This window comes from Oreochromis aureus, linkage group 23 (assembly GCF_013358895.1).
Source record: "Oreochromis aureus strain Israel breed Guangdong linkage group 23, ZZ_aureus, whole genome shotgun sequence".
Lineage (NCBI taxonomy): Eukaryota > Metazoa > Chordata > Actinopteri > Cichliformes > Cichlidae > Oreochromis > Oreochromis aureus.
In genome coordinates, this window is record NC_052963.1 from 12,830,001 (window position 1) to 12,951,896 (window position 121,896).

A 121,896-nucleotide genomic window follows, 5' to 3' on the forward strand; every position below is an offset into this window, starting at 1 on the left:
TTCTTGTATTATTTGTGTTTTGCAGTCAGCAGATGGTCCAGACCTCACTGTCACTCCTGTGGCTCTGCTGACAGTTGTCACGGATGACACTACTGATTCGGCCCTCTTCAGTCCCGAAAGCATCTGCATCGTCGTTGAGGATGAAATACTTTTGAATGGTCCCACAAATCTGGCTGACTCATTTCTCCTGCTCTTTGGGTACATCTATGCAGTAGACCTACAATATCCAAAGAAACTTGAGCTTACATTCACATTTATCCAGAAGGTTGTGATGTGCCTTGAGGACAACAAACCACTGAAAGGGCGTCTACTGACGCTGAAGAATGATTTGTTTAATGAGTGAATCACTTACTTGTTGAGCTGAGTATTGAGGAAGTTGTTTTGTGTGTGTGTGTGTGTGTGTGTGGTTTTTTTCCTAATCATTTGGCTCTTCTACTTCAAATTTAAGGTGAATGACTGCTCATTTCGTGGACTCATGGATTCATGTTTAATGTTCTGTTGCCTAACACCCTGATGCACTGCCTTAATGTTTGTTCCCTATGAAGTATGGCAGTGAAAACCAGTACTTTTTGTTTATGTATTTAAAACAAGAAAGTGACTGCAGCTGTCAAGGTACACTAAGTGTTAAATGCCTTAATGTTCTAATAGCTGTAATTACTGTTAATACTGAAAATGTTATTGAATTTTAGAATTGAGATGGAGACCCTTGGAGTCAGTGTTGTCGTTTTCATGTTTTCTAACACTTTTAGCTGATTGTAATTTACTGGGCAGTTTAGAATTATTTTTAAGCGTATTTCCCACAGGATTTTAAAATATTGAAAATTTTAAGTGTCATTTCCCACATTATAGGTTAAAAAATATCAAAAAGTTTGAGTTTATTTCCCACAGTGTATAAGTTGCAATATTTAAACATTTTTGAGTGTATTTCCCACCTCAATTAAGTTGAAAAATTGAGTTTATTACTCCCTAATTATAAGTTGAGGAATGTCAGCATTTATAAGTTAACATTGAGATCATTTAAGGCAACTGCAAATGTAATTTTTATTTTAGTTAAACTTAAAACTTTTAAAAACATCACTAAAAAATTGTTGTGTAATCTGTTACACAACAACTTTTGAGTTCTGTGAACTTATTAGGTTTTACAGTGCAGCAAACTGGTAATCACTTCTAAACAATGGGGTTAGTTTATGGCTCTTTATCAGCCGCAACACCATGTAGCACCTGGATGTTAGAATCTTTTACAAGGCGGCGTTGTTAACTTCCAACTTCCAACCTGCAGGCCCAAGGTGTCTGACTTCTAACCCTTGCTGGCATATGGCCCTCTGAGGCCCTTGATCAGCAGCAGTAGCTGTTATGGTTTAGAGGAGGACTCAAGCGCAGGACTCCGGGCTCAGATGCACACAAGAAAGATTTATTTACAATTCACCAGGTGTATATACAAGAAGGTGCGGGGGGAGTGCTATGAACAGCTGAGTGAGGGGAAAAGGGGCTCCAGGGAAGTCCAGAGGAAAAGCACGCGTTCTTCAGATAATACACACACACACGATCGCAGGTTCTCACTCCAACACTCGCCACTCGGGAATCACACGGGGGAAAATCCAGGGAGCTCTGCAGACAGGGAGACGGGGTTAAATACAACGCACAAAAGAAACACACTTAACTTGACTTGCTGTAGCGTGACTTCACTAACGCGTGGTAGACAACGATCCAGCGATGAATAGCAGTCACCTCCTGGCTTAAATGCTGATCATCTTAATGAGACTCAGGTGTCTCATCTCCTGAGGGCGTGGGCCGAGGGCGTGAACCCACAGTGAGTTCCGCCCCGGGGAGAGAGAAGAGGAGAGAGAGAGAGGAAGAGACAGAGAAACAGATAGAAAGTGCTGATCAGCGTGCAGCTGATCTGCCTGGCCATGACAGTAGCAGTAGTAGTAATACTAAAAGTAGTAGCAGTAGTAGTACTAGTATTGTGCAACAACCAGGCTTCAAGAGCGGTCACTCTTCTGGCTTGCAAATGGTGAAAACATATCACATACACATGTCACAGTATTAACTGCAAATCAGAAATGCTAAATTATAAAAGGAGTTTAAACTTCAGGTTTGGCATAGACACAGACTTTATTAATCCCACTCTGGGGAAATTCACATGTTACAGCAGCACAAGGGTCAGCAAGAAAAAATGAATCAGAGATATATTAGAAAAACACAAAAATAAATAAATACTGCACAAATTTAAAATGAGTAAAAAACCTATGTGAGTAATTACTACTGATCTACAAATGGTGGTTATATATAGCAAATACACTCAGAGAATTTTAGCACACAGCCCCTTTCTCTATAAAGCTGATTGTAATTCCTGGTCAGTTCATGCAGTAATTATAAATTAAAGCCGCACTTCAGTTAACTCTTTTTTAATAATTAATAACAGGTTTGTTTCTTAGATCTAATGATACAGCCAAAACATACTGCTTGTATAATGCTGTATGTCTCCCAGCACCACAACAGGATGATTCCCAAAGTATGACTCAATAAACAAAGACTCTAAAGCCAGAACAGAAAGATATAGTTGGAATATTAAAGATTAAGGACTGTGTTTTTATAGGATATACTAAACCATCAAGTTGTCTTCTCGGCCTTGTGTGTACCTTAGAAGTCAAATTATACATTAGCCAGACTTCAAAAAACATTTTGAATTTCATTTATAACTGAGATGCCAAGCTGTTATCAGAAATCTCATGCTCACCAGAAGCATGTATCCCCACTTTCAAAACCTTTAAGTGTCAAATCCACAAACCCAACATGGGGTCAGAGCGAATGTCAGTTTATCCGCACGGCCCAATGTGTAAAGACACATTTTTACTATTCTCGTTTGTAAGGCCAACTTTGATTCTGTTTTCCTTTTTCTGGGTTAAACAAAAGCAAATACAATGTAATAAAGCTTTCCATCGGGGCATGCACCCTCCAAATCTCCCTATTTTCACTGTTACAAAAGCAACGGTTCAACTAAGAATTTTATTTCACACACACACACACACACACACACACACACAGTCCCCCCCAAAACGAAAAAGGTGACATTTTTGGTCAAAAAAGTGAACTTTTAGTCAAAAAGTAAACTTTTTTGGCTTAAAAATGACAACAAAACTCAAACTATCACAAATGATTATTTGTTATTATTAACACTCCCTAAGTCATAAATCACTGGTTTGACATAAGGTGTATGTTCCTACTCTCTAAAGTGGAATGAAAGTGATTGGTTGAACAGGTGTTCATGATGTCTGTTCTGTGTTATCTGCACTTCCATCAGCGTACAAGACTCAGCAGCAGATTAGAATCAAACAGAACATCTATAGCCCACATTTAATAAATCACCAAATTAATACACGAATGTTCCTGTGACAATGCGATGCACTGTTTGCTCTTCATTCAGTGATTTTAGTACAGCAGGCTGCATGCTGCTCATTTTAAACACATTCCCCAGTTTTAAACACTTAAAACATGTGGTAAGCTGGTAAAAGAAGTCTGCACCGTCCTGCAACCATTTGAGGAGGTGACTGTTGAGATAAGTACAGACAGGTACCTTGCACAGTTGTTTTTTTTTTTTATCTACTACTATTCGGTCACTACTATACATTGCAGAAACAACACATATGATTGAATTGAAAAAAGCAATATGCCACATAATAAAAAAACAAAACTCATTTTAAAAGTTGCTGTTTTCTCTCCTTCAGCTATGTCACAGCCTCCAAAATGCTCCTGCTTTGCAAACGTCTTCAGCCAGTGACAGCCTAACACCAACTGACAGTAACCATGCAGAAAGTAAAGGAATTTGTTGCAGATCTTTGTTCAGCCATGGATCGAAAATATCTGTGTATGGAGTTCAACACTGTCCTCTCAGAAACTGCATTACTGGATCCTAGTTTTAAAAAGCTTGTATTCAGTGACAACAGAGCTGTTGATGGGGCACTTCAGAGAATAACTGCCACAGCAGCAAAATGCACCACCCAGCTCCAGCATTAGAGGGCCAAGTGGGGGAGGAGCCACAAATTCCTGCTGTGTGGAGGCTCTTTGATGAAAGAGCTACAGGAGATGCTACAAAGAGAAATACTACAGCTGATGTTATAATGGAGATGCGATCTTGAGTACTCCTTCATCCAACGTGGAGAAGACCTGCTGAGCTGGTGGCAGGCCAAGGCCACAGTCTTTCCACACCTGGTGAAGGTGATAGAGGGATGACTGTGAATAGTGGCAACATCTGTTCCTCCGGAGAGAGTCTTCTCAAAAAAAGGGCAGATACTAACTGTCATGGTCTGGGTGAGTGCTGGATTTTTCCATTGTGCTGGTGAGTCCACCTCTGGGTGGAGTGAGTAATGTGAGTAATTTGGCTGCCAGCTTTTAAGACCAGACTAACAATGGCTAGCAGATGATCTGGCTAGGAGTGATTGTGAGTGCTCTGCCATCGTAGTTGAAGTTAACATATCATAGTATTGCTCGTACTCACCTGTTTACCCTCTCTGCTCACAGTAATTCTCCGGACACCATTCTCCATCCTGCCATAACTAACCTCTGTTCAGTTGCTGGTCTGTTCAGCAGCTTCACCGCTTTACTCACTTGCCTTCCTCCCTGCCCTGCTTCCTGGAAACACTTGAATCTCTGCTCTGGACAAATATCACTCACGGCTCACCCAGACCACTTACCCTTCCACGCTTTGCCTCTGCCTGCGAAAAGTAAGACTCTTTACAATTTCACTGTTCACTCTGGATCTACACCTTGAATCCCACTTGACACCTTTCTCTCTTGTTTCAGTGACTCCGAGAATCCTGGCACCATTCCCCTGTCTAGCCTCCCCCTTTAGTCCCACACCACAGGGTTCCTGTACTGGCTGTTACCCAGTATTGGGTTCTCTAGCTCCTGCTCACGCCAGCCTAAGGGCTTGTTCTCTGGACTCTCTCATAGCATGCCGTGTGTTCACAGCTCATAGTTCATAGTTGTTTGTTTTTATGATAACATTCATGATACTGTTCTAGTTAATTGTACATCATAGTATTGTTCTAGTTGGCTTTATTGACTTTTATTCATAGTTCATATAACTCGCCAAGCTCCTGAGTGCATAGTGTTGGGAAACATTCTGTTGCACATTTTCACTCCTTGTAAATAAAGTCTTGCTCACACTTATTCTCCGTGCCTCCGAGTGCTGTCTGCATTTGAGTCCATTCTCCTGGGTTGGCCACTTGGCTGTGACACTAACTGAGAGACAAACAACATCAGCCCATCCAAGCTGAGGCATTTGATTTTTCTAAATGTCAACCTGCACTGAGGATACCGAGTTTGGTTCTGTTTCTGTTCTGTGGATTTGTTTGCAGTGTTTTGTTCATTTGCTTTTGTGTTAAATTAAAATTAAGTTTTATTAACATTTTAAACAAAAGTAAGAATGCCTGCTTTTGTAACAAAACAAATACACAAAATTAGGCAATTCTAAGGCTTCTCATAAAAACACTAAATGCAAAAGGGTTTATTAACTCACAAAGCATTTATATTTGCCAAGTAGGGCTAAAATATGAGGCTACAAATGATAATAAATTAAGAGCCATTTGGGAGCCAGAAGAGCCAGCTCTTCTTTGGGAGCTGTGCCAAAAGAGCCAGCTCTCTGAAAAGAGCCAAACTTCCCATAACTAGTCTTCACTGCCCAAAGTTGTGAAAAACCCTTCTGCATAGTGCATGCATAGTAGCCTACCTTTGGCAGCAAACCCGACAAAGTTGTCAGGAGGATTAATTGTTTTACTTTGCAGTTGGACTGGCACCTCTTGTTTTGCAGACTTTTGTACTCACTTTGGCCTTAAAACTTTCAAAGGGACCCAATTAAAATGATGGATAACAAGGTCTGGGAATAGCGCCCGAAAGTTGTGTAACACAAGTGTCGGAGATTAAAAAGGAACAAAGTACAGGTAGGATTGATGACTGCCTGAGGAAAAGTATTGACAAACATATTACATCGATAATTGGGGTAATATTAACATTTGTAGAGTTGAGAAAATATTTATTAGTTTAAATTTAATACAGACCAAGTAAAAGACAAGGAAGGGAAAGTTCCCCAGCAGCTGGAGGAGGGGTTGTGGGCTCCTATAAAAGGAGTGTCAGATATGCCCCAACCAGCTTTTTTCCAGTCTGTCACTTTATGAGTCTCTGATGTTTGTGCTTTAAGGACACCTTCCTGCCTTTAGTCCTATTCATGAGCATTATTAATTGTCTTCTAAAATCCAGAAGTCTGCATGTGTTTCATAGTTTCTAACAAGCCATTTACAGTTAAACGTAACATGGCCGAGACACCAACATCAGAGAGAGAAGACAAATACACTCAAATGATCAGTTTTCACAATTTATTATCAAACGGTGAGAATTTTAAATTAGTGTTACATGGTGCTATGGACTTGTGTTTCTCCGGCTCAGAGACAAAAGGCTTCCACACCTAGGCAGTAAACACTTTTATTGCATGTGGTAAAAACAGAATGTTAACATGACTATTCAACAGTTAAAGGAAAGCCTTCAGACCCCACGTCCAGCTCACGTTTCATCTTCTGCACCTGTCAGACATCTTGCTATAAGGAAATTTTCCTTCTCACATCACTATGGCAACAATTTCTTTTCCTCCGGTCAGGCCTATATATAGAGAGAGAAGGGGGAAAGACACCAGAATTTACAGCCCTGTTTTTCTCTAGGAGAGTCAGCCTCAAAGTTTTCTACCTTCAGGTGCCATCTGCCATCTGACCTGTCATCAATGTGTGAGGGGGATAGAAAATGAAAATGTCAGTCGCTTCTTTTATCTCTCTGCTGTTGCAGTATAAAAACATCCATTCCGTAATGTCAGCATTTGATTTTGAAAAAAAAGTAATCCACTAGATTCAACCACTTTGCCATTGTAGGCCAATTCATGTTTATCTTAAGAAAATCAGGACATGTACTTTTTGTTATCATTTTGATGTTTAAGGTGTTCTTCGAAGTCACGATTATTTTATAAAGTCATCCTTGTTGACACGTGTTAGCTCTGCAATCAGCTTGTGACCTGTCCAGGCTGTACCCTGCTTTCCGTCCTGTGACAACTGGGAGAGAATCCAGTCCTCTGTGACCCTAAGTTGGATAAGCAGCAGAGGATGGATGGATATTTCATCACTTAGGTTCTAAGTCATGAAATCAGGCTAATCTTTCTTCGTTCGAAGTTTACTTTCTTAGGTGATGGCAGATTGGAACAACCATAGCGCCGCCTCTTGGCGTGTAAAATGAAACTGAAATATAGAATGTATGAATTGTTTAAAAAAAAGCATGCTTTATCTCCCTGGGATAAGCATGATCCCCACACAAACCAACAGGAATCCACCAATCAAAGTGCTTAGCTGTCCCCTGCTTTTCTTGGCAATTAAGAGCTAGTTTTTCTGACTTTCAGACAGAGCCAGACTATTACTCATGAGACTAGTAAGTTTACCTTCTCAGCTTTGTTTTTAATTGTCTCTATTCAGAGTAAAGTCCGCCATCCTGATACTTTGTTCCTACTGCAAATGTGAGAGTAGCAACACTGTAGCAGTAAAGAGTATAAAAGCATTGTTTCACAGACTATATTTCAGTTAATGAACTGATTGTTGTTATTGTGTAGACCTGTTTTTGCAAGCAACTCCATACGTCAACCCACGTGTCAAAGCAGCATTTGAGAGCAGTCTTTGGTCCACTAGAGGGCAGTGTTGATCCACAAATGAGCGATTTCATCCAATTTAGCTACGATTCAGTGTTCATATGATATTGTATTATCTGCTTCAGTCCCATGGTTGAGATTGTATTTTATTGTGTTATCGACCTAAATAATTAAAAGAAATGTTTAACTATTTTCTATTTATACTACTTCCTACTTATACCAATATCTTTTTTCTTCTCTTTTAAAAACTCTGTGCTTTCTGGCAGCTTTGGCAATCATAACTTTGATCTGAATGACTGCTGCGCCAATCACATTTTGCTTTTCCAAGATCAGCTCTTTATATTCTATAGGCTCTTCTTGTTCATGTTTTACTTTTATCTGTTTATTTATTGCCATTTGTGTTGTTTCAGGTATTCCATTATATTCCAGTTATCTGCTCAATTACTCAACTTAAACATTAGCTCTACACAATAACAACAAGCAATTCCTTAACTGAAATATAGTGTATGAAGCAATGCTTTTACACTCTTTACTGGCTCTGTCTGAAAGTCAGAAAAAATAGCTCTCAATTGCCAAGACAAAGAAAGGGACAACTAAGTACTTTGATTGGTCGATTCTGATTGGTCTGTGTGGGGATCATGCTTATCCCACGGATATAAAGTATGTGCTGACATGAGGGTTTTTAACAATTCATACATTCTATATTTCAGTTTCATTTTACACGCCAAGAGGCTGTGGTTGTTCCATTCTGCCATCACCTAAGAAAGTAAACTTTGAATGATGAAAGATTTGCCTGATTTCATGACTTATAACCTAAGTGATGAAATATCCATCCATCCTCTTCTGCTTATCCAACTCAGGGTCACAGAGGACTGGATTCTCTCCCAGTCGTCACAGGATGGAAAGCAGGGTACACCCTGGACAGGTCACAAGCTGGTTGCAGGGCTAACACGTGTCATTGAGGATAATTTATAAAATAAATGTGACTTCAAAGCACACCTTAAAAATCAAAATGATGAGCTGTATGTAATGTGATTATTTGTTGGGAATGTGTTTAGCTGAACACATTGGAGTTGGAAAGAACTTGAAATACCATAAATTGCTAACATTAGCAATGTTATGTCAGTATTATTAATACAATAAATTAATTACTGAACAGATTTAATTACAGGTGGGCAGCACGGTGGCACGGTGGTTAGCACTGTTGCCGCACAGCAAGAAGGTCCTGAGTTCAATTCCACCATCAGGCCGGGGTCTTTCTGTGTGGAGTTTGCATGTTCTCCCTGTGTTTGCGTGGGTTCCCTCCGGGTACTCCGGCTTCCTCCCACCGTCCAAAGACATGCAGTTTGAGGGGATAGGTTAATTGGATAATCCAAATTGTCACTAGGTGTGAATGTGAGCATGAATGGTTGTCTGTCCCTGTGTGTTGGCCCTGCGACAGACTGGCGACCTGTCCATGGTGTACCCCGCCTCTCGCCCTGTAACAGCTGGGATAGGCTCCAGCGCCCCCCGCGACCCTGGAAAGGATGAGCGGAAGCGAATGGATGGATGGATGGATGGATGGATTTAATTACAGTTCTAGAAAGAAGAAATTAGCAGATCACAATCACCACCACCAAAATCACCACTCCTACATGCCTACATGCACAATTAGGTGCACGATCAGGTGGTGCCGCGGCCGCCCCCTGACTAATTTGTCCCAGCTGTGTTCCCAACTGTTCCCCGTCCTCTAATTATCTTTCTGTGTACTGAAGTCCTCTGTCCTCTTTTGTTCAGTGTCAGGTTTTCTGTTGTCTTTTGCGCCATGTCTCCATGTGCAAGGTATCTTTGTATCCACGCCAAGTTTCATGTTTAGGGTTTTTCACGTTTACTTTTAGTTTTCCCAGTTTAGGCTAGTGTTTATTCTCGTCTTTGTTTGCCTTATGCATTACTTTGTATTTCTCCATCAGCCACATTAAACGGCTTGCTTTTTCTTAATTCAAGTTTTGTTCCACGTTCCTTCATGTCTGCATTTTACCATGTCAAGATATGATGCAGTGGGTAACGATAATGACATGCTGACAATGCTAAAAAACTGAAAATTCTGCTGAAAAGAGGTGAAGAAGCAGAAATTTGTGTTGAAAAGAGTTTGAAACAAAAAAGTTGAACTGTTAACTGAAAAGAATGTTGCCATAAGTGGGATTTGAACCCGGGCGCTGCACTCTGAGAACGGCTGCTCATCTCACTGAGCTAAAACACGGCTCAGCCTGGCAAGATAAACTGGTGATCACACTGATAATGTGGTCCCATTCAGCAAAATGGGCCAAAAAATGGCATAAAAAGCTTAATATCTCAAAAAGTATAAAAGTTATGAACACCAAAAGATAAAGCAGGCATTAGCAGAAGGAGCAGATCAGTTTAAAGTTTGAATGGTGAAAATCGGATGAAAACTGAGGGAGTAGTTAACCAGCAAATGTCTGAGCAACTAGAAAAAGTTGCATTTCCTGTGAAAATGCAGTGTGAATGCCGTGTAGTGGAATCTGAAAACAGCAGAAGGAGAACTCCGCTGAAAACCCTGTGTAGAAGCTGAACTCTGCTGAAAACTGCTTTATTTGAAAGACTATACTGAAGAGTGTCAAGAAAGCAGGGAGAGTTCAAGGAGGGAAAATATGCAGCAAGCACCACAGGAAGGATTTGAACCAGCGCCAACTGGTCTCAAGGCAGCTGCTCATCTCACTGAGCCAAACTTGTTCTCAGGTGACTGAAAAGATATGAAACTGAAAATTGTCCTGAAAAGAGGTGACGATGCTGAAAATTCTGTTGAAAAGAGCAGAAGATTCTGAAATTTGTGCTGATAAGAGGTGAAAAAGCTAAAAATTCTGCTGAAAAGAGGTGAACTTTTTGAACTTTCTGCTGAAAAGAGATGAAGAAACTGAAATTTGTGCAGAAAAGGGGTAAAGAAACTGAAAACTCTGTTGAAAAGAGCAGAAGAGGCTGAGATTTTGTGATGAAAACAGGTGAAAGAGCTGAACTTTATGCTGAAAAGAGGTGAACTTGTTGAACTTTCTGCTAAAAAGAGTTGAAAGAACTAAAAATTCCGCTGAAAACAGGCCAAGATACTAAAAATTCTGCTGAAAAGACGTGAATTAGCAGAATTTCTGCTGAAAAGAGGTAAAGAAGCTGAAGTTTGCAGTGAAAACAGCTAAAGAAGCTGGAATTTGTGCTGAAAAGTATTGATAAATGGAAAATTCTGCTGAAAAGAGGTGAAAAAGCTGAAATTTGTGTTGAAAAGAGTTAAAAAAGTTGAACTGTTTACTGAATTTTTTTTTGTCATAAGTGGGATTTGCCAAAAAATGGCATAAAAAGCTTAATATTTCAAAAAGTATGAAAGGTATGAGCACCAAAAGATATAGCTGGCATTAGCATAGGGAGCAGAACAGATTAAAGTTTAAATGGTGGAAATCGGCTGAAAACTGAGGGAGTAGTTAACCAGCAAAGGTCGGAGCAACTAGAATAAGGTAGAATAAGTTTTAAGAGAAACAGGATCTCAATAGTGTGAATGCTTTACAGCATCCACACAATTATCCACACAGTGGCTGGAGAGGTCAGGAAAAAAATATGACCTCTCAGTCAGTTGATCTGTGAAGTGTTTCTGAGGCTGTTAGTGCAGCACGTGACTCCTTAAAAAACCGTGAGGTTTTTCCGTGAGTATGACTGCTGGGGAGTGTCTTCTCCTGATGAGGATGAGTCACATCCAACAAAGAGAAGGAAAACAATGAGCAAACACCTGGATCAAAGTGTTGTGCTCTCAACTTTGGGCCATGCAGACTCTGGTAACCCTACCCTACCACTTCTCCCCATCAGTCTCTGAAAAGATCCCTGCTCATCATCCTTGACAGGGCCATTTCAGAAATGGAAACTAGATTTTCACACAAGAATAATGACCTGATGTTGGGAAGCAATCATGTAATAGTGTTTTGCAGGTTACCTCTGTGGTGGCCATCTTGTTTTCCCAGTAAAAAGGTGGCCTGCCTCAATTGCAGCTCTTTTATAGGCCAGTCTGATTGGAGAAGGCGTGGTCTTTAGGGTATTTAAAGGAGCAGGAAATGGATTGGGGCCATTTTGAGAAGTTGCTATCTGTATGTGCATGATATTGGCATGAGATAATAAAGCCATTTCTTCACTTAAGACAGTGTGAAGCCTAATGTTTCCCTCACCGCATCTCTCGGCGTAACAGTGGTGTCAGAAGTGGGATTTGGTTACACCTGTGAATGAGGGAGAGAACACGCTGAATGAGGGGTGTAGGACGTGGAAGAAACCGTGGGACAAAGAAAAACCCCCTTGCTGACATGGAGGAAAGAGAAGGTGGACAAACAATTGAGCCGGATCCACCACCTGAAGGAGCAATGGCTGATGAGGATGATTTTGAACCAGTAGTACGACCTAAGCAGACTGCAGTTGGTGTCGTGAGTAAAGAACTTTCTGAACCGGATATCTTTGATGAAATTAGAGCATTTATGCGGCATTCCAGAAGAACAGAAGCAATACTGTTTGAACAGATTAAACAACTGAGTGACAATATACCAAGGCTGCAACATGATGTACATTCTGAACTTCAGCCTTCTGTCCAGAGTGACATTTCCACAGCAGGTGTTCCCCCAAAGCAAGAGACTGGGCAACTGCCTCCACTATCAGCTCTGCAGCCACCTCACGGAGTTGCTGAGCACCAAGCTGAGCTGCCTCCTCCATCTCAACCACTGCATGCACAGCCTCAAATGCATGTTGTTCAACCTGCTCCAGTGCAGAGAGCAGAAATACACCATGGTGCTAAGCCAAGAATACCTGACTTCAGGGAAGGTGAGGATCCTGAAAGTTTCTTTGTACGATTCGAACGTATAGCTAAAACGTGGGGATGGCCACAAGTTGAATGGGCAGCTAGAGTGGTCACGTTATTGACTGGAAAAGCCCTTGAAGCTTATGCCGGCATGGATGAAGAACAGTCTGACTCTTATGATGCCATTAAAGCTGCAGTGTTATCCAAGTTTAATGTAACAGAGGAGACCTACAGATACCGGTTCCGGAGCACCAGTGTACCAGTGGGAGAGAGTGTGCGTGAAACCTACAATCAGATAAAGGGACTCTATAAGCGATGGATGCGTCCTGACAGTCGGAGCAAAGAAGAGATTGGTGAAACCATTATTTTGGAACAGTTTCTTCGTGTGCTGCAGCCAGATGCCCGCACATGGGTGAAGGAGAACAACCCAAAGACAGGAGGGGAAGCTGCAGATCTGGCTGAACGTTACCTAGCTGCTCATCGTGAACGTTCTAAGTCACAGATGACTGTGGGGAGACCAAGGTTTGGGGAGGTAAAACCTCCAGGGGTGACCAGTGTTGAAAGCTTGGACACTAGGGGTGGTAAGAAGCCTATACATTGCAGTCAAAGGTACAACCTCATTTGCTATTACTGTCAGCAGCCTGGTCATAAAGCTTCTTTATGTCCCCTAAGAAAACCAAAGTCAGTAGAGTTGTGTGTAGTTCCCTCTACAGGCCTTGAGGGTGAACTAACTGGTGATGGTTTAGTGCCACATAAGCATGTGGTAGATGTTTCAATAAATGGCCAAACAGTAAAGGCTCTTGCTGACACTGGTAGCTCACAAACCTTGGTTAAATCTTCTATGTTGAGCAATGTATTACCTGACTTTAACAAACCTGTAAATATTACTTGTGTTCATGGGTGTCAAAAAGATTATCCAACAGCAGATGTCACTATTGAAGTTGAGGGCCAAGCATTTATGTTAACTGTAGGAGTGTTGGATCAGTTAGCATATGATGTCATTCTGGGAGAAGACTTGCCAATCTTAGACAGTTTGGTGCGCAATAACTCTGAAGCCTATTCCTGTGCTGTTGTCACTCGTTCAATGAAAAGGGGTTTAGAACCACTGCCAGATGTAGATGAAGACTTATTTGAAGGAGGAAGTAAAATTAGGAAAACGAAACAACAACGTAGGCAGGAGAAAAATAAAAACAGTGGTAGGGCAAAGCTTCCGGAACCAACCTTACCAATGTCTCCACCTATTGATCTTCAGTGGGAGTTTCCCAATAATTTTAGAGAAAGACAGGAAAATGATCCATCTTTACAACCTCTCTTTAAGAAAGCATGCAACGTGGATGATGGAAAAGAAAATGCAGTAGGGCTTAAAAGAGTAACTGGAGAACCTTTCATAATAAAGGATAAACTTCTGTATCTAGCAGACATGGAGAAACCCAGACTTGTTGTACCAAAAGAGTACCGATCAGTAATTCTGCATTTGGGCCACACTGTACCATGGTCAGGACATTTGGGACAGGCAAAGACTTATAATCGTGTTGCTCAACGTTTTTACTGGCCAGGATTATACAAAGATGTGGTTGACTACTGTAAAACATGTCATGAATGTCAGAAAGTGGCTCCCACCAAACTTTCAGACCGAGCCCAGTTGCAAACGTTACCAATAATGGATGTACCTTATGAGAGAATAGCTATGGATATCATAGGTCCTTTACCTAAGAGCAGTAATGGTCATAAATATGCATTAGTCATTTGTGATTATGCCACAAGATATCCGGATGTTTATCCACTGCGTTCTCTGCAGGTCAAACACATTGTTCGATGCTTAGTAGACCTTTTTTCCAGAGTTGGCATTCCAAAGGAGATCCTGACAGATCAGGGTACCAGTTTTATGTCACATTTGGTAAAGTCTCTTTATGACCAACTTGGTGTAAAAGGTATTCGAACTACTCCCTACCATCCAGAAACGGACGGTTTGGTGGAGCGATTTAATGGTACATTAAAGCAAATGTTGAGAAAGTTTATTGATGATACTGGCAAAGATTGGGATAAATGGTTGCCTTTTCTATTGTTTGCATACAGGGAAGTGCCACAGGCTTCAACTGGTTTCTCCCCTTTTGAGCTGCTCTATGGAAGGCAGGTTAGAGGCCCTCTGGATATGCTGAAGGAGAACTGGGTGGCTGGAGTGGCACCGGGGTCTACTGAAGTGGCTTCGACGACCAACATCGTTTCCTACATATTGCAGATGAGGGACAAACTGGAAACATACAGAGAAAAGGTTAGAGACCATATGCAGAAGGCGCAGCAAAAGCAAAAGGTATGGTATGACAAGCATGCCTGTGAGAGAGAACTAAAGACTGGTCAAAAGGTTTTAGTACTTTTGCCTACTGGACCAAGTAAGCTGCTGGCTAAGTGGCAAGGACCTTATACTGTGGCCAGAAAAACCGGCCCAGTGACATATGAGGTCATTTGTCCAGACAGACACAAATCAAAGCAACTGCTACATGTAAACTTGTTAAAAGAGTATCATGAAAGAAATACCCCAGAACCAGGTGTGAAGCAAATCCTGATGGTACGGGATGTTCAGCCTGAAGACAGTGGCATTTCGGAGGTTGGAGAAGTTGAGATGAGTCCATTCAGAGACATGCCCACATCTGAAGACCCTCCTGAACATCTGACTGAAGATCAGTGGCATCAGTTGAATGAGGTGAGGCAATCTTTTCCATCTTTGTTCTCAGACAAACCGGGCCGAACAGATGCCATAACACACAACATCATCTTGAAAGACACAAAACCTGTTCGTCTTAAGCCTTACAGGATCCCAGAACGGATGATGGGACCGTTGAGGAAGGAGGTTCAGATGATGCTGGAACTCGGAGTGATTGAGCCGTCAAAGAGTGAATGGTCAAACCCCATTGTACTTGTTCCAAAGAAAGACTCCCCTCAACTACGATTTTGTTCTGACATGAGAAAGCTAAATAGTATTTCCTGTTTTGATTCTTATCCAATGCCACGGATTGATGAGCTACTGGAAAGACTAGGAAAGGCTAAATACATTACAACCTTAGATTTGTGTAAGGGTTACTGGCAAGTGCCTTTAGAGCCGTCCTGTAAAGAATACACAGCCTTCCAAATTCCAGGAATGGGCTTATTTCAGTACACTGTGTTGCCCTTTGGTCTTCATGGGGCACCTGCAACTTTTCAAAGGTTGATGGACATTATCCTTGATGGTTGTTTCAAGTTTGCAGCTGCCTACCTGGATGACGTGGTGATTTACAGTGAGTCTTGGGAGGAACACCTGCAGCATCTAAAGGTTGTGATGGCGAAGATCCAGAAGGCTGGTTTGACTCTGAATGTGAGTAAGTGTGCCTGGGCACAAGAAGAAGTGAAGTATCTAGGATACATTGTTGGCCATGGACAAATAAAGCCGCAAGTTGAAAAGGTAAAGGCTATACAAACAATTCCCAGACCTAAAACCAAGAAGCAAGTGAGGTCGTTTCTGGGCTTGGTTGGCTGGTTTCGGAGGTTTATTCCCCATTTCTCAACCTTGGCAGCCCCTCTTACAGATCTCACGAGAAAACACACTTCTAAAGTGATGTGGAATGACGACTGTGAACATGCCTTCCAATCTTTAAAGAGACAGATTTCTGAAGCACCTGTTTTGCAAAGCCCGGACTTTTCCAAACCATTTGTTGTGCAGGTAGATGCCTCTAATGTTGGACTTGGAGCAGTGCTGGCACAGGGAGAAGCTGGTGAAGAAAAACCTGTGCTTTTCTTAAGTAAAAAGCTGTTTGACAGGGAAAAAAACTATTCCACAGTGGAAAAAGAAGGACTAGCAATTAAATGGGCAATTGATTCATTGAAATATTATCTCCTTGGAAGAGAGTTTATTCTTCAGACAGATCACAGACCCCTGGTGTGGATGCACTCCAAACAACATCAAAATGCGAGGATACTGCGCTGGTGCCTAGCCCTCCAGCCATACCAGTTCACCATCCAGCATTGTCCGGGTAAGAAGAATCTTATTGCTGACTATCTTTCCCGTTTGCCGGATATGTGTCAACCTGAAGGGGGGGGTAGTGAGTAATGTTGGGAAGCAATCATGTAATAGTGTTTTGCAGGTTACCTCTGTGGTGGCCATCTTGTTTTCCCAGTAAAAAGGTGGCCTGCCTCAATTGCAGCTCTTTTATAGGCCAGTCTGATTGGAGAAGGCGTGGTCTTTAGGGTATTTAAAGGGAGCAGGAAATGGATTGGGGGCCATTTTGAGAAGTTGCTATCTGTATGTGCATGATATTGGCATGAGATAATAAAGCCATTTCTTCACTTAAGACAGTGTGAAGCCTAATGTTTCCCTCACCGCATCTCTCGGCGTAACACCTGATGAGAGCCATATCTAGTCTTGCACCCAAATCTAGCACATTTCTAGACCCCACCCTGTTGCACCCTCTGGCTGTGATGGCTGGTACTGTAGCAGCTGTTGTAAGTCTGAAAAATGAAGTTCTTGTGGCAAAACAGATGCTGCTCAAAAAATGTCTCAAAGGAAACAGACCTGTCCACTGTGTGTCCACCAGGAGTACAAGGAAACCTTTCCTGAGTTGCATAAATTGTGTGTAACAGCCCTGGTAATTGGTGTGTCTTCAGCATCATGTGAGAGTTCCACCTCAACTTTGTCACAGGTCCTAACCCCCTATTGTCGCATCATGTTACATAAAAGTAAGAGGAATTGGTGATCTTGGCCCATGAGAAGTCAATAATGAATAACTTTGATGTGGATGAATTTGTAGGAGTTTTTGGAAAGGGAAACAGGAGACTGTTGTTGTAGAGTGGATTGAGGAAAAAGGACAGTGGAGCTGTTCAGTTGCAAAACTCTGTTGTATTCTACAAACTAGTTTGACAAGTGTAGGAAAACATATGGTGAACTGTGTTTTTTTTTAAATTGCCAACCCTTTTTAGTTTTGTAAATATTGGCCAAATTGAGAGGTCTTATTTTATTCTTACTTTATTTTGAAAATTTATTTGAGAATTAGGCCATCCAATTAAGATAAATTTTATGTTGTTGGATTTAAAGATCTAGATGGATATTTTATTTTATTCTGTATTTTATTTTATTTTTTTATTCTATTTTTCTGTTTGTTTGTTTGTTTTTTTCAAGACTTGAATTGAGACGTGAGTTGAGTTTTTTTTATAACTCGGCCTAACCCTTTTTAGTTTCGTTAATATTGGCAATACTGAAAAGTGTTATTGTTGGGTTTTAATATATTTGATATCGAGTATCTCTTTGTGAGAAACTTCACTTTTGTGAGATACTGTTATCGAGCACACCACCCCTTTCCCGCCTCCATTGCCACCATGTGCCATCTTCACATTTCTGTCTGCCCCCTCATATATGCCTGTCTAGAACTGGCCCAGAAAATTGATGTAATTGTACTTGACCCCAAAAATCTTTGAAATATGGTATCTAATCAGTTGAGTACTCTGGATGGCGTAACCTTGGCCTCCAGTAACACTGTGAGAAAACTTGGAGTCATTTTTGACCAGGATATCTAAAATTAAATCCTGTCTCAGAGTGACACTGAAAAACTAGTTCATGCATTTGTTGCTTCTAGTCTGGACAACTGTAATTCATTATTTTCAGGATGTCCTAAAAACTCCCTGAAAAGGGAGAAAGACACTATCTGTACTTTTAAAATGAGGCTTTCCTTTTTGCTAAAGTACATATTTAGGGCTGGATTAAGTGAGCCTGAATCCTCCCTTAGTTATGCTGCAATAAGATAAGCTGCTGAGGGATTCCCATGATGCATTGAGTATTTCTTCTTCAGTTAATTTTTTATTCACTATGTGTCAGAAAACATACTGTGAATAAATGTCATTTTCAGTTTTTGAGTTGAAGGAAATGTCTGTAAATAGTGCAGATGATTTACTGTCAATCTACAGAATTTTCTGTTTTACCAGTTTTGGAAAAGTCTGTGAACTTCCATAAAAAACAGAAAATCTCCTGGCAAAAAACTACCAGGACATTTTCTTTCTTTTTTTTTAATTGAATTTATTTTTACAGTTTATAGTGCTCACTCATTCCTAGGTTAAACTCTTTTCCCAATCTGGTGATTTGAGGAGAAAGAGATGATGCAATTGCTCCAGCAATTTTTAGTGTGGCCTGGGATAGGTTGGTTGCTCTTGAATCTTGTTTTTCACGCTCAGAGTAGGGCAGAGTTGGACATTTGGATTATTTTAAGTTATACTAAATTTGAGTTCAGAACTTGGAGTACATGGAGATACTGTAGAACACATGTAGAGCAAACTGGTTGAGTGGCTGATATGCAAGCTCTGATCCATAAAAAGCTGATGCTTTGATACTTTTTTCTTCCACAACCAAAGGTTAAAAACTTACATTTAGAACCAGGTATTGTGTATACTGTGGTAATTATTAGCATTAATCATTAATTACCACACACTAAGAAGCTATTTTGAATCAATATGTATGACACATACATCCAGATGACTGGGAGCTCTCGTCGGTGCAGCCATCTTACGGCGCAACCGGAAGTGGGTCATTGCAATGTTGACCCTGTGCTAACTTGCATATGACAAATGAAACTGAAACTGAAACTGAAACTGAACAAAGAAGCTATAACGGACTAGTGTGGACAAGTGAGCAGGGAATTCACAGAAGTCACATGACCCAAATAAAACTGAAAGCATGCTTATATAAAACAAAGTCATACTCAGCCTACATCAGTGGAGGCAACACCAGAGAACCACTATCTTTCCATCACAATTGGATACTCAGGTATGCTAACATTGTGTTATCATTGTGTTATCATTTCACTACTGTAAGAAAACAAATTATTAAATGCAACTGGCATTTAATGAACTACCTGTTTTATTCACAGGTAGTCAGTGCAAAAAAACATGAACTTCATTAGGAAATTTGTAAAATCTATTCGGGGTAAGCAGATTTTATGTTTTTGGTAACATTTTTATGGCTTAAATATTTGTGATGGTTTGCTTGTTTGTTTGTAGCTCTGCTTTAAAAAGTTCATAAATTTTTGTTTATTTTCTTTTTTCTTTTCATTTACTCTCAGTATGTTTTCATGCATGTTAAGTTCTTTGGGCTTTTTCATATATTATTGCTCTATACAAATAAAACTTGCTTGACTTGACTTACCAAATAGCTTTTTGAGGTGTGTAAATCAAAGCTGCTAAAAATAAGAAAATCCTGGATTCTCATGTTATCTTGATCTGGATTTTATAATGGAAAAGATACCATCATGTACTTTTGATCTGAACGTGGAAAATGGTAACATTTAATTTGACATAAGGAAGTAAATTATATAAGTAACACTGAATATGGAAAAGTGTTGCTAACATGTTGCCACATTGTCATATTTTAATTACAGGTACTCCCCCTCCCCCTCCGCCTTTATCTCCTCGTAAGATATTTAAAATATAATACAAAATTGTTTAAATGTTAAGATTAACTCATCACATAATAACATATAATTAATTTTTAAAAATTCCCTTGTGTTATGATTCACACAATTAACATGTTCACTTTACAGTTTTACAGAAAGAAGAAAGAAACATACCATGGACGTGAGTATTATGGGCGTGGTTCTTTTTTTGTGTTGTAGAACTTTGATGTGACTCATGTTTTTTACACATGCTTGTTGTTAGATGTAAATGTCAGACCAGATTATATAACGTATAAATGTATCAGTAGAGAGATTCAAATCTCCAATGTGCAGCTGTTTTGCTGGCAATGAATCACAATGCTGAGCGTGCACTGAGTGCTAAAATAAATGTATTAAATTAGGAATTCAAAAGACTAATCGTTTTCTGCTACTCGCTTGTAGGTTGTGTCCCAATTCAGGGTCTGCACGCTTGAAGTACGCGCACTACGCGTACTACATACGGTGCGTACTATAAGTACGAGAAGTGCGAAAGTGAGAGGCTTGTGAAATGGGACGGTCTAGCCTTCGTCGTTCTGCTCAGGTTGCCTAGCAACCATGATACTAACCGCGAGAAACGTTTCATACAGCTTTGTGTGACAGAAATGAAGGAGAAAAAATGTTTTGTTGGTCATTCATTTTTGTCATGACATCACTTTGATTAGTTGAGTATCTGAGGCTGAGACCACGGGACTGTAAAACATGATAGTTGGGCTTATTAGCTAGTAAATAACAATTAGCTAATGTTGTTCATGAGATTAAAATCATCTCACTGTGGTAATGTAAATATAATATGGCCAATATTATAGTATTGTCAGATTATTGTGATATATATATATATACATATATATATATATGGTATATATAAGGTATATATAGATGGTATAGAAGTAGAGGCTTTAAAACCAAGCTATTGCTGAAAGTACAAACATCACTAATGTCACACAACTTTGCCGACATGTGGCCAACAGTAATGTTTTAATGTTCTTCATTATTAAACACTCGCACATAAATAAGTGACATCATATTCAGTACTTACTTTTGACAGTTCACTCTTCGGCCGCTCCCTTCTGCCGTATTTTGCGGCAAAATTATCCACACCCACGGCTATGAATCGTGGGATATATGGGACCACGAAGCGTGCACCGGACCACGCTTGATATTTGGGGAAATCGACGGCGCATTTGGAGTATGCATTTGAAGTACACTTCGAATTGGGACAGCTGTCGTCGCGTGGCGCTGACGTAATCGCACTTAAAATGCGTACTTCAAGCGTGCGGTCTCTGAATTGGGACACAGCCATAGTCTTTAGAAATCAGCATCACATTTTCCTCTTCCGCCTCTTACAATCAGGCCAATGAGTTACATGAAACATCAAATGCCTCATTTAAGTAACATCGCACACTGAGGCAGAAAGCCTAAGTTATCCATAATAACCACCACCATGATGCAAATTCTCTGTGACTCGTTTTTTAGGTATCATCTAGCCAGCCAATACAAACCTGACTGTGTCAGTCTGGCTTGGTAGTACAGCACTCAAGTGTTTTGTTTGTTTATTGTGTTATTTTGTGTTTGTTCATATTACTGTTGTATAATGTTAAACTGTAAGTGCACACTCAATCCTATTGTAATTTTCTTAATGAACAGTGAAAGAGAACGAGACCTGCAGCTTGTCAGAGATTACAAGCCTCACAAAGATGTCCAGCATCTCAGAATTATGCTTCATGGACCACCAGGTGCTGGAAAGTCCAGCTTCATCAACTCTGTCGACAGTGTTTTAAGAGGCAAAATCGCAACTCGAGCTTTGGCAGACGCAACCTCTGGTGACAGTTTCACCATTGCAGTATGTATGAGGATGCATCTCTCCTTAAGGCATTCGCTGTTAGAGGGTTACATGAAAAAACACTCATTTCCTACAGATTTTCTAAGACTACAGGAGCGCACTGCAGTGGTAACTGCCATATAGACATTGAACTAGAAAAAGTAAGATAGTAGGTACAACTAGAGTGTAAATTATTCTGTAAACTTTTTAGGATCTTTAGTATCCTGAACTAATATAACAACACCACATTTTTTATTTTCAGTACAGGACATATAAAATTCAGAAAGGAGTGCCAGAAACTTTTTACCCTTTTGTCTTCAATGACACTATGGGCCTTCAGTCGAGTGACAAAGGAATTCATGTGGAAGACATCAAACTTGCCATCAGTGGACATGTAAACGAAGATTACAGGGTATGAAATCTTCATTCAGATGCTTGTACACAGTGCTGTGATACAGAAACTGTATCATGCAAAAAGGTTTCAGTGATTTTGCTTTTTTCCAGTTCAATCCCACATCTCCGTTGCCTGAAACAAATTCCAGCTACAACAGTTTTCCCACTTTAGATGACAAAGTCCACATTCTGGTTTTAGTCATTCCTGCTGACACAGTGAGCATGATGAATGATGAAACTGTCAGGAAGATGAAAGATGTCAGATCAGCAGCTCGTGACAAAGGTGAGAGCAGTTGTCATTCATATGATGTACATTTTCAAATACCTGAAAAACATGAGATAAGAATTAATCAGAATCAACATACTTTATTAATCCCTAAGAAATTATCTAATTGATTGCATTGGTTTCTGTATTGGCAGGGATCCCCCAAATAGCCATCATGACTAAAATTGATGAAGCCTGTCCTGAAGTCAAAAAAGACATAAAGAACGTCTACAGGAGCAAGTACTTGAATACGCAGGTATGTTCCAGGAAGTAACTTTCATGCATTTGTAGACAGTTTACACATGAATGTAACATCTGTAATTTAGCTGTACATTTCAGTATATTTGTACAGAAACCTCAGCTGGAATCAGTACAAATATTTGAATAAGTAATATATAATTACGTTACTAGTGCAACAATACAGTTACAGTTTTTAAAATGTAATATTGTTTAAACTTAGATGCAAACAGCAAGCATGAACCTGGGTATTCCACTGAACTGCATCTTCCTCGTGAAGAACTACCACACAGAGATTGAGACGGATAACGATGTGGATTCACTGATACTGAGTGTACTGAAAAAGATCATTGACTATGGAGAGGACTACCTGAATGACCAGGATGATCCTGACCTGTATTCAATGTGTGAGGGGGATAGAAAATGAAAGTTTTATACAAAAAAGTCACACAAAAAGTTAATTTCATCAGAAATCTAAGCCGACTGAATTTTTGTCTTGTTCTTATTTTCTTTAACTTTGTTTCTTTTGCAAATTAAATCCAAATAACCTTCACAGAAAATCAATACATCTACTTTTTGTTATTTACTGTATAATCAAAATGTTAACTGCAGGAAGAATGACAGATATATGCATGTAACCTGTTGTCTGCTTTGTAACTCAAATAAATCATTGTAAGACTGTCCTCTGTGAGTCAGTGCATTAACACAGTGAATCCTAATTTTGCTGAGAAAAGATCAAAAGCTAAAAAGACACACATGCACAGATGGAGGGTGAATGGAGGTGTGATGATTTTGGTGGTGGTGACTGTGATCTGTTGAGTTGATTTCTTGTTTTCTGAACTGTAATTACATCCGCATCTTCTGCATCTTAAGGACAAAGGTCACTCTTTCGAGGATGCCAATGTTCACATTTTGGACAGAGAAGACAGATGGTTTGAAAGAGGAGTGAAAGATGCCATTTATGTCCACTGTGAACGACCATCTTTGAACAGAGGCGGTGGCTTAGAACACCAATTGTCTGCCATGTATAATCCAGTTTTGAGATCCCTTCCCAGACACCTTAACGGTCACCATCCTGGGCCTTTTGACCTCAATAAATCACATGATAGGGTCAGGCTGGGTTTCACTTTGGGTTCACCTGAAACCTTGGCTGATTGTGACCCACACCCATTTTCATACCTTGGCTCGTGTGATTAGGTAGAGGATCAATAGGGGGTCTCTTGGCTTAAAATCTGGGACCTTTACAAATGTTGACATATTACACGTGAGTAACATAAACGCGACAGTTGTGTCACAAATAAACATCTTACTCTTCTAAAAACATATAAAATACAAATTGCATGCCGCATTAACTTGAAGGGGTTAATGAAAACACATCTTGCAGTGCACACTCTTTAACCACAGCTGGAAAACTTCACTGCATGCTTCTACAAATCCTCTACCACCACCTGAGAAAGGAAAGCATGCTGCCCTTTACCCTTTGCCCTTTAATAGCAGAACCAATAACTCAGGGGTAAATGAAGACAAACTAAAAATCAGTTTAAAGGTCTGATTTTGTGTTGAATTATGTTAAAAAGTCAGAAACTGATTTTTCCTCGTTTGGCCGGATGTACTGAGCGGTGCAATCTGTGGTATTTTATGGAATAAATTAATCTCTCTTTTCCTAAGCACAGAGGTCACATTAGTGTAACTTTATGCTAAAAACATTATATGCTGTCCCATTCAATGCCCAAAATATATCCAGTATTCACTGTTTTAGTACTACTGCACTTGTGTTCGTTACAACAGGGACATAGTATGACCTAAAGTCCCCCAAACTTAACAAATATAAAAGGCTTAATTTGTCTTAAGTAGTTTTAGATAAATGAAGATCTTATTATAAAATGACTAAAAGGATAATACATTTATAATCTTAGTTTAAACCATCTTTCCTTTTTCATCATCTGTCCCTTACTGTAGTATAACTGTGTTAGGAGGATGTCACAGCATGCCCAGCACGGGGCACCTAAAAAACATAAAACTGTTCAAGATGCATGATTAAACAAAAGAAACATTAATGTGGTGCTGACCTTACACAGGAAGGCATTCAAACTGTGAACGGCAGAAAAACATCAGTGCACAACAGGCAGAGAAACACTGGAAACATTAAATCAACTATATAACTTATTCTGGGCAGAGATATTAACTGACTGGAGACTGAGATCCACGGTTGGTTCAATATTTTATTCACTCAGACAAATGGGTGAAATAAATAGAGGGGGGGTGATTGTTGTCACAGTAACTACTGTAATCGTCTTCACTGCTATAACATCTGAACACACAATGCATTTACACCAATCACTTTCAGTTAAATACATTAGTTAGCGCCAGAAAATGGCATACTGTATTACATAGCTTATATTAATGTGGTTCTGCTTTCAGTATTATGTCATTTGTAAGTGAAGTTATAAAGATAAAAGCTTTAACAAAAGATTTTTTCTCCCAATGGCACGAGAAAAGAGTAGCTTTTCTGTACAAATCATCTTTAGTGTGATTGACGAGGTCAAGTAGAAAATAACGAGTGTTACAAATCAAAGCCAGAGTAAAAACATAACATCAAATATATATATAAAAAAAAACATTGTACAATAAGTTGCGTACTGACATCATAAAAAAGATTTTTCCAGTGTTGTATTGCTTTGCCTTTGGTATTGATAAAGAAGGAGCGCAGATCCGTCACTCTGAGTGTTTCGTTTAGCTCTGAAAAAATGAAGTTAGGACTGCATGAAAACGAGTGTGGGAGCTTTTCTGAGCATCGTTTTAGTGTACCGGCGCTTATGTGGAATAAAATATAAAACTAATTGTTTTTTTAGTGTTCATATTGTTATATGGTTTCTGTTGATATTCTGAATTACATTGGGTTTTTTAGGGTTAGACTATTTCCTACACTCTGGATTGTTCACTCACATTTTCATTACTTTTATTTTACAGTGTACACATGATAAGTAATGTGTTGCCCCAAGTTAAGATGTATTTTAAAGGTAGCTTATACTTTTTATTTTGACAACCATAAGATTGATCAGGAGCAAAGTTTAGAAAATTGCGAATTTGCAAATGCTGTTTCTTTACTTCAATGCAATCATTTTAATTTTGCTTTTATTTTATCATTACAAAAAAAATGAGTAACCCTGCATTACGATTCCAAATCAATTTTTTTGAAATTTTCTGAAATTGCTTTGGATGTGAAATTTGAAATGGACGTGAATCTGGAGCTCCCCTGATGGTCATCTTAATTCCTGAGAAACCTTTTGATAATAACTACTGTTGATTATTTTTCAGCAACTACGCATTTCTATGATTTCTTGTTTATTATTTGACAAGTTCAAGCACAATCGTCTAAACCCAGAGGTGGATAAACTGACACAGTAGGTCCAAGCAAATATCAGTAAGGCTACGCACTTATATGGATCCATAAATAAGTCATTTTGTATTAACACAACACTAAAAGTGCAATCTAATCCCGTGAAACTCGTGAGGTCTCTTATAAGTGCTGGTAGACTTAGATTGCATTTATAATGTAAAAAGTTCGTAGTTTTTTTAAGTTCAGAAATCAGTTTTTAAAACTCCCAAAGTGATGATTTAGCATCAGAAAACAAGAAATAAAATGTGGAGTTTTGGAATAAAATTCAAGTTTCAAGGAAGAGTTTTGTCCGCAAGGCTCCAATATCTGTGAAATATACAAGCCCATGTAGAGCTAGTGTTCATGCCCAAGGCCAGTCAAGAAAATACTTTCCTAGCAATTGTGAAATGTTGCACTAAAAAGGAATGACAGAGAAGTACACAAGTAAATGAAAAAAAAAAAGTCTTGATTCTCGTGTCAGTGTGTCAAAGATGGCTAATCAGCTCGCCTGCAGGCTAGTATGGCTTCACAGCTTTAAGGTCAGTTGGGACAGCTTTGCTAACGGCTGGCAGGTGTTTTACATTGGTCCACAGTTTGGCACACAGGTCACTGTGAAGGTCAAAGCTAGTGGAATTGGAGACATGCTGCAGCGGAATTAACTACAAGCAGCTTTTTGTCCACACAGGTTCAATGATTTCCAAGTCATTAAAAAGTCAGGAACTAATCTCGTCCTTCAGTGTCAGACACAAACTCAGAGGTTTGTTTCGTCCCAGGTCGGGTCGTTCATGTTCTTCAGAACTCTCCTCACAATCCTCTCCAGCTCTTTCCTTGCCCGCTGTTCCTCCTCTAGCGTCCTCTTCATCCTCTTGTTGTCCTGGAGGAAGGGCGAAAGGATAAGGAGAAAAAAATAGATGAAAATAATCAAAAGAGAGATGATAGATATCAAAATTCATCGCCAAAAATAAAGTGAACCTGCAAAGGCAGAAACAGGCAGAGAAAAGGTCAGTTCAAAACCACCACAGTGATCTAGGTCATAAATAACATTGATGCACAGAAAAGGCTTCTTTCAGCTGCTCCACTACACAAATATGGAACTTTTGTCTTGAAACCAAAGTAAAAACCCATGACACTGCCCAGTGCTCCAAACTATCAGAGGTTTGACACTAATAAGTATAGTTTTTACTCATTCAGGACCTGATCTCCATTTAGAAACAGCCTCCATCCCTACTTTGTAGCTACTACAAAAATACTCCAAAGTATTAATGATCTGCAGTAATTCTGTCAGTAGAACCAAAACACTAATTTCCTTTATTTGTATCAGGATAAAGCCGCTGCCAGTACAGCATGTGTCCTTAATTAAACATGCAGGCATGCATTCAACTACACTAACAGCAACTTCTTGGAGACCATCTGTGTTCTTGGACCTAATTTTGAACCTTTTATGTAAAACACGGGCAACAAACTGGCTACAGTAAGAAGATCTTGGCAGCAATAACCTTGTTTCTAAAAGAACTGGAGACAGACCTGTTTGAGTTCCTGGACTTCATCTTTGAGGCTGTACACAGTGTCCACCAGACTCCTGCAGGCACAGAAAACAGTTCTTATTTATTTAGCCTCACCAGCACTGACTGAATATGCACAGTTTCACATGTTTAAGTCTCTGCATGAGTGTTGATGTAGGAGTTATATACTCTGAGATTCTGTTTAGTATCCTCCACTTTCATTATGCATATTTATGCTTTCAATTTTTAAAGTTTATTTTTATTTATTACCATAATAACTGCATGCCCACAGGGATGACAAAGGCAGTATCAGTTTTCTGTGTGTAAGTATTATAGCAAACGTTAAAAAAATACATCTTTGTCTCTCACCTCTCCTCTACTACAGTCTGTCCATTGCTCCTCATTTCCTCCACTATAATCTTCTCCTCTTCCGGGAACAACACCTGGACGTCCTTCCTACTGGAGCCTGATTCGACATTGACAAAAGTCAGGTTATTATAAAAAATATAACGTGTGTGACAAATGCACAAACCTCTTATCATTTCAACTTGTAAACATACAGTTCAAAGAAGAACATCAGAGGCTTTAACAGCTGATGCCTTACAAACTACAAGCAAGCAAATAATATAATATTACCTTCACTGCTGGCAGATATAAGAGAATGAAATGTGGCACTTTCAAACACAAACCTCTGACAGACGTCTGTTTCATAAGTGCACACTGAGAAATCAGTTTCATTTTACCTGCAGTCTGACTGAGGCTGTATGCACTCAAACCTGCAGTGAAAGGCAATCTGTATGGTTGTCATGAAAGTATCACCAGTTATTATGTTACTGTACTTGTCCACTTGCTTGTTTTGTTTGTATGAATTTCAAACAGCAATAAACATACTTTACTATCAGGTATATTAGCAGACTGCTGTATGCTAATGAGGATACACACAGGGTAATACACAGAGATAACTACTACGTACATATTATACAGCACAGACACAAAGTACACAGGTATACACACAGCAAGGGGAAGGTTTGAATCACTACCAATATATAAAATGCTTTGAAGAAATATTTGCCCCCTTCCTGATTTCTTAGTGTTGTCCATATTTGTCACATTTACATATTTTTGATTATCAAACAAATTGTAATATTAGACACAGATAATGAAAGTAAACACAAAAAATCTAAACTTAAATCCGATTGAGATGCTTTGCCATGACCTTAAAGAGGCAGTACATGCTTGAAAACCCTCCAGTGTGGCTGAATTAACATAAATCTGCAAAGAAGAGTGGGCCAAGATTCCTCCACACTGACGTAAAAGACTAATTTCCAGTTATCACAAATGCTGGATTGTAGTCCTTGCTACCACGAGGGGAAACAACCAGTTATTAGGGGGCAATTACTTTTTGACACAGGGCCAAGAAGGGTTTGGATAATTTACCATTTAAAAACTGCATTTTGTAGCTACTCGGATTATCCTTGTCTAAAATGTGTTTGATGATATGAAACATGTAAGTGTGACAAATATGCAAAAACTTTGGGAAGTGGGCAAACACTTTTCCACAACACTGTACATATCGATCACTATGTAAACCAGCTGGTTCAGCATCATGTCGGGGTTTGCAACATCGATATCTTACGAGAAAATGAGGCAGTCCTGTAACTATGGGCAGTCCAGATACTGTCATAATCCGAGTCCTCTGATTGGTCAGAACACGGAGGGTTGCCAGGCAAGCCAGCCACTGTGAGGCTGTTGTCAGCAAGTACGTGGTTGTGCATGAGGTCAGTTCCTTGCCAGGCTTTACAGAACCAGCAATGGACGGCATTTGAAAAATCAAATTGAATGTTTGGGGGATGAAGGAAGGAATATAAACCAAAGTGAAAGTGTAACCAATAATTTATATCCAAAACCAGAAAACCAGGTTGTATGTGATAAAAAATATAAACATAGTGATGATAAAAATTAACAAAATAAATGGATGATGTTAATAAAACCCAATAGCACAATGTGTATGTTAACAGTTAATACAATAATTGGAGCATGAGGAAAACAGAGGAAGTGAGGTAAGACATAAAAGGAGAAGAGAGAAAACACTGTTAGAGCCAAAAGCAGAAAACAAACAATGGTTTCCAATAAGACAGCAACTATGCAGTTCTATGCATGATGCGTTTACATATGTTGCACTGATGGGTGTGTGCGTACTCACTGGAGTTAAGAGTCTGTCGTGTCTTGGCACTGGTACAATAAGCCTCTATGACTTTGAGTATTTGAGCATCCTCCTCTAGAGCTGCTGTACCTGAGAGACAAGGGCAGACCAAGGAACTGAGCTGATGAGACTGCACCTACACGCCCTCTGGTGGACATTGCTTCACCGTACAGCTTTCTAAAAGATTCAATAAAGGCTGACTCCAACTTCAACCACATATCAAAGTTAAAGTGATCAACAAAGAAAATCTACACAGTTTGGATCTCAGCAGAGGTGAGCACTATGGATTGTTTTTATTAAAAACTAAGCTTCTGCTAATGAAATCAATATGCTGTTTTAATGACTTAAATCGAACTCTATTTATTCATAAAATCTCATCTGAAATGTATTCAATGGGCTGTCACAGTGGACGAGTTACTTTCTTGAGTCTAAGAAACTTCAAAATCTTTTCCAGTTTTATTCAATTTATGATATTTATGATTAGTCTGATGTTACACTGCTGTCTAATTTCAGCTGGAAGTTTAGCAAAATGCACCTTTTTCCTGAGCTGTGACTCTGATAGATTAAAGAATACAGTACTTAAACATTATCTAATAGAAGCAACTGAAGAAATTTACATTCACTACTGTTAATATTATTAGTTATGTTGCTGTGAAGTAATAGAAGTCCCCATGGCAACATTTTTATAATTAAAAGTTCAGGTTTCTGTGCAGTACTTACTTTTTCTGACAGTGAAGTCCTCTTCTGAGGGTTTCCTTTCTGGCTTCCTCTTTGGGAGGAGCTTCTTCACATTTTTGGGACTCTTACTCATGTCCTTCAAAAAAAGATAAAAAATAAAATTCAGATTTCACTTTTTCAGTCAAGTCTTGGATTATATCAAGCAATACAACAGAAGTGAATGAATTTAGAAAAATGTTTGCAAAAAAGGAAATACCAAAAACAATGTATATTCTGTAATAAACCATAAAATCGAGCACCTCCTTGTAGCAGAGAGCAGCAGAGGGCCGGAGTGGAGGAGCAGGGCGAAGGCAGCTTAAGCTCCAGGGTTTGGGGGTACTCGGTGGCTCCAGGGGTCCCCACATAGGGCTGCTGATCCCATGCAAGGAGACATGGGGAAGGGTGTGGTAAGTGTTCACGCTACTCCCTCCACGAGACTCAGAGTTTCTAGAGGGAGTGACAGGGTGAGAGGGCAGCTGGGAGGAGGTGGGTGAAGTGGAAAAAGAGGAGGAACCAGAGGAGAGGAAATTAGAGGGAAGTGACGTGGATGAGCTGCAATTCATTTACTTTGTAGAAAATGTGCCGACTTACTGTGTGACAGACAGACAGAGTCTTGTGTGTGGATGCAGCCGGAGCGTGGGTGTGTTTAGTGAGAAGGTCCAGCCATTCCTGCAGATCGTGCTGACTGTTACATGCTACCTGGATGCGCTCACCCTGGCTGCCTGCACAATGACCCACACACAGTGGAAGATGTTAATATTGCAGAAAAGCACACATATCATACAAATACAAAAGACACCTGACCTTCCTCTCCCCAGCCAGTCATTCTTATATTTTCCAAATTATGCTGAATGTGCTACTACTTGTGTTTTGTGTGATAGCCCTTACTTTTTATCCATAAGCAAAACTGACAATTTTTTACTATATACAGATCAGTTCAAGTCAAGGCTTTGTGCAGGCCAGTCCGTAACATTCACTTTGGGCTTCTGGCAGGAGGCATGTTGGACGACAAAGCGAAGAACCAGACCCAGTTTTGCTTTCTTGAGGGTTTTTTTCAGAATCTTCACAAATCCTTCATTCTTCATGATTCCTTCCAACTTGACGAGATTCTCAGCTGCAGATGCACTGAAGCATTCTCACAGCATAGTACTCCCACCACTGTTTGGTCTTTGGGTTGTACACCTCTTCCTGCTTTCTCCAAACATGAGCAACGTCTCTGCCCTAGAGCCCTAGTTTTGTCTCATCTGACCAAAGGATGCAGTTCCAGTGTGAACGACAGTGTGACGACTTCTCCAGGTCGTCTTTAGCATACTTCAGTCTAGCTTGAAGCTGTCTTTTCTGCAGAAGTGTTTTTTTTCTTGGACTGCAAACTTGCAGCCGACTCCTGTGCAGGATTCTAACAATTACAATACCAGACTTGGCTAAGTCATTCACGGGTGTCCTGATAGCTGTTCTGAATAGATCTCTCAGTAGTTTTATTTCCATAGTCTTTGGAATAATATTGTTTCACAAAAAAACAGAAGTGTAGTTAAAACATAATAAAATTTTTTCCAAATTTTCTGAATTTTTAAAAATATTTTGTGAAAATAGTTTCACATGTTATATTTTTAAATATGTCCTCAAAAAAGCAAATTATACTTGAGGGGTAAACTGCAACAGTAATCACTTTATGCTTTTCAGCATGTCCTGCAAGGAGTGTATCTTCTGGGTTGTTATGATTAATGAATTTATGCAAAAACAATCCCTGAATCTCAGAGTTTTGGCGACTCCCAGTGTTCCCGCCTAATGTAAATGTGAGATCATCAGGAGCAAACTGTCTGTGAAACCCCATATTTGAAACAGGCCATGAGTGTAAAGATGCTGAAATCAAGTGAGATTCTATAAAAGAGCTAAGCAGAAATGTCTCGTAGGAAATGAAGAAAGAGGCTGACCAGATATTTCAAAAGCATTCTTCAAGTTTTCTCCATCCTCTATCCTGGAAATAAGCATTCCTGATAACGGTATCCGCCCCTGCAGACACAAACAGAAACAGTGTTCATCAGTGCACCAGATAAGCTAGTAAGGTTTGACACATCAAAGAAATACATGCATGTTAGTGACAGGAACATTACTGTGGAAATTGCAGAGATCAAATCAAGTGTGCCATACCTGATAGATGAATCCACTCATTCTCAGGCTGGCAGACACCATGAGCAGAGTGTGATGGAAGAGAAGGAGGTAGCATTCATTTGACTCCTGAAAAATAAGATTTTTATTGGATTAATTGTTGGGTTTTTACCTTGCACTATAAAAGTGCCAAGTGCTGTATAAATAAAATTGACCTGAATTGTGAACTGATCAGTGTTCATTGTGGGAGTGAATATAAACTTTTATGCACAGGTTTTTCTGGCTGATCAGACGCTGGCCTATGAGTATGCCTTTCATTTCAGAAAGACAACAACAGGTTCTGTGTGTAGTTAAGTCGCTTGCAGGTCGTGATAAGTACCTGACAGTTCTGTGAGCGAACTGCAGCCTGGGACATGTGAAGGACAGGGCCAAGAGTTCGGATATCATCTCCCTCCCAGTTTCTGATCGGCTCTGTTAAAATCTGCAACACCAGTTCCTTCTTCTTCCTGATTTCCTTACACTGAGCCTGAGGACACAGAAACACAGAACAGGCATTCGAAAACCCAGTGACATCATTTCTGATTGATACAGTGAAACTGTGGTTAAATGTAATAAAAAACAGGTCATAAAATTATATTCAAACTCAAAAGATGTAATATAAGATGTTATAAGTCGCCTCTTATGGGTTACTTTCTGCAGGTTGAGTAGTTTGATACACTTTGTACCCCTCATTCCTGGACTACATTAGCATGTACATACGTTTGACTAGCTTAATGTTTAAGGACTGAAGAGCATGTGTCTTACAGAGAGGTTTTTAAAGGCTGTCATAGAAGCCTGCAGATCAGCTCTGTCAGGGTGTTGGTCCTAAAAGACACAGACAAGATTCAAGATTCAAGCACATGAAAACAAATAAGCTTTTTCCCTTTTGTCCACATTCTCTGCCCCAGTTATCATCATTCGATAAAATGATTCAATTAAATTTTGCAGGACTGGAGTATACTAGCAGAGACGCAGAAAGACAGGGAGCAATTCAAGCTTACTTCCATATGTCTGTCCAGTTCTTTCAGCAGGGTTGGGTATCTATCCAGTCTGATGAAGGGTTTACTTAGGCTAGTGGTCAGTGCCAAGATCCCAGGGGGGGGTGCTCCTTTTGACTCCATGTATTCTTTCAGCTCCTCACTGCGATACACATACACAGACAAAATATACAAAATAAAGCACATGAACTTACTCTTTCAGGAAAGGAAGTTTTGTTCTGTCGATTAAAATTCTCAGACAGTACCTGTGTTGTGTCAGTACATTGACAGCAGACGGGTGATTAGAGCAGTAGGTCAAATAGATCTTCTTCATCTGGGGGATCAAGCCCAGGAAGAACCCTCCAATCCTCTGCTGGCTCTCAGGAAGTCTACACACACAAATGACATGACAGTCCCAGTTTGGATAAAAGCGTAATCCTAGTATATCTGTTGCACATAAAGATAATAGTTTCATTCTGTGGTAATTATGGGTGTTAGCCAGCCTTCACCTTCATGATTAACATAAAACAGAAGTGAAAACTGATGGGAACACAACATTTCAAGACCACACTTTAAAACTATAATGCCTTCTGTTAAAGAGATCATTTAGTGACACACAACCAATCAGTTATACAAATGAAACACAGGCTCAGCTGCTGTTGTTCATCAGGTTTAAGATTTTTATTACCAAAAAAAATCATCATCATCATCATCATCATCATCATGTACTTGTCCAAACTAGAAAAACAGCCTGTATGACTTCATATGACCAACAGATGTCGCTGTTGTTACAACAATCGCCAACATGAAGCGCCATTCAGCACAGCTGCTGGTCTGAGTAATCTTAGTGCAACAGGATGTGAACATGGGAAGTTCATCTGAGCATTGTGCATGTTTTAGAAAGGCTATAGAGAAGTTATACGATAGCCAAAGTTCACAAAAACATTTACTACATACACAGATTTAATTCCAGCACAAAAGTGAAATTAATAACCTGTAAATACAGCAGTCAAACTTTATTCAGTAAAGCAAGCAAGGTTCAGAGAAGAAAGAAATGTCTGTCACTAACAGTCAATCAAAACTCCATCCATGCATCCATCCAGATCTCCAGTCTATCACAGGTCATCAGCCAAAACTCAAACATATTACATGCAGAGTAAAGACTAAGAAAATAAATATATGCTGACCTGGTGTGCTCTTCCAAAGACTGAACCAGCATTTGCTGAAAGGTTGAAATGTCTTCCAGATTTGCCTGAATGTGACCGATGTCAACACTGCTGAGTCTGCAGAAGAGAAGACAAGAGAGGAGAGAGCAGAGCATTAACTCTGATGGTGTGTCAGAAAATATCTAACACACAAGTATATCTGACACACCACACTGTATATCTGGAAACTTACTACAGATGTAGTAAGTTTCCAGATATACAGATAACCTGTCAGATCGATCCAACTACTTCATGAATTATATACAGCCAAGTACTGTTAAAACATTTATACCCTGTAAGGATAATACAGAAAAAGTATATTAAGGAAAATGTATTCAAGGTAAAGGCACTGTAATTTAAAGTACATGTCTGATGTGGATCTACCTGAAATATATAATAACAGTATGTCTGGTTTCAGGATGTACAGGGACAGCAAATAATATATTCTGTCATATGTGTGTGTAAATATTAGATATATGTGTATACATATTCAATTTGGATTTATGACAGTGTAATAGATATGCCTGTGTGCATTTCCTCCCCCTCTAAAATCTGACTCTGTTGAATAAAACAACGAAAGGTATAAAAATAACTCTACCTGTCTGTGGGATGAAGTGGGCGAAGGTATGAACCCAAGAGACTCTGCAACTCCCTTGAATATTCAGTCTCTGCTTCCAGGATGTTCTGTAGGACCTGATGAAGCCATCACACACACACACACACACACACACACACACACACACACACACACACACACACACACACACACACACACACACACACACACACACACACACACACACACACACACACACACACACACACACACACACACACACACACACACACACACACACACAATTTTCCATTATTTATGTTGAGTGATACCATTAAAATATAAAAGAAAAGAGTGAAAGAGAGAAAAAGTCCCAGGCCATTCAGTTTCCTATCACTGTAAACTTCTATCTGTAGGTTTTGGATAATTGTACAGCATTAAATGAGTTTATAAGGAAACTGCTTTTCAGTGGGAAGCGCATTTGTCACAAACTAATAGGGAAAGTCATTGGAGCCTTCGGGAGCTGTAGTATATAATTCTGGCTCGATTAGCTTTCCAAGGGTCTGACTCCGCAGGCTAACTGGCTAATCTCGCCATGACATCAGAAACCTCACAGTAATGAGGTTAATGAATTGCACGGTGACAGATAAGACAGCGCTGTGTCTCCCCTCAGGCAGGGAGCCACTATATGTTTACCGGCATTTTAAGCAACTGTAAATTATATTTTTGTATATATTATTTTATATATTATATTTTTTTATTTAAAAATGATCTATAAGAGGAGATGGAGATGATGCCAGTGTGCAACCAATCATGAAAAAGCACACAAACAGATGAAAAGCACGCATCTTCTACTTTAAAAGCTTCTGTTCTAAGGCTTTGGGGGATTCTTTTATGAGAAAAAAAACAATAACTTTTATCCACGTCTTCATGTTTTTGAATTTCTTTTTAGGAACAGCTTTGACTTCAGGCAGGTGTGTGTGTGTGTGTGTGTGTGTGTGTGTGTGTGTGTGTGTGTGTGTGTGTGTGTGTGTATGAGACAGACTCAGGTAAACCACCCAATGATGGATGGTCTTGTGAGGTTTTGCAGCTTGTTGCATTATTGAAACACTCACAAACACTCACGCAAGCATCAGCAGTAGCCAACCCTGAGGCAAGGCTGCCCCAGAAACCAGTGGAATGGAAGAAATAACCTACATTACATCTGCGCCACTCACACACACACATGCACGCACGCACGTACACACAAGGATGACACACGTAGGGGTGCCATGCAAGCTCCACAATTACATGCTACACAGTCATTAAATAGATGTGTGGAAAAGAACAGATTGCAACAGTCCACAAAAGCCCACACACTTAAGAAATCTATCCATTGGCACAATGTAGGTGAGCAAACACACAAACACACACACACACACACACACAGAATTTCTTAAGATTGTGATACTTACCACATTGTAATAGGTCTTGTTGATGATAGTGGTATCAAAGCCTTTGGGCGGACTTTTGAGCGTCCCAGACTTTGGCTTGTCTAATGGTTTGTCTAAAAACAAACAACAAAAGAAGAAAAAAATGGAGAAAGAGGGTCACTGGCTTTAAAATACAGATAAAAACAAAATACAAGCTACATACAAATTTTGTCAAATAAAAATAAAAGTGATGTGTTCATATAACAACACAACACATTCTTAAGTCACTGTGTGTTTTATTTTACCAACTGAACTCCCTACAGTTTTCTTTCTAAGAATTTAAGGGCTAAATCAAAGAAGACAAACTTGATCAAAAGGCAAAGTTCAACGACCGAAAAGTAAGAGTTCTGATCGCTCACACAGCAACTAAAATAATAAATCTTCCTTTCACTGTGGCACACTGATACCGTACGTCTCATCTAGTAAAAAAAGATCAACAGTGGCTGCACAAGAGCACCCAGAAAAATCATCTCCGTCACAAAATGTCACATAGAAACAAATGTTTTTGGATGAAAGCTCTAACACTCTCCAACTGCAGCACAATGTTGTGGCTGATCCAGTATGTAGGTCAACCAGTGATTGAATGCTATAACTCATTGACTCGACAATGTCATGTCATTTCACTGTCCCGGCCACTGTTATTACAGCCCTGCGTGGCCCATAACAGAAACCTTCTCATATCCTTCTGTTCACTATTTGTAGACACTGCAACGTAAGGCTAGACGAGCAACAACAGCACAACAGTATGTTCCAGATAACGGTCGCTTTAATGCACTTTTTAAACTCACCCGACAGACTACAGAAACTAAAGAGCAACCTAAGGAAGCTATGAAAGACACTTTTCCTAGATCTTGGTTCATTGCTCTCAAAAAGAATGCTTTATGTCATCGCTGTTGACTCTACAAACAACCACAGCAATCACAAGTATACGCCTGCTATCTCACACATCAAACAACTCCCACTGGGACATTTGGATTTACTGCCATTCCTCAGAGTGCCGTTATCACGGTTGATGTTTTCTGCTGTGAGGTTAAAGTCAGGAAGTTTCTTTTTATACAGCAGCTCTGGAACTTCCTTTCTTTGTGTTATTGCAAAGCTTTCTTCCTTCTGTCCTGCCTTTCCTCCCCCAAAAGCAACAAAACTAACCAACAAATTTAACCTAAGATGTCAAAATTCAAAGAAACACCATGTTAGTGTTTAAATAAAGGCAGAAAAAGCTCATATATGTTGATTATTGTTGAATTCTAGGGTGAAGAAACCTAACTGTGCAACTATGTTAAAGAACGGCAAGGAATGAGGGGAATTTCTGAACAAAACAAACAAACCCAAAAAGAAATATGACATATGAAATAAATCTCAATTACAGTACATGCCAAGGATATCTTGTCCAGTCCTTGAGAAATCATTCAACTAAAAGAGGTCAGGAAGTTATAATCAGTAAGAACAGACATGCAGGAAGTCTGTTTGTGTGTATCTGGGAGTGTGTCTGTGCTGTTGCTTTGGGGGAAAAAAACTCACTTTAAATTGATATTGGCACAGTGTTTTTTTTCCATTCCTATGTTTATTTTACTGCATTTTAAAGCTTGAAACTGTCATATAATATTAATGGCTCATATCATGCATGATGGAAGCAAAATGTTCAAAATATTTTATAAGCAAGCTGCTCTAAATCTGCTGACAGACTTAAAGATGGGAATATGTCAAGTCAGAGATCTTAACACGAGGCCCATGTGCAGAAAGGTATCAAACTGTCCTCTGTGACCAAAGCAATAAGGGGTTATTTCTCCTCAGTGGTGCACAACATCTCAAGCAGTAATAGTTTAACCCACCATTTCCTTTCAGCTCCCGTACATAGTTACTGGGGAACCACCCAGTCTTGTCCTTCAGCGTGCCTTCCCACCAGCCCCCCTCCTCCTGCCTGGTCACAATAATGAGGTCACCCTTGGAGAAAGACAGCTCGTCCTCATTGGTCTGCTGGAAGGGGAAGCGTGCCCTGACCAACAGCTGGCCACACCCACTGCCCTCTGACATGTCCTGCGAACGAGAGGAGCGGAAAACAACGTGAAAATAGAAAGCTGTTATTTATTAGTCGTGTTCAGGCAGGCACCATCTTCAGGGGGCTTTAGAGGATTAAACTGCGTTTTCACAACACAATAATATTTCTAACCCTGTTGCTGTTTGTCTGCTGTTATTACTGTTCTTATCTTTGCCATGGTTACTCACCAGGCTGCGGTACTGAGGCTGCACCAGTTTCAAGGAGCGACTCTGAGTGTTCAGAGAGTCAAAGGACTTGATCCTTGAGGTTGAGGAGTGTGCCACACATACGGTGTCCCCAGAAACACTCAAATCTGCAAATGCATGATGCAATTGAATACATCTTAAATTCATGGGGTGGCCAAACAGGAATAAGCTCCAAAAAAGTCCAAATGTTTGCAGAGATGGAACAAATATTGCTCTCTCACACACACACACACACACACACACACACACACAGCGATCTTACCTTCAGTAGCTTTGTTGAGGGCAACCAAGGAGTTTAGCACCTTAGAGAAGTTCAGTCCCTGCAGCAGGTCATTGACCTCGAAAGGCTTCAAGGAGAGAAAACCAAATAAAGAATATAAAGGGAATTTTAGAACAGCAATAAACCATAGAGAGGTTTGACATAAAGGGGGAAAAAAGTACACACATTCATAATAAATTCATAGAGCATGACATCAAGAATCACACAAACTGCCTTCCTTAAATAGCTTGCATGTATCTCACATAGAAATGTGGAAGCAAATATAAGGGATTTGAAAAACAAAGGGCAACAAAAAAACAAGACTACATAAGAAAATATCTTCTTCCTATTTGGTTCACTTGAATAATTGCAAATATACATAAGGAAGAAGTATGTCCGCCTAAAAACTTAAGAAACACAAGTAGTTAGTGGGGGGCTTACATCCCTATCAAACTACAGTCTGGACCAGGATTACTTAAAGTCTGAGCCCCCCCTCATTAATCTCCACATTACACACACATGCACACACAGACACACAAAACCATAATCAACATACTTGTGAGGCTCCTAATCTTGTGTACACCACACACACTGAATGACTTCTAAATTCCCAAGCCGTGAAGGTGGGGAAGCATAAAAGTCAGCTTTGGAAAATAGAGCTATTTAAAAAGAAAAACACATCTGTAATCCTCATTCTCTGTTTCTGCACAGACTGAGTCGCTTTGCTCTAATAAATAAAACCACACTGTCCTTTTATGTTGCCTTTCTCGGAAAGTGCTCTGGTTTGATTTATGCATACAAGCTTGATTGGTAGTCAAGAGCAGCGTGGACCCAAAAGTTAATGCACACGTTCACCTCTCCTACTGGCACTGGCCCAAGGTACAAAATGAGACTTAGCAACAGTGCTACAGCTGCATGTGAACACATTTTAGCCGTTTAATGCAGGCCCCTGATCAATCTGACACTATAAATAGCATGTCAAGAAAAAAAAAAAGCACTTTAACTAATGAAGGAAAATGCATTTGACAGTGACATCCTACGTGTTATATTTGGTAGTTGTCGACAAATGTTCTTACTTCTGTCCAACCAGAATCCTAAGATTTAGGTTAGGATTACTTTAGCTCCACTGAAACATATTAAGCTGAAAGAAAAAATGTACTACAATTACAAATTCAGACAATCCTTAAAAAAATAATCAAGCATGCAATATGCTTGTTTTACACTTTGCCCTGTAGATTTTCTCGCCTGCAGCTGTAGACGAGCACCTACTGCCACAACTCGCTTACAACAAACACCTGTCATAGGTCAAACAGCTTACCTGATTATAGGCAGCACTTGATCTACTGTATCAGCGAAGGCACTCAAAATGCACAGGATCAATGTCCCATGCTGGTTAGGTTTAATTAACAGCAGACGCCAATCTATGATCACGACTGTTTTTTGGGGGTTTTTTTATTAATTGTGCAGCTCTTCTTAATCACGCTCAGCGTTCGTCCACGCTCAAGCCGGCACTTATCGCCCGCTCTCTAATCCTCTTGTGCTGGACACACTCAGTCTGGCTCGCCCTCTTCTTGTCCCGAGGACTGTCTGAGAGAATTACAATGCTGATGTCAATCAGACTGCTAGTAATGGAGACCTTGGCTTCCAACAACATGGCTGGCATGCCTCTAATCAAGCTGATTGGAAAACCCACTGGCTCGGGCTGCCTGGCATGCAGCATTACATCAGCCCACTCTTTACTCTCCTTCATTTCATCTTTTCATGCTCCTTCCATTCCTCTTTTAAAAGCCCACAGTTGTTTTCCAAGTCCTGAGTGAAACCACGCTACACATCTAGAACCTTGACTCTTGTGTTGCGTAATCTACTCTTCTCAATTATGACCCCATGGCTTTTTCCACGGCTAAGATCAATAGTGTGTACGTGGGTGTGTGTGTCACATCATACACTATTTACTAGCTTTCTCTTCACACTCACTGTGAGCCAGGATATAACCTGGCTCCTGGGCCTGCCGTTGTGCAAACACAGACACAAGCACACACCCTAATATGCGATTCTGAACACTGAGAGCGGTATGGATATTTTTAGCACAGCATTTTATAACAAATTCAATATCCAGCTTCATACTTAACCCTTTCTGTGCCAAACAACTGCTTATTTATTCCCAAATATTAAGGGCAGTTGTTGAAACAGCATTCAGATCAGCAGAAAAGTCTGCTCCACCTCCAACAACACACACCATTTGACTTGTAGCACGCCCCAAATGAGAACTATGGTAATGATCAAGTCACACATTAACTATCTGTGTTTTATCTCCTACTCCAAATGGGATGACCCACAACTCAATGGTATGGACTAGCAACGCACCAATATACCCGACAAACATTGATGCCATTCTCTGTCAGTATAAAAGATATTAACCTGTGGTGATGGGCTGTGTCTAGCTGTTGTGTCCCACGTGAAAGCAAAGAATAAATAAGTGATAACAAAAATGACAAATAAATTAAAAAAACATAAAAATGGATCACTCCTAGCATCAGCTATTGTTATTTTAGACCCTAGGATGGGCCCAGAATTTAACATTTGGTGCATCCTTAGTCTGGACTATAGTCATCCTGAAAACAAACATAACCGTTTATTGATCTGTTCTGCAGTCTGAATACTGCTGCCAAGTCAGAAATGAAAACAGAGCGTCCACACTTATCTCTGCTTCTTGTTTCCATAACTACAAATGGTCTACAGGCAGCAACACAGCCATACAAACCTGTGGGCTCCAAACATCTTTGAGACAGACTGAAAATCAACTCGTTTTGGCCTACTTTTACTGGCTCTGCTCTTCACAGTCAACACCACAGCTGGAGTTTTCAGCATGGGCAGAGGAGTGTATCATATGAGGATACGCCCACCTTATCTAAATAAAAGCAAAACTGTGCAACTTTCATATAAAGCACCACGCATGTAGGCGTTTGCTTATGACTTTATCAATGACTAACTAGTAAAATCTATAACTTTTGAGTTTATTTTTATGAAAAATGATTCCCAAGGTTGCCTGGACCACATGAACATCACATAAACAGCACACCTGATAATCTAAAGCCTCATATTTACAGATTATTATATAGTAATAAGGCTTAAAAGTGTGCCAAAGGTATTCAGGTTTACAGCCTGAACACCCCAAAATGGCTCATATAGGTATGTACAAAGCTTTAGTAAGCATTAATAAAGCTGCAAAGGGCTTCCATTAGGATCTATTTCTTATGAGGTCACCGTCTTCCAGTGTTTTTCAGTGTTTATAAATATGTAATTAACGAAGTGAATTAAAACAAGTGGACACAGTCGTGTCGTTGTGTTTTAATGCTTCCTCAAGGAGAAATAGCCACAGCTATTCACTCATTAACGACACACTTTCAGCTCGTGAGTACTGTCTCGTGCCATCAGAGGCTACTATAACAAATGCATTTTTTTAGGTAAAAAAAAAGGGGTCCATTCAAACAATTAAACTGTCTGTGAAACCACAGGACACCCTGCACCCGAGGCGTCCCGCTGTTAATGAGCACATGCATTAACTCACCTCCACACCGAAAGCCCCGCAGCCTTTAACAAACTCGGTTATGTTCCTCTGACACTCGCTGTCGCTCCTCGGCTCCTGGAAAAACTGCACACGAAGAAAAAAAACACAACAACACCAAATTAGCCCAAAACGTCAACTCAGCATAGACACAGAAGAGTTCCTGGAGGTGTCTGAGGTTTCGTCCGCTTGAAAACAATCTTATTCCAGCCGTTTGCTGCCTGTGCACTTGCTGCTTTCCAGGATCAAGCCAGCTCGGGTAATCAGTCAGACTTCCGGGTTTCATTTTCAGAGTAAAAGCATTGTCTTCATACCTTTAAATGCTTGCTTTCGTTAAACAATAATAAAAAAAGTAGCCAACAAATACACAGAGCTTGTACTATAGTGTAATTTTTCAGCTAGTTTATCGGGTTTTAATGTTATCATCATATACTACTTATCAAAAAATGTGCTTAACAGAAATAAAAAAAACAACATATATCGTCTAACTTAAAATAAGCGCATAGCCTTCACCGAAGACAACTAGCTATGAGCTATCCTCCTAAATAAGAAAAAAATTAATTCTAATGAGCAATAAGCCGTAGATAATGACATGGTTGGTGCCTTTATTTTGATAGGACGACTCCCTCCCTGTGCGCAGGTTACTTTGAAACAGGTTTAAGATCTCCCAGGGAAGTTGGATAAGTAGGATATGACGTTGACTGGTTCATGGTCCACTGTGTGTGTGTGTGTGTGTGTGTGCAATGAGCAGATAAGCCTGTACATTAAAGCAGTAAGCTTCCTAAACTCTAGAACTGGCTCTGACGACCTGTGAAGCAAAACACATGTAGTGTCATAGCTGAATAATTATGATCTAAGTAGCTGCATTAAGCAGAATTAGCAGTTAGAAGTATTTCTGCTGGTATTAGATGCGTTTCAGTAAAATATTATATTTTAAATGCAGAAGTCGGGTCACATTTACATATAACTTCATAAGCTGCCTCCTGCTTTTACATTCCCATAATTCCCATAGACATAAATATTTTTTTAATTGTGAAATGAAAATAACACTTGAGGAAAAAAAGAAGCCTGTACTGCAGTGGTGAGTATCAAATTGTCGTATTTTCAAGTAGCAAGAACTGATTTTAGATTTTCCTTACAATCATCTGAAAAGAAAAATGTAAGAGAAAAAAATCTTATATTCGCGATTAATTCTGCAGTGTTCGGGATGGTTTTGTTTTGTTTTTTTTAAGATTGTTATTTTTAAACACTACACATCCAGGGATCTTAAATTCCGCAGGATGAAGCTTAATTGGTCTCATTTAGTATTTATCATGAAGATCTAGAAGCAAACATTAACACAGTTTTCCTTTCTTTTGCTTCCCTGTATTATATCGATTTCACTGGGTTATTATTTGTCAGTTATACCTCTTTCTCCCTTTGCATCTACTTACTTTGTCCACCGTCCCGGGTCTGAGTCGCTCCAGCAGCCTGCACAGCACCGCTCCATCCTGCAGAGACGCCTGGAGGAAAGCCTCTGGATCCGAGATGCTTTTCTTGGGAGACTCCAGGACTCCGAGCGTTATGAGCCACGTAACCGTCTGTTCGGCTGAATTCATGTTTGACTTTCAGATGTCATAAAAAACAACAAAAGCAGCGGCGGGGGGTAGCAGCAGCACTCTCTTAGTGTCTGCGCTAACCTACTTGTGGTTTGTCCAAAATCAGACGGCGACGTCAGCCCCGCCTTGTTTTGAACACTACAATCAGCGCGCACTGGCTGGATCCTCTGCGCTGTTTTTTCCTGCTATGGAAAAAATAAGGTGGAAGTGAGAAATACCGCTTTTCCTTCCTCTAACAGCCCCTCATTGTCTGCGCTCTGGCTCTCCCTCAGCGGATGTTGGCATCACCTTTGCTCATACACAACTGTAGCAGTGGCATTATTGTCAAACCAGCTGCTCCAAGAAGCAACTTCCTTTAATGGTTTACAAATTAAAAGTCTAACGCAACAATAACAACAAAACAAATCTGATACAAAGTAACTACAGGGCCAGTATTGCTTATACCGATACTGATCCCGATACTTTTAATCTATAAAAGCAGCTTATTTAGGGGAGCTCAGTGTTTCATAGCTTGTTAGATGAATCAATTTTTGGGGGAGAGCTGGACTCTTTGCACTTTGGGTCAGTTGTTTAAAAATTCTATAGGTAATTAAAAAAAAAAATACAGTTGACACTCAACACAAAAGGATTCAGACATTTTTTTAGAATGTATGTTTGATTTATACTTTTTTATTTACAAAATTTCATTTACTGTCAATATTTGGCAACAAGACACAGGCTGAGCTGGCTGACATAATAGTGCGCATGTGGTATTGCTAAAGCAGCATTTCTGTATAGTACCACTGAAAATTCAGTTTAGAGGATACAGTAAAGGGTCAAGTCTGTTGTTTAATTAGAGAAAGCACTAAGACAGAATACATAAAGGAGGTTTTGGGTGTAAATTTACTTTATATTTTCTTTATATTTACACCCAACAAGATGTCATAAATGCTGTCATGTGGAATGACATAAATGACTGCATTTATGTCATTCCACATAAATGACATAATTTATGTTGTCATTTTTTAGAAAACAAATCAGAAAGTGGAAATAAATTAATTTTAATCACTGATGTTAAGGGCCAAGCTGACTTAATTTACCTGCTAGACAGCAACTTCTCAATTATAATTCATAATTTTTTTCTTGGTGTACCCTTTATTTTGAAGGTAAACTCTCCTGACTTCCGTTTTAACCTTTACCCTCCTCCAGTGTTTTGACAGCTGCACGTCACAGGACCGTCCCATTGATGACTAACAGGCTAATTAAAGCACACAGAGCAGATTCCCCGCGTTGTGGACAGATACGTGCAGATGTGGTGATTTATCCACGCGGTAACGTACTCAGAAAATATTGTGTCTTCATTGTATGACCTTATATGACTAATTGACTTTTACAGCGACAATTTTGTGAGAGGCTTGACTGTCATCAGTTAGCAGTTAAGCAAATGCACTTAATGCTCATCAGTCAGTAATGAACCATAACTCGACTGGGAAAACCCTTTCCCATTAACTGCGCTAAACTGCACTCTGTCGCCTCCTGCCGGACATCATGGTTCGTGGGTTATTAATGATTCCTATTTGCTGTCTGTTTATAAATAAAACACAATGGCATAGGAAAATGTAATTATATTGTCACTTAGCTATCAGACTCTTTGCAGGAATTATGCATGAATTAATGAGTATCTTGTAAAACTCAAACAGAAAGCTTTTCACTATCAAACCTTTGACACCTAATCGTGCTAAACTGTTTGCATTTGTATTTGAAGTTTAAAAGTTTTACAATAGCTTCATTTTCAACCTCAGTGCCTCCTCATTACAAATGACCCCATGTTGCAAACCAGGATGGACCACTGTGTGCAAATCCTATTCTACTTTAAGCCCAGAGAGGCTATTAGATAAGATAGATTATATATAAAATAGATATAGAGAAGAAAATTGATTGATAGCATAATTAAGTAACAAGTGTTCACTTATATTTGCACTTTAGATTCATTATGAACACAATACAAATTACTACAGGAAATATCCATATAGAAATGTTGAATATGCATAGCAACTTCATGAAATTTTCAGGAGACTCACCTACAAAAAGCACTAATAAACAAACTCCTAAACTTATGGTAACATAATGTTAGACAAAGTGAAAGCTCATACACATTACAAATGCCAAACGTACACTGCTCAAAAAAATTAAAGGAATATTTGCACAAGGTATGCAGTAGTCATTCAGATCCTTTCACGTCTGTCACATGTGCTCAGGGTGAATCTGCTCTTGTCTGTGAAAATCACAGGGCACCAGTGGTGGTCATTCCAATTCTGGTATTCGATGGCAAATCCCAGTCGGGCTCCACGGTACTGGGCTGGGAGCACAAAGCCCACTAGAGAACGTCAGGCCCTCAGGACACACTCATGAAGTCTGATTGTTTGGTCTGAGACATTCACACCAATGTCCTGCTGGAGGTCATTTTGTAGCTCTGGCAGTGCTCGTCCTGTTCCTCCTTGCACAAAGAAGCAGATACCGGTCCTGCTGATGGGTTGATGACCTTCTACGGCCCTGGTCAGCTCTCCCACAGTAACTGTCTCCTGGAAACTCCTCTATTTTCTTGAGACTGTGCTTGGAGACATAGCAAACCTTGTAGCAATGGTATATATTGATGTGCCATCCTAGAGGAGTTGGACTACCTGTGCAACCTCTGTTGGGACCAGGTAAATGGTAAATGACTGGTTCTTACAGTGCTTTTCTATTTTAACTGAGCACTCAAAAGGCTTTATATAACATGCCTCATTCACCGATTCATACAAGCACTTTTTTTCTATGCTTAAGTGTTCAGAGAGGAACTTGAGGTTAGTATCTTGGCCAAGGATATTTGACATGCAGGTTGGAACAGCCAGGGCTATAACCTGTAGATGACCTGCTCTACCGCATCGCCTCATGCTACCAGTAGTGACACTGGCCTTAGTCAAATAAAAAACTAGTGGAAAAACAGTCAAAAAAGATGAGGAGGGGAAAAAATATCAGTAAAACCATTCCTGTTTTGAGGGTTGTTTCATTATTCCCCTTCTAGTGCACCTGTTGTTAGTTTCATTAACAGCAAAGCCAGATTAATATCCCACACGTTTATCTGACTTGATGCTGTACTTTCAATTTTTTTGAGCAGTGTGCATCTCTGTGTTTTCATCTGCAAAAACAGCATCTTGTAGTTAATGATCGATAACTAATTGTTTCTAATAAAGTGTAAAATGTTCACTGACTGCACCTCTAGAAAAGTTTGACACAAATGCACTGATGTTAGACTTCAAAGCCAACTGGGCTGGGTCACGTTGGGTGTGAAAAAAAAAAATCGATAGATCACGCTAAACAGGATGTCACACTAAGAATTTATCAATTCCAAAAGCTTTAGGTCGCTTCAATGTGTGAAGTCTTTCTGACGCTGCAAGTAGCTGATAATATTTACAACTCGCATGTCTTTGACTCATTTGAATTTTATTTTGTTGCTGCACAAGCCTTCATTTCATCTGTAATTATGAGTTCCACGCAGGGTTTGAGCAGAATGACAGTAGCTACCATCCTCCATAAAGTAAACCCCTCAGTGACCAGCCAGAGCTGATAGTCAGCATGCTGACTTACTGCTTCTGAGTCTGCAGAGGAGAAAACACAGGCACAGATGCTGAGCATGACATACCCAGTCTGAAAAAAGTAACAGAATCTTCCATCCCCCTATTTTTATACACTTTGATATGAGTGTTATAAATTATGTTCAAATAAATAATGTAAAACTGTAGATGATGTAAATTACTCCATATTGTGAGACTATTCAGTGCATGATGTTCTTAAAGCTGCTGGCCTACAGTCAAATTGCACTTGGCATATCACTTTGGCTTGGCTGCTGTACAGATAGAAGGCATTTCGACTGATTAAGTAATTAACAGACTAAAGAAGAAAAATCAAAATAAACAAGTAGGGAAACAAATGCAAGTTGAATAGTTGGAATAACATAAAAATCACCTGATAAAGGTTAACCTGGTACAACGTGGCGAGCTTCATCACCAACAAAATGCCAACTGATATCTTTTGGAAGATGTTGTCTACATCCACAGATCCGTCTCTCCAATCAGTTGGTTGTGATTTCCTGGTTGTTGTGCAGTTCACTGTGGAGATGATTTCACATTAAAAAACTGTAGAAATAGCACCGCCTACTCTGCCTTTAACCTGATTGGCTGTCTCTGGCAAACAGAAGGCTTAAAGAGCAGGTGGGTGGAGCTTCTGTGCTTGAGATGACCATATTGAGTATATCTGCTATCTAAGATATCTTCTCAGAATCAAGAGCAAATACAAATGTCAGCAGTGCTTAGTCTGTTGCAGTCTGACCTGGGCCTACTTAAGACACTGCTTGGAGTTATAGTAAATTCACCGTGCCAAATTTCTTAAGTGTTCCTGAGGTGTCACTAAAACTTTTCACTTTATGATTTATTACCTCATATATGCTCTGTCCAACTCTGCTTGGATAAGCAGCTGCTTGTTGTGTTTGTAAAACTGCCAAAAGGGAAGTCAGTGAATAAACTATGCAATGTCAACACTCATAACACGTTATGTTTTTTCAACTGCTGTAAATGCAGATACCAATAGATAGGCAAATAGTTAATGTCAACCAGTCAACATCTTTAAATCGGCCAGTCTCTGCTCAAAACATCAATGGGCGTATTTTCCAGTGGAAGCCACTGCAGGTCGCTCAGAGGAGATGAGGAGGGCAGGAAGTCAAAGTAAAGGACTAAAAAGTTCGTGAGGTGATTAAAGGACAGAGCAAAACTGCTTTGAGATGCAAAATCACATCACACACAAGGAATACTCACATACTGAACTCATTATTTGAAATGTGTGTAATATGAGCATCCAGTATATAAATGACAGAGAGTGTGTATAGAAGTCTTCACTTAAAAATATGTTTAAGAAAACAGGATGAAAAGAGTTTCTCATGCAAAATTATTCATTTTATAATCACATAAATTGCATTACTTTACCAATCTTTGATAATATGAAATAATCAACAATAGATTTACAATATTTTTCTTCAAAATATAGTGAAGAAGAAGTAGAAAGTAGTATAAGATAGAAATACTTCAAGAAGTATTATAAGACACTGTCAGACAAATGTACATTTAGTGTACTTTGTGTACTTTGTGTTGGCGTCTGCTAGAAAATGCAACAAGGTTACACTCATACTTGCATGTACATATTCCATATGCATATGTGATCCAAACCACACACATCCATATACTCATTTAGAGAACCACCTAATTTTTTCTCAAAGTCAACAGAGGTAAAACAAAACCACTGAGGTAGAACCTGAAACCAGGAGGCTAAAGAATTTTCCATCATGGCCACCACAGGGTACGCCTTACCTCTAAACACATTTGCTAACTGTCCAGTTGCAGCTTTAAATAAATGCCCTATTTAGGACAACCATTTTTGCTATGTAAAACAGGAGAACACCATAGATAAGCTGAACCTCTTATAATAGGATGAGATATACAAAATTGTCAGATATACTTTTGGTCAATTAAGGTGGACAGTTCTCGGTCTATTCCACAATAAGTTAGAAGTTCAATAAAAACCTATGCTAAAATGCTGATCTACAGCAGGTTCAGATATGCTGACACTAAACATAGTGCAGTTTAAGCTTAATTACTGCACACAGCAATGATGACCTTTTGATGGTGCTAGATAAAACGTTAAGACACCATTGCGGTTATCATAATTGTTTTGGTCCCTAAAGTCAAGCTGGTGATTTAAGCAGTTCAAAGGGGCCTATTCTGTTCATCCAACTCTGATTCTATTACAGTAGCTTTGAATGATTCATAGTTAAAAAAGAAAATCCTTATTTATCTTACACTGGCCCTTTTTGTAGCCCCATAGTACAGCAGGGGCTGTGAGCACTTCTACTTACAGGGCTATGCAAAAGTCTTGAGCTATATTTCATTTCTTTATATTTTGCTAGAAAAATCAAAAGTTGGTCCCGCTATTCATTGAAATATGTGAAAACATATATGGAAGTACAATATATAAGGCGAAAACACTGTTTGTACAACCACCTTTATTCTTCATCATAGTCTGATCTGACATTTATTTAAGTAGTCTTCAGAAATACTTATCCAGGCTTCTTGAAAGACATTCCAAGCTCTTCTTTGGATGTTGGCTGCCTATCTTCTGTTCTCTATCAAGATAATCCCACATTGCTTCAATGTTGAGTCACAGACTCTGGGGAGGCCAATCCACGACTGATAGTGTTCCACTCTGTGCTTTGCTATATGCTTCTTTGTCAGGTCTTTGTCTGACTTTTTCCTGTTTCTTAAGGACACGACTTTCAGATACTCTTGATCTGCTAAATAGAGTATTTATGCCTGCCACTTCTTCTTTTGTCTTCCACTTGTCCAGTTTCCTCACATTTTTCAAGGATACACTGCACACCATGCTAAGATATGTGGGGATCATCTTTTTTGTTTCTTTGTATCTTTTCATATACTCAACCAAAGAAATGGGAAGAAGTTATGTGTTTTTGTGACAGGCTGTCACCAGAAAAGTGCCTAAAAAAACAATTGAAAATGGTTCTTTTGCTGATTTATCCCTTGAGATAGATGCTTTTTCTATTGTTAGCTTGCTTAAAAAGTGGGGGAGAATTGGTAGCCATATTTACATATGTGTCTAGATTTAAAATTCATGCTTTACTTGAAGTTGTTCCCTTTAAATATCGCCTGTTTAGTAATCAGGCCACACTTTCCAATTTCACCTGCGCTGTACTTTTGCTGACTTTTTGAAGAGGAAGCAAATGTCCCATGGGCTATGCCACTTTTGCACAGCAGTGACTTGCGGTTGTGGACTGTGCCATTGCATGTAAGATGGGGGGTGACACAGCGGTTTCATCAGTCCTGTCAGTTTTTCTGTAGCTGCTCTTCAACTTCCTCATTTGCTCGTCAGTGCTGTTTCCTCTTTCGCGTACTGATATGATTCTTGTTCAGCGGACAACTTCTTATAGATCTGCTCTTTTAATCTCTCGAAGAACACAAACAACACAAAACTTTGCTTTACAAAGTAAAAGGTGTGCGCTCTGTCGCCGGGTTTGAATAGTCTTCGTTTTTCAAAGACCGCATGAACATTGAGCCGTACGTGAAGCTTGTGCAAGACTGGTGAGTACAGAGGCATCGCAGCAGAATTTAAGCCATTTACTGACACATAAAAGCTCTTTAAGTCTAACAACACGGTGATCTCTTGCATGTCCGCAGCTTCAATGCGCCCCTACCTGTTTTCTGTGTGAGGGAGAAAGAAGCAGCAGACTGAAAACTTGGACAGTCATGGATGTCTAAGTGCAGTAGCTGTTTGTGTGTCTGTGTGTGTGTCGAGTGAGTGTGTGATGTCGGGAGACACCACCACCCTGTCCTGGAGGAGCATGTCTCCGACCAGCCAGTCAGATTCCTTGGACCTGTCTCCAACAGCGGGTGTCCACAGGGACGCCCTCTTCCAGGTGAAGATCATCAAAGTGTGTTTCCTCAGCAACAGCCCCAACCTGGGCAAGAACTTCAAACTCATCCGCTGTGAGGAGGGATGGACTGTCAAGGTAGACCCTTTTGTACTCTTACTTCATACTCTACTTTCATCTACTCTAAAACTATAAAAGCTTTACTCTGCTGTGCTTATCAGATAGACTCAAATGCTTTAATAATGTTCTGCCGCCCTGCTTTCCGCTACTCTTCTCTAACTTTTCCTGACTTTATTGGCATGACTGCACTCAGATGTATTCTTCATACCTTCTTCTAGGACAACGAAACAAGGAAGTCTATTTTGGATTTCTGATAACAGGATGCACACACTGATAAACAACCCTTGTGCTGGCGTTTAGCCTTCGCTTGAGTTCTCTAAACCTACGTCAGAACAGAATTTATTTGCATGATGCAGCACGCGTTGTAAAGTTGATTCCAAACTTCTACTGGAAAGCTAAAATTCAATGTGCTTCTCTGTAATTATTTCAATCCCAGAATCTGATCAGCACGGTGCTGTCCAGCGGCTGCGTTGGTCCAGAGATAAAACACACCCAATGCTACGGCCTCCTTCTCAAACACCTCAAATCCTCAGAGATACACTGGCTGCACCCTGATCTCACTGTGGCTGAGCTCACCCACCGCTACGAGCAGCAGCACCTAGAAGCTGAGTGGAGGTCGGTAAACCGGTCACATCATTGAATATTTTGTTTTGACTGGTTTTGACTGGACGGTACACAAACACAAAAAAGGATTCTTCGGCAAACATGAAGCGATATTTTTGAGTAAAATGCAACTGAAATGTATAAAATCAAAGCTTTATCTATTCATATGATTAATCATTAAAGAAATGTGCTTGGTATGTACAATCTTAAAATACACTGAAGATTTTTTGGAGCCTTTTTTGGATAGGGACAGTGTAGAGAGACAGGAAAGTGGGGAGAGACGAGCGGCAAAAGTCCGCAGGTCAGACTTGAAGGCAGGCCTACTGCTCTCCAGCCATACGGCATATGGTCGCCTGTGCACTCACCGAGCTAAGCATCCCACACTAAAAATATTTAAATAAAGTGTACTCTATCTATCTAAATCTAACAAAAGTATCGATACTAAGCCATGAATCAGATATTTCATAAATAACTAGCTGACATTTTTGTTATTTGTGATATCTCTAAAATAATATAAAGTTTATGACCATGAAGTGTGATCTTTGTTTGTCCAGATATGACTTGAGGATCAGATACATCCCATCAGACTTTATGGAAAGATTCCAAGATGACAGAACCACCATGCTCTACTTTTACCAGCAGGTCAGTAAAATTGTCAGTGTTTTCGCACCTTCTTCTTTGCAATTTTATTTAAGTTTACACATTTCCCCTCAGGTACGAAGTGATTATATGCAGCAGTATGCCTCAAAAGTAAGTGATGGAATGGCTCTACAGCTTGGCTGTCTGGAAATCAGGTAACATCTCATGGACAAAAGAAAAACTGGGCAATAATTGTGCATACTTTCATGGAAAACTGATGGATGGTACTGTTACTACTTACAGGAGGTTCTGCAAAGACATGAATCCAAACGGATTGGAGAAAAAGTCAAACTTTGAATTTCTGGAGTAAGTTTAGCATGCATGACCTTCTTACTTCTCATGCTACTGCCTGTTTACCTTTTACCTCAGGCCTTTCATGCCTTTGTGGTACATGCAGTTTGTACCACTTTATTGTTTTTGTTAGTTTTTTTAAAAATAGACCTGCGGCACCTATTTAACCAGTATTTCTCAGAAATAGAAGGGCTTTCTATTTCTGAGAAATGATATGTGGAAATGTGGTGAAAGGTGGATGAAAAGGAAGAGTAAAAATGACCAGACGCAGTCTCCGGTTAACACAAAAAGCATAAAGTGCATATTTCTAAAAGTGAAAGTTTCACACTACACCTTGTTCTAAAATAGAGAGATGCAGCGTTGCATCAAGTTTTTGTTTCATTATAGCTGTCTGACTTCCCTTTATTCCTCCGTTAGGAAGGAGATAGGACTCGACCTGTTCTTCCCCAAAGAGCTCATTGACAGCATGAAGGTATGGAGCCAGAACATTTCGATACAATTTCTAGTTACAAGTTACAGAATGAAATCAAATGTGCCTGATTGTCGCCATCTGCATCTGTGTATCAGCCCAAGCAGCTGCGTCGCATGATCCAGCAGACGTTTCAGGGCTACTCGACTATGAATCAGGACCAGTGCATGGCGAAGTTCTTCACCACTCTGGCTCAGTGCTGGTGCTTCACGCAGGAAAGCTTCGCCTGCCAACTAGTAGTGAGTATTTGATGTGTGAACTGGTTGTCACGTATCCTGACACTGAATAAAACAAGTGGTTACTGAATTCTAACATGCTTGCTTTGTTTGAAGATAAAATGCAGTGCAGTGTTTTATATATATGTTTTTCATTTCTTTATGTTCACAAATGTGATCTCTTCTCTTCTCAGAGAGGTTTCTAAATTTTATTAATGTCTGTGCTTTGTGTCTCTATAGCAAGGCTGGAGCTTAACAATAGACTTAGTTATTGACCCTGATGGGATTAGCCAGCACACTGAGAACTCAACGGTGAGCTTGAACTTTCTCTTACTTATATTAATTGTTGTTTGATCTCTTAAAACAAATCTGTCATGGTGTTTGTGTGTATATGTATATATATACATACATATATATAATTTTTTGTCTAAACCTTTTCAGCCCATCTGTTTGGCCAAGTTCTCTCAGGTCCGCAGCATCTCCTGTACTGCAGAGAGTGACGGGCGAGCTCTGCTCAAAGCACACATTGAGGGAGCCAAACAGGTAGCACTGAACTTCCTGATTTGTTTAACTGCCTTATTTTGTTTCATTTCTACCTTTTTCATCAAATCCCTTGAGGGGTTAAATGGTCAAAGACTTCCAGGGAACTAATGGAAAAGGTTTGATAAAATGTTGAAGTACAGTAGGTATCATTGTCCCCATCACCGGGGAAGAGTGATAGGGTTTATGTTCTGGATTTTTTTAATTTAATCACACTGCTTTTACAGACAGTAGTTGTGTTGTAGAAGTTGCATTGACTATATCTTAATGCACCCAGTGTTTTTTAGTTCTTAGTCCAGATTAAATAATATGTATCTTCCACCCTCCAGCCACTGTCAGTGAACACTTCCTCCCTGGCAGTAGCAGAAAACATGGCTGACCTGATTGATGGCTACTGCCGACTGGAAGGCGCTGAACGTTCACTTATTGTCAGCCCCAACAAAGGTAAAAGTCATGTCCGTCCATACAAAGAGTAAGGGTCTTGAAATTAAAAAATGTCTTTTACAGGCGTGTCCTGGCCAGAAAAAGAGCTGTGTAATGGAGTTGCATAAACTGGTATCACATACATACTCGAGATTTTACAATATATTCATGCAGAGTGTGATTTTGAGAAGCTTTATGGTGTCATTGTGACGTTGTAGGGCATGATATTGAAAAATAAAGTGTGAGTTGTACAGCTCCATGCCCTTTCATATAACATATTATGCCTGATATGGTTTCTTGAAAGGTTCAACTTTGACCTTCTGCGCTAACAATGAAGGTCAAGTTCAAACACTTACCTAACCTACATACTCATCCCCTCCGAGGCCTAATATATTGTTGTAAAGTTTGAAGACAATCTATAAGAAGCTGTGGGTAACATAAAGTTCTGAATGAGTTTCACATTTCGTGTCACTTTGACCCGACTTTGACCAAAATTAAATCAGCTCAACCTGTTTATGCGATCTACCATCGCACAACATTTGAACATGATATCTTGAAAACTGTGGATGCTAGATTGCTAACAAACAGACAGACAAACAAACCAGCAGAACCAGTTACATAGTCCAACTGTAAACCAATTGCAGGGTGAAGATAACTGCATCCAAGTCATTTAAGTCATCTAAAATAAATTAAGAAAGACTAATTCCTTCAGTTTTGGTTGATTCTGCAGCTCATTCCAGGGGGGGGGGGGTGGAATGACTATCCACCCATCTTCTAAACCACTTATCTAGCTAAGAGTTGTGGGAGGGCTCAAGCACATCCAAGCTATCATGAATTGATAGGCTGGGGACAGTTTGGACATGTCTCATCCTGCAGTTATCCTGATACTTACTCTTTGCCTCTTGGCTCTCACTTTCCATTCCATTACATTTGACATTAAAAAATAAAATTAAGCCATGTTTTTCCCACTTATTGCAGTAAGTAACAGAGCATGAAACTGCGGAAAAAAACTTTAATTATCTAATCCTACCATCTATGCCTAAACCAGATATCTGACTCTTACAGGGAGAGATACGCGAATGAAACTTCCTGACATCCCAAAATGGTGAGCGTGATGAGTCATATTGGAAAGTTGTGTTTTTTTAAATGTTATTAAAGGTGACACATTGTTTTTTCCTCAGTGGGGATAATTTAGTAGAAGCATAACGTATGTGGGTGTAGTTTATTTTAAGATCTTCCTCCTCTGTGTTCATTTTTTCATATGTCTACCGCTCACAGCTGATATGTCCCAGATGTTTGCTGAAACGTTCGCTTGTATACAAAATGTTACAGAAAGAAAGAAACATTTTTCTCTCTTTTTCTTCCAGTGGTGGTTCCAGTGCTCCCAGTAAAGGTTTCAGTAAGTACTAATCCAGCTTCTAGAATTTTACTTTTAACTTTAAAAGCAATGCATGTATACTAATAATGTGTTTTTCTTTTATTCGTTTAACTTTAGATTCTGATATTTATTCTGAAATCCCTGAAGACGGAGCTGACATTAGTGGTGAGTAGTATTTTAATTTAAATCAAAATTGATCCTCAAGCTCACGCAGATTGTATTGCTACCAATGAGCCAAAACCATCTGTCAGTTAAGATGTTTGTGTTATTTTGATGGTCAGTTGTGGGGATTTTGTTATACAATCCCCTTCCGGCTGCTCTCTTCCTTATTGAGAAAGAATGAAAATGTTAAAACATTGTTACAAAACAGCAAACTAAGAAAAGCTGGAGTATTCAAAGTGAGTAAGTGGAAAGTTAAAAATGTACCCTTAAAAACTTCCCTGGGTTTAACCAAAATTATACATTACTGTGCAAAAGTCTTGAGCCACCCTCATTTCTGTATATTTTGCTTCCAAGAAGACTGAATCTAGTTTTGGTTTTTTTTGTGTTTTTTTAACGTCGCCTTGAGCTTCCTGAAAGTCTTTCAGTGTTTTTCCTTGGACATTGACTGCTTTTTCACTCATTTCCAGTCCAGTTCTATAACTTGACCATTTTAAGAGTGTTTGGGTTTTTGTTTTGTTTTTTGCTTCTTTGTTGTTAAGGTACTTCACACTTATGAATCATTCAAACATAAAAAGGCACCTAACTCAAGGGATGAGCCAGTGTTCTGTTTTCACATAATAACTTGGCAAAGAACCAATTTCTTTAGTTGAATCTATAAAAAAGGATTTAGATAACACAGTTCGGCAGACATACAAATAATATTTTTGCACCAGTGAGGTGATCCCCAAAGAGCTGTAAGCTGAAAGCTTGGGGTATCTCAACATTGTGTGCAGTGTGTCCTTAAAAAAATCTGAGGAAACTGGACAAATGGAGGATAAAAAGAAGAAATGGCAGGTGTGGGAGATGCGTCTGGCTATTGAAGGGTTGATCGATGTGTTCACTGAGGCCTCATCAGAAATGGTCTTGGTTCGATGGCCAGCTGGTGTCAAGAAGTACCCTCAAATTTTGATCCACTATGGAATGCTATCTGAAAAGCAACTGGTCGACAACCGCTTCATTTTTCAGCATATCAATGATCCCAAACACACTGCCATTGCAGTAAAAGAACACCGGGGTAGAAACCCAACATTATCAATCACAGATTGGCCTCCCCAGACCTCAGACCTCAATATTATTGAAGCAGTGTGGGATCATGTGGACAACAGAACAAAAGGCAGAAACATCCAAAGAAGAGCTTTGAATGTCCTTCAAGAACCCTGAAGAGCTATTCCTGAAGACTACTTAAAGACATGACAAGAAAGCTGATTTAGACTATGATGAAGAATAAAGGTGGTCATACCAAATATTGACTTTGTTGGAATTGTACAAACTCTGTTTTTGACTTATACAGTATTTTTATACAGGTGCGCAGATGTTTCAATAAATAGCTGCACGTATTTTCCTGGTGGTATAGTTTTGGCAAGACTTTTACATAGTACTGTATATTTATTTTGGTTTACACCTACGCAGGAGGTTTATTAGATGATAGCTGCAGTGAGGAGTTTACACCTTCTGAGGTACTTGTAGTGGCGTGTATGCGGTACCTTTGGTGCAGGCTCTCTGTGGCTGGTGTCAAATACTTTCGAGTTGTAACGTGGTCTGTTTCACCTCTCATCCATGTCCAGTTCCACCTCCATCCTCTGGATGTCACTATTAAACACAGATATCAAGGATTTATATATTTATAGAAGCGCATTGATCGATAAATATTTTAGGGCATTTAGATCTTATATACTTGTTTTCTTGGTGTGCTACTAAAAACAAAGGTAGCTTTTCCTTTTTTTCTTTTACACTTGCTTGCTATGTTCCTTTAAATATCCAGGAGATGTGGGTAAGTAACAAAAAGTGTCTGCGTTGGAGAAAATTTAGCAATAAAACTAAGGTTATTATTATTAATATTTACATCAAATTATATGCATGAGCTGTTATCACCATCAAAAGAAATAAAAACCTAGAAACTGGAGACCATACAAATAGAAAATACAAATACAAAAGCCGAATATCAAGTAAATTCAGGAATTTAAATCAACAGAGAAGAATACAGGACAATCCAATTGTGAAATCTGTGTTTTGTGAGTTAAACAAACTTCCCAGGACCCGTGTAATGGTTCCACTTCATTGGCTAAATTGGGCAACCTAAGGCTGTCATTGGAAGAAGCCAACAAAGAGAAACAATGCTAATAACAATACTAACAGTAGCAGGCCTTGGTAAACCCCTCCTTACACTCCTGCCTTCCTCCCTCAGTGTATAAGTACAGCGATGGAGGTGGGGATTGTCACTTACAGGAGAACATGATGCGTACGAGGAACTAGTAGGTGATAACAGGAAGGTGGGAAGAGTAAGGAGTCAGTTCTTTCCAGCAGGTTACGCTGATGATGTGACAGTTCAACATCTATCTGCACCAAAAAAAAAAAAAGATAAATAAATAAATAAAAATGTGTGAACGTGAGCCTACAAAGCTCACATTGTAGTTTCACTTTGAATGACTCGGAAAATGAACATATTGTGTGACACAGAGGATGTAGACGTGTCCCAGTAACATGGAAGGAAGTACAAATAGTGGCAAGCCACACATCCTGTTGTGTGTAGGTTTGTCTTTTTGTTTTTTTGTCTTGTCTTGTTTGAAATGAACAGCTTTACATTTACAGCACATCACCTAACTTTTAAAAGAGGGAAACATGGAGTTTTTTACAAAGTGAATTCCTGGACATTTCTCAACCTGTGCCTTTGTTTCTGTGTGCAGAAAGGCACAAGATCTCCAGGGAGGATTTCGTTGTGGGACGGATCCTGGGCGAGGGATTCTTTGGAGAGGTTCACGACGGAGTTTATAAAAGCCCAGTGAGTCCATCTGTTGTGTTGACTAACTAGCCTCACGCTAAGGCTCAGACATGCTTGACAAGAACGTCCCACAAATATCCATCAAACCCAAAGCTGAAAATGTGAAAAAGGTTTGCAAATGTAAACCAATGTGCGTGTGTGTTTGCAGACAGGGGAGAGGATCCGAGTGGCCATCAAAACATGTAAGGACTGTTCGGCTGATGTAAAGGAGAAGTTTCTCAGTGAAGCCGGTGAGCGCATTGCAGCTGCAGTGATTATTTCCTTTTCTTTTCACTACACATGTTAGCCAGCGTGTGCAGGGGTTTGTGACGCAACTGCAGCACGTAGGAATTTATAACAAAAGCACTTGAGGGGCAAGTGGGGTCTTATATGGGTGGGTTCTTATATACTTGAAAGTGAAAGCGTTGGCTAATTTTTGCATAAAGAAGTAACGAGTAAAGTGTGACAAGCCAAGAGTGAAATGTGCTAGTTTAGATCATTTGAAGGTTTTTGCACCAGTAATGAGGCTGATATAGTGAATTTCCTGTTGTCTGCTTGTAGTTTCATGTAATAACTCCGATGGCTAGATGTGGGAGTCTGGAAGCCACAGGTTTTATCATCCATTGCAAAAACATCAAAGCTTGAGACGTAACAAGCTTTGCAGTTTTCTGTTCTGAGATAGACAAAACATTCCTGAGGTCCGGATCTTTGCTGATGGTTAAACTGTTTAAATCAAGCGTTACATTTTGAAATTTAATGGTCACAGGACGAAATATCCGACATTTTTGTTACGCTTTTCCCCAGAAATGCCCTTCTTCTTCTTCCATGATCACCAGCAGCACTCTTCTTATTTTCTTTGTTTAATCCAGCATTCACATTTGCATTTCTATGTAGCACTTGTTTTGGTCTCAACCTTGTGCTGTGGCACTCATCACGCTTCACTAGCTCCAAATTCACCAGCTAGCCGCACGCTTCTTTGCTGGGCATGCAGTGGGTGTTAAAACAAAAAGAGCAACAGAAACTCCTCTGGACTCAGGTTTTTAGAGTTAAGCAAACATGCTCTTTTGGGTGAAAACTGTATGACAGTAAAATATATAATAACATTCGATAGGATTAAAGAGATGTGGGATCTTTTAGGGCATGCCACCTGATGGCTCTGGTTTTCAAATCTCCTCTGTAAAGTAAAGTTGAACATGTTTTATTTTTAGGCCTATCAAACGTGCACTTGCCCGTGCTCATCTGATGGGAGGGGAGAAGTATCGAGTTTGCTTCTGAAGAAAATAATTATAATATTCTGCATAAAGTATGAACAAGACTTGCACGAAAAGCAGAAGTCAAATGTATTTTTAGGTAAAGGGCTTAGGTTAGGCACAGTGGTGTGATGGTTAGCACCATTGCCTCATAGTGGGAAAGTCCTGGGTTTGAATCCACCACCTGTCTGGGGCCTTTCTGTTTGGAGTTTGCATGCTCCCTGTGTTCTCTCTGAAGCCATGCAGTTAGTAGGTTTAGGTTAATCTGTGTAGTTGTCTGTCTCCTTGTGACAGTCTGCCTAGGCTGGAGTAATGCTAAAAAAATGTTGTAAGCAGGACTTTGGGGTTAGTATGGCTTTTGTTTTCTGTAAACAAAAAGCCGTAATATACCCAAGAACCATTGCTGCATGTAATCTCTGTCTGTCTCTCCAGAGAAAATAGTACATTAGTAAAGTCTGAATTCTCTCTGTTAAAGACTTGATGAAAAATCTGGATCACCCCCACATCGTGTGTCTGATTGGAGTCATTGAGGCCGATCCTGTCTGGATTGTCATGGAGCTCTATGAGCACGGAGAGGTATGTTTTTGTGTTTTTATTCTAATGGCTAACCTAAAGTGTCGTAACCTAAACCGTGACTTGCAACTATGCCGTGTTTCGCTCACAGTTGGGGAACTACCTCATAGAGAACCAGTACAGCCTGAGCACAGCGACGCTTGTCCTCTACTGTCTACAGATATGCAAAGCTTTGGCTTACCTAGAAGGTCTCAACATGGTGCACAGGTAGCACATTTTCCACAAGTAGTGTGCTTTCATTAACTGCAGTGTATTTTAAGACAGAAGCTCAGCAGGACTGAATAAAAAACATTTTCATTTTGCAGAAACTTTAAAGCCTCTCTGCATGTTGTGCAGATATTAAGTGAAAATGGTTTGCATGCTGATTTCTTTTGGTGTGATGTTTCTTTATTCTTTGCGTCATCCTGTGGTTTCTATTCTCTCTGTCTCTCTGCGGGCCATAGAGATATAGCGGTGAGAAACGTCTTGGTGGCGTCTCCAGAATGTGTCAAACTTGGTGACTTCGGCCTCTCTCGCTACGTAGACGAACAAGAGTATTATAAAGGTGCATGCACCGACAAGTTTCGAATGTTCGTAGAAGTCAAAATAAATGTCATGTTTTTGCTTTGCCCGTTTAACTGCACCCATTTAACTTAGTGAATCTCAATTAATCCTCTGTGTGCAGCTTCAGTGAGTCGTTTACCAATCAAATGGATGGCGCCGGAATCCATCAACTTTAGACGTTTCACCACAGCCAGTGACGTCTGGATGTTCGGTGAGAAAAAACAACAACATAAAAAATTCATTCTCTCAGTTACACATGCAGGTCTTTACTCCGTCTGAACACAATACAGGCTTTTATTAAACCAGGAACAGAAACAAGTAGTGCTTAAAGTTAGTTTCACCACGGTACAGCTTGAGGTTTTCACTCAGTTGATTTGTAATTCCTCCGGCTGTAGATTGATGTGAACCATGTTATTTAGTCCTTCCATCTGATGTTTTTTGTTTTAAATGGGCATTATTTTTAAGTCTCATGGACTATATGGACAAAACACAGGCATCAAGCTGCTCAGACACTGAAACCAATACCATGAAGCTCATAGCACACAGTTTTTGGGCTGATGTTAATGCTTGAGGAGTCCACTTCAATTCATTTTTTAAAATTTAGAGCCAAATCACAACAACAGCCGTTTCACAGCAGCTGTTGTTTTGGCATCTTGAGGCAGTGTGAAGCTCTGCAGCTTTGGTGTCAGCGAAACATTCGGAGTTTTTAAAGATAACCCACCTCAGCACTCAGTGACCCATCTGTGCAACATAATGTGGTCTGCCGCTTCATGCCTGAGTTACTGTGGTTCCCAAACGCTTTCTCTTTGCAGTAATACCTCTTATAATATCGAGGGGGGTTCATAAAGATGCAGATTGATTTCTGTAAAAGCAGACTGTGCCTGATTTTACACACCTATGTAGGGCTACAGCTATCGATTTTAGTGATCAAGTGTTCTACAGATTATTCCATTAATTAATCGAGTAATAGGCGACAAATACTTATGTCTTATTAACTACTACAAGCAAGTATTCAAAAGAAACATTGGTTTCCAACCTAAAATAAGTCATAAATTAAATGGGTTTCAGTCTTCTGAGAAGGCTTTCTTAGTATGTGTGTCTGTGTGCGTGTGTGTGCATATGAGCAAGTGTGAAAATGAGTGATTGAGTATGTTCGTCTACATTGAAGAAAAGTGAGCATATCAACTTTCTCAGAAGTGAGCACTTTGATGCAACGCTTCCTGCTGCCGAAAACAGGCGTGCTGGTGTTGCAGCTGTCAGTAATTATTGTACATAATATTTAAGTGACCCACCTAAAAAACCCAAGTCAGAGGCTCAGACTTTCCTGGCACATGTACACATTTTTAAAAATATTTTTTTAAATATTAAAATATTATCAATACAATACAATACAAAATGTATTTATGTTTTATATTAATCATTTGTAAATCAGTGAAACAAGTGAACCAGCCATCATCATTTTACATTGTGGGCTACAAAAAGCCCACAAGTGGGCCATACCAGGCCACTGAAACTATGTTATGAATCGTAAAATTACAAAAAATGCTCCCTGTTAAAGAAACTGTAATTCCTGTAGTAGATGGTGTCAAAACAGGAATGTGTTTTTCATCGTTTATCTACCAATTAATTAAATAGATGTAGATTGCGGTGCTTTATATTGTAACATAAAGACTGTACAATAATACAAATCAATCAATAAGAAGAAAAGCTGTAAAACTTCAATAAAGGTAAAAATCTATGCACTCCTTCACATTTTCCAAAGCTGTCCAATGTCCCAGATTCTGGCCCCGGACCATATGTTTGACACCCTTGCTGTAAACTAATGTTACTAAAGCCTAGATTTGAATATAATTTAGTATGCGTGCTGCATATTACTAGTAACAAGCGCTGCGGTTTTGGACCTTTTCCTGAGCTTGCCGGTAACAGCTACAGCTCCGGTAACAGTGTGTGTAGACAGACTCCTCTTTATTCTCTGACAGCATCATCTTCACTGCTGCTGTTGTTTCTCATGAGTCTTTTTGTTGAGATAAGTAGGGGCTGCTTGATTTTAATGGTGTAAGACATTTTATTCACACAGGTGCTCCTAAATACATTTGTACTGGTTTTAGTCACAAATTTAGGTGAAAGGCTCACAACTGTGCAGTGGTCAGTAGCCGCTGAGAGCTGCATAGTCGTGGTTTGAACAAAGCATTGCAGTAAAGAATTTACATTGTGGTTCTTTTAGTAATCGAGTCATTCAGTGAATAATTGCAGCACTACACCTACGGGACTGAAGACATGCTCAGTACTTTTGTTCATGTAATGCAGGGGTGTCAAACATACGGTGCGGGCACCAGATTTGGTTGGGCAAAGACTCCAATCTGGGCCAATGGACAGCTTTAAAAATGTGAAGGAATGCATAAATTTTTACATATATTTTCATAAGTTTTACAGCTTTTCCGATTAATAGAGACCCCTCCCTGCCACTGAAATTTATACTACACTAAAGTAATTAAGTAACAGATAAACGATGACAATAAAGCTCCTGTTTTTAAAATATCTACTATAGAAATTAAATTGTTTTTCCCATTTTTTTACAGTGAGGTCACAGGAAAAAGCATGATATAAAATTATTCAGTTTTCTTAAAAATCACCTTGTTTGATTTGAAACAGAATCAAAAGTGTCTAAACATCATGAGTGTGTCTCTTGAAAATCAAGTTTCATATCTGAAATAATAGTTTAGTTAGAAACATTAAAAAGTAATCTTAGAGACGAATCTGGTGATGTCTATATAAACCGTATTGGTGTGATGAAAGTGTAAGTGCCAGTCTCAGTGTGAATAGATAAACGATTTTTAATATAGCTAATCATGTGTGTGTGTGTGTGTGTGTATGTGTTCAACCAGGTGTTTGTGTGTGGGAGATCTTCTCAATGGCCCAGCAGCCGTTCTTCTGGTTGGAGAACGGGCAGGTGATCACCCAGCTGGAGACGGGCGTTCGACTCCACAAACCGCAGCTCTGCCCGCCCATCGTCTACTCACTGCTTACCCGCTGCTGGGCCTATGAGCCCAGTGGCCGTCCCAGCTTTGGCGAGCTTGCCTGCTCCCTCAGGTGCTCACCTAACTGAACACATGACCCGCAGTACCTGCAGAAGGACTGATACCACTATTCAAAGTTATATAAACTGATGATGCCTGTGTTTAATAGTGACATCCACAGGATGGAGGTGGAGCTGGAGAAAGATGAGAGGCGAAACAAACCACGGTCCAACTCGATAGCATTTGATCCCAACCACACGGAGCCTCCACCAAAGGTACCACACATGCACCAATATGAGAATCTCAGAGGGTCTAAACTCTGCCCTGCAGCTGTCTTTAAATAAACTTCCTGTCTAGGTGTAAACCAGCATAGACATAGATTAGGCTGAATTACTGCACACAGAAATGATGACATTTTGATTATGTCAGATGAAGTCTGAGTTATTATAAAGTTTCTGGTTCCTTACAGTCAAGTTAGTTGATTAAATGACTTAAAAAGGACCTTTTCTGCTTATTTTATCTCAGTGTTTTTCACTCTTTGTCTGTTATAGTAGTTTGATTTAGTCATAGTTCAAAAAATCTTTATTTATCTTATAATGGACCTGTTACCACTGGTTTCCTCTCCAGTTCCAGATTTTTATTTTTTTTTTCAGGTATGTTACTTTTTATTTTTTCCTCCACTTGTAAATTTTTTCCAGAATGTTTTAACTACTTGAATCAAACTTTTCAGCCTTGTTAAGTGGCTTAGTGAAAAAGCAGCCAATGTCCAAAGAAAAACTTTTAAAGACCTTCAGAAAGCCTGGGCCACAGAAGATCAAGAACTCATACAGAAATGAGGGGTGGCTCAAGACTTTTGCACAGAACTGTACACACATATATTTTTGTTGCGTTACAACGCATCTTGAAAGTGAAATACACGAGAGTTTCTGCTTATTAAATGTGTCAAACTTTTCACTTTGGTCTCATAAAAGAAGCTGCAACTGCAGATGCTACATGCTAGTTCCTAGAAAGCTGGAGATAGTGTGGAAGTGAATGGGGAAAATCCAGTCTTTCATTAACTCACATAGATCACTTTCTTTTTCACAAGCAATTTTCAACCGTTTATCTTTGGTTGCCTTTTTTATACGCTTATTGTGATTTTTAAAATGTCTTTTGTCACGTGTATGCAGTTTAAAGTAAATCCATGTGAAGAATGAATTATATAAATGTGTTAACCTACATATCGTCCTCTTTCTTTCTCTTAGCCTTCCAGATCAACAGGCAGCACCCTTCCCCAAGGCTCACACATACAGGTATCTAAACACACTTACACACACAGATATACAATAGTGTACACATACATGTATATTTGTGTCTAAATTCAGATTCACCTGCGCGCGTCCCCTTACCCAGGTAACACATATTCAGTGAATGTTAATACAGTTTTGAAATTTGAAATGTTACCTTCACAAAACTGCTTCTTATCAGCAATTGAGTTATTGATCTTTTCGTATTGCTTAACAGCATGAGAGGGAAATCTCTTAGGCTACGTTCACACTGCAGGTCTTAATGCTCAATTCCGATTTTTTGATCAAATCCGATTTTTTTTGTCTGCTTGTTCACACTACACATAAAATGCGACATCAAACGCTCTCCAGTGTGAACGCTCAAAGCGACCCGCATGCAAAAAGAAGATGTCACACAACGCGCTCTGTTTAGACCCAGAGCAAACAATATTGTTTGACTGATTGCCCTTAATATAAAGACTTCGGACTTTATGTTTCCAGATTTTTGCTTTAAGTTATTTTGTTATTTACATAATAATGTAAATAACCTAATAATGATCCTTTTTGCTGTTTTAGAGGAGCGGTGCTTCAAAGGATACTTGTAGATTTCTGTCAGAATCTGCAGAAAATACAGTAAAAATAAAATGTTCATATTTCTCCAACGTTGTCTTCCCAACAGTTTCACCGGATGGTAGGAAATCGTTCGCGATGTCCTATCGGGCGCTTCTCCGGTGCTGATAATTGGCGTCTGTCTTGTGTCAGTGACGTAAAAGACGGATTTAATGCGACTTGACCGTTCACACAGCAGTCGCTTTCTAAAACATCGGATACGTATCGGATTCAGTACCACATACGAAAGTGACCCAGATCGGATTTGAAAATATCGGATTTGTGCCGTTCACACTGTCATACCAAGATCGGATACGGGTCGCATAGGGGCGAAAAAAATCGGATTTGATGCGCTTTCGCCTGCAGTGTGAACGTAGCCTTAGAGTCACGTTCGTCAGTGGAAGCGCTTCTTCTGCTTTTTGACTAAAGGCGTTAAAATTGGATGACTGGAGGATGTAGTGGAGGAAACAAAACACTTCCCCCTACACATCATTGAAGGGGGGAAAACTGTTTTGCATAAGCAACTGAGAAAAGGTTACAAAAACCACATGAGGTTTTAAATAACTGCCTGCGCTGTATATAACTATCTGCACCAGTATAATAAAATTAGTAACATGTCAAGGGCATGTGTGTGTGTCTGTGTGTGTGTTTGTGTGTGTTTGTGCATGTCTAGGTACCTCCAAAGGATAGCAGCCCAGCATGGGAGAAAGAGAGAGTGGAAGAAACTTTAGAAAGACAAAGAAGAGAAATGATGATGGACAAAAAGTGGCTGGAGCAGGAAGAGAAACAACTGGTGAGAGATCACACACACACACACACACACACACACACACACACACACACACACACACACACACATAATGCAGCCAGGTTTGAACCACAGGAGTTTAGCAGTGTACCAAAATAAAGTGATACATGTCTGATACTATTTCATGGGACTATAATTGATTACACATAAAGAACTAAAGCTTATTTTTAAATGTGTTTTCCTGTAGGGTCCTGCTGTGGGACGAGATACACAGATCAAGGTACTTTCTTCTTCTTTTCCTCTTGTGCAAATCATGCTCAACCCAGTTGAAAATACAGCTGCTCGGCCATGCAAACTCATGCCGTGAAGCTCCTGATGCACAGTTTTTTATGCTGATGTTAATACCAGAGGAGATTTGGAGCTCTGCAGTGTTTGAGTCATTACAGTACTAGCAATAGCTATGCACCCACCTCAACAGTGAGCCCACTGTGCAACTTTAAGTGACTTCCCACTTCCTGGCGGAGTTACCGTGATTCCTAAATGCTTCAGATTTTCTGCAATACTGCCAACAGTTGATCGTGAAATATCTAGGTGGGAAGAAATTTCATGAACTTACTTCCAAGGTGCGAGGAGAAGGACAAAGATCTGGTGACGTGAAGACTCCAGCGACACATGAAGCATTAAGGAACAACTTTATTGGTTGACCAGCGCGTTTCAGCTTATGGCTTTCATCATGGTCACAAATCGAAACGCATTGGTCTTTTGTCCACATAGTGTAAAACTATAAATGTTAAATTGGTCTTCCATCTACAGTTCGATCTGACAAAAATTCAGTGGTGACTTGTTTTCATTGGTAACATCAACAGAGTTTAACCTTTTAAGACACAAACCTTGTTGTGCTTTAAATAACTCGTGTGGTTAGCTTAATAAGGAAGTTGATTTACTCAAAACTGTGGTAATGGTGTGGGGTGGGGGTTGGGAGGGTGATTTATTTAAACATATTAGTTTCCAAAGATTATTTAAACTCTGCTGGCTAACCGTAATCTGTTAAGTTGATAAAGAGTATCTGTGTCACCGTTTCTCTGGTGTTATTTGCAGCTTCCTGACAGCAGCTCAAAAAACGGTGAGTCCACTTTAAATTTTTAGGTGTCTTCAGCGTACATACACTTTTCTGTCTTTTAACTGCAGTGTAACGTACAAAATTAATTGATTAATTAACTAATTAGTAAGTTTCAAATTTAGGTCAACATGTAGATTTGTGTTGTACAATATTATAACAAAGGCAGGAATGTAGATAAAAAACATTTCTAATCCTTTTTTTTTTTAAACCGTTAAACATCAACTGTTCATGGAGTGTGCAAAGTCCTGTGCTGTTGGCATTACTAGACTGATACAGGGCTTTGTTTTACTAGATTCTCTTCTGTGTTTCAGGTCCTCCACAGAAACCCCCAATGCCAGCTGCACAGGTAAAAGCGCACAATAAATGATATTTTTTTTAATCAAAAATAGTTAGGAAAGGGTTGAAAAGGTTTAAATGTGGACATTTTAAAGCTTAAATGAAGCTACATGCCAGTAAGAGCTTTCTTGTACTGCTGCAGCCTCGTCCCACAGCTGAGCTGGACCGATCAGGTGATCAGGTTTACACCAATGTCATGGCGATGGTGAAACAGGTGGTCCAGCTGAAGAATGATGTCAACACACTGCCGGCCTCTGAGTATCCCAATGCTGTCAAGGTAGGTCTATGGTGGTATCTATGATACACTGAGGATCACCTTTTTTCAGAGCACACAGTACTGACAGCAGAGGGCGCCGTTGGTTTAGCTCAAGCAGACATAAAGCTTTCTATCAGGTGAAGGAGAGTTTATACAACTAAACAGGAGTTCCAGCATTTAAAACATGGGACATTTGTGGTGTTATTAAAATTAAAAACAGGTGCACTAGAGGGGCAACAATGAGACAACCCCCAAACTCATCATGTCCATGATTAGTGCTGTAACTGTATGATACACTGACCTTTTTTCGGAAGTAGTTTGAGCCACTGACAGGAGAGGGCGCTGTTGTTTTAGCTCATGCACACATAAAGCTCACTATCATGTAATGGAGAGTTTATACAACTAAACATGAGTTCCAGCTTTTAAAACAAGGAAGACTGTATTTAGAGTAATTGATCCTTTTATCCTTCCTCGTCCTTACTTCCACATGTCTCTCACTCCATTCATCTTCGCTTTTCTCCATCATCCACCTGCAGGCAGTGGGTATCTCTCTCCGGACCCTGATTCAAAGTGTTGATGAGATCCTGCCCTCTCTGCACTCCTCTGTCACCACAGAGGTGAGTTTCAAGTATTGTCTGCCTTATGTTTTGTGACAGTGTATGCATATCAGCCAGCAGACCAGATGCAGCGTGATTTTCTTAGAAGATTCACATAAACAGAAGTTATGTTCTGAGACAATGTTAAATGCTCAATGCTAAAAGGCTTTAATAGTCCAAAGGTGAGGTAGAGAGTAGTGGGTAACAGGCTGAAGGGGACTGCAGAAACTTTAACTGTCAGGTTAAGTATGTGTGTCGATATAGAGATTATTACCATTTGACACTTTATGCCATATATAAGCATACTAGATCATCTTTTCAGTCTTTATACTTTTTTTTTTACCTCCTGTTGTCCTGTATGATCTGAGCTTCTTTCCGCTCCGTCCTAGATTGAGGGCACAAAGAAACTGCTGAACAAGGATTTGGCAGAGCTGATCAATAAGATGCGACTGGCCCAGCAAAACTCCATAACATCACTAAAAGAGGAGTGCCAGAAGCAGATGTTAGCTGCTGCTCACACTCTTGCTCTTGACTCCAAAAACCTCCTGGATGCCGTGGACCAGGCTCGAGTCAGGGCCAACCTGGCCAAGCCCAAACGTGACTCAGAAGATGAAGAAGATTCTGGGAAAGACACACAGGTTCCCTGCTGATCAAACGAACTTGAAGTTTGGCTTTAGTTATGAAAGGATCAGTTCCTTTCTTGAGGACATTTGGAGGCTATTATGGTGCAACTCTGTCCCGGGGGGATAGGGGTGTATCAGCTAATGAAAGATGTCATACTGTATTTGTATATGCGCTTAAACAACTGAACTGAAATGCTGAATGTATTAATAATATTTGTAGTGTTTATTCTATATTTTTACTATTAAAAATTATGACCTTTCTGTGTTGCAGTGGTAATTTTATGATATAACAAATTAAGGATAACAAATTTTTCTATCTGAATGAAAAAGGTTGTGTTGGCCGCCAGTGCTACCCCTCAGCCTCCTAATAGATACAACTGTGGTATTAATGTAAAAATTCTATGTTGCCTTGTTCTCAAGTTTTTGCATTCACACCTGTGACCTTGATCTTTAGGTCCAGTTCACTTCAGTTTGAAGTCATTCAAAAAATTTTGGTAGATGTTATCAATTTGAAAATCCTACATCGCCTCGTTCTCGAGTTATCCCAGTCACAAACGTGCTTGTCCACGCTGGCCGCCCACCCGGCAGTTTGACAACAATACGTCTGAAAGGTAAAAAACTACACTGAAATGATGTACTAAAGTTTGTTCATGTGCTCATGTGGTTACCACAGCAAACCATCAGCACACCCTTGAATATTGTGCTTTTAACATCAGTCCTGTTAAATGGCTGTGGGGTAAACTCTCTAGCAGGTAATTTGAATAGCTGTTATTGTGCAATGACAGCCTTGGGCAGCCTTGGGTGGGGTGTACAGACTCGAACTGCATTCATTCACAGTCGTTCACAGTAAAGAAAAAAAGGACTATATTGTTGCTTCTAAGGAAAGTGGCCAACTAGAAATACTGTTTTTGACGAAACAGTTTAAAACTTTTTATTTCTCCTGTTTGTAAACTGAATAAATTGTTAAATGTTAATATGTGTTGTTTCTTCAGACTTTAATCGTGAAATCCAACAAATGACACGAAACAGGTGTCGATAGCAGAAACTGTTTGGCATTGGCAGGGAAGATTTTATGAGTGCGCTTTAGGGACGTTGTTACTGAAATACTCTCACACTCTCTACTGAAATTTTATATTTCACACACATTACTAAAACACTTTCACACACACACACACTAATGGAAACTGAGAAGATTTCAGTTGAACAGGAAGTTGAGAAAAACAAACAGTGCATTTCAATACAACGAAAACCACGCTGATGTCTACTCAACAGCTTGTTGAGTACAGCAGCAAAAGAGAACAATTTTTTTGGCCTTGGTAGTGACCATCCGAACACTGTTGTAGGATAGCAACAAGTCTGGACCTCCTGGCCATGCTAAGTTGCACCATGCTGACTGCACCTACAATCTGGAAAGAAGACTGCGTGACGGTACCTCAACTACAATGAAATTTCATCTGATCCTCTGAATTTTTCACATGCATCCTTTGAGATGAGAGGCAATGAAGAGGATGTCATAAAAAAATGTTTTACTTGTGCCCTGCAATGTATTGAGTCTTTCAAAACAAAAATTCAGGCAATATCAGACAAAAGGGAGTGCTGAGTATTATACACAAACTCTTTTGGGATTTCTTGTTTCTTGTGCCTGATATCCAGGTGCCAAAGCGAGACTATCCAGCATAATGTAATGTTACCCGTATTTTGAAATGTGTTCTCATTGCTCACTGTCCTGTTCACCCAAAACACCTTCCTATTCAGTTTAAACGGCTTCCTGTTCACCTGAAGCAACTTCCTTTTCACCTGAAACAGCTTGGTTGTCAGTAGTGTGCGTGAGAACCTTTCAGAGTTTTTATTAGGTGTAACCCACATATTCAACTCTACCCAACCCCAAAATTCCTAGACAAACTTGGTACCGCTGAAGGGGAAATTGGGGCTTTTCAATGGTATAAGATTTAATGCCAAGAAGCATCATTACAACCTAAAGATAATAGACAAATTTCCTTACTTTTTTGTAGGCTGACATGCACTCATCCAAATCTTTTAATAAGTAGTGCTAAAATTTCAACAGTGTTTTGTTAACTTGACAAGTCCAAGGCCTATTAACTGTTTTTAACTTGCCTTAGTTATCCTGACTCTTGCTAGCATAAAAACGGATTTATTACACAAAATTCACTGGACTGAACAATTCTCAGAGTCCCAGATTTGTAGATTTACACAGGTTTGACCAATTTGCCAAGGTCTGGAGGAAGCCCCAAACCATCACCCTCAGGAAATTGGTTAGGTCTGCCCAGGAACCACCAAGGCTCAAACCTATCATGAACTGGAAATTGTTGGAACACTAGCCTCACTGTCCACAGTGATGCATATTTTGCAACGCCACTGACTGAGAGGGTGCCAATAAAGAAAGAAGCTCCTGCTCCAAATAAACACCTTTGAGCTCAGCTGAAATTTGCAGCTTCCCAGATGGACAAGCCAAATACCTTCTGGAGAAAAGCTTTATGGTTAGATGCTTTTGGAAGCTTTTGCTTAGGGACAATCAAATATTAGCGTTGGGGTTTGTGTATATATTTAAAATATTTATATAAAGACATAGCTGTACAATCATTCCACCCTGGAAAAAGAACAGTTCAAAGAAATCATTAAAAGCCTAAAATTACACTGATGGCCATGATGAGTGTATATAAACCTCTGACCAGAACTAACAATGTCTTTACACGGACTTTTGAAAAAGAAGGTTTTCACAGGAATCTGAGCAGTCCTGTGAATAACTAAGCTTATCCAACAGTAAATGAGAGGCTAAGAAGCAGCCAAGTGTTGCCATAATTATCTTGTTGGTGGAAAGGTTGCCAGGAAAAGAAAATGTCAGGTTTGTAAAGTTTCATCTGAACAAGTTACAACTCTTCTGGAACAATACCCTTCAAACAGAAGAGACCAAAGCGGAGATGTCTGACCGTAATGCACAACAAAATGTTTTACAGAAACCAGTCAAGCCAAATCACCCCAAACACCTCAAACCAACTGTCAAGTACAGTGGTGGAGGGGTGACGATTTGGACTTTCTTTTGCAGCCGCAGGGCCTTGGTGTTTTTCATTCACTGAGTCAAACATGAACTCTTCTGTATACCAAAGTATTCTAGATCTGTCCAACAGCTGAAGTTTGGCTTAAAGCTGGGTCATTCAACAGTGATCCCATGCACTGCAGCAAATCTACAACAGAATGGCTGAATACAGAGAACGGTCAAGGTTTTCCAGTGTTCCAGTGAAAGTACAGACTTCAACTCAAATGCCTGCAAACATAAATGAAATAAAGCAATGCTGTACATAGAAGTGGACCAAAATTCCTCTGCAATAATGTGAGAGACTGATAAAGTCAGTGAGTGATGTGAAAACTTTCATGAAAGTCTTTTGTCATTTCCCAGGGAAATAAGGATTTGATACCAACTTCTGCATGCCACTAAAAACTGAGGTTATCATCATGCGGTCAAAAAGTTTAACACATGTTTGCATGATCAACACATCTCACAACACATATGTAGAATTTCTGACTTAATAGTTTCATTAAACTAGTTAAGCAGACTACGATAACATCAGGGTATGTTGCAAACACAACAGAGAGGTGATATATGCTACAGGATTAAGTCAGTTGTTAAGAATGCAGAATTTTGACATACCCTTTAATCATAAGATAATGGATCTTTTCACAACCAATGTTCCAGCCCTGCAGCAGATTCGTCTTTAACACAAGTTTCTACAAAGGTAATGTCACAGGCTTGCCAAGCAGACACATCAAATCTGATTTCATTTCACTTTTCTTTCTCATGAGAGAAAAGAAATTTGCTTTTTAAGCAAGTGAAGCCTCAAAGAGGCTTTGTGAAGTCACGAATACCCTTAAACTCTATAGCGGAGAGGTTATAAAGGAATTTTGGAGTCAGCCAAGAGCTTAGCTTATCCAGCTTATCCTCTTTATAAAATTCTACCGTCTTCACATGTAAACTGCATACTGCAGACTTTATAAAAGAAATGTCTTATTTAAATTAACCATGTTGCAAGCACGTCTGCAGAAACGTGAATTACATTAGATGCAGATTGTTTAGTCACAAATCATATGAGAAAATGAACGCATGCACTAAAGGTGTTTCTTTCAAAATAAAAGTCTTCTTAGTCTTCTTACAGAGGATAAAGACATCCATTATGTGACAGCACTAGATACAGGTTACACATTAAAAGTCTGCACACTGGCTGGATGCAGGTTTCTCTAGAGTAGCTGTTTTAAAATGGCTATAAAATTCCTTGTTTTCAACACATTTCTACCACAGTTTGGTTTTAATGTAATTATGTAATTAATTATTTCTATTGTCCACTTTCTAGAACAAGAGTTTATCTTAAGATAGAGATACTGAATGGTTTCTTTCTTTTTTTAAAGTGTATTTTTTTAACTGAAAAGCCTTCAGTACCCACCTTAATTCTAGACACCTGTAGCAGAACAATATTGTTTTAACAATGTCAGACAATTCTAGTTATTAGCCCGATCACAGTTTGAACCCCTGTCCCCTTTATATTATTATTAAATATTGTTCTTTCCATAAAGAGCATGCAGTTATTTCATTTTACCAAAGCAAACAAAAAGGCGGACAAACCAAAGTTTGGGGTAGATTTATAACACCTAGAGAAAATCCCCTGAGGTGGAGTTAGCCATGTGCTTATGCAACACCTCCCTATATAATTCTGGCCAATGTTCAGTTTACGCATTCAGCTGCGGCCGTTTATATCAGTAAGCTGTAAACAGAATCCATTCACCAGGTGAGTATTTTACATTTAATAAAAGTAATTTTACTTTAGAATGAACCTTAGAATACCATAAGAATGTAATTCTGAACACTAATTACTGCACATGCATTTAAACATTGGAAACCATCCTAAAGGCGAAGCTGTAAAAAGTATCTAAATATTAAAAGATGCATAAAAACACTGTGTTTTATTTGTTTTTATTTTTGTAGTTTTCTGTCTCTCTGTGTGATAGATAGGCTGGTGGTCTGTGAAGGGTGTACCCTGCTTCCCTCCCTCTGACAGCACAGTTAGAAAATCTGTTAAAAAAAATGGAGGGATAGATGGTTCCAGATCATGTTAGAGGAATGAAATGTGCATTATTAGAAACAATCACTCTTCAGGTTTTTAATCCTGTGGTTCAACACAGGATGAAGAAGAAGCTCATCATTGATGTGGACACTGGGGTGGATGACGCTATGGCCATCATGGTGGCCCTCGCCAACCCTGATGTGGAGATTTTGGGGATCACCTGCTGCCATGGCAACACACCCCTGGAGAACGTCCTCAAGAACACACTGCGTGTCCTGAAAGTCTGCAACAGGCTAGACGTAAGTTTTTAGCAGAGTGTGGGAGAGCCTTGTACATGGATATGGTGACAGATCCGACTGCATGGCTGCATGCTGGATGATCTGCTATTAAATGCAACCTACAATACAGATTCCAGTGTATCGTGGCTGCTCAAAGCCTCTGCTGGCCCGCAAACAGCATGCGGGTGATTACCACGGGAAAGACGGGCTGGGGGATGTCCCAGATCCAGATGCTCCAGGCTTGGATCTGCTGCAGAAGAAGAACGCTGTGCAGGCCATGGTCAAGCTTGTGAAAGACAATGCTGGAGAGGTGAGTGTCTGCTCTGTTAAACATGTTGCTAATGTACTGTTAATAAAATTTAAGAGCATCATTTTTCTCTGTATGCATGTATTCTATGCACACCAGAATTATTATAGTTTTTGGATTCTCTTCATTTATTTTAATTTTTGTTTTTAATTCAGTTTAGTTCGGGTTAATTTCTAGAGCGGATTTGCTCATTTCAGTTCAGTTGTTATTAAGTTTTATGTATCTAAAACAGAACTCAATGACAACATTGTTTCACTACATGTGCCTTGAAGTTGGGATTTTCTTGAAATGGTTTATTTATTAGAAAAAAAAGTGAATATAAAGGTTTACTCTATGTAAATGATCTATTGAATTTCACTAAAAAAGTAGATTTCTAGATAAAAACCTTTATTTGTAGGGGGAGGGGGGGTTTCATCCCACAGCTATGTTATAAATAACAAGAGCACTCCAGTCATCAACACAAATCAGTCCTTTGCCTTCAGGTAATCCTCGTAGCCACCGCTCCCCTCACTAACCTGGCTGTCGCAGTGCAGTTGGACCCTTCCTTGCCAAAAAAGCTGAAGGCGCTCTACATCATGGGGGGAAACACTGAATGTAGGCTTTTATTTACCCTGATGTATCTATTCAGTGATTTATGATTTTTTTTTCTATATTAATAATAACAAGAACTGCATTAATAATGTCTGTGTACAGCCAGAGGTAACACCACAGTGTGTGGAGAGTTTAACTTTGTAGCCGACCCAGAGGCGGCTTACATCGTGTTGGACCGCTACACCTGCCCAACCTACATGGCTACATGGGAGTTCACCTGCAGGAACAGCCTTCCATGGGTGAGGAAAGAGACAAGCTGTACAGCAAGCTGTACGGCTTTACACTGGCTGAAATTACATTTTAAATAATATTTGAATATTTGTAATAATGCTGTTTTTGGCTTGACTGATAATTTCACAGTGATTTAAATTTGCACCCTCAATTTTTCCTCCTGTAGTCTTTCTGTGACACCTGGCTTGCCGAATCTACTCTGAAAGCAGACTTCATGAAAAAGATTTCAAGTCTTTCAAGGACGGTAAGAGTGTGCAAATGGTATTATTACAATAATTAGAATCCCCAGGAAGCGTGACAAATTTATATCTTAATACATTTTTGCAAGAAATTATGTTACAAGAAGCACTGGATCCCCGGGTCCTGCAAATGATGCTGACTTACTAATCTAAACTCTTCCCAGAGGAACTTTTGTTAAACAATTTTGAAGTTTTTTTCACCTCTGTTAGATAGCCCAAAAATGAGACAGACCAGCAGAACAAGAGTGGGGGAAGACAGGCCAAGAGAGCCTCGGATCAAACTAAACCCCAGACTGGTATCGTTTCATGTGTTCACCAGCTCAGTGAGCTAAACTGACACTCCTCCCAGATGAACTTGTCTTAGCAGGATCTTAGTGCTGTGACACAATAATGCCAGGCATCAACACACTGTGCTGCCAAAAGTATGTTATGACACTAACATACATGTCGTTACACATCCTTGTTCTATAATTTGCTGAGGGGGGGGGGGGCATAACACATAAGAAACAAAAACTGTTGTGCTGATAAATGATTTTTCTCACAGGAAGTGGTGTAATTCTTACATCAGAAAGGTCACTCTCCCGATTCAGGTTGTGGGGGCAGAAGCCTGAACAGAGCAGCATAGATTTTCCTCAACCCCGGCTTTTTAAACAGGGAACGACCACCCCAGTCTTCCAATCCAGAGGCAGTGACCCAGATCTCAATGCAACACTGTAGTGAAGTCTCACAGCATTAAGAAGCTCAGGGCACCCCAGGTGCACCGACATCAAGCAGTCACCTCACCCCAATTGATAGGCGAGTCATCCTGCTCATCCCCCAGACTTTCATTACAGAAGGTGTGACTGCAGCATTATGGAGATTGTTCTGAAGGCAGGACTGTGATGCAGTTCCTAGCCTTGCCACTAGAGGGCGCGGCTGTTTTGTGAGTAATGTTCTGTTGGGACGTAAAAGGGCATTCGTGGACGCAGTGTGAATCAGCAGAAGTTATGCTTGGGGAGGGTTCATGTAGTTTCTTTGAGCGTGTGCGTCCATAAGATTGGGGAGGTACAGGATAGTTCGTCAGCTTTATTGCTCTGGACATTTTCTGTTTACTCATTTTATCTAGTAGGCGATATGGCTAAGCTAAGCTAAGTTTTAGTTTTAACTGGTGATTTTTATCATGTTTATTTGCCTTTTTTTTTTTTAACTTTATTTAACATCATAAGTGATTGGGACACAAGAATTGAGTAATGGGGAAGATTGATTGATTTTCTTTATTACCTATATGGTTAAGGCTATAAGCGAAGGCCATCAGCCTAGTAGTAAGGTCTACAAGACAAGTATGTGGCTGTAATATGTTATGTAGCTTACTAATGAGATTATTGGTGTTTACAATGAATTGTAATTTGTGTTTGGTTTTGTTCATTCTATCCATTCACAGCCAAACCCACCTGTGCAAAGTGTTCCATTAAGTCTGCCAATTAAAGAACTGGAAGATCATCACCTGGCCTTGCTATTTGCTTCGAGGGTCATACTGGCATTTACCCAGTGCATACTCTACGATCACACCATTGACTGTGTGAGAAGAGCACAACTTACCCCTCTTGAGTTGTCCGATGGTTAGCTTTGAGGCTTACCAAAATTCTAATCCAGTGGTATCTTCCATGTACTCCTGGCTGGTACAGCCTTCCACCCTTCCACCCATCCAGGTCACGCTGCTCTCCAAATAAGCGGTTAAATCCCCCAGCAGAACAATTAAGTCCCTAGATGTACCACTCTTCAACCCACCCAGTGACTCCAAGAAATCTGGGTACGCTACTGGCTTGTGGTACATAGCCAGATTGACGTGCCAGGACATCCACCTCCAAATTCTAATCTGACATTTAAATGGTGTTAATAATCCAATAAGACCAAAGATTTTGCATTATACTCCCCAAAGTCACTCAACTATACAAAGATAACCACAGAGTGTGAAAATAGGAGTCTACAAGTGTTGGTTGAGGCCCTCTAGTGGCAACTTTTTTTGTTTAGACCTTGGCCCTCCACTGGCTTAGAGATAATCACAAAATGTCTAAATACCTCTGATGTACTGATTTGACAGAAAGCCCAATCAGCTGACTATCAGAAGGAGATTACTGCAGGAACTGGTTTCAATTCCTGTGACGTCTATGCCTTAGCTGCTGCCATCGATGATACATTGATAACTGAGAGCGAAGAGGTAAGCAACTTCTGATTTTTATCAGGTTAAGTAAAAATTCAAGTATTGTTTGACAGTTTCTTGTGTTTCTCCTTCAGGTTGCAGTGGCAGTGGAGTTGGAGGGAACCTACACCCGAGGCATGATGGTGGTGGACTACATCCAGAAGCTGAAGAAAGACCATAAGGCCATCATCATGAAGAAAGTTGACTTGGAAAAGTTAAAGCAAATGTTGACCAATGCACTCAAATAGAATGTTTCTGTGCATGCTGAATGCCTGAGTTTGGCTCATCACAAGAAATAAAAACTGATTTTTGTGGAATGATTGTTTTGTGTTCCAGAATGACAAGCCATACATAGGCCTCCATAAAGATATTTTCACTTTTTCAAACCATTCTCTGTAAAGCCTAGAGATGCCTGTATGTGAAAGTCCCAGTAGATCAGCAGTTTCCAAAATACTCATACCAGCCCATCTGTCATCAAAAGCTGTGCTATACTCATATTCAGTCACCTTTCTTCCTCATTCTACACCCTGAACAGGTCACCAATACGTTGCAGGGCTGACACAAAGACAGATAACCATTCACGTTCACATAAATACCTGTGGTTAATTTAGAGTTTACAGTTAACATAACCCCATCCCCACACAGACAGAGTGAACGTAAACGCCATACAGAAAGGCCCCAGATCGTATTTGAAACTAGGACCTTCTTGGTCCGGGAGGGATGTATATCATTCCAGTAAGGTGTCCCGGGGTATACTCCAAGCTATTGTGAACTTGGTCTGCATGCAGACCCTAGTCCACCAAACCCTGATTCTGCATTGTTGGAGGCAGAGTGGGTGGATGTAAGGTGTGTGCATGGGGACATACACAAATAGTGTATGTCCCATGCTGCTTCAAATTAAATATAAGGCCAATTAGCTTGCACCTGACACATCCCTTAATTCTGGGGACAGATTGGCCTGTTAGGGCAGTGTGTGGGTATGCATTCATGAGCTTTTGCAGCGTGTAGCCTTTGTGGCGTGTAGCTTTTGCACTGCGCTCAGTGGTGACACAAGGTCAACAGGCGTGTCGGGCCTTCTCACGTGGCCCCACCACCTCCAGCAATTCAGTCCATGAGAAATTTCCAACTAGAATCTTGTGATGAAACTCTACGCTCAGCCTTTGATCAGTGATAAAAATTGATACTCATATGGTGCGCCCTGACACAGTGCTGTATTGATTAGAGATCATGTGTCAAGTGAGTTGTGACACTTCCATGGAAAAAGAGCACACCCAGTTGCTGTTGTCTAAAAGCTGCTGGGAATTGATTTTCCAGGTGGCTCACTATAACCCCATGGTGAATAATGGTCCAATTTTTGTGGCCGAGCATGTGGGCTTATGTGCTCCACTGGTGTCAGCCGGTGAACCAGCCAGCCATTGCAAAAGCACTTTTATGCCTGTTGCTGTTAATGGAGGTCCCATTTGAGTGCACTGACATGGACCTTTTCGGGCCACTTTATCAGAGTGCACAAGGATATCACTTTGTATTTGTTCTAGTCGATTATGTGGCATATTATGCGGATATCCAGAGGCAGTGCTGCTGCGCACCACTTCTCCAAAGAGTGTGCACAGGCACTTTTCAGGTCATCTCCCACGTCGGCATCCTGAAAGCTATACTGACTGACCGGGGAACTTTATTCATGTCTCACACACTGAAAGAGCTATACAAATTACTGGGTATTAATCTGTTCGGACCAGCGTCTACCACCTTGAGATTGATGGATTGGTGGAGCGGCTGAATAACACTTTAAAGTCCAGTCCTCCACTCATGAGGATGAACGCAACTGGGATCCCTGGTTAGACCCTCTGTTGTTTGCAGTATAAGAGGTGCCCCATGCCTCCACGGGATTTTCTCACTTTGAGTTGTTGTTCGGCAGGAAGCCGCGAGGCTTGTTGGACTTGAATAAACAAACTGGGAGGAAGGGCTGAGCCCACCTAATAATTAGATTCAAAACGTTCTGGGCCTGAGAGCAAAGCTGCACATTTTGGGGAGGTAATCATGAGAGAATTTGCTCCAGGCCGAGGAATGTCAGCAGCACAACAGAGGCGCTATTCATAGGCAATTTACACCGGAAGATGCTTGTATTGCTCCCTTTTTTTCAGCGCAAAATTACTTGCAAAGTGGCAAGGACCCTTCATGGTCACAGGGCGAGTGGGGAACATAGACTATGAAGTGGTACGGTCGGACAGGGGAGGAGCCACCCAAATATATCAACTTCAACTTCTTAAAGCGTGGAAAGAGGCTAAAACCAGTTCTCTGGTGAGTCTGGTTAAGGAGAGAGATGAGTGGGAGCTAGAGGCACCAAATTCCACCATTCCCATCTTCCTCCCCACCTGGGCGGAGCATGTGCAGCGGGTTTCCGCCGTCCTGGATTAACTTTGGCCAATGAGATCTGATGTATTTTCAAAGTGTTTCTTTTATTTCTTTTAATCGCTCTATATCTAAATATCGACCTCATTAGCATTATAAGAAACCATATATAAAGTTTTTTATATAAGGGCTTGGATATAGTTATATGCATACTCGATCACCTTTTCACTCTTCATAATTTGTTCAGTTTGCTTCACATGATCTGATCTTCTTTCCTCTCCATCTTAGATTGAGGGCACGAAGGGTTACTTGCGTAGTAGCATTCCAACATTAACTTTTCATTAGTGAGCCAAGCTTTATGGTCAGACCAGACTAAGATTGAGTTGTTTCGCCACAATTGGTTTGAGTGAATAAAGGTTAGGCTTTTAAACCTAAAAACATTGTACCACCTATCAAGCATGGTGGTGGTAGGGTCATGCTTTGAGGCCATTTTGCTCCAAGTGGTACTGTTCCATCCAAGTGAGTTTCAAGACTGAAGAAGTCACTTGGCTCAGTGACAAAACATTTCTCCCACTGAAAACGCTACCTCCAGATGAACAGAAACAATTTTGGGGGGCAACAGATAGGTGGTTGAAACTTAGACACAGTTGGGTGTTCCAATGTGACAATGATCCCAAATACACATCAAAACTGGATTTGGAATAGATAAAGCAGGCTACTTCTAGAGTGCCTTTCCCAAAGCACTGACCTCAACCCTTGAAAGTTTGTGAACGATGCCTGAAAGCCAGGTCTGTGCCAGGAAATTAACCCATTTAAATGAACTCTACCAATTCTGTCAAGAAAAATTATCAAATATCCTGCCAGAATTATGATAGCCAAAAGCATCTGGTCAAGGTGTCACTTGCTTAGAGACATCTAACTAAATATTAGTGAAGGATTTATAGAAGGATTACAAGAAAAAAACTTTTCTCTAAAAACAGCATGGCAGCATAGCTTACGTTTCTTCTGGAACAATGTGCTTTGGACAGACGAGACCAGATTGGAGACGTTTGGCCATTATGCACAGAGTCAAATAAAAAACAATCCAAACATATCAGCACAAACACCTCATGTCAGCAGTCAAGAATGGTGGTAGAGGGGTAATGACCTTGGCTTATTTTGCAGCCACAGGACCTGAATTTGCAGTCAGTGAATTAAACATTATTCTAGAGTCAAGACACAAGTTTCTACAAAGTGAGTGTAATTGGCTTCCCAAATATTTGGCAAGCACAGATACATCAAATATGATCTTCAAGTTTATTCTTCCTTCCCATGAGAGGCAGAATTACAATTTAAGCGCTCTACACTGCAGAGGTTATGAAGGAATTCCCACCTCCCACTGGGCGGAGTTAGCCAAGAGCTAATGCAGCCTCTAAGTAATTCTATCCAGTCTTCAGATCACAGCATTCAGCTGCAGTGGCTCATATCAGTAAGCTGTAAGCATCTGTCAGAATCCATTCACCCGGTGAGTATTATACAGTTTATTGTTACTTCAGGTCATCTTAGAATCTCACTATACTGTGAACCTTAGAATAACATTAGAATGCAATTCTGAACACTAAATAGTGCATACATTATAACACTGGAAACTAGCCTAAAGGCAAAGCTATAAAAGGGATCTAAAATGTATTCTCGTGCCTTGGCCGTAAAACCCGTTGAAGGAGTCTTTCATTCGTATTTCATGTTCATATTTTGGGATTACTATAAACATAAGGTTGTTCTATAAGTAAAAGCTTATGACAATGTGAAAAGAAAAACACAGGATGAAGAAGAAGCTCATCATTGATGTGGACACTGGGGTGGATGACGCTATGGCCATCATGGTGGCCCTCGCCAACCCTGATGTGGAGATTTTGGGGATCACCTGCTGCCATGGCAACACACCCCTGGAGAACGTCCTCAAGAACACACTGCGTGTCCTGAAAGTCTGCAACAGGCTGGACGTAAGTTTTTAGCAGAGTGTGGGAGAGCCTTGTACATGGATATGGTGACAGATCCGACTGCATGGCTGCATGCTGGATGATCTGCTATTAAATGCAACCTACAATACAGATTCCAGTGTATCGTGGCTGCTCAAAGCCTCTGCTGGCCCGCAAACAGCATGCGGGTGATTACCACGGGAAAGACGGGCTGGGGGATGTCCCAGATCCAGATGCTCCAGGCTTGGATCTGCTGCAGAAGAAGAACGCTGTGCAGGCCATGATCAAGCTTGTGAAAGAAAATGCTGGAGAGGTGAGTGTCTGCTCTGTTAAACATGTTGCTAATGTACTGTTAATAAAATTTAAGATCCTAATTTCTATGTGAGATCCATAGACTAACAGGTTAGATGGCTTTGTCAAACCTGTCTGGGGAAGTGGAATGGCTTTATTATCTAAATGCATCTATCATACTCATATTCTGTAAATGTTTTGTGGTTTGGTTCAGTGACAACATTGTGTCAATAGAAGTGCCTTGAAGTTTTGATTTTCTTAAAACGGTGTAATGGTGATGTGGAGTCCAAATTAATTGAACTCTAACACATGAAATCACATCACCTGGCCAATAGTAAGCTGTCTTCATTGATGGTACATTTGCTTCCTCTTTACATGTGCACACAAAAAATTCTATATAAAACTTTCATCTTAGTAAAGCATAAATTTGTCCGACTGACAAATTGTCTCAACTCATTTTTATTAAAAAAAAAAAAAAGATGCATATGTTATAATGTTATAATTATGTTATAAATAACAAGAGCACTCCAGTCATCAGCACAACTCAGTCCTTTGCCTTCAGGTAATCCTCGTAGCCACCGCTCCCCTCACTAACCTGGCTGTCGCAGTGCAGTTGGACCCTTCCTTGCCAAAAAAGCTGAAGGCGCTCTACATCATGGGGGGAAACAGTGAATGTAGGCTTTTATTTATCCTGATGTATCTTTTCAGTGGTTTATGTTTTTATTTATCTATTTTAATAATAACAAGAACTGTAAAATGTCTGTGTGCAGCCAGAGGTAACACCACAGTGTGTGGAGAGTTTAACTTTGTAGCCGACCCAGAAGCGGCTTACATCGTGTTGGACCGCTACACCTGCCCAACCTACATCTCCACCTGGGAGTTCACCTGCAGGAACAGCCTGTCATGGGTGAGGAGAGAAACAAACTGAACAGGAACTTCCTGTATGCTTAAGTTCTGTTACAAGCAACAATTATACAGTTTTAAAGGTTTGACACTGACAGAAATGACATTTAAAATAAGATTTGAATGGATGCAATGACAGTATTTCTGACTGAGAATTACACAGAGACTTACGTTTGCACACTACCTTTTCCCTCTTTTAGTCTTTCTGTGACACCTGGCTTGCTCAATGTACTCAGAAAGCCGAATTCATGAAAAAGATTTCCAATCTTTCAAGGATGGTAAGTTTGTTCAGTGTATTATTACAATAATGCATTTTTGTTCAGAGTTAAAACTAACAGTAAGCATGATAAAAAATTATGTCATTGTCAGGAGTTTTCCTGTATTGCAACTCAGGTCAGAATAAAAACGCTCAGACAGGTTTAACGTGTACACAGGTGAGACTCAGGGAGAGACTCAGGGGGAGACTCGCACCCTGCAGTAAAAAAAAAACAGTCTTTATTCACAGAGCACATACAGGAAGAGATACAGGAAGAGATCAAATAGACCCGTGCTGCGTGCAGGCTTCCTGTGGAGTACAGAGTATATGTAACTTCCCCATTTAGGAGTCTGCACAAAATGTGACTTCTCTATTTAAGCTTAATACTGAAAAGAGAAAACACATTTAGATAAAGAAACGTACTTTTAAGCATAACATAATAAAAATCCCAAAATCCTAAAAAATCTCTTAACAGTCATAAATAATAACTTTGTGAAAGTAGAAACGTAGGCTGTTCCCTTTATCCTAGTCACAATGTCACCTGCTCAACCCATTGAGCTAAAATTGCACCTTTCCTACAGGAACTTGTCTAAGCAGGACCTTTTTGCAGTGACATCCTTGTTCAAGATTTGTGGAAAGTGAAAATAAGCACCGGTGCGCCACGGACCGGTTTATGCCCGACAATATTTTCACGGACCGGCCTTTAAGGTGTCGCGGATAAACACAACAAAATAAAACTAGTACCGATACCGAAAAAAAGAAGATTTATTCATAACACACATGAAAAGACCCAGGAAAACCGAGTTAACGATAACGATAACAAAATAACGCTGAAAACCGATAAAAACCCTGAAAACCATACATTTCAGACCTGAGCTTCAACTCTCGCAGCCCGGTACCAAACGACTCACGGACCGGTACCGGTCTGAGGCCCGGGGGTTGGGGACCGCTGGGCTAGTGGATCACTGAACATCAAACTGATAGACAGTGATAAACACAGAGACCTGAACTGATTCATGCCTATTGGCTAAAGAAGCTGACTGCACTCCAAGAGCGTCTGGCAGCACAAATGAACCTATTAGCCTATAAATGAACTGCTATTAGACCAGGCCAGACAGTCCTGATCTCCAAGAATACTCAGAAGAGACCACTGCCATCCAACTACCAGCCAATAACCTGGAACATGGAAGCTTCTGGCAGCCATCATAGCAGTTAAGATGAACAAGCATACTGCATGGTTCAATACACGAGTGGAGCACAGAAAGGAAGTGGCAGGGGTAAAACAACAGAGCAGTTAGCTGAGACTGCAAGACCAGACCTACAAATCCACACGCATGGATCCTGGAATGTTTAGAAATGCGTGGACAACATTTTAATTTTTTTATCTTGCAGATTTTCTAATCAGAATTTCAAATGCACTGTAGTGCCAAACACATATTGTTTGCCAAGAACAACTTGGTAAAATCTCTATAGGCTCGTTTTATTCATGTGAATCTCTTAAGTGTTCATTTTTTCTTTTCTACTTCTTATTTCAGTTATTACATTATGTGACAATGTCTAAGGCGTTAAAGGCTGGAGGAAAGGGGCACATTTAATCATCATCATTTCAATGATGGTGAAATTATCATTGTTTGGCAAGTTTCCGTGTTAGCACGAACAATATCTGCTCCAACAGATCTGTATTGTTGTGTAATGTTACATGTAATGCAAGACTATGAGAAGTGGTAAACTTCAATTCTGCATTTTAAAATTTTGTCTGCTTTTTAGTTCACACACTTTATTTGTCTTTGTGATGAATGACATCTACATCTACAAATACATTTATCTTTGTATCACACATTACTCCTTGCATATAGGTGGAGAAGGGCACTGATGCTCTTCTGCTTTGAAATTTCTATGACCAGTAACATTGCATTTAGTTAATAGAACTGTTTCCTTGTATGGTGTTTAGAAGAGAGAGGGATTAGATGAATTTGAGCAGTTTTACCCTTTTAGCTACCTGCACACAATAGTAAGTGTTCAGTGGACATTTAGGCAGATTTATGTATACATTTTAGCTTCTGTGGTGGAATTCTCTGTTAATACTGTCTGCGACATGGTCAGCTGTGGTCAAGCTATTTAATTACTGCATAAAGGAGAGCAAACACAGACATGAAACATCATCATACTCATCCAGGAAGTCACAAACTGATCGTGATATGTGGTATACCACATATCACGAGGCTCGCTATGAAACCTAACGGAACAATGGGCATGCTCTTTTGTGCCCTTGGCGTTATCAGCACCTGGAAAGGGAGTTGCCTTCTCCATCAACTGAGGCTGAAATAAGTTCATCTAGGTTTAGAAACTTTCACTATTACAGTGCCACAACAAAGCACATGTATAAGCACTTAAACTCTTTAAATGAGATTATAGAAATTTTCCGTTACGCTTCACTATAATATTTCAATATAGATGTTTAATTTAGTAAATTGTGTTCACAGTTTTAATAAGATGTCTGTTTTGTCAAGATAAACATCAAATTACCACCAGTTAATAATAGTTTAATAAGGAAAGATCAGCGGAAGAATTTGAAAATGATTTATTGACGCTTGCAAGGGGGAATGACAGATGTGAAGCAGTGGCACCTGAAGAAGGCCAGCAGAAAAAATGATTGGACTAGATGATGTCACAATTGTCAGGGACCTGGATATGAGCAACCCAGGGTCCCTGAGCAGTTATGGACTTGTATCATATTATATGTTTTTGCTGCACTGTGCTGCTGTTCCTGATGTCCACACTTGTGTGTATATAGGCAGGTGTGTGTGCTTGTGTGGGTGCGGCTGTGACAGGCACCTTCAGGTCTGATGGGTGTGGCCCTGCCAGGTGGTTGGTCACACCTAAAGATCATCACACACCTGCAGCTGATCAAGCCTCGTCGGAGGAGCTACTTAGGAGTGCGGCAGAGCTCTCTCCAATGCTGGGTCTCTGCGTGACTACCCATCAGTGTTTTAAACATATCACTGAGTGTAAGCCTGTCACAGTTGGAAAGTCTCTAACGTCTGCCTCTATTATTTTCCCAAGAGGGGCCTGGCATGGACACTTGGGAGCGAAGGCACGGAGTACGGACACTGGGAGAAAGACATGGCACGGGAGTCTGAGGCGCACAGGGATTTATTGTTGTGTATTATTTTACGTCACTGTAAATAAACACACTGCTTGCATTGAAAAAAAAAAAGAAAAAAAAAAGAAAATAAGCACCGTAAATAAGTATACAAGAAACAAAACCTGTTGCACTGATTTAACTATTAAACAGATTTTTTTATTTGTAATTTTGTGATATAAATTCTTCAAACTTTGCCAATAAGCCAACACCCCCAAAGAATTTGCACTATATTCCCCAAAATAACTAATAATCATTCCTGCAGTGTGAACAGAGTGTACATACTTTGAAAGAGGAGTCTACAAGTGTTAGTTAAGGCCCTCTAGTGGTAACTTTTTTCCCTTGAAGATCACTGAAAAATGTCAAATTACCTCTGATGTACTGATTTGACAGAAAGCCCAATCAGCTGACTATCAGAAGGAGATTACTGCAGGAACTGGTTTCAATTCCTGTGACGTCTATGCCTTAGCTGCTGCCATCGATGATACACTGATAACTGAGAGCGAAGAGGTAAGCAACTCCTGATTTTTATCAGGTTAAGTAAAAATTCTAATATTGTTTAACAATTTCTTCTTTTTCTCTTTCAGGTTGCAGTGGCAGTGGAGTTGGAGGGGACCTACACCCGAGGCATGATGGTGGTGGACTACATCCAGAAGCTGAAGAAAGACCATAAGGCCATCATCATGAAGAAAGTTGACTTGGAAAAGTTAAAGCAAATGTTGACCAATGCACTCAAATAGAAAGTTTCTGTGCATGCTGAAGGCCTGAGTTTGGCTCATCACAAGAAATAAAAACTGATTCTTGTGCTGTTCCTGTGTGACAAACTGTCCACAACATCCATCAAGAAATAGCTGTTCCAGCTTGGTGTTAAAGAAGTTGACTAGATTTCAGCGTTAGTCCAACACCATCTGCGAGACAGTCCTTGTTATACTAAGTAATACTAGTAATACAATCATGGAATATGTTAAGTCTGTGACCCAACTATGTATTAATACCTGATGGGCATGAACTAGGGCTACCACAGCTGTGGAAAATAAGTGATTAAAAAAAATTAAGTGGCTGTGTGGATCAATACTTTTCTCCATATAGTTTAACTACACATCATGGTGTGAGATTATTCAGCCTCTACGGAAAATTAAACTCAGTAAGCCAAACTCAACACTACTCAGTATTAATTTTCTCTCTTTATAAAATCCCAGAGGCAAGATTAGATGTTACAATTAGGTGATGAAAATGTGAAACAGACATAGCGATAAAATATTGGCATTGTAACTATTTACTTAACATTTGCGAAAACTGTTTTGTAACATTTCAATACCTGTAAGGTTATTTTTTTTTTAAGTGCTATTACCTTTTAGCATGTAGTTTAATTCATCTGCAGTTTTTCAGTTCTTTTTTCATGAGAGATTACCTAGTCAGTCCAGCTCAGGTAAATGGTTCTTTTCTACTGTATTTGAGCACTCGTAGCAATTTATAACACGGCTCGTTCACCTATTCACACACAAAAACAGTAAAGTGGAAAAACCTTGACTGGTCCTGATGTTTGCAGTGATATTCAGATGGTAGGGTCAGAATTTGGTGTAAACGACATGAAAGTGTGGATCAACTGCGAATATGGACTAAAATGTGTCATACTGGTGTTGGTATAATGTTGTGAATGGTTTTCCTGGTACACTTTGGGCCCCTTGGTACCAACTGAGCTTCATTTAAATGCTGCAACCTACCTGAGTACTGTTGCTGACCATGTCCATCCCTTCAGGACTACAGTGTACTCATTTTCTGATTGCTACTACCAGCAGGATGACAAATAATGTTTTGGGGGTTTTTTTTATCTTTTGTGCGAAACATTGCTTAAAGAATTTAAAACACACGACTTTAGAACGACTCTTTTATTCTGAAAAAGAAATATTTTTAAGTCACTTGAAGCTCTGGCTGAAACACAGTCACCTCCAGTTCCATGTATTTTTCTTGAATTCCTTTTTATAAATTAGAGTGGTTTATTATGCATGCAATACCGCATTAGCCGCTTAGATTTTCTTCTTCCACAGAAAAAAACAGAGAAACACAAAAATCCGTTAAAAGTCCAGATGAAGCTGCTTGGAAAAGGGTGTTTGGAGAAGCCACAGCATGAAGCGATGTACACAGTTTGCGGTTGCATAGTACAGTACATGAAGTTCCTCATTTTAAAACAGCATGCCGTCTTGTATTGCACATTACTGAAACTTTGTATACTGGACCTTGCTGTTGTCCCACACGGGTTGACGTCGTCTTATTTCAGCACATGTATACAGCAAATCGCATCTCAAAGACATTATGTACATTTATCATTTATAAAAATAATTGACAGCAAATATTCATGTATTGTTTTTCTACTGGAATAAATGTTTATTCTTTTACTTTCTCGCTCTTTTTTGTGTTTTACATTATACCAAAGAAAATCTTCTCTACACATTCTGTGTTTTGTGGTCACCTGGAGATTTAGTCAGAGAGAAAAATCAATCAGAGATGAACTTTGTTTGCAGAGAAACTTTTGCTGACACAAAGTCAGAAGGAACAAAGAAAAGCAGGTTTGGAGGTCTGTGAGTGAGTGTGGCATTATTTCATTCTTACATTTCTCTTCATAAAGAGAGCGATGGTGGGACACTGGTCAGGAAATCCCTTCTGATTGTCTCAAGCAGCCCAGCTCAGCATTGGTTGGTTTCATTTTGAATGGTAGATGGCTCGCTGTTCAATCAACCAATGGATTTTATGCTATGGGGCAGAATGAGACAGATAAGCTGCTTGTAAACAGTAGTTTTATGCACTCTTTTCCCATTTGGATAACAGAGAAATAACCAGGAAACAAAGGCAAACAAATAATCTGTGCCTTTATCCCAGATTCACATTGTAGGAACAGCTGCTCAATAACCACTGTAGTTTTTGCTTACTCATTTGTGCTATTCAATTTGTTTAATAAATTATTCTTTTCAGCACTTTTATCCAGATCTATGCAAAGTGATCCACTGCACCTTCTTTTACATTTAAATCCATTTATAAGAGCTGCTTAAAATCAGGGAAAGTCAAATTATGTCACGTCAGCCTCCTTTTCTAAAAAAACCCCCCCAAATGATCTAATCAGGCCTCCCAACACCTCAAAACTGTGTCAGGCTGTAGAACTGTTGGGGACTGCTAAATATCTCTTGTATGGGTCGTGGTTCATGTCTAGATTTTGAATATTCAAATAAAGAATAAAGATGCTACAGTTTGAAGAAGTTCCTCCTGACCGGCTGAAGTGCATATCATCAAGATTTAGTAAAGCTAACGTCCTATGTTGGACAACTCTGCACCTCACAAGCAACCAAAGATTTTCAGTGCCAATTTTCTTTTACAGCTTCAACACAGACTTTATTAGGCCTGCTCATGCTGCCACCTAGTGGCTGCAGCATGCTTATCCTTAGTTGTGCTGTAGCTACATCACCATCTGATGTAATTTATAAGAACACCATACCAGAATCAAATTTGCAAAGTCTTGTGAACAAATTGTACTTATTCGTAACTGAACATGTTTAACTAAAAAAAAAAAAAAAAGTAATAGTAACTTACAATAAAAATCTGCCTAAAAACAGCTCCCACTTCCTATTAAACGTTTATGAGAACACTCTGTATAGATCTCGGACAAAACAATAATAGTAATTTGCTATTTATAAGGCACCAATCTAATTTGGTGCTGCAGCAGTCAGTACTGTACATCGTTTTTGTCATAAGGGAAATAACATTTAGAATAGATGTATTTGTTTAACATGCCAAAGAAAACTCTTTTGACACACATTCTAATTCTTACTGTGCATATGGTAATTTTCCTAAAAATCACATTTCTCCAGGTGTGCCGAGCTCAGATTTTGCCATGATTGGGACCAAACTAAGCTTATTAAAAAAATAAATAGATTTTTAAAGCAAACTAGTTAAAAGTAACTGCACTGTGTTATTACACTAGATTGTTATTACTCAGTTTTTCAGTTTGATTGATTGATTTTCTTGGGGGAATAAATACTTTATATTTAATGCTTTAATTCATTTCTCAGTAAACATGGTTTAAATTTAGTATTTAATTATATAGCACGTTTGGTCCTCCATACAATAAAAGAAAACATTTGAATCCTTGTGATGTAGCCGTGTCACTCACTTCCTGTATGTATCATATCACATACAGGAAGTTGTGAGGTACACTGCAAAAACAGGCATTTGGATTGTTCTTTGTGTTTTTGGTCCTGGAGAAATATGGAAGCCAAAAAACTGTCAAAATTACAATAGTTTTTATCGAAAGAGCACAAATTGCCAAGATAATAAAGAATGTTCCAGCAGTTTTTCTTGTCAACATGACAACTTGCTCATCTTATTATCTTCTGATAACACGCAACGTGATTCCTTACTTTATCCTCATGATTTTCTCTTATTTGCATAAACTATAATAGGACACTTGAATGTTACCTAATATACCTTTTAAAGTACTTTGTTTTAATAGAAAACCTTAAAGTTGGTCCAATGGTACCATTTATTATCTGGAAATAGTAAGATGATTAAGTCAGAATCACAAGATAATACTATCTCTTAAAAGAATGGGATATGTACAGCAAATTCTGATAACAAAACTTAAGATCATCATTAGCAAACACAGCAGCTCTCATGCTCCATACAAAGCACCATGTGGGCAAACTGCCCTTTTTTTGTGAGGGCTCAGCCTGTGTCGGTTGTTTCAGTGCACTTTCTAATATATAACATATTTCTGGTCTAACAGAAACTTATCAGTGAGATGGCTTCACTTTTATACCATGCAGTCCACTTTAACATTTTCTAAATGATCAAAATATTTGCTTGCGTCATTTCAGTGTACTGAATGAGCGATTAACCTCAAGGATCCAGAGATATCATTTGTCTGCAGTTTTGGGACATTTTCTTTTCTTTTTTTTTTTTCTATTTTTGGAGAAACGTGCCTCATACTTGTACAAACACCAACTTGATTACAGTGGGCTTTTTTTTTTTTTTTTACCTTTGGAGGGAACATGCTCTGCAGTCAGGGAAACATGCCAGCTACACAGGGAACGAACATGGTGCAACCAATCCTGTCGTGTAACATTTATGTCATTTCAACCCCTTAAAGCCAACAAAAGGAACTTTGACAGAGATTAACCAGTGACTTGACTTAATGCTAACCGACATCTGTATGCGTGTTTTACCTCTACGTAACTGTGATTTTACTGCTAACAAATGCAAAATAACCTGTAGCTTCAGCAGCAGATGGAGCTTCACGTCAAACAAGCAAACAAACAGAAGAAAAAGAGGTCGCTGGCAGGGGCGAAAACTTCAAGACAGAACATCCCAGCCAGCTAAAGAGGCTCCTCCTGCATTGGTTTTAATGCCAGTCCATATTTCAACAGTATCAACTGCATCTCAAGTAGAATTTTGCTATTGTAATCCACTACAATATCACACAGTCTCGGCTATTGCCTTGTCTAACTCTCTAAGTGCTAGCTGTTTAGAACAGCAGCAGTATTGCCTTCCTCTACAGTGTAACAGAGGTCTGATCCCAGCACCATCAGAGTCTGTTCTGCTTATGACGGTCAGGGTCTTCACCCAAATAAAATCCTGAAGCTATGCTACACAAAAGCTGGCCTTGCTCAAAGTGACTTTCAAATAGCAAAATAGTTTGGGAATGTGAAGCACCAGTTTTCAAAACTAGCAGCCAGATATCATCTGCATAACCAACCCACGAACCCACCACGAGCGCCTATCCACAACGAGGTGAAAATTGGACCTCCATATCTACACCTCATCATGGGAGAGTCCAGAATGCTGGGTAAAACATCAGTGAAGTGGATGCGGAGGTTGATCAACTACAAGCATGCAATAAGCTAAATGGAGAGAGGATTTATACATGGCCCAGGATAGGGGGCAGCAGCCTTTCAGCAGTTTGTGTGCAGAGGGCTTCCATCTGACCTGGTGTGACGCTTCAGGCACTCAGAAGCCCATACAGTACATCATCACCATCTGACTACTATCCATAATTAGACTGTTGACACCGGCAACAAGCACTGTGCTGCACATCTGCTGAGCATTATGTTAGTAAAATCCAAAAAAGGTCCCAGAAACTCAAAGAGATTTTACAAGTTTTGTTAATGTTGGCCTGAACCTCCTCACTACTCACACTGTTGACTGATGGGGGTTTGCCCTGACAACTCGATTAAAAAGAAAATACCTGAATGTGATTCTTTTTTACTTTGAAAGAGGAAAAATAGCCAAGTAGATCAAAAAAAGGGGGGGAAAAAAAGGTACAATTTGGGACCATCTTGGCTCTATTGCAGCGTTTATTTTGGGTGGAATTCTGGGCCGTGTGGGCCACTGTGGCGAGAGGAGTGTTTTCAGAGCCGGTGCCGGGAGTCATGGCTATAGCTGCCCGGTGAACTGCGATTGCGATGTGGCTTGTATGCATCCTGATAGGGATCCTGGTAGTCCTGGTAGGCGTCCTGCTGCTCTCGGCTATGCTGGGAGCCAGAGGACATGCGGTTGCGTCCCTTATGTGCCCGCTCATTGTGGTAGTTTTCATCTGATGTCATCAGGTTGCGACGTTCATTTGGGGTCGAGTGGTCTCCTGTGTGGTTGCTCTGTCGCATTCTTTGGCTCTGCTAATCACACGAACATACCAAGGACATAGATAAGGCTCAGGAGGAAAGGAAGAGACCTAATAATACACTATCCACACAAATGCACACATGTGTTTGCTTTCAATTTCCAATGGGGAGTTATCAGTGGGTGTAGATTTCACTGCCTGCAGCAAATAGGATTATGACTTGCCTAGCATGGACATCATGAAAATCTGTTCAAAAAGAGGAGGAGCCAGAGATATTTAGATCGAATCAAATATGCACTGTCAGATTTGTGCGGTTAGGCAAACAGACGACAGTAATAACATGCAAACACATGGCAAAGCAAAAAAGTTTGACCAAATTTATTGATGCAACAACACAGTTGTGTAGGTTTAACTTTCTCTGATATGTGGGACTGTGCTGTGCTGAGTTGCTGATGACGCAGGGAGAAGATGAAAGATCACAGTGACAATGACAGTAAGTATAATGTAAAAATACAAGTAGACAAGTTTTGCATTTTGATAAACATGCTTATCCTTGTCCCTTACTGTCCACACTGAGTCAACTTACATGGATTAAATGTGTACATGACTTTTGCATTGACACAGAGTCTTCTGTATTTTTTTTTTTGAGCGTGACAGAAATTTAGGCTCTGGCACCACTGAAAATATTTAAAATTTCATGGTTCTTCACTGAAGACACACTAAGAACAGCTCACTCAATATCTGCAAGGTTATCAGAGGGAAGCATCAATGGTTTCTTTGTTGACACATTAAATCAGGGATCTTTCTCTTTCAGCTGAATCTAAAACAACTGGATGCAGGATGCTACAGTGCCAACACTCTGGTGTAGATTTAATGGACAAACTGTTATTTCCCAGAGAACAAAATGCCACAACTCCAACTGTTGTGACTAGAAACTAGAGATGGCACGATACCACTTTTTTATGTCCGATACCGATACCGATATCATAAATTTGGATATCTGCCGATACCGATATGAATCCGATATAGTGTTTTTTAATCAATAAAACTGTTTTTTTTTAATATCTTGCTGCATTTTGTATAAGTTCATACTCAAGTTTAAATAAACAACAACACTAAAGCTATTCTGTTATACCTGTGTGTAAAAAATACACTGCACCCAAAATATTTTATAGTTCAGCAACACTGATCAATCTAATAAACCTTACCTAACTTAAAACCTAACTTAAACCTACTCCATCCTCCCTATTCTGGTATTTTAAAGAGTACTTAGCAGAAATATTAAGCAACCTAACTAATAGGGTTGCAAACTCCCAGCAAAGAAAAAAAAAAAAAGGGAACCACCCCCCACCCTCCACCTCATGATGCTTAATCGATGTAATCAACTTTAATTTGATGCAGGGTGAAAAAAAATGCACAGAAACAAATTATTTTTCAAGAATAATTAAATAGATTCAACATCTTTCTTCAACAGAATTGCAGACTGCACAGATGGTAACTTCCCAAAGGAAAAAGTACTATAGCTTACTAGGGTATATTAGACTTAACAGTTACTATATATAGTAATGGACTTCTATACATTTTACATCAGATTAAAACTTTGGGTGTAAGATTCAGATAATTATTTATTAAAAGCTAGACATTTTAAATGAGAATAAGAAAGAAAAGTATGTCTTTGTGCCCCTTTTCCCTGTTCATGCCCTATCGGCCCCCTGGCTAAACTTTGCTAGATCCGCCCCTGCACAGTTACCAGCGTCAGTCAGCTACGAGAAAAGGATCCTGGTCTAGAAAGTAATATTAAATAAATTCTAACAACAGCTTATCAAGGTTAAACGTGCTGCTGTTGTTCAGCCGCTGGTTTCCTCTTTCTGGTGCAAAGTGGGCCAAAAACAAAGAAGAAAGACTGACTCGCAACAGAAAAGCCGATCAGCTGATCATTAAGCAGTTTCACGATTGAAGTAGCGGCAGGAAGGTGAGGGAGAAGAGGCAGTCGCTCCATATATCGGTTGTTAAGCTTAACGTGGGAATGCTTTACAAACATTCAGAGATGAACTTACACACTTGCTTTACTTCTCTCTGGGATAACTTCCTCGGAGATGAAATGCTGGTTTGGTAGCAGGCTACAAATACACACAGCCGCTCTATCACGTGGTGCATACTGCTCCGACGTGCTATGGTTATGAGCCGAGTTACGCTGTGTCGCAAGTTTTGTGAGATGCTTTTTTGATATTTAATGGATCGGATTACATTTTTTATTTTTCGCCGATATCCGATCCAGTAATTTAGGTCAGTATCGGACCGATACCGATACGTAATATCGGATCGGTCCATCTCTACTAGAAACAACAATTTATTTCAAAAAACAAATATGCTGCAAAGTCAGAACATATAACGCTTTTTAAATAACATGAATGAAGAAGAGAATGAGTAAACATGATTTGCAATAGGTTGGGTTTACTCTTTGTACTTTTATTATCTGACCCACACAAATCAGGGTCAAAGAAAATAATTTTGGCACAGGTGGATGTGTACCTGCAGTCCAGAGATGCTGGTGGGGTAGGGCGTGAGTGTGGTGGGGCCCAGGTTGCGTCCCAGCAGGGGGTTCAGGGGCGTCGCCATCGAGGTGTGGGTCGCTTTCCAGTATGCCTCGAGGTACTCGGCGAGATGCTCACAGGCGTCCTCCAGCTGGTTTTCATCCAGGATGATGTCAAACATTTCCTGTTAGCAGCAGAGTGGAATAGATTATGTCCACTCTGACACTGTATGTGAGGCCCAGCTATGAATGTACATTAGCACAAGGACTAATGATAATAAACATCATATCAACAGCTTCAACAAATACAAATGCTTCCAGTTTTTGCTCTCCAAGACATAAAAATCTCCCTGACTCTCGTTTAACCTTAAGATTCATTTGTTTGGGAGTGCAGAAACAAAGTTTATGGGCAACTTTTTAAATACAGAAACTGTAAAAGTACGAGAACAAGGAGCCACAAGCCAGCGCAGGAGGAGAAAGTTGACTTACCGGTGGACACTGGGCTAGTTTGTCTGCTGCCACGAGCTGGACGTTCAGGTGTTTGCTCTGGGACTTCCCTCTGGACTTGACTAGCCTCTGCAGAACCTGGATGAAAGAGCGGGAACACACACAAAGAAACCAAAAGTATCTCAGTTTTGGGTGAACTGTCTGCTCATATCATCTGCACCTTCTTCTGAGAATTTGGGATTTTTAATAATGTTTACATCTATAAATAAATATTATATCCAATGGGGTTAAACTGTGTCAAATTTAGCCTCAAAATATTTATTTACGATCACTGTTAAGACAGAACTTTTATGACCAAAACGTGATGAAAACAAGTAACAGTTAATGGTTGAAATAAACTAACTGTCCAAACATGTTGGAGGACTCATGACCTCAGTAATGCAGTGATGCTATAAGCCTAATATTGCTGCATCTTCCTGGTTTGTCTGTACACTGGTCAGTTTTACTGGTCAACAGTAGAAAAGCATGCTAGGAAGATGTCGTGTAAAACATGTGCAAACAGTAAACAGCAGATTTTCAGTCTGATTAAACTTAATCCTAAAGAAAGACAGTTGATCAAAGTGGTTACTGTTGTAGTCCCAGTGCTGAGGGAGGAGGTGAAGAGGACATACTCTCCCATGCAAAAGTGCCAAAGTGCAGATTTATATCCCCCCAACACACACACACGTGTTCATCAGAGGCTTTAAAAGTACAGGACTTCATGCTAGTTTTGAGGTAACACTGTGCTTGTGATGAGCTGTAACACCCGTGGATAAACAACATGAGCCTAACAGAGAGACCATTACCTTTGTTCTCGACGTTTGTCTCCAACTGAATGACTCTGTTGGACAGTCACTGTGAAGATCATATATGCTTAATTTCCTGTTTTGTCCAGCCTTGACTTGATAACCTTGTAACCCATGGCCTGATTGATAATAAACCCATCAGAGAGAGTAAAAATGTTTCTTAGTGCGACAAAAATCTTCCTCTTTGAAGGTCTGCCTATGATCCGAGTACCTTTGGCGAGGAGACTTTAACATGGACGATGATGGGGGCCAGGGAGGTCTTGAGAAGCTGGGCAGGGTGGTTGATGGTGTCGGCATCCAGAACCACCAGCTGCAGGGAGCGGGCCAACTCGAAGATCCTTTCAATCTCACTTTGCACCTCAGCTAAAGGGACAAAGACAGACATTAGACGTTTGCATGATTCTCACTACTTACAATTAAACTTCACAGTTTCAGACTATAGCTCAATCAACATATACGTGAAACTCACCTAAACTGGAGCGAGTGTTGGATCTTTCTATGATGGCCCTCTTACTGGGGTTGTTAAGAACAGACCTTTTGGCCAGCGATATATCTGCCGTGACTCGTGTGATAGTTATCCTGTAAGAAAGAAGACATAATTATTTTAACCAGGGTACTGATTCGATTTTGAAGACTGCACAGAGAAGAAAAAGGACCAATCTTCTTGCAAGTAACTTTATATTTTACTTAACATTTATTGGGAGTGAATAAAGACTATGTTTGAATTAAAATAGTTCTATAGTTCTTCCTAAGAAGTGTGCATTTAATTTGTCTTTACCTGCCATCAAATCTGTGCTTGAGGAAGTCAAATAGTGCTTTCTGCATCATGTCTGTTACCTGCGAAGCAAAAATGAAAAATTGGTCAGGGACTTCATCTCGGAATATGGCTTTGTGCGCTGTGCATGTGTGTATGTGTCGGGGGGTGAATAGTCAATGATAGCAATAAATACTTTATGTCTACTACTTTTACATCCGCTTAGTGTCTTGGTCTGAACACTAATGAATTTCAGAATCTTTCTGTGCAGTTTCTTGAATTGGACTGAAATAGGAACAGGAACTGGTGGACAATCTGTGGATGATCTGTCCACGGTGCGTTTCCCGTTTCCTGCCCCATGCATGCTGAGAGAGGCTCCGGCTCTCCCTTGTGATCCTCAGTATGAATAAGCCACCATCCATCAGGCAAATCCAGGACAACAAGACAGATGGCACTTTGCTGCTGCTAAAAAAACATAATGATGTCGGATGCACCTCTGAGCAAGCAATATGGAAATGACATCATCATCATAGATAGTTACCATGTGAACAAATGCAGCATAAATCAATGAAATGTACTGGTGTTTATGTATAAAGTTTTTTCTTTTCATTTACCTATGATATTTGTTGTTATAATTGGTATTTTAAAACAGGAAACATGGTAAAAGGCATGCACCCTGCACCACTGTAATAACTAACCATAATCTGTCTGTACAAATATCCTTTAGAGCACCAAGACGTTTACATTTTAAAATTTTGACATAACAGTGAAAGCATTTTTAATTGTTTAACATAAAAAACATTGTTGAATGACAACCTTTCCACAAGTCCGCATTCAGACACTCCTAGATTTTAGGTTTTACTTTGAAAGGTTTTGATTGGCTCTCACAGCTCACAGTTGAGAACAGTCTAGATTTCCCAGCACTAAACGGACATGACGGACACAGCTAGCTACAAGCTGGTGATCACTGAGGAGCATCTGCAGTCCCATACCTGCCACTGCAGATGTACCTCAACGCAGTTCTAGTATTCTGCTTTTCTACAAGCCACAACTATCAGCAGTAATGGAAGCAACGAGCAAAAATCTGCCAATTACTCAACATATTCTCATCTGACCTCTTCGTCTCCTCGCTAGTCTGGCTGCAATCTGGATGTTACGTGGGCGATGACACGTTCATAATTAACAGTGCCAACAGAAGGCTATTTTGGGGGACTCAGTGAAAAATGTACAGGAGTCATCTCATTTCTTGTCCTATTTGTAATTAAATTCAGATTATTCATGGTTTTCTTTTTTTATGTGAGAACGTCTGATTGTTCATTCGGCTGTAGAGGCAGGCAGCTTACCTCGTAGCCCTTTAGTGAGGGTCCCACCAGAACTACAGGCCTCATGGAGGGAACCACATCATATGGGGGGATGTGCTCCGTCTGTTAACACAAAGAAGCAGCGGTACACTCAGGCTGACAAAAATAAAACCACAAGAGACAACAGACTGACGAAAAAGCAAAGCAGACAGCTGCGATAAACCTTTTTCATAGCAGACGCCGTGGATCCGCCACAGCAGGGAAAGCACAGGTGTGATAATGAAGGCTGCAGCCCACTTAAGGGGAGGACCTGCTTTTGCTCATGCTGGTTCACTATCATGAGTTACTGCAACACTAAATAAAGCTAAGCCATCATTATTATACCTATGCTTTCATTACAGTGACGAGGCGAAACGTCTGCCAAGAAACGGGTTTCTGGACTGCAGAGTCAGCTCAACACACAACCACATGTTGTAAATGGGAAGCTGGTTTACTGCCATGTCAGGGCATGTAGCAAATGGTAAGTTAATTTCTCAAAATCTAAGAAAAAAGAAAAGAAAAAAAAAGAATATTAAGGATACTTTTAGGTTGTCCCAACTTTACTCAACTTTACTAAAAAATCTAACACATTATCTCAAATAAACGTTAAGTTAACATGTTAGATTACAAAATATGGTTAATGCACTTTAACCGGTGTTTATCATTTGCTACATAAACGACCACTGTACACAGATTTTGCCCAAACACTCACAAAACTACAGTTGAACCCAATTTCACAATAAAGGTACCACCACGACACAGTACAACTATAAACAGCAAACACTTGGTATCATTTAGTTATGTAAGCCAACACGGTTCATGTGTAGATCGTTCACACAGTTAAAAGCCACATTTTATTAAACAAAAACTGTGCATTACAAGGTAATAACAATATCAGATTGCAGTATATTTTGTGGTGAATAAAAACATTGAAGTTTAGGACAATGTAAATATTAATAATACTTTTGGTGACTTGGCATAGTCTTTTAATGTCACTGCTTAACTTTCTCTGGAATCAAACCAAGGTCTTTCAACTGCACAACTTAAAATTATGTAAATGGATGAGACTGATTCACATTAAGCATTCAGGGGTGGTTGAATTTCCAAATAGCATATGCAGTTGCCTACAAAATTCAGATATTAATTCAATTTATAATGATCTATTACACTGTCTCTCTCTAAGTATATAAGCTGGCAGTAAGCAATGTTCATAATGAGAAATGTTTCAGGTAAGTTTTTTTGGATCCCAACTTTTATATAATTTACAAGATTAGATTAGATTACATTAGATTACATTAGATTAGATTACTTGGTTTTGAACTCCTTGGCCTTTGGTTTGATTGGGTCTTTTTGGGACTCAGTCAACATATTTCTGCAAAAATGGCCTGATGCATAAATTCTCATGATTGTTATATATGTCATATTCCCTTACAAACTGAAGAGCGTGAATATAATAAACTTAGACATAAGATGTTAATGTTTTTGTGGGGGGGGGGGGGGGGTTAGTACAGCCAGGTCAACCATTTCCCCCATTTTCCTCTCCTTTATACAACAGTAAGACTAGGTAACCACATGTGGCTTCATATTTACCACACAGCAGAGACAGTTTGATTTTTTATCATAAAGTACCTATAATAATGTATCATGTTGCGCAGTGATGGCACTTTGGTGTCACAGGAATCATTTTAACTTGTTTTTGGATATTTCAGTAGATCTGAAGTATTGTACGCTATGTTACTGTAACTTCCTCTAAATGCTACCCGTTCCTGTCACAACAACAAGAATTGAGTGGATAGTATATGAGTGTGTTTTACCGTCACCAACTTACCACTTTCTGTTTCTGCTTTCCTGTAGGAGGGAAGAGAAGACAGTGATAGTGATGTCAGTAGCTGCTGCCACAGGAGGCGTTACCAGAATATCTCAGAAACACTCGAACATGCTTCACATATGCAACTTTCCATCATAAGCCATAACAAATGAAACCTATCAAGGATAACTATAATATGAAAAATAGAAAAAAAAAAAAAGCAGTTCTATTGTCCTAAGGTTATATTCACAAAGTCACATGAGTGCAGTTCAGAGGGGGGGTCATAGTCTTGTCGTTGGGTTCACACTGTGGTAAGCCCCAGTCTCAGAGCGCCTGCAGTCCTCAACTGGAGGAAGAGGAGGATCATGGGAAAATGTACCAACAACTCTGAACTTATGCTCTACGCAGAGACATGGGAAGGTTTTAGAGTCTTATTTTCTCTATGTTGTTGTGGCCGAGAAGCTTGGCTCTAAGCTGGCAGCTGGCTATTAAAAGCCCTCTCCCCCTGTCCGATGTTCTCACCTGCTGAGGATATGAGTGGTCGGATAGAGGCAGAAACCTCATCCTCCACACTGGAAGAAGAGTTCCCTCCAGACTTACTGGAAAAGACAATGGGAAAAAGAAAGACAGAAAAAAACCCCACAGTATTAATTCAGAAAAGGACTGAAACCTAAAAAAAAAAAAAATCTATAGTATGCTAAGACTGAAATAAAAACTAAAACTAATAATAATGAACATTTAATTAATTTTATATTGGTCAGCTAAACCACCTTAAACATCGGAACACCGTAACACAAGTCTCTGTAGTTTCCCATATTTTTAATTTTTCTAATCGTTTCTACTGTAAGTATTTTCATTTTCTCTTTGTGTTCCTTCCTGTGTCTTCCTGATTGTCTGTTTGGCTTTACTCTTTGCGTTTAGCATAGTTGATTCCAGTTTTATTTTGAAATTTATGTGGCTGCATTTATACTTCCTGCTTTTGTTCTTTTCCCGCCCTTATTACTCTCTGATTGAGTTCATCTCTTGTTGTCCTTCTCCCTGGTGTGCATTTAGTTCGCATATCTTTTACCTACTTCTCCCGAGTCTCCTCTCGTGTCTGCTTGTTGCCCAAGTTTGGTTTTCTTGTTGTCTTTTTGGGCTTTGTTGGAATTTCCCCCTTCTGTCATCACTTAGGTCCACTGCTGAATTTTTCCCCATAAAACTTCACATCTTCCTCAAATATTTACATCATCTCAAGTATGGCAAAACTAATCACAACATTAACAATTATTAATTCAATATTTTTTTCAAGTTACTTTCTTTTTTCTTCTTTCTTTTTTTTTTTCAAATATACAGTGAATAATTTAAACTGAAACTGAGTGAAAGTTGCATCTTCTTTTAGAACTAAAAGAATTTTCATGAAACTTGGGAATTCACCTTAGGTTGGCCTTTTGTTACAGATGTTCATTTTTAAAAGAGTATGAGGCTCATTGTTATTCAGCTATTATACACTCAGCACACACTTTATTAGATACACCTTTTCAAACACTCTTTACCACAAATGTCTAATCAGCCAATTATATGGCAGTATATGGATATATTTAGACATGGTCAAGACAACCTGCTGAAGTTAAAGGCGAGGATTAGACTAGGCAAGAAAAGTGATTTTAAATGTGGTTGTTCATGTTCAAAGGGCCAGTAAGCACCTTCTTTCTTGGTGAAAACACCAGAGGTCAGGGGAGAATGGCTAGACTGCTCAGAAACTATAAGGAACAACAGTAACTCAAACAACCATTCATTACAACCAAGGTCTGCAGAAGAGCATCTCTGAATGGGCAACATGGCAACATTTGAAGCAGGTGGACTATAGCACCCAAAGACCATAGTCTCCTGTCAGGTAAGAATATGAAACTACAATTCATCAAAATTGGACAATAGAAGATTTGAAAAATGTTGCCTGCTCTGATGATTTCTGGTTTGGCATTTGGTTAGAACTTGGCATTGTGGTTGTGTAATGGATTGGGGGATATTTTCCTGGCACAGTGTGTTTCCTTTTGTACCAAGTGATCATTATGTAAATGCCACAGCCTGCCTAAGTATTGCTACTGACCATGTCCACCCCTTTATGACCACAGTATACCCATCTTCTGATGGCTGTTTCCAGCAGGATAAGACATCATGTCACAAAGCTCAAACTGGCTTCTTTAACATAACAATGAGTTCATTGTACTCAAACGCCCTCCACAGTCACCAGATCTCAATCACCTTTGGGATGTGATGGAACGGGATATTCCCATCATGGATGTGCAGCTGACAAATCTGCAGCGACTGTGTGATATTGTCATGTCAATATAGACCAGAATCTATGAGGAATGTTTCCAGCATCTTGTTATACTAAGCCAAGAATAATTGAGGCAGTTCTGAAGGCAAAAGGAGCCCATCCTGGGCTCCAACTAACAAGGTGTACCTAATAAAGTGCACTCAAAATTTAGAGGTGTTACATGGTTAATATGTGGCAAGCCTATTGTATGTGTGACCTGTTAATACATGAATGCCCTGGTTAGTTAATCGCCAAATCAAAAACATCTGTATTTTATCAGATTTTCAGTTTTTTGCTTGCTGTGTATTATCTGACAGTTTAGGAAAACAACATGGACCAAAAAAAAAATCACTGTCTGATTCGTATAAACTATATAGTACTGCTATTTGTTACAAGAAGAAAAGACCTGTAATTTACTGGTATTTATGTGCACTTACTTTGAGCATTTATTATTTATTTTTTTTATTTCATAGCTCTTGTTCTTGTGGCCTACTATAATGCAACATAAAATAAGTATAAATAATATAAAAGTAGACCTATGATTTTAACTTATATGTAAAGCAGTAAAAAATGGCTTCAAATTACAAGTGATTTTACTCAAAAATAATAATCAGTGAAGTAAATGACAAACATAAACAAGAAAATACTACAAAAATACATTTTTATTCATATATCTCTTTTCAAGATGCTTTACTGTCCAGCATCTCTGTAAGTCAGAAAATCTCTAACATAGTGGTCCTATTTTTCAGTTAAACCGAGTAGTCCTGTTTAACAGGGGTTCGAATGTCTCTCCCTGTCTGTGAGGTTCGATGACAAAAAGCCACAGAAGCCACGCTGTTAAGTGAAGCTTCAGCATTCCAGTCGAGTAGGATTAGTATTAAACTCAGCAGCAAGGCTCGGGGAACTGCCTGTGAGTTATTGTACAAACTCTGGATGACAGAACATTCAAGACACATTATACACACACAAGGAAACTCGAAGGCTGATAGGTGTGCTAATTACAGCTACTGAAACCGCTGGACTGGTACAGTCGACACGAGTGGAGAGGACGGAGTAAATGGGCATGAGTCATGAAAGAGTCAAAGGAAACTTTAAAGAGTAAATAAATTTAAAAAAAATCACAGTGAGACACTAACACAGTCAAACAGACAACAAGCCTTTTATGGAGAAGTTACATGCTTTTATATAGGATGAAATTATTTTAACTTTATTGGTTAAACAGCAGTCTCAGGGGCTGTGTCAAGAGTATTGCATCAAAATATTCAAAGATGTGAAGCTGATAAAGGAATCAATTCAGGTTGTTAATAAAAACCGGCATTTTGGATCGCAATCAATCACCATTTCCATCGCTAAGACAAGTCAAAATTCCCACGGCACCCTTTTCTACACCCCCGACTAATTACGGTATTTTCTTGAGCAATTTGATTATCTCATTAGCTAGACAAAAGTTATATTGATAAAATGTAAGAAATTTTGAAACATGTCCACAGTTGTTCCAAATAAAAGTTGAATTGCTTAAATGTCTTGTTGTGTCCCATTAACACAATCCGAAACACAAAGATAGCAAGTTCACTGTCAAGCAAAGAGAAAAAACGAAACCTCACACAGGAAAAGTTAATTAAATTATTTCCAAAATGTACTGTACTGTAAAACTCTCAGTTTAATTTGTCTTTTTTGTTTGTTTGTTTGTTTGTTTGGGCAATTCTACCTGTTTATAACCATGATTTGTCCAAAGATGATCTAAAATTACTGACGACATCTATTGCCATGCTACCTCATTCTCATCCCTAGCATTATATGCATTTAAATACAATGTCATCTAGTTAGATTCACGAGATTTTAAATACTTTGCTTTAACAAAATTTGGCAAGTAGAACACGTCGAAGTAGTGTGCTCAGTGAAAGCTACAAAATCTACCAAATTCTGGTTTATCTGAATAATGTTTGCTTCTTACGATCTAAAATGCTACAATTTTGGTGCAAAGTTGACTTTAAATGATCCTTGTTATTGTTACTCAGCACATTAGATGCCAGGTTTTTGTGCTTACGTTAACTTTTGTGTGATCAAATAAGGTTTGATTTACGTGAGAAAAACAATGAGACGACAACTGTGGTTTTGTGCTACTTACCCTTGGACTCGTCCTCTCTTTTGCTCCTGCTGGAGTCGAATGTTTTCCAGCTTCAGAGGGCTGGGAATGAAGCCGATCTCGCAACCCTCTTTCACTAACCGACCGATCCACCAGTCATTGTTGAACTTCTGAAGATGCAAACATGAAAAGGGAGCAGATCAAATTGAATTTTGTATCATCACATATATGCTGTAGTTATGATGTTTCAATACAAAGTACTCATTGACCTCTTTTATGTGCAGAAAGTCCTTGGCGTCAAAGGAGATGGCTGTGGCTGGCACTGGAACATCTTCATCCAGTGCGCCACAATAGCTGACATTGGTCCTTACAGCAAATGCCACAGGTTTACTCTGAAGGAAGGAAACACAAGCTCAGTGAGGATCAGAAACGTATATTTAAAATGATTAAAAACTTCTTACTCTAACGGACTTGAGGACTTTTTATTGATCTGGGAAAAAATCCATAATAAAGATCAACTAGCGTGAACAGTGTCACAGCCTGTCTACCTTGGCTCTTTCCAGTTGAACGGCAGCCTGCTGTTCCCTCTCCTGTCGGCTCTGTCCCGGTCCTTGGCTCTGGCTTGGGCTCTGGCTCTGGACCTGAGCCTGCACCTCCCGCTCCTCCTCGAGAGAGACATCTGAGTCTGATGGTCTGCTAGTGTATGAATCAGCTGATCCCTACGAATAGAAATGACAGAGATTACTGAAACTGTACAGACTAGATACATCTTTTGATAAGTACACCAATCAGGCATAACATTATGGCCACTGACAGGTCACCTGTTAGCGGGATACATCAGGGAGCAAGTAAACATTTTGGTCCTCAAAGTTGATGAGTTTGAATCAGAAAAAGTGTTCAAGCATGAGGATATGAGCAAGTTTGACAAGGGACAAATTGTGATGGCTAGACAACTGGGTCAGAGCATCTTCAAAACTGCAGCTTTTGTGGGGTGTTCCCAGTCTGCAGTGGTCAGTATCTATCAAAAATGGACCAAGGAAGGAACAGTGGTGGCCAAGAGTCACTGATGATTGGTTACAGAGGGCTGGCCCATATGGTCAGACAGACAAGTTGCTGTAACTCAAACTGCGAAAAAATGTAATGCTGGTTCTGACAGAAAGATGTCAGAATACACAGTGCATCACAGTTTGTTGCATATGGAGCTGCATAGCTACAGACAAGTCAGGGTGCCCATGCTGACCCCTGTCCACTGCTGAAAGTGTCAACAATGGGCATGCCAGTATCAGACCTGGACCATGGAGCACTGGAAGAAGGTAGGCTGGTCTAGAGAGTCACATTTTCTTTTACATCACGTGGAGGACCAAGTCGCTTACCTGGGGAATATCTGGCACCAGGATGCACTATGGGAAGAAGGAACCAACTTACAGAACTTAAAGGATCTGTTGTTAACTTCTTGGTGTCAGATACCACAGCACACCTTTTTTGGCAGCAAAAAATAGACTAACACAATATTAGGCAGGTGGTCATAAAGTTATGCCTGATGGGTGTATGTTGGGAGTGTGTTGTCACAACCAAAGTCCTATAGCCCTTCAAGGAAGACAAAATTAATCTAGAGCGAGAGTTGCTGCCCAAGAAGAACAGGAAATAGTCACAGTGCTTTAAATTTGTTATCAAGTTATGACTAATCCAAACTAATATTAGCACTCTGTTCCTGATAGGGTTATTAAAGAAAATGAAAACTACACTCGAGGCCTCTAAAATAAAATAAAAATCTCTGCACAGCAAAACACTGTCCCAATATAGATAGATAGATAGATAGATAGATACTTTATTAATCCCCAAGGGGAAATTCAAGGTTCCAGCAGCTTAAGAACACCACACACACAGCATTCACTACAATGTACCAGGATGATACACAACAATCAACAAAACAACATTACTAAATCTAAGTCAATCTAAATCTAAATCAATCTAAATCAACAGTAGCAAAGCGTATAATGTACTGGGGATGCAGTCCTGTTTGAGGTGTGTGTCAGGATAATAATGCAATGGTGCAACAGTGCAAGGTTAAAATCTAGTGACCAACAGTAAATGTGTGCATATGTCAACATGTACAATAAAATGTAAGCACAGTAATTTAACAGTTCTAATATAAATATATGGGCAAATAATATAAAAACTAACCAGCAGTAGTATAAGAATTATGGCATCAGTGCAAGTCAGATACAATCATTGGTCAAGAATGACATATATGGACTTTAAATATCAAGGACTTTAAAGAAAAAGTTAGAAGAGTGTGGACAGATGCACCCAAACGACCTGAATTTTCTCTCTGAAAAGACAAAAAAAGCACAAAGGCTCTGAGGTTCAGTCAGTCACATGGTGATAGAGGACACGTTTCAAAACAAGGATGTGCTTTAGCTTTATCTGAAAGCATCTGAGCTGCTAAGCATAAAGATAAATTGTTTATGGGATCACTTGCTGAAGTTTTGGAGTTCGAGGCGCATCAGCTTACAATCACAGTGCCAAATACTGAGTGGTGGCTTGGCACACTGGATGCAGAACAGGTAAAATCAACGATATATTTAAAAAAAAAAAAGAAAAAGAGTAGGCTGCCAGGAGCATCTCAGACAAAGTGGAATTTCTATTCTTGTGCTGTCAGCAGTTTGCATGCCTACATACATTTAATTGATGAAGATGATTCTCTGTTCTCAGAGAGTGAGAGATGTCTTCTAGTTATTTTTTACTCATTTGAAAAAATACTTCAAACATAACCACAGACATTTATGCACATTTATGCTATTCTGCTTGCTTACTTGGTGCAGTTAAAACAGTAATACCTTGTTTGCTTTTATAAGACGAACATATGCAAGTATCTGACCATGAGTCGTTTTACAGACCAAACACCCTGTGTAAACTGAAGACCTCTAATCAGCAGGGGTGGGTCAAAACTACCAAGTAACCACAGCACTAAAGGTGGGAATCCCCAAACACCTCACAATACAATGTTACTCCAATACCAGCTCCAAATTATGTCCTTAAAGTTAAACTATGTTAATACCTGTTTTGTCCAATAAGATAAAGTTATCTCACTTTAGATTTTCTTTTGTTGTTTTCGACCAAAAAAATGCCAAACATAACAACACTGTGATGAAAACCTCGCTTAATAAGACAGACAGTCTGCAATTGATTGGGGTCAAGCTGGCGATGACATGTAATCTGTTTCTGATAATGCAGTAATTCACTGTCATAAACCTTTTTTTTTAAATCACATATTTGTTGCTGCCTACATATACAGAAATTTACATTTCACATATACAACCAGGATACAACCAGCTGGTAACCAGCAGTAAAGTTCTCTTCTACCCTCCTTCTACTATATGTAAAACAAAATTCAATACAATCAGGCAGCCATCTATTGTTATTTTAGATGTAAAGCAGTTGCTGTCATGTTTTTACTCGTGTGTCTGAGCCGTTAGCTTTGCTAAGCTAAATGTGTCCACTGTTGGATGTTTTTTTTTTCAGTTGAGCCAATCTAATTTCAGTTTGCTTGGCTAACGTTATCTCAGGACAATGGTGCATGAGAGATCTCTGGTTAGAGGTATTGTCAGTGCATTTTAATGTAGTTAATAAAATATCAATATGTCGTGTCTGTGCAACTACTGCAATACTATGCTGTCCTGACTTTTCTCCCTATACACCTACAGAGCAGATCTGAGTTAGAGAAGACGAATCGGAGCGAGGCCACGCGACGTGACTCCTGAGATGTGTTGAAGAACAAACGCATGGTAATGGTGGCAGTGCCGAGCTGAAAGCAGGTGTCGCAACAAAACTCGATGCAGACTCTATGCTCTCGGCAGCATTTGTAGTGCAAAATGCAAAGCTGGTCAGGGCAATGCATCTAACCTGTCGGAAACACCTGGTTAAACACAAAATAATAATATATCTAAAAGCTGATAAGTGGAGAATATTTGATAGGTTAAAAGCCAAATTCGCCAAAGGACCTGCAGCTAATGTTAGCACGTCAGTCGCCAGCGCATAAGAAGTCGTCATCTTCTTTAAGTACTTAATTAGGTAGTTTGCTGACAGAGAAAAGGGGCTTTTGTCACTTTGTTGGCTGATATTTGAACATTTTTACACTGGCTATGCTGAAATTTCTTATTAGCATGTTATTCGTGTACATTTAACTTATAAACTTTGGCGCCTGCTTGCGTATCCCTTACATCTGATACAGGATATCGGTGGTCCATTTTCTTGCAACCTGGCAGGATTTTTTCTTTCACTTAGAGGCTAAAAAACATGCTAGGCTTGCAGCAGTTCATCCAGCCACCCAGTAGGAATTCATTTAGTGCAACATTTTTTGCTCAAACACGACTGGATCAAGTGCTTCCTTCTGCTGTTTTAATCTAAACAATCAGCCACTAATGATGATTCAATTAAAGAAGACCATTACTCCCAAGAAGATCAATCAATTTAGTCATCACAGCTAAGCACTTTCTGTTTTTTTTCTTTGTTTTTTTTTACAAGCCAGCAGTGGCAAGGCCTGACTTCAGCACGCTGCTCATTTGAAATGTAAGCATCCCATCCCAGACTAACTGGGTGTTTTTGTAGGATTTCCAAGAACAAAAAGATTACAGAGGAACAAATACATCACTATGCTCCTGCTGGCTGTTTTTCAGCTGTATCAAACACATAGTCCATCTGTACAGTTTATTCGCCCTCAGCCTGTGAGAGCTGTTACACGGTGTCATCTGTGGCTCTAAAGGGAGTTTTGTCAGGTCTGGGGGAAAATAACCCCGCTGATGTCATAATGATATAATTTGGGTTATCTCAGTTTCAACTTGGAGGCGAAGTGCTAATTTAGAACAGGAGGCCTGAGCTTCAGTTTCAGGGTATCAAGTCAGGAAGAGAGGAGCAAATAATGACAGAGTTGCATTATAAGGATGCAGTTCATTGGGCACGATGTGTAAATGATAGATTAAAAGTCACAACACAGTCTCTGCAGTTTTTAATCTTGACCATGTGTCTCATAATCTGGTTTTCACAAGTCCACCAATTTTGTATAAAAATGTCTTTTTTCCCCCCGATATGATTTTTGCATCAGCGCTCAACTCAATCTCATGTATCTGTGCGGAAGATTTGAGGGTGCACTGTAGCACTTGAGCTATTATCCAATGGAGTAGCTTCAGCATGTGACTCATCAGCATCAGAATCCACTTCATGACATCACGATGCATGTTTCGCCAAGCCTCGTCAGAGCCCTTACAGCACACAGTGGCACGATCAGATTTAAAAAAAACAAAAAAACAAACACTCAGCTCGACAATTTTTGACAAAGTCAAATGTGGGAGTGAGGATCTATCAGAGTAGAGAAACGAGTGATTAGCATCTTTAAATCTTTGAATCTGGGCTTGGTTCACCTCATGAGTGTGATGAGCACTAAATGGCTCCTTCTGGATCCGATGGTTTCCTGACGTCCAATCTTACAGCCTTATAGGCTGATTGCCACCACATACACAACTACACATGCAGATAAAGCAAAACACACACACACACACACACACACACACAACAGTGTGAATGTCACACATCAGAAGCCATCTGCCTAACACCCACCCACCCAACCCCCTCCCAGTCAAGCATAACCCACGATCACGCTACACTGTACTGTTGGCTTACCCATCAAAGGCCTCATATGTGTGTATATATGTGTGTGCGTGTGAGTGTGCAGTGAGCTACTTCCATCAAAAAACACACAGTGTGAGAGCACAAAAGCAGACTCACACACACCCATCCAAACACTCACCGCCTCCGAGTCTTCAAATCCATGCAGGTACAAATTGTCATACATGGAGGTTTGATATTCCAGTGAGCGCCTCTAGAAGAACGAGGGGGTAAAAAACAAAAAGAGTGTAGGCGGACGAGGAAGGAGGGGGCACCAGATTAAAAAAAAGGATGGATGTGGGGGGTGACAACAATCCCTTCTCTCCACAGCAGAGAAGAATGATTTAAAAAAAAAATCTCCCCTCCCGTTGGATCACGCCTGGTCCTCCGGAGGCCCGTCGCTTGATGGATGCAGCTTCTCCCCGATCCCAGAGTGCTGCTGGCTGGCTCACGTTATAGGATGGAGAGGCTCTCCCTGGAGGTAGCCCAATCCTGGCATTTCATTTCATCAGGCTTCCTCGCAGACACACACACATATACAACAGCAAGAGCAGCAGAGGCAGCAGAGGCAGCAGCGGCGGCAGCAGCAGAGCAGTGGATTCTTCCTCAATATCCAAGCCTGATGACAGAGCCAATGTGCAAGAAGCTGATTGGCTGACTGGCTGTCCACTCATCTTGGATGAGCGCTCTCCTTGATTTTTTTTTTTTTTTTTTTTTTTTTTTTTGTTAGTGCGGGGAGGTAGCAGGGATCGGGGGAGGGGGATGGGGGATCAGCACCCTCCATTTCCCTGCTACCTCTCTTTCTCACTCTGCTTATTTATTCTCCAGAGAAAGACAAAAAACTCTATTAAATGTAGCTAAAATAACAGGAGCGCTATTAGAAACATGGATTTAAATTCATGTAAGTTCATTTTCTTTTGAGAATTAATGTGGTTGTGACACATCTACACCACTAATACCACTAAAATAAAATAAAAGTTAGGTACTGAATGGTTTGGATTAAACCTGAGCCAATCTTTTGTTAACAAATACTTAAAATAATTACTTAAGACTTAGTATTTTCTATTTTTTAGGGTATCAAAGTCCAAACACACCTTATCTCCTTATCTCTTTAAATGTTAATGTAACTTTTATATTTATAAATCATTTCCCAGCATTAAGGGCTAAATGTGGTTTCAAAGTCCTCTCCACACAGTCAGCAGTTAATGCTTAAATAATATGTTATTACTGATAAGGAACCATTTTCAGTGCAGCTCAATACAAACGCTTGAAATGGTGCAAAAACACAGGTGTTACTGACGACACTGGCAGAGAATCGGTTCTATTTATGTACACAGGCGTAATTAATGTGATCAGTAAAACCTGTGCTAAGCCAAAAATAGCTGCTGCTGAAAAGGTCTGCTTCAACTAAACTGAAACAACTAATACTTAAAAATGAATATTTTGTGGGTGAACATTTGCTGATAATCTTTTTTGTCTATGATACCGGACTATTTAGCTACTGGAAAATAAAAACAATGGGTGGACACATGCTTTAGAAAACTCTTGGAAATTCTTTAAGTTAACCAATCAATTAAGAAAATACTTGAGCCGGACCAATATAATTGGCAGATATTATCTATTTGACAATTGACTGGTATCATCATTTATAAATAAAAATGAAACCACAAATGAAAATATTAAAAACGGAAAGAAGGAAGAAACACCCTTTAATCATGTTATAAGTGGTGATATTGCATAGGCTGTCCACCAGAGGGCACTCTGCAGCTTCCCATTTGGTACCACATGTTTGTATGTTCTGAGCAGTCGGGTAGAGCGTAAATGAGCCAAGAAATCACTACACAAAAATAGGGAAATCTTAAATAAATAAATAAATTATAAATAAATAAATAAAATTTTATTTATATAGCACCTTTCTAGACAGAATCACAAAGTGCTGCACATAAGATAAACAAATACTAAAAAGGTAAAACAGACGATATAAAACGGGCAAAAAATTTAACCAAAAACAGTTTTAAAAAGGTGAGTTTTAAGTTGTTTTTTAAAAATAACTACCGAGTCCACAGTTCTTAATGTATGAGAGAGAGTTCCACAGTCTCGGGGCCACAGTGGCAAAAGCTCTGTCACCCTTAGTTCTCATCTTAGTCTGTTTTATAGCAAGTAAGCCCTGATCAGATGACCTCAGGGACCTGATAGGGACATAGGGCTGTAGCAGATCGGAGATGTAGGGTGGTGCCAGTCCATGCAAGGCTCTAAATGTCAAGACCAGGATCTTAAAATGTACTCTAAATTCAACAGGAAGCCAGTGTAGCTGAAATAGCAATGGTGTCACATGTGAATACTTGGAGGATTTTGTCAACAGCCTAGCTGCAGCGTTTTGCACAACCTGCAGACGATCCAGAGAACCTTTGCTTAGACACATAAACAAAGAGTTAAATAATCCAAGCGTGAGGAAATAAATGCATGTATAGCTATCTCCAGTTCAGGGCGAGATAAAATAGGGCTTAACTTAGGCACACCTCTTAAATGATAAAAACAAGACCGAACCAGAGATTTCACATGCCCATCCAATGTAAGAGTCGAGTCAAAAGTGACACCTAAATTCTTGATAGAGGATTTAACATACACTGAGAGAGGACCAAGTGCTTTCACTATCTGGGATAAAAAGCTGTCCAGAGCACGTATGAGGACTTCAGTTTTCCCCTTGTTGAGTTGGAGGAAATTTGCAGCCATCCAAAGTTTGATGGAATCTAAGCAATCATTTAGAAGCTGAAGCTTAGATAAATCCTGGGGCTTAAAAGAGATGTACAACTGAATATCATCAGCATAACAGTGATAAGAAATGTCCTCAAAAGAGCCCATTATATGCTGGAGGGGGAGAAGATATATTAAGAGCAATAAAGGCCCCAAAACCGAACCCTGAGGGACACCACAAGTAAGGGAGGTAGAGGATGACCTAAAATCGGAGACCACCACAGAAAAAGATCGGTTATGTAGATATGAGGAGAACCACTCCAAGGCAGTACCCGATACACCAACCCAATGTTTAAGCCTTTCGAGAGGATATGGTGATCAACAGTGTCAAAAGCGGATGTTAGGTCCAACATAAGTAGGACCGAGCATTTTCCTGCATCATTACTCATCAAAATGTCACTTGAGACCCTAAGAAGGGCTGTTTCTGTGGAAATCTTGTCTAAAAGAAAAAAAAATATCAGCTTATTCATAAGCTGATATATAAGCTGATTGGATGATCAAATCCAAATGTGATTAGAAGGTGTTGTTTACCTTTTTTTAAAATGAAATCATTTGAACAGTTCCAAATTCAAAGAAATCCTGTTTTAAGTCACAAAACAGAGAAATAAGCAAATTCAATTGGCTAATCATTTCAGCTTCACATTTTGTCTAAACAAATTGAAAATAATACTATAACTTGTCAGCACAATAATCTAATAATAATCAGTTTCACACTTTTTTTTTGGCTCATGCCTTACAATGGTTTGCTTCTGCACCTACCTAAAGGCTCAAATTAAATTAATGTTTAACTCACTTTTGCCAAGACGACAAAAGATGGCCTTTGGTCAACAAGAAAAGTACATTTAGCTCTTAGCATTTAGCCCCTAGATTTAGCTCTTTGAACACAGACTAACAAATATAAATTGTTTAAAATTTTCAGCAATGTCTAAAATGTTAATGATAACTAAAAGAAATAGCTGTGTAATTTAGTACTGATCATTTTTACCATAATCAAGCACATTTAACATACCCTGTACCCAGATGCTGCTCTCAACTTAACATAAAATTAATTTTTCCAATATTAATATACCAGTGAACCAACAAAATGTGCACTGGGGCTTAAATGCACTACATTACTGGCAACTAGAAGCTTGATGAGTGTATTTTAAGCGGACCGCCTTACTCACAACCATATGACTCATATACGTTAAACAAACTTTCTTCAACATAAAAAAATAGCACAGAATAACTATTACTAACACTAGAAACGGCACATTTATAAAAAAAAAAATTACACCACTGAGTATTGCATGCTGGGTAACACCATGAATAACAGTCTGCTGAGAGCTGAGACGGGCTCTGTGCCACATTCAAGAACAGTAAAGACAGATGGAGGATGAAGAAAGGAGAGCACAGATGCTCCAAAAATAACTTTTGACAAAAACAGACGAGCTGTGTCTGCTTTATGCACGTTTTTCCATTTTAAATATTGAAACTGGTTTGTTTGGTGAAGAAGAGGCAGCATCTTACTCAAGACTAAGACTGGTTTTTCCTCAATGCAGAATCATTTCTGCCCCAAATTTTGGAAGTATAAGTCCAAATGTAAGTCCAATTTTAAAAGCCAACTTAGCTATGGAAACATTAATTAAACATTAACACTAATGAGCCATATGCTGAGTAAAAACAGTGGGAGCAAAAATTACCATTGCATTTAACCTAAAAGCAGAACAGCCAGCCTGCTGAGGACTGACTCCACAGCCCTGTGCCAACAACACAATATTTGTTAATAGGGACTAAGAATGCAACACTATTTGGTTTTTTTGGTTGTTATATTTGATCTATTTTTTCTTTTTTTATGTATAAATGACAGACGACTGGGCCATTGTAACCCTATGTAAATCCCTGCTTATGCAAAAAATTGATTATTATTATTAATAATAATAATAATAATAATAATTTTGCTCTGTTGCCTATAATGCCAATAATTTTAAAGATATCATTAGACAAAATTTTCAACAAACCAACCAACACTACACAATAATAAAACAGTAAAATCTACTGTCCCTTATGTTTCCAGTAAAGCACTAGAACTGATCAATTCTTTTAAGGAATAACTAAATGACACCATATTCAGATATGTTGTAAATGTTCATATTTTGCCTTTTATGCAGTATTAGACACTGCTCGATGTAGGGTTTATGCCACAGCTGCCCTAATTTAACACTATTGGTAATTAGTAGCATCATTTTTATGTCTCTGTAATGATCACCAAGCTTCTGAACAGAAATTATATTTTTGATGCTAAAATCTAATTATTATTGTTATTTATAAATTTTCAAATGTACTGCTTAACAAAAAAACCCAGAAAAAATAGTAAAGCACATTGTTATTTTTTGATTAAGATGTAAAATTATAGTTATTTATTTGCATTCCTAAAGGGAACAATTCATTTTAGTGCTTGATTGTTATGCTTTATTAATTTCTGTATTCTCAGAGTAGTGCAGAGTGCCAGCTCGGATTTGGGTATGAAAATGTGAATTGAAGACATTTTTGACTTTTAAAATACTGGTGTTGTCTTGTTTTTATATCAGGTGGCCTAATAATATTGTTAAGCATTTTATATTGAAAGAAAAGATGTTGTATAAATGCATCTAAATATGTTATTGGTGCACTGCCACCTTCTACTACCTGCACTTTACCACCTCCTGCAGTCAAAAGCAGTGTATGTCGTAAATGTGTGATCATCAATCAGAAACTCAGCAGAGTGAAAATCATGAATAGCTGTTTTTTGAGGTATGAAGATCCTGTTTAGTAAAAAACACCATGTATGATGTAGCCCATTTACAACACAGGGTAAGCAAATATCTTAACAAGGGTCTCATTTAGGGAAAAATTTGATATATGGAGCAATTAATGCTATGCTAAACTATATACTATATGTGTTTTTTTGTTGTTGTTTCTATCCAGTTTCCATTATTTGGTATAAATGCACAGAAATATCCACGTCAAACCACAATTTTACAACCAGTCAGAGCATCTGCTCCCTGCAGTACCTGTCTGAGGATGAAGCTGGTGGAGGTGGTGCTGCCGTCAGACCTCTTGAGGCGACTCCTCCTGGAATAAGTCCCTCGGTTCACCTGACGGGAAAAAAATGAACTCTTAACCAGCAGCTACAGAGTCAACTCTTATGTTTTCTTGTGCACATCCGTTATATTTGGATCGCTTGCTATTATGCGAGTGAAAGCCACATGACACTAATACATGATGCAAAGTGACATTCGGGCACATGTGCTTCACACAGCAGCTGATGCTCTTTCCAAGATCAGATAAGGTCAACCTTACAAGCCATCTAACATGCAACACAAGCTAACTTCTATTATATGTTTCTGCATTATACGCTTCACTTGCCAACTTACTTTTCTCCTTACCTCACTCGTGACTTTCTTTCTTGCTCTCCTCCAAAAAATCCAAATATACCAGCAGAGTTCATCTCCAGGGAGCTAAATTAATTATCTGCCAGTGATTTGCCCCATTTCTGTTCATATCTCCAGAGTTAATGACAATGTCACCGTTAAAAAGTCAGAGCCTACTTCCCTGAATTTATAAAACAGGGCCATTAATCTGGGTCACCATCTCTCTTCTGCCTCTCACTTTCAAGCTAAGAGCCCAAAGCCAAGAACTGACCCGCTAATATTACACACAGTAAAGATCGATCAAACTAGAGGAAAATAAGTTATCAGCTATCTAGCAGGGGGCTCATAGCAGGGGACTGATGCACTTCCTTCACTTTATATCTACCACAGCTATTAAAATAGAAGCACTGTTAGAAAGCTTAGGCCAGTCTTATGTTCTTTATAGATGCAAGGCAAGTAAGGCATTTCTGTGATCTGAAATGGCAAAAACGGTATGAAAAGCATGATTTTTAAACATCAAGTGGAATCCACCTTAAACTGAAGCCACTGAAATGCTGACACACTGATATGACTATGTCTTTTCTATCTGTTCTGTAATGCTTTGATTCATAAATAAACAAGGAAGGAAGTCATTAAGTAAAAAAGCATGTGCAAGGAAGAAAGCATGTGTAAAGGCTCGAAATAATTATGTTGAGGTGAATCAGTAAGTCAATAAAACCATTTTGAAAGCAAATTTCCAAATAATGTAGTTTATTAAGTATAACTAAAGTCCACTCAAAAACTTAAATTTTTGCAGAAGTAAAACATCACTGATCTGTGATTTCCCGAGATACAGTTCACTTGTTGTTCTTAATATCTAAACTATACTGTCACCTAGAGAGTATAAAGGTGGGAAGATGTGCATTGCAAAACACAAAGTTAAAATAAAAATAAAGGGTTGACCATCTGTGCTTTGTTTTGTGTCCATAGTCTCATCGCTATTTAAATACTAAAACAGTACAGTTAGGTATTTTAAAGCCTATATTCTTAATGTATGACAGTAGGGGGTTTGCTTTTCTTTTTAAAACAAAGCTACCTTTTGCTGTCACCATAACGCTAGTAGTGGACTGAGCTACTGAATTATTCTGATTACATTTTTATTTTAATTCAATTTAAAAGACTTTTTCTTCACTTTTAAATTAAAATGTAGCCTCCTGACCAGCCCTATTCTCCCCGTCATTTGGTCGCAACAGTAACTAGCAGCCTTGAAGACACCTGACCTACCTGAAAGATGGGCGCTTGGATGCCCTCGCCAATCTTGTTCCGTATGTAGATGTGCCGGGACATTTCGGCCAGGACATCGGTCCAGAGGGCTGGCTGCTCCGGTCCAGCCCAGCGGAGGGGCGGCGGGTTCCGGGCTGCGTGCTCCAGTTTCACGCCACACAGGAGAACATGAGCGCTCGTCACGAGACAGGTGTTCCCGCTGCTTGTTCCTGCCGCGCGCGCCGGGAGGTAAGTCAGACACACTGCAGCCGCTCGAGCCACTCAAAACCAGATGCTCCCTGATGATGGACGGAACTATTTTAGAAGCAGAGGAGGGGGTGGGGTGGGGGGTGTTACCATTTAAAACGCCTCGGGTGACTATTTTAAACATAACAGGAAGCTAATTTAAGCTCAAGGGCCTAACAGACACATTTATTCTACAGTTTATTAAAAAAAAACACTGCTGTTGCTGAAGTGTGATAATGAAGAACACATATAACATCCTCGACTATCTGGTCTTGCAGATGGTCTATGTTTTTATCCTCTTTTCACGTGTATTCATGTGTGTACAAAACAGTAAAAAATTTTAAAAATTCAAAAAAACACCGAGAGTAAATGTGCTTCATATACGGCGCTTCTGACACAAACTCTAACACTGCTAATTTACTAAACGCTGCGATAAACATGCTTCTGCCTACAAAAACAGAAAGATTTTTTCTTCTCCATACGCTTCAAACGTTAAGTCTTGTGAACCTTTAAAATAAAAAAGTAAATAATTTTTCTCTTACACTATAAAGGCACAGGGAGGGACCTTCATGCTCTTATGTTGTGTTCCCTTGGGGGGGGGGGGGGATACTAAGGGTTGATGAAGCTGTTGTTATGTCTAGTTTAATGTCTTTAATGTCTTTCTTTTCTGTTGTCCATCATGATTACCTTTAGCTTTGGATCTTGTTCGCTGTAGCTCTTGGCTGTTTCAGCTTCTGCAGTTCCCATTAAACTAAACGGCTGCCAAGAGAACTCCAATGATGAGTTCGTTTGTTCTCTCATCAGCTCTTCCAACAAGCGTTTGGCTTATTAAAATCATTTTTATGTAATAATAAAACAGGTAAGTTTCCATTTCTTTGTTTCATTCCTGTATCACCAAACTGATACCTGCCTGTACTGTAAGCAGGCATCAGTGATATGTGTTATGATATGCTTATAGGGGGCTATTTACCCTCCCCAAATATAGACTCACAGACAGTACACCTATGCAACCTATGCAGAAACGTGGACTGGCCTTCAGGAAGAATCTGAACAAATAAATCAGGTTAGTTGGGGTTTTTATTCAGTCCCAAGAAAGATTTGGGATTGTGAGAACTTAGAAAGGAACTGATACTTACACACTGTGTATGTTATCGACATATTAATGTTGAGCTAATACCAACTATTCATATTCTCTGCAAACCCCAATTTCGTGTTGTTTCAAGTTTTGCTCAGCAGATGGCAGTATAATAAAAGGGACCGTAACAAGGAACACTGTTTATTGGACCCACCAGTAGGTTCAGGGGCACAACTGAAGTATGTTTTCACCACTGTCCCTCTGAGTTAGTGCATCAGGTACAACTGAAATGAAATTTCTCTTACTGTATACACCACAGATGTACAGATAAAGCACTAGGCCCCAATGAAAATGTAATTTCTTTAAGTATTTACAAAGTGCTGTTAATTAGAGCAGTTTTTCCAGACATTCCTGTTATATTTTGGATGCTGATATTATTTTAATTTGCACACAGAAACAAAATAATTTCCCCAAAATCAAAAACTACCAGGATCAAAATTATTATTAACCCCCCTGATGC

The 121,896-nt window shown here is 39.6% G+C and overlaps 6 protein-coding genes and 1 long non-coding RNA gene across 17 annotated transcripts in view; 5 read left to right on the forward strand and 2 right to left on the reverse strand.

The window, feature by feature from the left end:
• Positions 1–5,157, forward strand: part of LOC120436225 — a 10,751-nt gene extending 5,594 nt beyond the window's left edge. For 2 of the 3 annotated variants that reach the window (XR_005610254.1, XR_005610252.1), the window contains 3 exons: positions 26–3,573; positions 3,729–4,724; positions 4,804–5,157. This is a non-coding gene — a long non-coding RNA (uncharacterized LOC120436225). The remainder of the gene's footprint in view (positions 1–25; positions 3,574–3,728; positions 4,725–4,803) is intronic. The other variant, XR_005610253.1, reaches the window with a different exon arrangement.
• A 14,016-nt stretch (positions 5,158–19,173) lies between these two features.
• On the forward strand, positions 19,174–23,333 carry LOC116327295 (interferon-induced protein 44-like). The gene is made up of 9 exons (XM_039606817.1): positions 19,174–19,272; positions 19,376–19,431; positions 19,883–19,915; positions 20,045–20,078; positions 21,581–21,776; positions 22,018–22,167; positions 22,260–22,431; positions 22,569–22,669; positions 22,874–23,333. The coding sequence occupies exons 2-9, from the start codon at positions 19,395–19,397 to the stop codon at positions 23,075–23,077; spliced, it is 927 nt and encodes a 308-aa protein (XP_039462751.1). The 5' UTR covers positions 19,174–19,272; positions 19,376–19,394; the 3' UTR covers positions 23,078–23,333.
• Positions 23,334–24,854: 1,521 nt separating this feature from the next.
• LOC116327892 (rho guanine nucleotide exchange factor 7-like) lies at positions 24,855–44,783 on the reverse strand. 3 transcript variants are annotated; one of them, XM_039607314.1, is made up of 22 exons: positions 44,305–44,783; positions 42,875–42,958; positions 39,310–39,394; positions 39,030–39,154; positions 38,636–38,840; positions 36,789–36,880; positions 35,377–35,471; positions 34,761–34,856; positions 33,840–33,962; positions 33,598–33,736; positions 33,362–33,421; positions 32,937–33,083; positions 32,600–32,686; positions 32,383–32,461; positions 31,043–31,173; positions 30,712–30,927; positions 30,455–30,548; positions 29,735–29,824; positions 29,155–29,326; positions 27,901–27,987; positions 27,554–27,608; positions 24,855–26,903 (listed from the first exon to the last, which is right to left on the reverse strand). In XM_039607314.1, exons 1-22 carry the CDS (start codon positions 44,467–44,469, stop codon positions 26,781–26,783), a joined length of 2,550 nt encoding a protein of 849 aa, XP_039463248.1. In that variant the 5' UTR covers positions 44,470–44,783; the 3' UTR covers positions 24,855–26,780. The 3 variants fall into 3 exon arrangements, with proteins under 3 accessions (XP_039463248.1, XP_031605441.1, XP_039463247.1); XM_031749581.2 differs by lacking the exon at positions 29,155–29,326 and having other exon boundaries at positions 27,901–27,997; positions 44,305–44,781; XM_039607313.1 differs by lacking the exons at positions 29,155–29,326; positions 42,875–42,958; positions 44,305–44,783 and adding an exon at positions 40,625–40,929 and having other exon boundaries at positions 27,901–27,997.
• A 6,429-nt stretch (positions 44,784–51,212) lies between these two features.
• On the forward strand, positions 51,213–70,753 carry LOC116327901 (protein-tyrosine kinase 2-beta-like). Its single transcript, XM_031749594.2, has 30 exons — positions 51,213–51,629; positions 51,726–52,057; positions 52,476–52,654; positions 53,197–53,284; positions 53,357–53,436; positions 53,525–53,587; positions 53,990–54,044; positions 54,140–54,280; positions 54,497–54,568; positions 54,698–54,799; positions 55,126–55,240; positions 56,285–56,324; positions 56,587–56,618; positions 56,715–56,762; positions 59,483–59,577; positions 59,726–59,807; positions 61,282–61,382; positions 61,471–61,586; positions 61,823–61,923; positions 62,044–62,133; positions 64,808–65,012; positions 65,109–65,214; positions 66,184–66,231; positions 67,487–67,606; positions 67,809–67,841; positions 68,660–68,684; positions 68,993–69,027; positions 69,160–69,294; positions 69,810–69,890; positions 70,259–70,753. Exons 2-30 carry the CDS (start codon positions 51,854–51,856, stop codon positions 70,517–70,519), a joined length of 2,853 nt encoding a protein of 950 aa, XP_031605454.1. The 5' UTR covers positions 51,213–51,629; positions 51,726–51,853; the 3' UTR covers positions 70,520–70,753.
• A 4,495-nt stretch (positions 70,754–75,248) lies between these two features.
• Positions 75,249–79,706, forward strand: LOC116327304 (inosine-uridine preferring nucleoside hydrolase-like). Its single transcript, XM_031748853.2, has 8 exons — positions 75,249–75,288; positions 75,683–75,863; positions 75,973–76,152; positions 76,632–76,743; positions 76,843–76,979; positions 77,138–77,215; positions 79,291–79,407; positions 79,485–79,706. Exons 2-8 carry the CDS (start codon positions 75,684–75,686, stop codon positions 79,635–79,637), a joined length of 957 nt encoding a protein of 318 aa, XP_031604713.2. The 5' UTR covers positions 75,249–75,288; position 75,683; the 3' UTR covers positions 79,638–79,706.
• Positions 79,707–83,153: 3,447 nt separating this feature from the next.
• LOC116327183 (inosine-uridine preferring nucleoside hydrolase-like) lies at positions 83,154–89,348 on the forward strand. Of its 3 annotated transcripts, none has more exons than XM_031748701.2 (8): positions 83,154–83,242; positions 83,530–83,720; positions 83,830–84,009; positions 84,550–84,661; positions 84,758–84,894; positions 85,091–85,168; positions 88,682–88,798; positions 88,876–89,348. In XM_031748701.2, exons 2-8 carry the CDS (start codon positions 83,541–83,543, stop codon positions 89,026–89,028), a joined length of 957 nt encoding a protein of 318 aa, XP_031604561.2. In that variant the 5' UTR covers positions 83,154–83,242; positions 83,530–83,540; the 3' UTR covers positions 89,029–89,348. The 3 variants fall into 3 exon arrangements, with proteins under 3 accessions (XP_031604561.2, XP_039462877.1, XP_039462876.1); XM_039606942.1 differs by having other exon boundaries at positions 83,184–83,242; positions 83,540–83,720; XM_039606943.1 differs by lacking the exons at positions 88,682–88,798; positions 88,876–89,348 and adding an exon at positions 88,210–88,398.
• A 253-nt stretch (positions 89,349–89,601) lies between these two features.
• LOC116327191 (voltage-dependent L-type calcium channel subunit beta-4-like) lies at positions 89,602–120,348 on the reverse strand. 5 transcript variants are annotated; one of them, XR_005610279.1, is made up of 16 exons: positions 120,077–120,348; positions 118,454–118,537; positions 107,552–107,722; positions 107,273–107,395; positions 107,046–107,173; positions 103,141–103,217; positions 102,640–102,659; positions 100,815–100,895; positions 99,784–99,936; positions 99,496–99,554; positions 99,187–99,296; positions 98,929–99,080; positions 97,915–98,010; positions 97,425–97,610; positions 90,899–94,947; positions 89,602–90,758 (listed from the first exon to the last, which is right to left on the reverse strand). XR_005610279.1 is itself a non-coding variant. In XM_039606940.1 (15 exons), exons 1-15 carry the CDS (start codon positions 120,137–120,139, stop codon positions 94,684–94,686), a joined length of 1,767 nt encoding a protein of 588 aa, XP_039462874.1. In that variant the 5' UTR covers positions 120,140–120,348; the 3' UTR covers positions 89,602–94,683. The 5 variants fall into 5 exon arrangements, 4 of the variants coding, with proteins under 4 accessions (XP_039462874.1, XP_039462875.1, XP_031604573.1 ...); XM_039606940.1 differs by having other exon boundaries at positions 89,602–94,947; XM_039606941.1 differs by lacking the exon at positions 103,141–103,217 and having other exon boundaries at positions 89,602–94,947; positions 102,640–102,658.
• Between the last annotated feature and the right edge of the window lie 1,548 nt (positions 120,349–121,896).

What these genes read in the sequence shown, in the direction of transcription:
- LOC116327191 (XM_039606940.1), bottom strand. Translation starts at nt 120,139, where the DNA reads ATGTCCCGGCACATCTACATACGGAACAAGATTGGCGAGGGCATCCAA. An exon ending in CAACACTCGCTCCAGTTTAG is followed by an intron (nt 99,081 to 99,186) that starts GTGAGTTTCACG and finishes TTGTCCCTTTAG; the next exon opens with CTGAGGTGCAAAGTGAGATT. An exon ending in AACTAGCCCAGTGTCCACCG is followed by an intron (nt 97,611 to 97,914) that starts GTAAGTCAACTT and finishes TGCTGCTAACAG; the next exon opens with GAAATGTTTGACATCATCCT.
- LOC116327295 (XM_039606817.1), top strand. Translation starts at nt 19,395, where the DNA reads ATGAACTTCATTAGGAAATTTGTAAAATCTATTCGGG. An exon ending in ATTTGTAAAATCTATTCGGG is followed by an intron (nt 19,432 to 19,882) that starts GTAAGCAGATTT and finishes TTTTAATTACAG; the next exon opens with GTACTCCCCCTCCCCCTCCG. An exon ending in ATCAGCAGCTCGTGACAAAG is followed by an intron (nt 22,432 to 22,568) that starts GTGAGAGCAGTT and finishes CTGTATTGGCAG; the next exon opens with GGATCCCCCAAATAGCCATC.
- LOC116327183 (XM_031748701.2), top strand. Translation starts at nt 83,541, where the DNA reads ATGAAGAAGAAGCTCATCATTGATGTGGACACTGGGGTGGATGACGCT. An exon ending in AAGTCTGCAACAGGCTGGAC is followed by an intron (nt 83,721 to 83,829) that starts GTAAGTTTTTAG and finishes CCTACAATACAG; the next exon opens with ATTCCAGTGTATCGTGGCTG. An exon ending in TTTCCAATCTTTCAAGGATG is followed by an intron (nt 85,169 to 88,681) that starts GTAAGTTTGTTC and finishes CTGATTTGACAG; the next exon opens with AAAGCCCAATCAGCTGACTA.
- LOC116327304 (XM_031748853.2), top strand. Translation starts at nt 75,684, where the DNA reads ATGAAGAAGAAGCTCATCATTGATGTGGACACTGGGGTGGATGACGCT. An exon ending in TGAAAGACAATGCTGGAGAG is followed by an intron (nt 76,153 to 76,631) that starts GTGAGTGTCTGC and finishes CTTTGCCTTCAG; the next exon opens with GTAATCCTCGTAGCCACCGC. An exon ending in GCAGGAACAGCCTTCCATGG is followed by an intron (nt 76,980 to 77,137) that starts GTGAGGAAAGAG and finishes TTCCTCCTGTAG; the next exon opens with TCTTTCTGTGACACCTGGCT.
- LOC116327901 (XM_031749594.2), top strand. Translation starts at nt 51,854, where the DNA reads ATGTCGGGAGACACCACCACCCTGTCCTGGAGGAGCATGTCTCCGACC. An exon ending in CTTCCTGACATCCCAAAATG is followed by an intron (nt 56,325 to 56,586) that starts GTGAGCGTGATG and finishes TTTTTCTTCCAG; the next exon opens with TGGTGGTTCCAGTGCTCCCA. An exon ending in AGCTCTATGAGCACGGAGAG is followed by an intron (nt 61,383 to 61,470) that starts GTATGTTTTTGT and finishes TTTCGCTCACAG; the next exon opens with TTGGGGAACTACCTCATAGA.
- LOC116327892 (XM_039607314.1), bottom strand. Translation starts at nt 44,469, where the DNA reads ATGAATTCAGCCGAACAGACGGTTACGTGGCTCATAACGCTCGGAGTC. An exon ending in CCTCAACAAAGCTACTGAAG is followed by an intron (nt 39,155 to 39,309) that starts GTAAGATCGCTG and finishes ATGCATTTGCAG; the next exon opens with ATTTGAGTGTTTCTGGGGAC. An exon ending in ACAAGACCTATTACAATGTG is followed by an intron (nt 35,472 to 36,788) that starts GTAAGTATCACA and finishes TGGCTTCATCAG; the next exon opens with GTCCTACAGAACATCCTGGA.